Raw genomic sequence first — 143,056 nt, forward strand, 5'->3', positions numbered from 1 at the left:
ACAGCATAAGAGGAGAAGCAAATCCCCCTAACATCTTTTACCAGGACATAACAGAATAAAGGAAAGCGTTTGTAGCAAAGCAACGTTGGCAGCTGTAGTTTAAAGTGCAGTAAATGACCACGGTGCTCCCCCTGGTGACAACAGACGGGCCGAGGTACCTGCCGTGAGAATCAGCCGCTGCAATAAATCGTCCTCCTTGGAAAAACTTACTAGCAACGCTACTCCTACGTAAGTAGGATCAGAAAGACTCTCATGAATTATCATGCTTTAGCTTCAGGAATGTGTTCTACATTATCAGAAATAAGTTCTTACACCAGTGATGCTGCCAGGTGTAAGCCACCACACCATGGAGGAAAAGCCTGAAATGAGATTTCAGAACAGAAATGTGGATTTGGATTTATATTTGATTTCAACACTAAAGAAACAATTTGCAATGGATGAATGTTCCAGAAGGAGGTGAAAAGAGGAGGTTTTCTACCGAGTAGGGCATGGGATCTTTAGGAATACATACAAAGGATCTCAGGAAACCAAACTGTAACTAGTTTTGCACTGGAAAACGTTTGGGTGAAGTGCACAGTTCAGGCCAGTATAGTAAGAATGGGTTGAGGATGGCAAGCCCACAGCCAATACCCCTGTCAATTAGGTAAAGCAAACTTTTCAATTGGTTTTGCCAGTGTGGAAATCTTCATTCATCTTGTGCCTTGTTTGGCCATCAAATGAGACTTTCTCAATGCAGTGAAACTGTCTACACTTGAGAGAGAAATGAAGAAATGCTTAAGGATAGCTGATAAGAGATTCATATCATCACTGGCTGTGCCCATGTAACCCTGGGGACAGGCAGGGTTTGCCAGCAGATCAGACCCAGCTGGTACCTGATAATGAACTGCTGCAAGAGGCCAGACTAGGAAGGTTCTGGGAGTCAGAGTGGGCGCATCAGCTTCCCTGCAGCTCCTGGGTGCTGTCCAAGGAAAATCAGCCCTCACAAGCCAACATCCCAGTGGGTCAAGGTCCTTGGAAACATTTCAATCTGGTTTTTGTTGCAAAACATTCCACACTGTCACTCACCTTTGGGTGAAAAGAGAAAAAGCACACAAGCAGGCTGCTCAGATGGAGGCACAGCACCACAAGAGCAAGAGCTTCCACAAGTAAAGATCTGTTCTGTTCACAAGTAAAGATCTCTCACAGTTTGACAAGACTTGCTGTGATATGTAGCATTTTTTACCCTGTCCTTCTCCATCCCTTGACATCTACAGAAACTAGGATAGCAACACTTGGTCAGTTTTAACTTCTGTCAGTGTTTGATGAGAATCAACTCCAAGAAGTGTTTGATGAGCCATAGCCAAGACAAAGAAGGCAGTTTTAGATCCCTGAGATGCTGCAGGAAACTTTCTGCACATTGAGGAATACATCTCTATGCCAGCTATCCTCTTCTCAGGTTTTCAGGATTTTTTTACTGGATTCCAAGGGGAAAAAGGAGATTTTGCAATATTACACTTCAAACTTCAGTATTGCAGAAGGCAAATTTTGTTCAGGGACACAACTTCTATAAGCTGGCAAATGTCCTCATTCTTGCCTGTTCAAAGACTGCCATGTTCTTCCTGGTGCTGAGCATAAATATAAAAATACCTCTGGCACAGGAATCAAAACAAAGGACAGACAGCTTTAAGTACATGACCTTGGGTTATACAATTCACAACAATTAATTACTTCCCTATGAAACCATTCTTGTCAGATTTTGCAGTTAACAAAGCCCTTTAGCAAAGGGGGGACCAGTTTGCTTTCTGCCATCAAGAACAGTTAAGATGTGCTACTTTATTTGTATCTTCTGCCTGAAGAGTGACTTCACAGGTCCTGTATATGAATCCCTCTGCTCTGAAGAAGACACCACATCATTTCATAAGAATATCTTTGCTATATCATTAATTTTAATTCCAACCTGTACTTCAATATGCACATAACTATTTTCAAATACAAGGAAAACTTAAATTCAACAGCATCAGAGCTTTCAGTAAATCCTTCACAACTTCAGAAAAATCTCTATAAACATTGTGTAAAGTAGATACAGAATGTACAGAGAACGGTTTTCTATACAAAAGTGCATTTTAGGAATACAATTAGCAGAGAACCTGGAAAAAAAACCCCCAATTTAAGCAATACCATATACTCTAATCTATACCCTCCTCTCTCCCTCCCACAAAAAGAAAGAAAAAAAAATCAACCCTCCCACCTTCCCCTTGCTTTGGTTATTAACTATATTCAAGGCTTCCATATTAGAATTTATTTTTTTTTTTACACTGGACAATTTATTTGTAATTTGGAAATGTTTTAAAGTTAGCCAGATGAGAGAGAATGCAAATATGATTCATCAGAGTTAACAGTCAAAATAGACAAACTTTGAATATTACATAGATTTGCTCTTGATAGATTAATAAACTCATCTTTGCAATCCTTAAATGGACACCTGTTGACTTTTCTGTGCCCAAGAACTGCAAGATCAGTAAGCTTAAGAAAATTAAACCAATAAATCTACAACATTTGCCACGAAAATCTGGCTCATATGAATGAACTTTAAAAGCTCCCAAAACAGTCAGGTTTATTAATATTTATAGACCAATGGAGCAACGGATTTCAAAGTTGAAGGAGTGTTAGGAGAAAAGAAATGGCTTCAGGCCATTCAGCATAGATAAACAGTAAATATTGCCATTTTTATTTTTCTGTGTTGTATATGCACTCTGATGTAAATGCAAGTAAGTTCAAGCAGGTTGGTTGGTTTGTTTTCTCCCCAGAGAACGATCTTCACAGGTTTCAAACCACAACATGAGAACTAAAATTTGAGCCCAGAAAAGTCTTGTAAAGACTTTTCCTGCTCTTCCGAGTAAGCACCCCATACTGAGCACATTGTAACCATCTTTTTATCTTTTTAAGCTTCCCAGATTAAAAAAAAAAATAGGTATTTTAACAAAAGACGATATTAGATACACAGAAATCAGCCAAGTTTATCAGGCAGCTTTCTTCCTCATATTTAAAATCATATTAGAAAATAATGTTCTCTCTTGTTTACAGTCCTATTGCAATCAGACTTTCAGTGCTCCTTCTAAGCCTTTTTAGAGAAAAAGTTACCATGGAAGCAAACTGTTATCATTAGAGAGTGTAAATTGTTTATATCCACACTGCAATGGGTACAAAGTTCCTGCAGACACAATTTCAGTACCATGAAGCCATGTAACTATGAGCTTTTTCCTGTGTGTCTCTGCATTGCTTTTAAGCTCGACATTTTTTCTCCATTAATAAAAAGCAGGGGTTTTATTTATTTTTTAAGAAAAAACTCATTAAGGATGCATTATTTTAGCAGTCTGTTACTCTTCTTCATCAGAACCCAGCAGCTGTGCCTGTAGCCACAAAGGCCATAACTTGTATCAGCAAGACCAGATTTCGCTGACATTCCAACTGTTTGACTACTACCACAGGTATTTCACAGAAATTAATAGATTTAGATTGGAAAAGTCCTTTAGGATCATCAACCCTAAATCTAACACTGCCAAGCCCACCACTAAACCATGTCGAAGTGCCACATTTACATGTCTTTTAAAACCACCATGGACGGGGTCTTCCTGAGTAAACGTTGAGCATGCTGCAGGGAAAAACATGAATCTGACAAAAAACCTTCCCCCACCACAAAATAAGTGTGTCACTGCAACCACAGAGGATGAGAACGCAAAAGGAAAAAACCTCAAATGTGTGGAAGTATATGAGAACTCCTGAATGCCACAGTCACTTCAGGCCTGATTCTCTGAGATCAGGGAAAGACAACATTGTATCTGAGTACTTGGCAAAGAACATTCAAGGTAAGCAAGATGTTATTCTGCATTCTTACCAGAACATTCAGACCTTTGTATTCTTTGTATTCTTATGAGAATCCTGGATCTATGAGATCACAGAGCTAAAAATTATTAGCATGGAATTCCTGGAAATCCACTCTCCTCTATCATTTTAACTGTCACTCACATGACTGAAGTACCTGCTGGAGACAACACAGCACAATCAGCTATTCTGGCACCCAGGACCTTTTTGTCCAATGTAACAGATGGGCAACTGGACCCATCTAATCACTTACAATAATTTATACTTACATGCTCACACTATGATGGAAATACTATCCTCCCTCACTTCAGGATCTCTGGAAGCTAGGAGACAGGTGGCCAGAATAAACTGTACCTCATCAAAATGATGGGGTCTTCTCTCAACAAAACCCTGAGGCATTTTAAACTCTGAATAACTGCTGAAACAGAATAAAGTGAACACACTTTCATGCTCCACCACACTGAGATATTGCACCTTCCTTACAATTCACTTCAGAGTTTCAATTCTCTACAGTACAAAGTGTGCATTTTTCTTCAGAAAAAAAAATTCAATCACATTTCAAAGTCACTGCAGAAAATAAAGGTTGTACTGAACTGTGACAGTGTACACATGGTGAAGTATTTCATGATGAATTCATCCATTACCATGGAAGACTTTAACAACCACACCTTGAAATTAGCCAAATTGATAGCAATTGAATTTTATCTTCCATACAAGATATTTAAAAGAAGCTCCAGATTTAAGTCAATCTAAATTCTCAGTAAAGTGTATACTGTTAAGAAGTTTTCAGTATTGATTATACAGGAGAGAGGCATCAATCAGCAACAGCACAGTACAAGCAAATACTGACAGGTCACAGACACCTGTGGTTATTGGAGAGAGAACTGGCCAAATGGGATAGCTAACTTGAGCTTAAAATGACATTATCTGGCTTTTAGTCAGTCAGTGGCCAAGCCTGGGGACCTGTTGTAGAGCAGCACTAAGTTCAAACATATTCATTTGACTATGGACCCCATTTATTTCTTTTCAAAACCCATTCAGAGGCCATTGTTCACATAATTTACTGGTCAGTTTATTTTGAGGCTGAAAGGAGTGCCACTTCTGAAAGAAAAATATTTCAGCTGTCAGGGTTAATAAGTCTGTGCAGGACATGTAACATTAATGTCAGTAGTCCTAAAGTTGACCATGCATTCTGCAGGATTTGGTATATCCTGCAATTACAGACATCTGTGGCTACACTAAACTGTCAAACTCCTTAATTCAAGAGCAAAATTAGAGTAATGAAGCACCAACATAATAAAAAAATTACTTCCTAAACTCAGAGCTCAAAAAATACTTTTATACACTGTCAAATTTCACATAAAATTTAGAACTATCATTTTTATCCCAGCCATAGGGGAAGGAGTTCTATAAAAGTAGTTCCAAGATGAAAACTAAAATCAGCTTAAAGATTGTCAGAATTAAGAAAAAGGTTGAAATTACTACTACTTCCCTACCTGAAAGCCACAATTTTACCTAATTTTCTTATCATGAGAAATTTCAAAAGCTGATAGACAACAAAAGGAGAATTCTGATACATGTCATGGTGTAATGACCCACACAGAAGACAACCTCAGCTAAACATACAATTTAAAAAGTACAGCTGCATTAATTAAGTTCTCCTGTCAACAATATGAACCAACTATATTTAGATATGCTTCTGGGGAAGAAAACCACTGAAGTTGTGTGCCATTTGTTTACACTTCTGTTTCCAGTAGTGTTTTAAACTATTTTAAGTAGTGTCCTAGACAACTTAATTGCAGGTTAGTGTATTTTCAATGCATAAACGTGTTTTTATTGGAATCTTTTCGCAGAAATACTAGGGATGTATTGGTGAACCATTAGTAACAATCATAAGATACTGAGCAACAAAATAACCTTCTGAAGACTAAGTCTGCAATTATTTTGAGGGTTTTTTAAAATTTTTAGTTGGTTCCTAAGAACTACATTATTAGGCAGTATTTGTATTACAGATTCTCTACATTAGATGTCCTGCTTCTTGTTTTCTGTGTAGTTTAATTTAAATCACAACTTTTAGAAAAGTATCAACAATACTTTGCTTTTGTACAAACCAAGAGCAAGGCTGAAGAAAGCCCCATAGAGCAAAAGATTTTTCCTCATGCTAAACAATCTCCCTAATAATGGGAAAGGAGGACAGAATAAGTCAAGTGTAATACTAACTCAAAGCTGGATAAAAACTAAAAAAGCTGAAGCATAGTAATGCATGCTTTGTGTCATCCAAAAGTACCCCTAGACTTACGTGCAAGTTAGCATGTTAGCCAAGTTCAAACCTCCTTCAAATCACATCTATTCAGCAGCTTTTCAGAAGACAGGTAAGTTTCTGAATTCTTTGTTGCAAAATTAGTCTCAAAAAGCTGAAGTTACTCAATACTTAGACCTTCTTAGCAAAACTACACTTGAGAAAACTGGTTTGAATTGTTAATACTAATCAAAATTTGGTCAAGAAAGATATGTAAACAATAAGGATAATACATTTAAGGCTTAGAAAGAACACTGATAAATTCACCCCTGTCACATTAAAACATCCACATCTCCTTCATGGTCCTCCTCAGTCACTTTTAAAGACAGCACTTCTTCATTAAGAAATAATCCACTCAGTCTTTCCTTACGAGCCTGTCTTTGCTCTTTCAGCTGTCTCTTCCGTAAGGCCTTTTGCTGGAGTTTCCGTTGCTTGGAACGTTTCTGTCAAAATACAGAAGAGACAAAACATAAGATTTTGTTCTGTAAATTAGAAAAAAAACACCTCTAAAGCTGGCAAATATAAATTAACCTCTAAAATAACATCTGCTCTGAAAAATAACGAACACAAATTCTCAGCGGTGGTGTAAACATTCATCCAAAATCATACCTAATATTAAAATATCAAGACCATTTACCAAAACTGAATTCTGAGGCACAACATTAACCTGTGATGTTGCATAGTCAAGTCTTCGATTGGAGGAATCTTTATTGCTGGAGAAATGTTACAGTCTTACATTAACAAACCCAAGATGCTGAAAGCAAGAAAGATCTGCTCCTCTCCTTCACACTTGAAATTTAAATTATGGGGACAGAAGGAGAGCCACAGTTCTACTTTAAATGAAGCACACTTCAGAGGGTCCCTTTTCACCAAGGAATCTCATGAGACATACTCAAAAAATAAAGATGATTCAAAAAGCCTTATGAAACTTCTAGTTGAGAAAAAACCCAAAAAACAATCACAGGTGTCTCTACTGTACAGAAATTATGCCTAGATTATGGTGATCACTCTTAAACAATTTTTTTCTTAAGTTAGATACATAAGCCCTTATTCAGGCCCGCTCAACTTATCCTAAACAAAAGGAATTAGAATATCTACTACATACAAACACCAGGCTTTTGGTTAGCAGTGATGGGAAGAGCACAAGTTTAAACTCCTTATGATCATTGGCTTAGACAGATAACTCAGCTACTCTGCTCCTTCAGGACAAACATCCCCGGTAAGATCCCATGAGCAAGCTTCAGGAGTTAAGACAGCTTAATTAATACACCTGTTTAATTAATACAGAAACTTTACTTTTGAATCCCGGATTCTTTCTGCAGCACTTGTGGACAAATTGCTGTCGCTGTGCGCTCGACTCATGTTGGCACTGGAGTTGGAGGCAGAGTTGGCAACGCTGGAGCCGCTGCTGCTGGCTGAGCTGACCATGCTGGCACTGCTGCTGCTGCCACTGGCACCACTCACACCACTGGTACTTGCACAGCTGTAGCTGCTCCTTTTCCAGCTCTCCCTTGCAGACCGCTGGCGAGGTCCGTGTTCCTTGATATAGTTTCTCACCTTTAGAACAGAGGCAGCAAAATTACTGTAGTTTGATAAATGCTGCACTGAGATACTCCTTTTCACAGAAAAACCACAATCTGCCTATTAATGATGATGAAGTCATTGGGTCAGTTCAGTTAGGCTTTTAAAACATTTTCTTGTGGCTGCTTAAATCACAAGCAATCTGGAGTCACCCAGAGAACTTAACTATGTTAACATTTGTGACATTTCACTTTGGAAGGAAGAAAAATATGTAGCAAGGGCTGGGAGCTTCTTTACTCTTCTGCCTGTCAGGTTTGTGATTATGTAACAATATGTTATTATTTTAACAACAAACAGGAATATCAGTCAAGTTCAAGTGAATTAAGGTGTTTACTTAATGTATCAAACCCCTTTATTTTTCCAGGTATACTCAAACAAAAGTGTGTGTAAATAAAGAAGCACTTTTCTACTTTAAGATGACACTTACAAAATGTTTGAAATATGAAACGGACCAAGCCCATAAAAGCAGTGAATGTTTTCCATTTTCAACTTTATCTTCATCATTATCAGTGCAACACTGAGGAGTTCAGCTTGTGTGGACACTGCATCTGTTTCCAACAACACATCTCAATAACTCAATTAATGAGAAGACAGTAGGATGTATCTACCCTATCAGCCAGGCACTCTTCTTGGTTATAATTTACATCTTGTAACATCTTTAAAATGCATTATTCTCTATCCCTTTCTACATGAAATTTATGGTCTTCCCCAAAGAAATCCAATCTTTTGGAGTTTTAAGTGCTAGTTTACATACAGTGAGCAAATGCAGACTCTCAGCTAGCTGATGGCCATGAAGTGGAGTACAGTGCCATAAGCAGCACCAGGTCCACAACAGAACCCATTACACACTCACCAGCTCTGACTTAACACACAGTGAGAATATACAACCAGTCTTATGTCAAGGTTTAATACATACAAATATGCTTTTGAACTCTACTTTCTGTTACTGACAGTATTGTGCTCTAGTGTCTCTCTCTACATCTAATGATTATGCATAAAAATTGATCACAAGTTCATAAGATTTTGCAATATATAATTTTTGCAAACCAGATGCTGAAACCTTGAAGTCAAATGTACAAACCTTAACTCACCTGTTTCAGTTTTTCATCTGTGAGACAGTTCAATTCAATAATGAATTCACTATCTGTAGGTGAGATCTGAGCAGTAGGATCAATAATTTTAATAATATCAAGTTGCTCTCGAAGGCCCATCTCTGTACTGACTTTGACGACTCAAATATTCAATATATTCAACCTAGGACCCAAAGAAAGGCAGGTCATTTTGAAGTACTACTGATTCTAAATGAGAAACAGAAAAAAGAAAGAACTGACAGAATATATATATATATATATATATATATATATATATATATATATATATAAACATGCTCAAATATCATGGTTCTAGCCTTGGGTATCCTTAAAAGCTTAGGGTGAAAACTTGAGTAAGCATTAAACTGCCTCCTCTAGATCCAAAGGACGAGGTTTAGTTTTAAGAATCAAATAGTACTGCACAGGTCTGCATTTACACCTACAGCAAACAGTATGGGCTTTAGGTTGTGTCTTTTAATTGGAAGTTCTTCTGTACATTGCAGTTCTCACATAGGAAAAAAGTCACCTGTTCATCATTTGTCATTGCACTCCATGGAAGCTCATCAAGATTCCTGTGCTTGTTTTTCTTTTTGGGAAGTAGACAGGGAGAGCTTGGAATACTCGGTATAACATCAGAGAGCACATCACTCCCACTTGCAATGTCGCTGCCAGGCAACTTGTAACATGCAAAAGGAAGAACAAAGCTTTAGAATAGAGTAGGCAGATTGTAAATTATTCTAACACTATTAACAATTCAAAACATACCATCAAATCAGCAAAGCATTGATTATCTCTGTACTTTAACCAACTCTTTCTAATTACTCATAAACCTGCACTACTCCCTTGAATCTTCCCGTAAACAGCAAGTGCAGCAAACTCAATTCACACTATTCTGTACTCATCAATCCTCTTTAAAAATTGGTGTTTAAGAAAACACAGACTGAAGTTGCATTTCAACTATTTCTCCATCAGTGGAAACTGTCCATTACAATCCAAACCTAAATCTAAACCTCCCATTTTGGAGCATAAGTCTGGTTTAAGGAAGATAATTTTAAAGTAGATCTGTAATTCCTACCAAACTCCATAATTACACAAGAAAATTCAATTTAAATCACTGCCATTTGCCTGGAAGCAACTAAGAACTTCAGCTAGCTTCATTTATACAACTGATATGTGACTTCTGAATGCACTTCTAGTAAAGTGGGACAGCTGGATTACTTGTGCTGAGATTCTGCCAGATAACACCATAAAGAGCTACAAAAAAGCCTTTCCAAAATCCTACAAATCTAATCAAGTCTCTTAAGAAAAGCTTGTTTTAAAAAACGAAGAGTAATTAAAAAGCTGGTTACCAATCAAACATACTGTCAGCTAGCTAAGGCATAGGAAATGGCTTCTTTTCAAAACAACTGCCAAGTTTATCAGGCAACTGAAATCTCACAACTCAATAAACCTCTGAATCTTTGGGATCCAACCTGAGTTGTTCCAACAGACTGCATTATACACACACACACACTTGTAACTGCAGTGATATAACATGCATTGTTGAGACCAGCAGCTGGACTAAAACAGTCAAAAATTCAAAGCTGATCTCAGTACATGTCTCAAGTTCACTTGCATCTCCTAGAACAGGATTTGAGCTTTCTTGAAATCAGTTTTCAGTTCTTGTACTGTCCTTACAAGACTCTACATGCTCTGACTAAGCTTTATGACAAAATTTTCAAGTATTCCCCAATAAATTCCGAAGTCCTATGTCGCCTATTTCAAAGTCATGTATACATTCACAGCTGATTTAAGTCTTTAATACAAAAATTCAGTTTAGGTCTATAATACACTAAAAATGCATATCACGTTTGAAAAACTGCTGAACAGGGAAGACTATCACAAACTAGAAATACCCAACGAGGACTGCATCCAGCACAGACTTGGGAAAAGGATGTGATTCACCTTCCCATTCTGGTGAGACAAAATGAGCTCTGTACTCTTACTGGGGTAGAAAAAATACCATAGAAATAAGCTATGGCAAGAGTTTGTACACTTTACCTAGAAAGTATCAGTAGGACCAGATATCTATAACCAGATTTCATTAGCAGGGCAGATCCTCAGTACAAAGGGTCTAAGCTCATGGCTACAAGAAACACACACTGGTCCCTAAAACCAACCATAATATGTAAGCAACTTTCTTTGGAGAGCTGACCTTCAGTCTCCCCTCCTGATTAACCAGGTTGGAATAAAATGAAACAAAACATTTTTTCTATCATTCAAGATTCAGATATGTGCTCCTATGTTCAGTAGTTACAAAGAAACAAATGTTAAGGTCACTTGGTTTGTTCAGAAGAAGAGGAGACTGAGGGGAGACTTCATAGCTGTCTCCAGCTTCCTCAAGAGGGGAAGAGGAGGGGGAGGCAGCATTCTCTCCTTTCTGGTGAACAGTGACAGGACACAAGGGAACAGCAAGATGCCAGGTCAGGGGAAGTTAAAGATCAGGAAAAGGTTCTTCCCCCAGAGGCTGCTGGGGAAGTGGAACAGGCTCCCCAGGGTTAGTGGTCACAGCACCAAGCCTGACAGAGTTCAAGGAGTGTTTGGGCAACACTCTCAGACACAGGGTGTAACTCCTGGGCTTGTCCTGTGCAGGACCAGGAGCTGGACTTCAGTGACCCCTGTGGGTCCCTTCCAACTCAGGATATTCTATTCCATTACTTTTCAACTACAGCTAAATCCAGCATGCAATAGTCTACACAAAATTTTACATTTCCAGTGGAACCAGTTTACCTGCCACTCAAACTCACTGTCTGACCAATCCCAGTAAGTGCTGATAGAAGAGGAGACATCACTGCAGACGCTGCCCTCGGGGAACAGATCAAAAGAGGTGAACTCCTGGTCATCCAGCAGAGAGTAGCAATCATCCTGATCCCCCACGGACACGGATGAGAACAGCTCCTCGCTGCACTCCGAGCTGGCCACGCTCGTCCCACAAGATGTCAAGTTCCACCTGCAAAACAGGACAACACAATTAGAGAGCAGCAAACCTTGGCATCATGTGTCCTAAGAAATTCCTTTAAGCCTTGTAAAACTATCTCCAATTTGCTAGTCAGTGATACAATACATTGATTTTATTGAAATAAGTTATAATTGTGTAAATTGAAGTATTCTATTTTTAAGTATTTTTAAAAGTACATCAACAACATCAAAGGGAACACGGTGTTACAAATATCAAGGTAAAAATCCATATACAGTTAGTATAATTACACCTTTATTTTCATATATTGTCAGTTTCTACCCCAGAACTATGACTCCTGTAGTATGGAAATTGAACCTGTTTTGCTGCTGGTTGGGTTTTTAAAACACACTGATCTAAAAAAAAAAAATCCATGTATTGGGATATTTAGACTTCCATATAAACTGGAATAAACAGAACTAAATAATTAATTAATTTGACTTCAGGACAAATAGAAGCCAAAAGGAAATTCCAGGTTGATAGTCCCCCACAAAATTAAGACTTGATAAGGAAACACATTATGGATCTATTATTCACAACTCTGAATGTCAAAACCATTGGACATGCCATAGTGTAGGATGGGGAAGCGACCTGTGTGAAAATGATACCACGCCAAAACTAAACACTTTTTCACCTCATTACAAAGCTAGCTGAAGTTGTTGCTAAAGGAAAGCTATTGAGAACTCAGCTTTCACAGAACAGATTTTTTACTCTACTGAGAGTAAGCCAGAATGTAACAAGCTCATGAAATCAGTCTCCATATCTGGAACTTATTTTACATATTGGAGAAAAGTAGGTCGAGACAAATATGAGTCAGCACAGCACTGCAATATGGCCAAAACAATTTGAAAAGGGCTTCTAAAACGTACCACACAAACCCACACAATCAACTCCTGTTCCATCAGCCTGTCCACCTCAGCCTGGCTAACTAGGAAACACTCTTCTATCCAACTGAGCAATCCTATCACCAGAAAGGCTGGTCCTCAATCTCATTAAACTGCATACCAGGCTGGCTAAATATGTTGGTGATGGATTCACTCCCACACCTACTTGGCCAGATGTGAATTTATCAAATGTTAAAGACATTTCCAAAACTTTCCTTGTAGCAGATTCAGGAGTTCTTGCCCTGCCCATTTCTGCATCCCCTATAGATGTGCAAAGCCTTGCTGGTACAGACTCTTGTGGGCAAGGAAATCCATTGGTAATGAGCAGAACAAGACCGTGGTGACACAGCACACCACTCAACATGAATACAGTTTCAGAATCCACGAAATAATAATGAGAGATAGAGTAGACCAAGTTCCCAGACATATCAAAACAAAGGATGAGGTACAGGGGCTCTAGCACCAACAAACTACACAGATACATGAGAAGCCAGCCTTGCCTTCTCATGGCTGGGGGGCTGCTGTGCTCCCTGGGGTGAACTGCATTAACAACAAAGGGGAACTGCATTAAAATTACTCCTAACTTCAAAAAATAGAAAGCCTTATGTGAACAGCACGGATTGAGTTGCACATCTGCAATGGCTTAATCAGTGCAAGACAGGGCATGTCCTTTTCCAGAGAAGTCAAACAACCCCTTGAGATGCTCGGGTTACAAACCTGGGCTTGCAAACAGAGCAAACCTGAGCAACACACTTGGGAAGGCTACACAGAGAAATGTACAAAATTAATTAAGTGCAAATCTGGTGACTATCACACATTTATTTACAGATATTCTAAGAATATATCTTACTGCTCATGTCTTATGACTCAAGAACTATACTATGAGAGTGTATCACGTTTGATCAAGGCTCTTCATGCTGAATCATTTAAGAATGTATAATTAAAAGTCTGCCCTTGTGAATGACACTTTTAAAGTGCAATTTTCATGACTTGATACAAATTCACTCTTCATAATTGTGCCACAGAAATACTAATAACCCATAAAAGAATCTTGCAAGACTGGAACAGGAATGGTGGAGACATGTATGTTGGAGACTAAAATCTCATAGAGTATTCTCAAAGAAAGCTATTGCTATATTCAAGCTTAATACTAAGTATTAGCAGAACTAGGTTCTTAGGAAAGCAGGACTGTGATTTTGATTTTATGAATTTTTTGATTTTTTGATTTTATTTCTTTGCAGAGCTGTATTAGCACTTCTACAAATTACAGGCAGAATAATCTCCCTTAATTAGCAGCATGGGGTGGAAATGCTTCTGCAGGAGTCAGTGGAGTCACCACGCCGCCTAACTCATTCTGAATCTCTAAACGTCTGCCTGGTGACCATGCAAGGCCTGCCTTTAAGTCTTATAAACACACCATTCTGTAGCTGCCTACAGCCCTCAAAAATTCAAAATCTCATAAATTAAGAAACTCAGGCCGAGGCTAGAAGCATCCTGATCCAAGTGGATGGTGTCCCTGCCAGAGCAGGGGAGTTCGACCTAGATGACCTTTAGGTCCCTTCCAACCGAAACCATGCTGTGATTGATTCTATGAAAAAGCACATCTTAAAAAACCGACCTAGCTCACACTGTCAACCATAACGCGATGAGCCGAACCCAGGCTCGGCCAAAGGGAAGGGTGACCCAGCAGGCCGAGCGGCGGGGGACACCTGCAGCCCGGCCATGCCCGGCCCGCCCCGGGCAGGAGCAGGGGAAGGATGCGCGGCCCTGTCAGGGGCGGCCCCGACCCCGCCGCGACCCCCGCACCCCGGCCCGGCCCTCAGCATCACCCGACCCGGCCCGGCCGCCCCGAGGCGCCGAGCGGACCTGTTGGAATGGAAGCGGTGCAGAGGGTCGGTGCGGTGGCAAGAGGAGAGCTGGCAGCCGAAATCGCTGACGTCCAGGCAGCCCTCCTCGCTCAGGCTCAAGCTGCCGCCCCGCGGCGGGTGCTGGTGCGAGAGCAGCGGGCACGGCTCCTCGGGGGTCAGGAACTTCTCGTACGGCTCCTCGGTCATGGCGGCAGGCGCGGGGGCGGCGGGAGCGCCTCAGGTGGCAGCGGGAGCGCCTCGGGCACACGGCGTCGGTGGCGCCGCCATCAGCGGCCGGTCCCGGGACGCGCCGCGCTGTCGAGGCCGCTCCTTCCGGCGCCGCGCACCCACAGCGCCCCCTGCCGCGGGGAGGGCGCGCGGCCGGCGGGCGGGAGGCGCGGCCATGGCGGCCGGCGCGGCGCAGGGGCTCGGCGAGGGCGGCGGCGGCCGCGGGTTCCTGGGCCCGCGAGTGCCGGCCGAGGTGGAGGCCATGGCCAGGGGCGTGCAGGACGTGGGCAAGGAGACCTTCCGGCGGCTCCTCAAAGGTAGGGCCCGTGCGGGGCCCGCGGGGCGCCGCCCCGGCGCGGAAGGGCCGCGCTGCCCCCGCACAGGGACGCGCGGGGTTCCCGGGCAGAGCCCACGGGCAGCAGCCGCGTTCCCTGAGGAAGCCGTGCATCCTCTCGGGAAGGCAAGGACAGCTCTTAGAGAGCTTCCAAAGGACACCCAAGAGTTTGGTGAAAGGCTATAGCGGGGAAACCGTGCGGACTGAGGTCACTTGGTCTGTTCGGTCTGGAGAGGGCTGAAGAGACACCGCAAAGCTGGCTACAACCTCCTCTCGAGAGGCTGCGGACAGACGGACGCTGATGCCCTCTCTGGTGACCAGTGACAGGACACGAGGGAACAGCATAATGCTGGGTCAGGGCACTTCAGCTTAGCTATGAGAAATAGATTCTTTCCCTGGCAGGTGTTGGGCACTGGAACAGGCTCCCCAGTAAAGTGGTCATAGCCTGACAGACCTCAGGAGGTGTTGGGACAGTTCTCTCAGGCACATGGTGGGATTCTTGGGGTATCCTGCGCAGGGCTGAGCTGGACTCAATGATCCTTCTGGGTCCATTACAATTCAGAACATTCGGTGATTATGTGACAGCTGGAGGGCTGCAGCTGCAAGGCCGCAGCTTCCTGCAGCACTTCCCTTTGCTTTTCCCAACAGGAAGCTAGAGCTGAGCTTTAAATAAAATGAGGGACTTGATTCGTTGTATTCTATAATTCTGTGAAATAATGAGGAATGGAGTTCTTCAGCTTCAGGATGGGCCTCAAAGTCAGCTGAGTGCTATAAAGTCATTCCTCTCCCATCCCTGTGTCCCAGAGCCAGCAGCCCAGTCCCTGTCAGGCTGTGTGTGGCAGTCAGAGACCCCTAGGCATCTACAGAATGTCCAGGAGACAATACAGCAACCCCAAGGTGCAGGTGTCCTGTTGAGGTTGAGGCTGTAAGATTTGCAATGACTGATTTCATTTTTGTCTGTGAGGTTTCTCCCTCTAGTGAGAATTTTCTCAAGGCACCTTTGACCATCAAAATCAAGAGTTACACACTTGAGTAAATTATGGTATGTAAAACAATCATGGACTAATGGAAGAGTTGATTAGTGGAGTGAAAGCACAGCTTGCTGGAGGGTAGCTGCTGCCCAGCATGGTGTGACCCTGGCATATTCTCTCTGCTAACATCTTGTCAGGGATTTCCTTTTTTATTTGAAGGACTCAAAACACCTGGTAGGTGGTTTGTCTCTAAAAGTGTTGCTGCACAGTAGCAGAAATGAGCAATGTTTTCAGGGGTTCCTTGTAATACTTGAAATAATAAAGCTGAGTATAGGCAGAGGCATTTGGAACAGAAGTGCACATATTGAACTACATTTGCTGTCTAGTGCAGGGACATAGAGACTGAAAAGCCTTTTCAGTGCTAGGAAGCCTGACTGTATGGGTTTGATTTTGGTGTAAACTATCGCCTGCTTTCAGGTGTGCAATAAATGCTTCCTACCATAGCAGAGGCAGACAGTCCTTCCAAACCAAGTGCCTGGAGCCAGGGCAGTGACCCCAGTGCAGGTCCCTCTGCAGTGGGTGGGCACAGCTTCCCTCTGGTTGTGCAGAACTGGCACAAATCTCCCATCACTGTCTGCTCTTGCTGGCCTGTGACTCACCGTTTGCAGGGCTGCAGTTTTTCCTCTGAAGGTTTTGTAATCTTTGAAGATGTGATGGATTTCAACACTGTTTATCTACATCGTTCTTGCACTTGCACCAGGTTTGTTTTTTGAGGCTGTTGCTGTTACTCTATTGCTAAACAAAGACTAATGTAAAAAATTAGATGCAGTTTCATATACCTGATCAGTTCGCATATAAAAACTGCATGTAACAGTATCTGAAGGTTATCCAGCCAGTGGTGTTGCAGGCTCTGCTTGCTACACTGTCTCAATGATTGATTTAATTTTTGTCTGTGAGGCTTCTCCCTGTGGTGAGTTTTCTCAACGCACCTTTGGACCATCAAAGTCAAGAGCTACACTGTTGAGTAAATTAAGGATCTTGCTTTTTTTTCTTATTCACAGTCACTGTTAGTGCATTGGAAGGAAAAGACTGCAGGGAATCTGTCAGGCTGATTGCAGAAAGTGCTAACCTCTCAGAAGAGCAACTTGCTTTCCTCATTTCTGGCATGTACACCCTCCTCCGAGAAGCATTGAGACTTCCCTTATCAACTTTCAAACAAGAAGTAAGTTCTGAGATTACCTGGAACCTTGATAAGGTAAAAGCTGCATCAGACACAAATCACCAAAATCATCTAAATCTCATTTGCCTGGGTGGGAAACTGCACATAAAAATGATTCTCCAAGTTTAGGTTGTTGGAAGAAACTGTTAAAAATCTGGAATTTATTATTTCACTTTTTGGGTAGATTTAGAGCAAGCTTTTTGAAAAAATATTTAAGCTTTTGGAAAAAGATTCCTGTATCTATTTCTACTTCGGCATCTTGTTCCCTGTGCATGTTTGTTTCCACTCATAAATTAAAACTGCCAAAGAAATCATAGCAAAATGTTATTTCACAGGCATCAACACTCTCTTTACTCTAACTGGGTGTTCACACATACCACTCATTTTTGCCTATGCTTTCAATTTCTCATATTTGTTTGCCTCCTTTGTTCACATTTCTTCCATAGAGGAAGGAAGGTATTAAGGCCAGAACAATATAGTGGAATTTGGAAGAAAGTGCAGTTTCCGTTTATGCTGTGGATGTTTGGTGTGAATATGCACACACTCACCATGTTCCCAACCCCTATCCCTTCGTCATGGCTATTTTCTTCATTTTTCATGTTCCCTTACCTTACAATTTTCTTTTCTCATTTTTATGTGAGTGAGCCACTTCAGGGTTTCCAGTTTTCCAGTTGTTTAAGATACAGCTTTGTATTTACCCAGGCATACTGGGAAAGCCCCCATATTGCAGGAAATGTAGTGGAAGTATGCTTTTAATATTAAGACCTTATCTTCTGCCATTTCCTTTCTCTTGTCATAGTTTAAACAAGTTACTGCAAAATGTATTTGAGAATAAGGGCATATAGTCACTCTAAAAGAAAAATGTTTCTGAATAGCTACATAAAAAAAGTGGCAGAAATGTGGTTTTGAAAAATAAAGGCTTCCAAGATATTTAGGTCTTTAAATCACAATTTGATTGAACACTTCTGAAAATTCTTTTCAAAATATTACCAGTCATTTCAAAACTACTGGCACTGAAGTCTAAAATTTTTGGGGAGAGATACCAAATAAGTAACCACTATTGTGGCAGTAGTGGAGAAATTATCCTTTAAGGCTATATCATGTAAAATTTCATCTTCCTTGTCTTTTCAGGTTTTTAAAGAAGACCTGAAGGAGCTCAGGTATGCCTGTATACACCAGTTCATTTAATGTTTGTTTTTTCATGGCTTTTATGTAACTGCTTCCCCAAATTAACCTTTTTACACAAAAAAGTTGATATAAAAATTACCTGTAAATACCTCTTAATGCATCTGTTGCCAAACATCATGTAAAGCCAGAGGGGAAAAACAGGTGTTGTGTAAGACTTGATTTAGCACTGAGCATGAGCAGTTTTATTTCACCTGCTGGGGAGAATGGTCTGATTTATTCTGTAATGTAGGTTATGCAAATATGAGTGACCTTCTCTCTGCCATCCCCACCTTGCCCTGCAATATTTTTTTAAGTGTTTGGTAAGACAGTGGTAGCATTTCAAATGCTAAGAACTACCCTACTTCTTTCCTTCTTTGAAAGGTCAATGATATAACGTTCATGAAACCCAACCACCATGTTCAGCTATGATTTCTCGTGCCCATTAGCCAAGAAATCATGACCTTTGTTACAGCCTTTGACAAAATCTATATCAGTCTTCCATGAGTATATCTGAAGGGATCATATCCTAAAAGCTAGAGGTCAGGTGCTAGTAATATTTATAGGTTTTCCCTTATTTCTATATTCAGTAGCAATGAGAGAATAACAGCAGTTGATGTTTTCTTCTGTAGTGAAACCTCTGCACTAAGGCTTAATTATTTTAAAACACTATTTTTGCACATTTCTTTAACATTCTGATTGCTAGGAGAAATAGATGTTTCTAATTCTGTCTTTTTTCATCCTTATTTGTCCATTAACCTGTACAATAATGGCTTTCTCCTCATAAGCAGTTAAGTCATAAGCACAATTTACTTTATGAGCCACTTCAGGCAAGCTAAAACTGCAGATACAATTGGGGTGTAATCAATGAAAGGTGGCATTTGGGCCATAGTGAAAAGTGCCTTGCAAGTTGATACAGTTTTGTCTGTGGCTCAGTGCTGTAGTTTGGCCTGCCTTTTGTCTTGAGTGCTCAAATGCAAGCTGCTGCCTCTGCCACATCATGGAGTTCACACCCAGGTTAAAGTAGGTCAGTAAGAAACTGATGAATTGCTTTTGGCCCAGTGGGAGCTGGTGTCTTTTGAGGTGCACACAGAATGTGCCAAGCTTGATTATGGAATAATGAAGAATACAAAAGCTCCATGCCAAATTCTCTGGGTCTGGGTGAATATTCCTCTTCTGAGCAGTGGAGAAAGTTGGTATAGTAGTCACTGTCCAGGCTGGCTGTGTCACAAATGCAGACTCCCAGGTGCCTGTCCTTGTCATTTGACCACACTTCAATGACTTACACTTTCATAGTTGTGTTTGGGAGTTTTTTTTCTCACTTAATGGTTTATTCATACATTTTAGTCAGATTCTTTTCAGTCTTGATGACCTTTTTTATATCTTTTATATCTTGGTACATCTTTTTATCTTATTGTTCTGGTTAATAGGGCTGATCTAGAAGCAATAGTTAGGTAACTGCATTAGTGCTGCTTGCAGACTTGAGTGTTTTATGTGCTGCTAGTTGCTGCTATGCTCCATTATTCTCACAGTACTAGGACTCTTCCTAACTTCTGTCTCTGACAGTCTTACTTCCTGTCAGTAGCTCTCTTCACCTTGTGGCTAAACTTTTAGAAGACTAAATAGCTTATTCTACTCTCAAGCTGCGATAGTTCTGTGATTAGAAATTTGGCAGCACCTTTAGCACCTTCAGTTCCTCTGGGAAACATAATTTCCTACATTTCCCAGTGGGCTTGGGTTTGGAGATTAAATACTTGCAAGTTTTCAAAGCACTTACTAATTACATTCAGACACTTAGCCTGCTGAAGTGGCCGTCCTCTGATCAAGCGCTCAAAGAACAGTGATGTCTTGGCATTATTGATCCAGTGTTTGGGCAGGTATTTTGCCTTTTAAGGCAGAAAAAAGGCCTATAGCCCTGTTTTTTGTTCTGTCTTATTTTAAAAGGTTTGAACTCTGTGCCATGTAACCTTATTTTTTTTTACTTCTTGCATTCTGTTTTGGTTTTTTCAGTGAATCTGAAGCTTGAGCTAATTCTGCCCATATAATATCCTGTACTTATCAATTTTCTGGTGAGGTACCTGATCTTGGCTTCTAGTTTTGATGAAGAGAGAGGCTGGAATACATGCCAAATTCTGATTAACTACATCAATATTACTAGTTTAAAAGAGTTGCAGTTCCCTATTTCTTAGCCTGAGTGGTTGAACCAGTGGGAATAAATTCACACTAAATTGTGGGTGCTTTTTCCCCCTCCCCTCACAGATTATTTAATAACTTTATGACTCAGGCGAATAACATGGGATTGAGACATCTTCACACATTTCTTGCCCTTTGAGTCCCTTCTTCAGAATGTTCCAATGACAAGTGATAGCTATCTGTAGTTCAGACTGAACTGTGCCATGCTCTATCTTATCTGTGTCGTGCGTGACTGGCCTCAAGTGTGCTGCTTGAGCCAGGAACAGAACTTTCAGCAAGATCATTGACTGCACAGCAAAAATAATGCAAACTCAAAGGTGGTGTTAATGCTTCTGTTTTAGTAATGCTCTTGAGTCAAGCAAGTGTTGTGGTAGGTGTCATCATAATCATATTACAGCCCTGTCTCCAGCTATTCCACTACATAGTCAGGGTATCCAGTCAGTGTCAGGATGGGCTAAATGATACACTGGCACAAAAGTATGAGTAATGTTTGCAGAAATAGTCTTGCCTCTTCTGAAAGTCAGACTCTTGCAGCCAAAAAACACTGTTCTAGTTCTTGCTAAAATTAATTTCTTTTTACCCAAGCACTATTTTAAAATGTGGTTTAACCTCACTTCTCCCTTTCTGAATTTGAGCTGTAGTAACTGCTGTTTCATCATCCCACTGTGTGAGTTGTTTTTTCTCTGGTCATTAGACACTGTAAGCTCTTTAGGACATATAACTTCCTTGTTTGCTTTGATTTTTCTTTGATACACTGCTGTGTGTCTCAAGCCACTGGTGAGTAATGTCTCTGGGCACTGATTCATGGTGACTGCTGGATTTAACTGTGGCAGCAGCTGTAGTGGCTTCTCCCACTTGTCCAACCTGCCTCTCTGTAGGAGATTACTGTCCCTGTGGCAAAGGCAGCTCAATGGATAGTGTTTGCTCTGTGGTCTTTGCAATTCACAGCCTGATCTATTGAACTGAAAATCAACAGAAGCTTGTTTGTAAGGCAACAGCAGTGTCAGAGGAATGGTGAAGGAGTGGAGAGGTGTGGGGTAGATGGTGTGTTAGTCTCTTCAACCAGTCCCCACATATGCTCCTTTTGTGAGTAGGCCCTCTGTTTGAATGTTGAGAGGCAATTCCTTCTGTGTTCATTACATTTGAGGTGAAAATGAAATGAAACATGTACGTTTGGGATTTTTGAAAGCATGCATTGCTGGCCTACCTTCTGCACTTGTCAGAGCCATCAGTAAAATTTTTCTTGACTTTTCTGAGAGAAGTTAAGCCAATACTGGATTCTTTTGAAATACACCATTGCCATACAAGGTAGGATGGGAAGATGTAGCAGTTTTTAGGGTTCTTGATATATAAACATAGGTTGTCCTTTTGAGAGCCCTGACTGAATCAATACTGAAGGGCTTACATAAGAGCTGGCAATTTTATGCAATGGAAGATGGAAAATGTTGACACATCTTTTGTGTTCTGTAATAGATTGAGGGTTTTTTCAGGTAAGGCCATATAACTATGGTTACAAAAAATCCCTAACTGTTTTGTCTTGCTCTTCTCTTTCAGAATACCAGAAGATTTCATTGTGGACTTTTCCAGTGTAGTCTTTGGTAACAGGTTAGTGTCTTCATTGTGCAGACAGCAAGGCTGCACAGAGCTCTGCTGACACAAATCCTTGGTGTATTGAAGGAACAGCAATGTTTTCCAAATTAATGAGAACAAGACTTGTCCCATTAGTTTGATTCAGCGCAGTATGATGTCCGTCATGCATGGCAATACATGCATTAAGTAGCTTTCTTGCCATTTCTCAGTTTTTCTGTGTTCATCAGTTTTTATAATGTTCTATAGACTGTAAGGTTGATCAATACCTACAGATGAAAAATGCAGCAGAGAGTTACTCATTTTTGCCATCATTATCCTTGCAAGACAAGCTACATAAGCCCCCTACCTGCTCTGGTTCATGGCAGCTCTCTCAGATAGCATTTCTCAAGTCTTAATGTACAGTTCAGTTGGGAATTCACACTGAGTGACTTGATGACTACACATATGAGATATCAAGTGCTCTGCCTGCTGTAATTCTCTTTTTAAGCAACATTCCTCAGTAACTCTAGAGTAAGTTCTAAACTGAGAGCTTTTTGAACAGCCTGTCTCTTTTGTTGCTTCTTGGTATTCCCTTTTTGTGGAAGTTTCTCTGCTCAACCATGTTTAGCCTATTCTACATCTAGAAATTAAAAATCTTGAACATTTTGAATATGCAGACTTGTACAGGGCAAGGAGTTGGACTCAGATGATCATTGTGGGCCAACTTTCCTTCTTGAAATCTGAGGTCACTCAGCACGTGACATCACCAACCCAATGCTGCTCCAGATGCTCTGCATGGAATCCCAATAATCATAGTTGTGGTTTTTCAGTTACCCTCAAGGGTCTGAGTGCTGCTACCAAAGCTAAAAATATTTTTCATTTCTTTGATTAAGATCTTGGCTTACAGATAAAGGTTCTTGGAGTAAAAATAAATTCAGTCATTTCGTCTTTTCTTTGCTCTTCTGTTTGAATTATAGGTGTTAAGAATGCAAAATTCATGGTTGCAAAGTGGAAATACTGCTTGCAGTAGGGAAGGAAGATAAATTTAGATGTAATTTGAAACATGCATGATTGTCTGTTTTCTACTGTGAAATCACGATGCCGGAAAATTTAGCTTTTTCTCGTTTTGAAAGCTGTGATTATCCAGTGTAATCTTGCTCTGTGTTTTCAGACCAGAAAAGAACACCTCAAGTTTGATTTTTAGACAGATCTGCTTCTACAATCTTAAATGTAACACTGAATCATACATATGTTTATTGAGTTGTAAATATATATGTTTGTGATGGTAAGAGGTGCATTAGCATGTGATCAAAAATTCAGTAATTCAGTATGAGCTAGATAACCCAGAAAAATCCATTTTTAATACTTTTCCTGGCATCTTATCTTATTTTTGGAGTTCTTTTCACTAAACAACAGCTCTGAAGTATTTGGCATTTGTATTTGTGTCCCCACAGTTCCACCAAGCTATGTAGACTGAAAGAAAAACTTGCCACATCAAATAACTACATGAAATTAAAACTGTCTTTTAAGGGAAAGGATAACACTAACTTCACCCTCTCTGAATGTTTATAATAAATGCACTGGGTTTTTTTTTTCTAATGGTGTACCTTTAGTTTCTACCAGGAGGGTGCATTCTGTGTGCTATTTGTCAGCATTTCACACATACAAGTTTGTTCAGCCTTCCAACTCAGTGGCCTGCAAGGCATGTCTTGTTATGTGCATAGGGAACCATCCAGAAATTGTCTTTAGTTTTGGTACTGGTAGATCAGCTGCTGCTCTAAGTTCTCTAATCTTTCATTTTCGAGTTGCATCTTTTAGCAGGTGATGTTCTTGTCACCAGGTGTATCATCCTTTCCACCACAGCTTGTATGGTCTCTAGGATGGTCTCTACCTGATCCATGGTCTTTTGCTTTTTCTGACTTCTGCACAATGTGCTGACAATATATTGCTGCTGCTGGTACAGAGTGTTTACAAAATGTAATTATAGGCTATAGGTTTTAGATGTAAGATTCATTGAGTCTTTTCTGCTCCATTTTGCTATTCCTCTCAGAAATCAATGGCTTGATTAGCAGCCTGTGTAATTTCTGTGTGCATGTTGGCCACTATGCACATTCTCTCATCTTTACAGGATTCTTGCAGTTCCCATTGTGGTCTTGTCCAAGCTGGGAAGGTCCTGACAGAAGTTTAAGCTAAGCTATAGAAGCTGTGACTCTTCCTAGGAGAATGGTACAGAAGTGCAGTCCTGACCAGAAGTAAAGCTTTGTGTTTGACCACAGAAATGCCATCTCTCAACAGTATTCAAAGCTTCCCCTCTGTTTGGGAGGTCATCATTTCTGATCTTTTCCACCACTGCTAAGTAGAATATCTTTCTGTTTTTAAAACTCCTTTCTTCCCCCAGGGTGCTGGTGCTGCACTGAATGGACTGACTTCCATTGATGGGAGTTAACATGTCTTAAGGAAACGGTAGTAGTGTGGCTATTTTTAGGAAGTCTCCAACTTAAGCAATACTCTGGCAGCAGCTCTCCACTGAGGGAAAGGCCTGTTCTTACTGTTTAATCCTGCTAATGACTGTTCTGGACTCCAGCTCCTCATGGCTGCACCCAGCTGTGGTGACCTACTTCCTATCCAGGAGTTGACAATGAGTAAGAACCAGCTGATCTACTTTTTTGCTCATTTCTTTACCATGCTATTAGGAATGTGTCTCACTTCTGACACCACCCAGCCTCCCCTCACCAAAGAGATAAATTCTTATTTATATCACCTTTACAAAATGCAGGACACTTGGAGGATCTCAGCCTGTGAGTCCCTGTACCTTATCAGATCATTCATCTTTCTGGGCAGTTTCTATAGGCCCAGCTAACTTGCACACAAGAATCTCAGCAGTGATGTGAGACTGCCATTCCAACAGTGCTTGATTTGTTCAGAGAAGATTCCTTTCTGATGCAGAGTCTGTAATTAGATTATGTCTAGCACCAAGGATAAAGGATGTAATGTTTCTTATCCTGCCCTGAGTGGAAGTACTGGAGTAGCCTTGAAATGTACAGTAAATAAATTCCAGGGACACAGGATGCTTGGAGAGAAAAAAAACGAGTAACACAAAGTCCAGAATCCACCTCCTGAATGGACCAGCACAGTGACCTCATTCTGAAATTATTTCTGCATGTATATCTAAGAGTGAATGGTTATTATATATTTGTATCAGATTTGCCATTTAGTTATCCAGAACTGAGTATGTTGTTAAAATTTTGAAAGTTGTCAACCATCTGAAATTTAATTGCTGTTAACTGTATTCCCACACAGAAATAAACTAGGACTTGATCAGCCTGATTCTTCCTGCAATATGAGTAACAAATTAAATGCTTGGCTTCTTACACATTAGACTAGGCAAAAATCTTGAAGGCTGAGCTGGGGTTGGCAGTGAACATTATGTAAGGAACTTAAAGTTTGTAAATTATGTTGGATCAACAAGAACCACTGTGGGGTTTTTTGAATATGCTTCAAAATACACTCAATACACTAATATTATATTTTAAAATATTGCTGCTTGCCAATACTAGATGGTTTTTGCTGAGGAACAACAGTGACCTTATGCAACTGTTTTGCCTAAGCCATCTGTCTTGTCTCTGCTTGCTTGTTCCTGTTGGATTTGCATGAAGGTAAGGATATGTTTGCAGGTCCCTTTCTACACCTCACAGTTGCATATAATTGAAATAATAGGTATGCCAGCCACCACAATGACTTACTACATTTTATAGTGACATTAGTTTACTAGAGTTATACAGTCACTTGGTCTCTTTTTTTCAACATGGACCTTAGTTAAGCATAGAAATAGGGGATAATCTGAGCACAACTATCTTAAAGCCACAAAAACTCTGCTTATTCAGACCTCTTTAAGTGAGGACAGATGTAGGAGAGAAACAAATTCCAGACAGGTTTGTACTGAGGAATTCTGTTTTCTCTTTAGATTGTTTCTTCTTTTATGGATTTACATTTCAGCCTCCTATTTCTGATTCACTCTTCAGGCGTCCCCCTTCCGAAGGCACAGCTCTGGTACAAAGAAGTCGGCTGCCAAGTATCCAGGACTTCAAGTGGAGAGTGGATGTAGCTATATCCACAAGGTATAACAGAGAATCATGCACATCCTTGGAATTACCTAAGATTAAACTGATTTCTTGTGCTGCTTGAACATTTTAATGCGGTCAAACTGTGCCTTGCTGTTAGGGATTGGCAGGTAGCTTTAAACAGTAAGATATGGGTGAAATTTTCTGAACAGTGTGGAAGTCAGTGTATATAGACTTAACTGCTGGTAAACTCAAAGTTTGAGTATCTTATTTTAAAACTTAACAGAGTTGATACAAATCCACAGGTCCTGGTGATAATGGCATAGATTAGTCAGATTAAGCCTCAAGCAGCTAGGCAAGTTCTTAGTTTTACTGGAACAGGGGAGGGTATTCATCTATTCAACTTCTCAAGCAGACCATCATTTTTTGCACATATTAAATGAATTTCCATCTCTTGTACTCTGCTTCAACAGAAGTTTCAGGGTAGCACTGCCATAGTTATGTAACTGGTCATTGAACTACCTCCTAGTTTCTTTCACAGCAGGAGTAAAAGCCTTTGAGATCATCCTGCCTGTGCCTGCAGTGAACAGCTTCTTACCATCTGCCACAACAGAGGCATGTGGGGGATGGATCTTTGGCTAGACCCAGAAGGAAACAGAAACCTGTTGTCTGTGCTGTTTGGTCTCTGTCTAGTCCTAACCAGGACAGACCAAGCTGAAAGAAATTAGATGATCCAGTCTTTGTTAGTAGTGTAATTTGTTAGTATGAGTGACTTCATGTTGTGTGTCTGAATATCTGCATCTGGGAGAGAGTGCTGTCTCTTTGCTGCCAGGGAGGCCCATGGTTGATCAGGGATTGTCTTCCTGAAATCAAGAAAAAAGGCTCCTAAGAGAAAATTGGAATGGCCACAAGCTACTAGTTCAGGTGACTTTCTGATTAGCAGTGCTGTAAGCACCAATAGGTATCACTCTGTAAAAAAAGACTCTATACTGGTACGAGAGCAAAATGTCCAGGTAAACATCCTCAGGCACAGTGCTTGCAAGCTGAAAGCAAATCCTATGATTTGTTTTCCAAACTACACAGGAGGAGCAATACATTACCAGTTTTTGTTTTCCTTCCTTTTAATTTTGTTTTCAGTTAATCTTCCCCCTGGGATTTCTTGTTTATCATCCAGCAACAGCCTCTGCAGGAAGGTATGGCAGCTTTGGGCTGTAGTGCCTGTCTGTACCTGAGGAGGCTTTGGCAATGTCAGTTGATGGAAGCTGCACAAGAATGACTCACTTCCCTTCTTTGGGTCATCAAATAAAATAACGCACAAATTTAGGATGATGCCTGGAAGAGGCTGATTCCCCGAATGAGGTGGCAGTTGAACGTATGAAGGGATGGAAATGATTAATACAGCATGGTAAACTGCATAAGAAAACTGTGCATTATTAGCAGTATTTGGTCAGCTCTTATCATAGTTCTACTAAACCAATTATGTAAAAATAAAAATGCTTCTAAACTTGCAGTTACTAAACTATTAACAAAATGTTAAGTCTCAATACTGAGGTAAATTGGACAGAACTGTTATGTTCATGAGTTTCCAGCCAGAGTCTGTGACTGAAATTACTCATGTTCTGTGTAAAGCCTACATGAACATCTAAAATTGTTAATGTGCAATGCTGTACTCATCACAGTGCTGATCTGTACTGCTGTAATCCTAATGATGTAAATAATTTCAGTTCACTGGCCCGTGCACTCCAGCCATCCATTCTGATGATGATGAAGCTTTCAGATGGGACAGCTCATCGCTTTGAAGTAAGTCTGATTGCCATAATAAACAGTAAGGAAACCACTTCTAGTTTTATTTAGAAAGTTGAATTATTACTTAAAATACTAAAGCTTTCGTAAATGGTGTGTTACCATTGGTTGGTTTGCTTTGGAATCCTTCATGTTCAGTGTAGCCACATAAAGTATTTAATGAAATACCAATCAAAATCATTTCATACCTTGTTCCTGCACGTGTTCTGCTGAACTGCAATTTATTAAAAGAATATTAATTACTGGAAAGCACTATTACATAATGTCTGGTTTGATTAAAAGTTATGGGGTTGTTAAGAACTGTAACCTTCAGACCTGATGTTGTCTCTTGAGGGCAGGAAAATTACTGGGATAGTTTATATAATGTATGATACACTTGTAAACCTTCTGCATTTGGCAGAGAATGGTAACATTCTTTTCTGTGGCAGAGGTAGTTTTATTCTTTTTCTTCAGAACTGTTCTGGCTGCTAGAAAGTAAAAAAAAACAACCCTCTTTGCTTGTTACAGGATTAGTCAGTGGCAGTATTTATGACACTGTACCTAAAGGCTTGCCAGAAGATGGCATAAACTCTTCCATAATTTTAACCTTTGAAAAGGAATGCTATTTGTTCTATAAATAGCATGGTGGTGCGTACAGGAATTCAATGCACAGCAGGCATTGTTACATTTGAACTCTGTACAGATTTTGGGTTCAGTTCATTAGTAGTAGTCTGGAAGAAGCACCAAAGCCCTGTGGGTTGAAAGAGGTGGACTGATTTTACTGTTAAATTGTTTTGCAACAAAGCATCTGTAGAGAAGGGCATAAATTCTGTGCTACATTGCAAACTGTTGGGGGTGTCACTTCACAGGAGATCAAATTTACCCCTTTGGACAGTCCAGCTTAGAGCATCCCATACACTATATCTGAGGACTTCCATGGAACTTAAATGATGCCATGGGACTTCAGGTTAACCCTTTACAAAAGGGTAAGTTTCACTTGTGAGGATAAAATCTAGTTTATTCCCACTTTAGTTCCTAGCATATCATGTCCAGTGTTGGTCTTGGTGCCGTTGTTTCTGACTGTTTAGGTCTGATTTTAGGGTTTGTTTTTTGTGGGTTTTTCCCTCAGTGTGAGTCTGTGGAAGACCTTTAGTTATTCTTAGTGGAAATGTGTTTGTCCAGCACATGCAGGAGTGCAGATATCTGATAACAAACAGTGTGCTTCTCTTAGAATCAGCTCTTTACTGTTGCTGCTACTTGGATCTGAATGCCAAGGGTGTGACTCCAGACAGGATTTCTAGATCTCATGAGAGGTCTTCCCACAGTTAGCTCTTTGGGATAAACTTGTGTTTTGGTTTGAGTAAGTAAGTTTATGCAAGTAAACATAGTCCTCAGATGTTCAGTTTTCCTTTATTTGAACACATTCAGAATGTTGTGCTAACTAACAGGGCTTATGTAAGATGGTAAGTCCAGAAAATAATTCTGTTGTGAACAGTTTTAAAATGTGTATAGCACAGGGAGAAGTTACACTCTTTGGTCTCCATTTGGTATTTTAATTACAGTATGGCTTCTGACTGAAATTGTTTTTTTTAAAGCAGTGGGAATTGCAGCATTTTGAGTCTTGATGTATGTATGTCAAAAGTGAAAAGGACATAGTGCCTTTTTATGCATTTCTGATGTATGTGGAAAATGCAAATCAGGTGTTGGGTTCCTCTCATATAATTGGTATCTGTGCCAGAGTGGGCAGGAGGATGACAAGGGGCTCTGCCAAAAGAACTGCTGTCTTCAGTGCAGTCAAAGAAGGAAATTAGGCAGTGCTGTGCAGACTGTGTGGGACCAGCCAGACTGCACTGGGCACTCTTGTGAGTTTGTGCACTGCACTGGTGTCACCAGGCTGTGCCACCAGGCTGTGCCTGCACCCAGCTGGGGCTCTCTGTCTCCAGAGAGAGAATTTCCATCCACTGGGTTTCTCAGGCTTGAAATGGTGAGGCCATGAGTCTCCTGCACAGCTGAAAATGCTTTGTGTGTTTAACCCTAAATCTTTTGCCTTCCACACATAGTGGAAGTGCCATTTGCTCTTGAGGTTGTTGCTAACTGTCTGGCCTTGAGTCTCAATTCCTTTGTCTTGTAAGTTTGGACAAGCAGAATATCTTGAATTTGTTGCTTGAGAATTCTATAGTCTCCATGACCTTCCAGATGTCTTTCCTTCCAGTCCATGACTTTTATATCACCCAAAGCAGTTCTCAGTTTACATCCTTGAGTATTTCCTTTCTCTCATCAGGCAGTACAGAAAATGTACAATCTAGGTGTTATTTCTGTTTTTTCCCACTCTCCTTTTCCATGTGGATTTAGTTGAATTACCTGAATTTTATTAACCTTAAATCCTTTGTCTTAAGTCTGGAAAAATTAAGTATTTTAAGAGAGATTTGCCTTACACTGCAGAATGTTCCATATCTATAGGCATACTCTAGTCAAGTTCCTGAGACGTCTTGTGTTTTCTAACCTGAGCATTCTGTTTCAGGTGCCAGTTGCAAAGTTTCAAGAACTGAGGTACAATGTTGCCCTCATACTGAAGGAAATGAATGATTTGGAGAAGAGGAGCATACTGAAGATCCAAGACTGAGCACTTTTAAATTGGGAGTTTAGAGAAGAGATCTGAAACCCTCAGCATGTTTGGTGAATGCAAAACAGGGGACCATCACCACTTTGCCTCTATGAACTTCAATGTGGCATTTATAATGTCTGCTGTAAATATTTTTTTTTTCAATTCAAGTGTTTAAAGCACAAGCTCTTTTTGTAAGACTTAGGAAAAACAAAACATTTATCTATGAAAAAGTATAATGCTCTTTGTGAACATTTTTGCATGATTCATCAAGACATTTTTTAAATAACCATCTTAATAGATGTTAGAGTCATTTATTTCTGATTATGATTCATAATTCTAATGTTTTTTGATAGTGTGCTACCGGAAGCCCTATCAATGTGTATGTATCATAATAAAACTCTGCAATATTTCAAATAAAAAATAAAATAACAAACCCACTCCTGCCTTCTAGTATGACAAATGTGATCTTGAGTTTTGCATAAAATTGTTGCCTCATTTCTTACTAAGTGACTATGGTTTAGCTATGGATAGTTAAAGGCTAATTTGAAAGAGAATTGGAAGACTGGATCAAGAAAGAAGTATCATCTGGCCTTCCAGGACTAATTCCATGGAATTACAGCAGTAGGAAGGTGAAATCTATTTCTTTATCTGGTTGATCAGAATGGGCTAAATAGCCATAATCTCCTAGTTTTGTAACTGGAAATGCCTGCCTCTTGTTTCAAGTGTTGCCTGTGTTTGATTCCATGGAATCAGCTGCCATGAATAGGCAGAAACCTCTGGCCCTGCAGTGGTGGTGAGCAGCAGGAGGCAGTGATCTTGTAACCCCAGCTCATCAGTCCTGCAGGTCAGACCCCAGGATGAAGGGGCTGCCTGCAGCTGGGATGGAAGTCACAGGTAGGAGGATATCCAAGCCCCCAGGCTGAGACAGCAGTTCAGCACAGGCTGAAGTTTTCTGAGCTGCTCAGGCCGTTGGACTGGATGGTCATTGTAGGTCCCTCCCTTTGTACTGGAATAGTCTGAGTTACTCCTTTAGTGAATTTACCTTGGAAGGACTCCCTTAATGTGCAACTTGTTTCAAGTCTCATTTAAATACCATGGGACCACATGTATGTCCCTAAGAGCTTTGCCAAAAACCGATGAATTCCTCACTCCTTGCCTGAATTAATTTTCCCCAGTAGCAAAGACAAGGAGGCTGTGAGCAATTGCCCAAAGACAGCAGGCTGTGGCTCTAGAACTCAGTTTGCCAGAAGTCAGATGTACTTTAGAAAGCAAACGCCACTGCTGCTGTTAAGCATTGGTGTATTCCAGCTAATTGCAGGGTTTCTATCACAGTAATACCACCCATATTTGTCTCTTTCATGTTTTGTGGTTGTAGAACTTGCCTTTATCTTCCTCACTCCCTGCAGAAAATTACTGAAATTAAAATTGTGGGTTAAGGAGGCCTTTTACACTCCCACAGATGTTTGTGTAAGAAAGGATGACTTGCCTTTTTGATTTAAAAAATCACAACAAGCATAGTAAGACTTATTTGTCATACTTCTAAAGAGGAGACTTCTTTGACAGCAGTCCATACCAATCTAAAGATAGCTGGATAGCTGTGGTCCAGAAAGCTTTTAAAACCTGTGCAAAAATGTGTCCTGTAGTTTCAAATAAACCATCAGCAGGATTTCAAATTGTTCAGAAGCTTCCTGTTCCATTTGCTTTGTAGTGGACTCATCAATAACTTCCAGCTTTGATCCATACTGCATCTTAGTCTTTTAACTTCCAAGAGGACTGCAGATTGCATTAATATGAAGCTTGTTCATCTTCCTTGTCTCTTACCACAGGCTGCGAAACAAAACATACATCCTTGTGTTCCTTGTTACAACATTTCCCTTCTGGCTGCTTAGACTTGCATTGTTTCAAACTGAAAATGTTTCTCAGCTGAGCCTAAGTGAAGTAATTTCAGACAAAGGGAGTTCTGCTGCATGGAGGTAAAATGACCTGTTGCTAAAGGCATTTGCAAAGTCATTCCTTAATGCTCAGAGCAGAGGAATCCATGAACACCTTCTAGAATATATTCATTTGGTGGTTCTGTAACAGCAATTGCTCATGTTCTCCAGAACTGGAAAGACTTCTTGGCTGGATTTGTCGTGTTCTCTGGACCACTTAGTCTTGAATTTGTCTTGCTACACATTAAGCAGCAGTTTACTATAATTGCAGAGTTACCATGTATGCTGATGGGTGCTTGAAAACTTGGGGTGTTCACTCCTTTGTACTTAAGAATTAAATTGGCCTTTCCTCCTGAGAGATTAGTAAAGCAGAAGTTGTCACCAAAATGGCTAGTGGGAGTGCATAGCAGATAGTTCCTCAGTTTTGCTAAAATGAGAGTCTTCAAAACATTGTTAGGTTTTTCAGAATTCATAATGAATTACTTGTTAAATACTTGTTCAATGCTGAAATATCTTCTTTCTTCACAGCTGAAATACCCTGGAATTTGAATTTCACTGAATGTCTGGCTGTAGCCCTTTCATTCCAATGCAGAACAAAAGTAACCTTCTAAGAATCTGGGTATGTCTGAACAGAAATTATTTTATCCAAGTCACTCTAGTTTTGGTTGTGCTTCAAGGGCACGTTGTGAATTCCCCTTTCAGTATCACAGAGTGAGAGACACAGCCTGAGTGGGATGCTTGCTTTGTCAGTCCTGAGGTCTTGTCAAGCTGATCACCAGCCAGTCATCAATTAGGCAGGCAGGGGTATGTGTGGGAAGGGCACTGGGGTTTTTTCTTATTCCACAGTTCATGGACCAGTAGGTAACAAGAACGTTTTACAGGCTCTGTTGGTATTTTTCCTTGAGAAACAACACCCTGTGATAGCATTGCTCTCTCTATTGGTGCCTTGCATTTATTTAAACTGGATCATGTATTTGTGTCTTAATAGTAGTGATTTTCTAACCATGGCATATGAACATAAACTTCTCTATAAAGCCTTTTCTTTAATTTCCTTTATAGAGGACAGAACATTATGCCTTTTCTTTCAAGATCAATTAAACAGATTTAAAGTAAAACTTGGACTTGATGGTTTCTCAATGTAAATTGTGTGTGAATGATAGCAAGGATGTCCAGTACATGAAGGAGTAGTCACAATAGGCAGAATGCAAAATAAGAGGTAAAGATAGTTGCCAAAAGTCATTCAGATGTTCAGTGGCAAAATAACACAGAAGAACACACATATCTTCTCCTCTTGTTCCCTGTGCATATGTTAGTGCAGCTCCTGACATAATGGTCAGGCTTCCTGCTTGGTGCTTTTTGGAAATTGCCTCAACTGCATGGGCCATCAGTCAAAATCTGTTCTTGCTATGGACTATTACAGCACGTGCAGAGCACATGGAAATAAAAAGCCATCTGTGGCTGTATTTGTGATGTGACTTTTCACATTCCTTCTTCCTCCAGAGAAGGAGCTCGGTCAGTGTGACTGGTTTGGAATTTCACACTTGAGTTAGTTGTGTTTGAGAGGGGAGCAATGCAGGTTTATTGGTGGCTTTTGTGGACTCAAAGCCTGATGCAGTTTATGGATTCAGAAGAAGGCTGAAGAATGTAGTCATGCTCTCATGCTGCTTGTTATGCCAGCCATTAACTGCTGGAAGAAGATCAGTATCGTGCTCATTGTCATTAAAAGGAAGAAATTAAGCCTCCCTTTGCAGAGAAATCATACAAGGGAGATGTGCTTTTGCAGAGTGAGTCACCTCCTCACTTTAACTTTTTCTGTTTAAGTAAAGGATAAATCCGTTCTTGATCTCATGAACAATGCAGGTAGGCAGGAGGGTGCTTTTTTGCCTCTTTCTTTTTTTTTTTTCTTTTGCCTTCTAATCAAGTACACCTCATGACCTACTGCTGCTCCAAGTCCATGAATATATGTATGAATGTATGAAAACTCTATGCTTTCAGGATGTGTTATATAAAAACACCCCAGCATATCTAGATTATGTATGATCAATTCACACAGCTGTTTTTGCTAAAAAAGTCTCTGCAGGGCCAGGCCTGTATCCGAATCAAATATTTAGTAGTTGTTTGACTTGTAGTGAACAGTAAATTAGTATCTTGGCTTTAAAGTATTTTGCTGTTAGTGACTGTACGGCTCACTCTGTACCTGTCACACCCCCAAGTACCAACATTTACCAAACACCACACATACCAGGCACTAGGAGAGGCACAGCCAGCTGCTTTCTCCCCTGAAAAAGAGGGTCACAGAGTTGTTGCCCATAGGCCATCTGTCATAAGGTCATAACTATTTGCAGGCTTGGGATAAAGCTCTGTGTTCTGAACCCTCCTTAGCACAGAGCTCCCACCACGGGGAGTAGCTCATAAGCACAGCGTCTCTTTTCCCTTGAAATGTTTCAGCCATGTCCTGCTGGTAGAAGAGAATTCCCAGAAGTGCATTTCCCAGTGCCTTTCTGAGACGCCTTTCAGTCCGGAGTGCTCAGACTGCCAGCCAGCTCTGCAGCTGCTTTCATACATTGAGAATAGGAACTGTGGAAGTTCCTTGCAGTGCACAAATGCTGATTGCATTTCCTATGATAAATCTATTCCCCTTCCCTAGCTTGAATTCACATTCTGCTAGAAACCCTCCCTTTCTACCATGACTTATCTCTTTAAGTGTCTGCTATGTAACTATGTAAATACTGGTGGCGTTTCTCGGATAGAGATTGTCACTGCATTGCTACTGGTAACCAGTGGTTATGTCACTTTCCCTCGCTTGAATAGGCTTTGACTCATAGTGGTTTTCAGGACAATGGTTATAAAATAACACACTGAGGGGTTGCTGAGACTATAGTTTTGCAATAGAGACAACTGCTGACCTCAAGGCTACAAGAAAGCATTTTTCTTCTTTTTCTTAAGGGTTTTGTTCTTCAGCACGAGATTTTCTTGCATGGAAGTTTGGAAAACAAGAAGTCTACGTTAGCAAGCTGGAGCCTGGAGGGAAAACCCCACACTCCTGAGCACAAATGCTCATTCTTTCTAACTCTTCTGAAGCACTGCTTAACTGAAATTTTAAGTGCTTCAGTTGTCCCACCTTTCTTTGGTTTACTTGCTGGCAGCCTGTGCCATACTTTGGATTATTGTCTGATTTAAATGATGGCAGAAAGAAGAACTGAAACCGGTGCTTATTCAATTCTTTTTCTAATTAAAGGACTTGCTTGAGAACAGCAGTCAGATGTTAAACTTTTCTTTCTTTCTTTTTTTTTAAGATTCAAGAACCCTAGAGACAAGGACCAAATTTTTGGCAGATGCAAAATGTCCTCCAATCACAGGAATCAAAAGAGCATTGGAGGGTCTGATGGCTGGCTTCTGTTCCAGGTTCAGATCTGATTTTCTGTATAAGCGTAAGGTTGCCTGCACATGGACACAATCATCACAGAATTTGTGTGTATCATTAAAAGTTAAAATCCAGATTTTAAGCAGCTTTAAACTAATTTTTCTTTTTAAATCTAAATTTTCTCAAGTATCCTCCCTAAACAAGGTCTTGCAAAACTCAGGTTGCCTCTCCTTTCTTTCATCTTTTCTCCTGTCCATCCAAGCTCCACAGGCAGGGCTTGTCCTTTAATACCTGTTTAGCTCATGCAGTCTAAACTGGGGAGTCCAGACACTTCTGCAAGTAAGAAAATGGAAATTAATTCCTTCATCCCCTCTCTTAAGCTTCATGAGGAGGCTGATTACATCAGTAATAGGATATCATCAGAAATTTCAAATTCTGCAGTGGATTTTAAGACAGTGTGAAAAGTGCTCTATATTTTTAGAGCGTAAGTGTATGTATACATAACACGGGCATTTCTGGTAACTGTAAATATGCATAAAGCTGCAAACAAAAAGCATTACACAACTTCTTTTAGAACAGCTTCTTTTCTGTAGTAGCACAGGTGATTTTTCCCTAGACTACATTTAGCACAGACAGTTACACAACTAGTGCAACTGTCTCATCTAAGAAGAATTGGTGGGAGCATGCAGATTGAAACGGTCAACAGAGCTGCTCTTAAATAAAACAAAGATACATCACAAGGCATGTGCTTTTTCTTCAAGAATCTGGCACGGATAGGTAGAGCTGTGCAACATGCCACACTGCAAAACTAAATAAACACAGTGTTTTCCTTAGTTGTTCTAAAACCAGGAGTACCTGACATTAAAATAGCTTCACTACTTCGTAGATTCCCTTAAAGAGAATGATTAACTGTGCAGCTACAAAGCTTCGCGATTCCAGCTCTAGCAGGAAACGGCATTCTCGCTTTTCAAAATCACTCCGAGCCGATGCTTCTTTCGCATTACCGGAGGTACCAAAACACCGGACCCTGGAGCGAATTCCGTATCTCACCGGGGCGCCGGTGCAGACCAGCGGGTCAAACCCAACTCCGCGCCCGGTGTGCCGGGTGGGCAGCGCTCCCCAGCCCGGCTCCCCGGCTCTCCGCACGGCCCAGACCCCGCCGGGACGGGGCGGCCGAGGGGCCGAGGAGCCCCTCCCGGGGGGTGGCGAGCCCCGGGCCCGGCGCGGGGCAGCCCCTCCCGGTGCGGGCCGGGCCCGGCGCGTTACAAAACCGCCTGGTTTTGTAACAACCTGCGGGCGCGGCCAATGAGCGCCGCCGCCGCCGTCACGTGCCCGGGTTTATATAAGCGGCGGCGGCGGCGCGGGGCGCTCCCGGCGCGGGGCGGCAGCAGCAGCACCATGGCCCGGCGGGGCCGCACCGCGGCCGCGCCTCACGGCGTCCCGCGCCGCCCGCCGCGTTAGAGCCGCCGCCATGGGCTCGCACCTGCCGCCGCGCCCCGAGCCCCAGCTGGTGCTGCAGCTGGCGGCCGGGGCTCTGCAGGCGCAGAACTTGGAGGCGCCCGGCGGCGGCCTGGGGCCCGAGTGGCAGGTGCTGCTCGGGCGGGCGGACGCACTGGCCTTCGGCGGGCGGCTGCACGAGGCGCTGCCGCTGTACCAGCTGGCGTCCCGCCACCAGCAGCTGCGCGCCGAGCAGCTGGAGAAGCTGGTGGAGTGCCTGGCGCAGAGCGTCCGGATCAAAGAGGGACTGCCCGCCGCCGGGCAGCCCGCGGCACCCCGCGAGTGGGACGTCTTCAGGTGCCGCAAATGCCAGGGCTTCCTCTTCGAGCCCGTTTCCTTGCCTTGCGGACACACGTTCTGCAAAAAGTGCCTGGAGAGGGACCGGGCGCCCGAGCCCCGCTGCGTCCTGTGCAAGGAGGCGGGCGGCGCGGCGGCCGGGCAGCTCCTGCGGGTCAATGTCATCCTCAGCAACCTGCTGACCAAGTGGTTCCCCTGCCAAGTGAAGGCTTCGCAGCTCCGGCACGAAGGGAACCTCCTCTACAAGGAGAAGAAGCTCCAAGCCGCCCTGCAGAAGTACAACGAAGCGGTCAGCCTAGGTAAGGGCTCCCTCTCCCCGGTGCTGGTCCCCGCCTCCGCTCCGGGACAGGGATAACTTTCCACCGGCCGGGGCTCTCTGGCGGCCTCTCCGGCGCCTCTCGTTCCACCGAGCCCTGGGCAGGGGATACCCTGGTGTCCGGGAGCGTGCCGGGGACGCAGTCCCGCTCGCCGCCGGCTCCCCGGGCCGGGTCCTGGGGCGGGTGTCCGGAGGGGAGCCCCAGGAGGGGTCTCGGCTCTTCGGCCCGCGGTGAAACTGGGTCAGGAGAGCAGCGGTTGCGTAAGCCCGAGCCTGCGGTCCGGCTGGGCTCCCCCCGGCCGGCGCCGTTGTGTAACTGGCGGAGCCGGGGGGGAGCGGAGCGCCGCGCCCTGGGCATCCCGCCGCGCCCCGGGAAGGGCTCCGGGCGCGGGGTCCCCGCCGAGCACCCCCGGGCGCGGAGCGGCCGCTCGCAGCCCAGGCAGTCCCGGGGATGCGTGTCCGGGCCGCGGGCGTGGCCCGCACCCCCGGCCCGCCCGGCCCCGCGCTCCCGCCCCAGCGCCGGGAAGCGCCTGCGGGGCTGCGCAGGGAGAACTTTTGATGCGGTCCTTTTCATGCAGTTTTTCCTGAGAAAAAGTGACTCACGCTGCAAGTACTAAGTCGAAGTTAAAGGCGAGGTATTATAGGGAAGCGTTTCACTGAAATGAAAAGTGCCCAGCCTTCCCCCAGCACAGGCTGTGTCTCGATGCTGCAGTGGGTGTAACTCGGTGATCATTGTAACCCTACCTGATTCTTATTTTCCTGTGTTTTGAGCTCTGGCATGAAAAGACCCTAATTTATCGCTTAAAAACTTTGATGCTACCAATTTTGAAATTCCTCCCTACAGTATGACAGCATCCCTCCTGCTGTCTTAAATGTCTCCCCTGTGTCTCTACCAACCATCTGATCCTCAGTCGGTGCTGGTAATTTATTGTGTGAGTGTCTCCGCATTTATTTATGCAATGTTCTCTGCAGTTATATAAGACATAGCTGGCATTTTGTCTGGAGTTGCCCAAAGAGGTTTCCAGATTTAATTTAGTACATGGATGTTTTGTGGGTTTGTGCAACTTGGAAGCACCAACATGCGTTTAAAAAAAATAAAAGTTATGGAATAAAACTTATGTAACTAATTTCGTTTTTCTTAATCAACCACTTTTTCTATTTCTTACAGCTCCAAATGACCACTTACTATATAGCAACCGGTCCCAGATTAACTCCACTTTGAAAGCTTGTGAAGATGCATTGCATGATGCAGAAACAGCATGCAGGCTCCAGCCGTACTGGTTGAAAGTAAGTTCGGACTCCAGTTGTACTTTTTTAAAACCTTGATAGTGCCCTGATAAAAAACAGTTGGAATGGTCAGACAGTGGAATCTGAGGGAGGCTTTAAGTCCTGTAACTTCTTGGACTCCTGCAATTTACAGGCATTTAACCATTATTGAACTTCCTGGGGTGAAGAAAGACAGTGCTAGTCCTGGAGAATGAGCCATGGCTCTTATCCTTGGCTTGGATGAATATCAATTTTGTGAACTCTCTAAAAATTGAGTGCTAAGGCCAAAATTACTATTTTAGAAGATGAATGTAGGGGAAGTAGATGTTTCCAATATCAGTTTGGCTCAGGTGCTGTGAAAATCATACTTGCATGAGTGGGAGAATATCCTGTTAATGCTTGCACTTTTCAGGACTGTTGTGTTTAGAATCCCAGGCACTGGTGGTGTCTAGGTGTAAGACATGGTTCTAGTGATTTTTCCTGTCTAACTTTTTCTTCTTCAGAAAGATCTTGTGTACTTTCACTGTGGTTTTATTGTATATTCTCTTGACAAAAGCTGCAGCTGTGGATGTGTTTCCTTGCAGGGTCACCTAAGGAAAGGACAAGCATTAGCTAATCTGGGGAAAACAGAAGAAGCTTTAAGGGAGTTTCTATTCTGCCTTGCTCTAGATACTGGGAACAAGACAGCCAAGTCTGAGGCACAAAAGGTGAGTTCCCTAAATGATCTGGATCTGCACAATTGTTTTCAGGAGCCTCTCATAAAGGAGGATACAATTTTTTTCTTTTCCTCTCTCTCATTACTGCAGAGAGCTGGATGGAGATACAAATCCAGACTGTTGTTCACATTTGAGTCGTGTATTGCTGATCTGAAGATAGGAAAGTAGCAAGAAAATACACTCAGCAGCCATTCAGTGGAAACAGTTACAATGCTAGCATCAAAAATTTGAAGGAAAACTGAATTGTTAATAATTGCCACCCACAGACTATTGTGATTCTCAAATTTCTAATTGATTCCTAGCCTGGCAATCTATTCCCAATGCTGGAGTGCAGAAGAGGGGGAGTTGCTATTGAATGATGTATCAGGCCAGTGACTGGCAGAGCACAACACGCAGCACTCATCAAACTCCACTTGGGAGCAGCAGCTTTCTTCCTACTGCCAGTCATGCTGCCCCAGTGTCAGTGTGTGCAGGAGGTGTGGAAGAGGAAGCAGTCAACAAAGGAAGAGCAGTTTTAAAATAGTTTTTTAGGGCTAATAATTAATGCTAAATAAGCAAAAAAGAAAAAGGATCTGCAGTGAGGCTTTCTTTCAGATGCAATTTACAATGTGTGGGAATTCTTATATGGCATTTTTGAATACTGCTGTTTTGCCCACCCCTCCAGTCTCTGATATCCTGTAAATCAGTATTTTGACATTTGGTAATTTTTTTTTGTTGTTGTCATAGTTAAAAGGCTCAGTGTTGCAGTGATTACCTATGGCAATAAAAATATAATAGTTTTATTTTCCTTTATGGCAGTGTATTTATGCCATTCTCAATCACTGGTGGGATGGGAACATTAGGGTTTCTATATTCTGTAGCACATAAGGCTTTCTAAGTGCAGTAGAATTCTTACAGTAAAGCTATTCACAAAGGTAACAGAGTATAACCTGAATGGTTTTAGGGAAATCAAATTTCTATCTCATTTTATGTATGGTTGAGATTTCAGCCTCTGAGGATTTTTTTGTCACTGATGTTTGAGGGTTTTGTTTGCTTTTTTTCCCCAGTGGCTTCCATGCAGTCTTTCATTGTCATTATGTCATGATTTGTGCTCACAGTCATGCTGGAAGACTTTCTGTGCACTCGAGCAAAAAGACCAGAAACAAACAGATATGTTTCTAAATTCTGACTCCAAATAGCCGTTTCCAAGACATTTAATTTCTGAGCAGTGAGGCTCTGAGAAAAACTAGGCTTCTTATGACTGAAAGAGTTACTTGTGCACTCATCAGACACAGAGTTCATCCATGATGCAATATTTTACTGGGTCATTTCCAAGGCTGGTCACATAACAGTGACATACTACATTTTACCAAATTCTTTGGGTGCAGTTGTGATGTTCTGCTTGTATTAACTGTCTGCCTGTGTTAGTTTGGACATAGTGTGATCCTGTGAAATCCTTTTTGGCTTTAAATAGAAATCTCAGCTGTCATGTGGCTTCCTCAGGCATCAGCAGGATCACCTCAGTAGTATGTTGAAATTAGTTTTTGAAGTGTGAATCTTCTATTCATGTCTGTTTCTTTCCTTAAATATTCATCTGATAATCTATGCCATACAAGAGGCTTCAAGCTGCTACTTGAAACAGATTCACTTATTTTCTTATAGAAAATGAAAAAATGGCATTTTTCTACTGCCTACCTTTTTTGTATTCTCACATAAGTGAATTAAAAATAGCTACAGTTTACAATATCAGACACATTTACCCAGCTGATCTTGGATTAAGCCTGTGAGATGAGTGCTTTCTGTACTAGTAAACTCCACTGAAAGATGATGTGCAGCAAAAAACCACAAAAAACAAAACAACAACCCAAAAAATTTAAGAAAGATATTAACAATTTCTGGTGAGCCCTGAACTGCAGGACAAAGAGGACAAAGGCATGTGTGTGTCACATCACAGAGAATGGTTAATGACTCTGTGGGCTTGTTTAACTCTGAAAATGTTCCTTGCTGTCTGTTTGGCCTGTATTGCATTAGCTCTTGCACTTTTTGCTCCTACCCTCATTTAAAGGGCTCTTTAAATGGTTTTAATAAAATCCTGGATGCTTCTTTCAGCTGTTCCCTTACTTGCTTTTTCATTTAGAGGTTGCAAGGAAGGAACTAAGCAGTGAAGTGTTCTGTTTTATATCACAGCTTCTACTTAGTTTGTTTTCACTCATCCCGGGAAATGCTCAGGAACACTTACCCGATATCCTGCAGCTGTTGTCACATCACTCTAGATTAAAGGGGAATCTCCTAAATTCAGTGGGATCTGGAGGCACCAGCCATAACCTACAAAGGTTGCTCAAGGTAAAGATCAAGTCTGATGTGTGGTTCTTAATTTGTTGTGTGTTTTGTGTTCACATTGGGAAGCCTTCTCTCCTTTTTGCCTTAGGGAGATAGGAGGATACATTTTCTCAAATTTTTACTGAATTTCAGAACCTACAAAACAGTGTTAACTTACTGAAGTCTCCTTATTTGACTTTTTTCTTTCATAGAAGTCCTCTGTTCTGATAAATTTTATGTCAGAATTGAGTGGGTTCTACTCCTGTAATTGTCTTTAGGTCTTTCAAGTGGTTGGTAGGGGAAAGGGGCCTCTGTAGATTGGATTTAGATACCCTCAAATGCTGTGAAATGCTAAAATCTAGAGCTTCAACTTGAAATGCTAAAATCTAGAGTTTCAACTTGAGCTATAGCTGGTGATGCCAGTAATCAAGTCATTCTATACTCAGTCTGTACAATACTTAGAGGTTATTGTAGAACTACATAAGATATGTTAGCTACTTCATAGCTTTGGTTTTGCAGCTGCAGTTTTGTAAAGGGCTGCAGAAATTTACATTCATAGGTTTGTAAGGATCACTTCTGCTTCACTGAGACCTGAACTTTGGGATAGGGTTTGCATATATTGTATATTTAGGAGAAAACTTGGTTAGTCCTTACAGACAGAGGCGGAGGTTTTAGCTGCATTGTTGAGACTGATGAGAAACAATCAGTGGCATTGCCCCATGGAAAGGCTGTTAGGATATTCTGACAAGAAACCCTTTTGCATGACTTCCACAAAGCCATTCAAGGGACAGTTCACTCATCTTCCTGCATGTCACACATCACAATCCAGTGTCTGGTTTTGGGCCCATCCAGGGAGGTGATGTTGTAAAGCTGACAGGTGATGTCAGTGCAGTGGCTGCTCACAGGATGTCCTGTGGCCATAGCAGATAAATCCTGAATGGTTTATCCTCTGAGAAAGGAGTCTGGCTTACAAGAGGAAGCTCTGGGCATTTTCTCTCTTACAAATTTTGTGTGTTTTTACTGCTTCCTTAAAATGAACTGAATTGTTTTGGTTATTCTGTTGGTTGATACCATCACCATGATGTAAACAATATGCATTTTCCCATAGGTTCAGTGATAACAATATATTTAACATGAGATCTAGCCACATTTCTGCCTGAATCCAGTTTCACAACCTTTGAGCTTAAAAGCCATTCAAAAGGGCTAAAAACCCTCAATGGTGGGGAGAGGAAATCAAGTTTGTTGGTTGCTTGCTTTTTGGGGTTTAATTTTTTTTTAATTAGGATTGGCAATTCTGAAACTCTTGCCTCTTGACCCACAAAGTCCTTCCTGGTGATCTATAATGTTAAAGATTTTTGACAGGTTGAGTTTTTTCCTTACCAAGTTGTTGGAAGACTGGTCTAATGTCAATCCTCTCTTCACACAGGTCAATGTGGAACAGAAAAAGGGTTTTTCCATTCAAGAGGAACCAAATGTAACTACTTCTGGTAGTTTGAGGAAACCTATACAAATTACAGAGAGCAAAAAGGACTGCTCAGAGGAGGAGAACAAATTCACCTCCATGCCAGAGTCTACTTTTCTCCTCTCTGAGAAATGCAGCCTCCTGAAAAGGAAGTGCTGCTCAGAGGAGATGAGAAATGCTGAGGTGCCCTGCAAGCTGATGAAGAAAGGTATGTTTAATTACAGGACATGTTCCATGGCAGGCCACCCATGGAATCTTTTCTTCTGTAAGATTCAGACAAAGAAGGGACCAAATTCCACTTTGCCTTTTATATTTTCTCTTTTGTCTACTCAAGGCATGCATGTTGTGGAAGCTTTGCTGTGTGTAGAGAGAAAAAAAAGTCTAAATAGGGGCAAAGAAGGTTGGGTCATGTGCTTTTCTCAGCAGAACTCTGAATCTGTTTAAGAATATCAGTGTTGCACATGGTCTTAGCACTTTCTATAATAATTCTAAAAGTTTAAAAGTACAAATTCTCTTTGTTCTTGGTATCTGGCCTTGTTTTCATGCTGTGGGATGCATTTACAGTGGTATGAGAGAAGAGTTTGTCTCACTTTAGACTTTCAGCACTAACAAAGTGTTTTGACTTTGCCAATGCAAGGCCAGACTGATCCTTGTGTGAGTGGGTATAATGTGACCAAAATTAAGGGGAGATGTGCTGATTTGTGCCAAGGCTTTTGAATTTGAAACTTTGATTAGAAATTACTGTAATGATGCTTCATGGTTCAGTAAGTTGCAAGTATATACAACACACATTTAAATATCAGATGCTGGTGTAAATACATGAGATGGCATTGTGCTTGCATGGTTCTGTTCAACTGCTTTTTTTTTTCCTATTGATAGACATAGTTGATATTAGGGAAAATAGTACTGGACAACATATTCCATTTGAAGTTGTGGATCCGTCAGATTTGGACTGCTCCCTGTGTATGAGGTGTGTTCTTTTCTCACAGATAATCTATAGCTCTCCAGCTGTATCTTCTTCCCTTTTATGACCTAGAGATTTTCTGGCTTGCTTGGTACTTATTTTTGCCTGTGACATAAAATTAGCTTTGACTGTGAGTGTTACGCCAGTGATTTCTAGACCTTGGGTTCTGAGCACTGTTGATGAATGGGCACTCTTTGATCTTCTCTGGGCTAGTGATTGCTTTGGAAAGGGCACACAAACTGACATGGGGGTTAAGCATGTTAGAGAAGGTGTCTAAAAGATTTGCTCTCACCACTGACACAGTGCACAAACCCACAGCTGTCACCTGGGAATTTGTGGAGCTGTTTGTCAGAAAAGCATAAAATACCTAAAGAGACCACATCCAGTGAATATTCTGTTTGCATGTGAAGCACTGTGCTGCTGCTATTGCAATAGGAGGATCTTGTGAGTAAGCAAGTGTGCTTTAACTCTTGCTTAAGAGATGTGTTCCTCGCTTTACTGGGGCAGTCACTCCATTTGCTTGAAGATTTCTTCTTCCAGTAAAGAAAATTGTTGTTAATAACACAGCATTTATTCTTGGGAACAGCAATGGCTTAGTAAATCAAGTAGGAGTTGTCAACTGCACCTATTTTACTACTTGTTTTGTACAAAACATTTTCACTTTGGCAAATGCATCATGTGGGAGGGTTTTAGTGACTTAGAAATATTGGGAAGGTGTTTTGCTTGCTGCAGTGGGCATTGCCTAGGTTGTTTGGTTTTTTTAATTACCCAGATTTATCTATAATTCATGTTTGGGTTGGTTTTGCACAATATTTTAAAATTCTTAAATAGCAGATAGCCTCTTTAGGGATTTACTTCTGAAGGCTTGTGTTTTGAGAAATTTGGATTTTGTTGGTTGTATGCAGAGGAGGAGGCTTCAAAATTTGTTTCAGACAAACTGAAATCTTTGAGGACCAACCGCTGTATTGTCTGATTTCCTTCTGCTTGGAATAAATCAGATCTGCCCCCTCTCCCTCTCCCTGTCTACAGCTGAAATATGTTCCAAAAGTTTGTGCAGCTGTCAAAACACTCAATAGTGCAAAGAGCAAAACTTTCCTCTAACAGAAAGCCACACAATTAGTCTTAGATGGTTTGGTGATTCTGCTTGTTTATCATTGTGTCCACAAATCATTTTTCAGATGTTTTAAATAAAATTAATAATCCTACATTCTCATCCTCTACTTAAATCAGAAACAGCCAGACTGGAATATATTTGTAAAGGAATTAGCCCAAGGATTACTGTTTCTCTTATAGAATAGAGGATGGCATAGGTGCTGTGCCTGGAATTGTAGTTCCAAATGCAGGCTTTGCCTTCAGAGGGATGTTGGCTTTGTAACATCACTGCACAAGGAGGGCTTGTGCTCAGGAAAGCTCTCCTCAGATCTTTCTGGTTATTTATGCAGACCCATTGTAATTACTTCCTGCCATGTTCTTCAGAAGCTTTTTGAGGTTTTGGTTCCTGAGTGCTTTGGTCTAATTACCCAGTAACCTACTGACCTGCTCACAATTAACTGCAGGAGCTGTTATTAACCTGTTTGTCTGATGGAGTGGCAAAAATGTTATTGATCTACCTTTGCTCCAGCAACAAGCAGAAAATACAGAGTACTCAAAGCAAGGTACTAGTGAGAAAAGGAGTGTTATTCCACAGCATCTTAGTTTCTGTGTTACAGTAGCTCAAAATAATGTCATGACAAGTCTTGGTGTGTAGTATTTTTTTTCTGCAAGTCATGGAGTTTATCCAAGTCCTCTTAGAGTTGTTAGGAAAAGCTGCTGCTGGCTTTTGTTGGAGCTAGGGCAGGCTCAGGAATCTTAAGATGAGTATCTTGTCTTTATGCCACGTTTCAGATTAAGTCAGTCCCAAATAATTACATATGCAATGCAGTTCTTACTGGAACATGGGGTAGAATTCACATGATTTTAGTGAGGTTTCTGCTCATGAAACAGTTAACAAGTGTTTTCAATTACACCATCAAGTTGCAATAAGATAGGTGTGGCATTTTAGATACTATTTCATATGTTCCATTGCTTAAATGTCAATGTTTTTAGTAACTAATGACATTTAATGAGCTCTCTATAGCAGTCTTGTTAAAAGCCAATTGCATTCTTAAATACCCTCATCTTGTCAAAGATGCTAATAAACGTGGGTTTACGTATTTTAATTTCCACATGTTTAACAGAACATAGTGTACTGTTTTGATAAACTAATACTTTTAAGAAAAAATATTAATTCACTTAAATTATAATGAGACTAGTATTTAAGACCTTAAAATGTTTAGACAGTATGTTATAAAATACAGTATATTCCAGACAATTTAGTATCTAGATTTGAATTGTTTCTATTTTTAAAAAAACTTCTGTGTTATTTACATCTCCTTAAGGTCTTTATTGACAAGGAAACATGATTTTGCAGTATTGCATAATCATAATAAGGAAAAAATCTTTGTCTAAAAATAAGTGTCATAGAGGTCCTTGAAATGGGTAAAGAATAGGTACCATGATACTTTGAATACCTGGCCTTATATATTTAAATATTCTTCCAGATAAAATATGAACCTCCTGTCACTCATTTCCAGAAAAGCAGTCCCTTGAAGGTTAAAAACTCCATTTAAAAAAATACCCATTAGAGTTGGCAATAATAGAATCATGCCAGGTCCCAGTTTATTGTAATTACTCATGTGGGCTATTACTGCAAATGGGTATTTTGTGCTTAGCTCTACACATACAAATAATCACAAAAATTCAGTAATAGTTGTGGAAGTATTGCTCAATTTCATTAGTGAAGTCAGATGATCCAACTTCTGGGTGTGTTTATTGCTCACACACAGGAAAATTAAATGCTGGCTTGTTGGAACTTCATCACAATATTGTCCCTCACATTCACTGAAGTTGGAGTTCATGGGCTACCTTTCATGTTGGGTGGCAATAACAAAGTCTGTAGGCTGAATAAATACAAAAGTTGGTTGAAGAAATTAAAAGCAAGAAGCGATTTTATCCCTGTAGTAGTCAGTAGTTAAGTAGTTTATTTAGTGAATAAATTCAGCTTTTTTTGGTAGCAACTTTTTTCTTTTACTTTAGTACACGATATTGTTGTCTTTTTGCTCTTGGATTTTCCAATCCAGGCTCTTCTATGAACCTGTCACTACACCTTGTGGACACACCTTCTGTCTCAAATGTCTGGAGAGATGCCTGGATCACAACCCAAAATGTCCCCTGTGCAAGGAAGGGCTCTCAGAGGTAATACTTGGGTTTTTTCAGCATAAGTTCAAGTGCAAGTGATAGGAACCACTTCACCTTCAGACAGCCTTGATATTTCTCAACATGAAATATTACATAACTCAGGAAGAATGTGAATTTTAAAATGCTCCTGTGAGTTGCCAAGCATGGCTAGTCTCTGTTCAAACCTTAGGACCAGGCCTGTACTTAGAAAATCTGTAGGGGATTTTTGCTTTCTGGATTTCCTAAGTGAATGTCTGTAACACAGGGAATAGTTAAAAAAACCAACTCTCAGTGGCAGGTTTGACAGATGATAGAATCTCAGACATCAGAAAATGGGGGTAATGGGTGATGTCCTTTGCACAGGCACCAAACACTGTGAAGTGCTGGATGTTTTCTCTAACTGCTTTGTGTGTTCTTACTGCAGTGCTTGGCTATGAGGAAATATTGTAAAACAGTGCTAATGGAGGAGCTAATAGCCAGATATCTTCCAGAAGAACTCACTGAAAGGAGAAAGATTTATGAAGAGGAAATAGCAGAGCTTTCCAAGTACGTAATCCATTTATGTAAAATCCCATCTCTAATTCTGCTGCTGTTGGCTGTGAGTGGCTCTGGCTGCTGTGGAACATGAGCTGAGATGCTGATGGAGCTTCTTTCTCTGTACCATGTGATTTCTGAGAACAGGGTCCAGGGGAAACTGTGCTTGAGTGAGCATAAAAACTAGACACTGTGCTAAAGAATAAAGACAAGTAGAAGAAATCCAGAAGTTGCTTGATAAACAAGATACAAAGCAATGTATCTAGTTTCAATGGATCTCTGTAAAAGGCACAGAGTAAGAAGCAGTCTGACAGGATGGGGTTTGGAATATACTGGATAGGGAAGAAATGGGATTAAGGAAAAAAAAAAAAAATAAAAGCAATACTAGAGATCCAATAATGCTTTCACAAACAAATCCAGAAAGCTTAATGAAAAAATTGTCTGTTATTAAGTGGTATATTATTTTCTAGAGTATTTAGTCAGTTAAAGGGAAAATAATTTTAGCTTTTACGATTCCATTAAGAATGAAATTAAGCTTTTACCATTAATTTTAGCTTTCTTTATTCCATTAAGAATTTTATTCTAAAGGTGCTATAATTTCTATTTAAAGATGTCATAATCTTAGAGAATACGTGGTTTATGTGTCAGTAGTTTGGCAAAACATCACATCTGATTTTTCCTTTCTTTCTTACAGCCTAAATAAGAATGTTCCCATATTTGTGTGCACCATGGCCTATCCCACAGTGCCCTGTCCTTTGCACATCTTCGAGCCCTGCTACCGGCTGATGATCCGCAGGTGCATGGAGACGGGCACCAGACAGTTTGGGATGTGCATCAGCGACCCTGTCAAGGGGTGAGTGAACAGCTTGGACCATCTGAGGCAACCTCTTAGTCTGGAGCCAGTGGAGAGGTGCAGAAAGGTCCATGGCTGTAATATCTGTGGTAGCTTTCCAGTAGAGAAAGTTTCTTCCTAATCGTGCAGGTTGAGGAGACAGAAGTTTCTCTCTTGAGGACTTGGATTCTGACTAATTTGATGGTCTGTTCTCTCAAAACACTCAGAACTGAATGTGTGTCACATGTGACTTGGCTGCTGACCTCCTGTAATACATGAAAAAAATTGTGTTTTTCTCCTGCTTTTAAATCTCCTGACTGTTTTGGCACAAGAAATCAAAATGGCAGTAAGGTGTGTTCTTGGGTTAGATTTCCTTAAATTATAGGATATATTTATACCCTTTATATATTTATAGTGGAGGCTGCAGACGTATAACAGGACCTTCATAAGGACTGGCTGAGCATTTACATTGAGTAATTTACAGTCAGTCTTAGGTAATTTGACTTCAATGTTTGACTCTCTATTTAGCTTTTCTTCCTTCTTTTTATGCTTCTAAGCCTACTGGGTATGTATACTCTGTGGAAAGTATGATTTACAGAAAATACCCACCTGCAAAGTAAAATCTGCTGAAATTGTGCAAACACTTTTTTCTTCATAGATTTCCTAGTCCTTCCATAATGCTAATATTCTGAATTGCACCTGTCCTTCTGTACAAACTGACTGAACATATTAGGATTATGAAGAAAGTTTGCTTCTGAGCTGTGTATCTTTCTGTTTCATAAGATGTTTCCTGTATTCCTGAACATCCAGTTAGCATTAATCAGATTAGACAGTCTGAATCTTCCTGATAGTTTTGCAAACAATTGTGGAATAATTTGAACTAGAGCAGGTCAGTGCTATGAACAATAGAAATGAGCTGACATTGGTAAATACCTTTGTGGCAGGGACTGGCTGTATGGCAGCTCTGTGGAACTCAGGGTGGAGAGAATAAGATTTGTTTACTTGCTTTTGTTCTGATTTCAATAGGTTTGCAGATTATGGCTGCATTCTGGAGATAAGAAATGTTGAATTCTTTGCTGATGGTCGCTCTGTTGTAGACAGCATTGGCAAGAGGAGATTTAAGGTGATCCAGCACAGCCAGCGTGATGGATATAATACAGCAGATATTGAGTACATTGAGGATCAAAAGGTAGATTCAGAAATATTTCATTGAAACTGTATTACATGTGAAATTCTAAGCATGTATGGGTTTAGTGAATTTTTTTTTTTAGAAGTTTCTAATTAAAACAAATTTGTGGTAATTTAGTAACTGCTCATGGTTAAGGTGGGACACATAATAGCACAAGCATGCACACACACTGCCCAAGTACTGAAGAATGTTTCCTGGAGGTATTTATCAGAGGACCAGACTAAGTGAATCCAGGATGAGATCTTGCTGCTCTTCTAGACAGAATAACTGCACTTTATAAGAGGGTGGAGGGGGAACCCTGCACCATTTGTATGGAAGCCAGTTTAAAAATACCTATTCAGGTAAGAAGCAGCAGGATTGGGTGCACCATAACCTTCAAAATTCCTTGCAATAATTCTTAAGAGCTTTTGGTATGTAATGAGAAGATAAAATGTCTACTCTGAGGTTCTACTGAAATTTTTTGGAAAAAAAAGCTTTGCACAATCTTTTTTTCCTATTTTTGTGCGCTATTTGTGTAAAGGTTTTTTCATACAAAAATCCAGAAACTGCAAATTCTACAAATAGATATTTTTGATTTAGAATACAGGCCAAGTGAAGAATTTGGAGAATTTGGTGAGTGGAGGGTCATCAGAAGGGAAAACACCAAACGAGCTCTCACTATTTATTCCAGAACTCTTTTGGCATGCCTTTTTTTTTTTTTCACTTTCCCTTACCCAATCCTGAAAATCCTTTGCCTTCCCCGACATGCAGCCTGAACAAACAGTAACCTTCTCCCTCTCATTTCTCATTCCAGGTGCAAGGACAGGAGTATGCTGCATTACTTGTTCTCCATGACTCTGTCTATGATCAGGCCTATACGTGGTTTAACTCCCTCAAGCAAGCACTCAAAAGTCGAATTCTCAGTCATTTTGGTCCAATGCCAGCTAAGGATCCTGACCCACAGGTATCCACAATCAGTGGCTTATGTAACTTTTAGGGACAGAAATAGCAGGGATATCCGATAAGCTGGCAAGCATTGTGTTTTAAGATGAAAATATGAACACTCTGCATTTACCCCACATAAGCTGAGCCTCTATATTCTGTTGCCACATACCAGTGGTAGCACAGTTGCAAAGAAAAAGTTTGTATTTAATATTGATAACTTTCTGAGACTATTTATCTCACTGCATTAATCCCAGGGGACTGAACTGCCTTTTTTGCCTGCTCTACTTCCCCAGTTAAATGACTGAGAGTAAATAGGCAACTGGAAACTTTTACTTTTGATAAAAGACTGCAAATGGTGGGGGACTGCAAATGGTGGGGTCCTAAAATAACAGAATATAACAAGACCTAAATATGAGGTAGTGTCATAAAGTATGGACAAGGAATCCCAAAGATCTGGGTCAGTAATAACATGGGAAGGAAACAGATTTTTTAAAAATCCAGAAGGCCTAGCCTATAAATTGTTGCTAGTAATAGAAAATGCATCCTATTTTAACATTCTATTTTTAGGAAAGGTGCCACTTGTTTATAACCTGTTTCAGGCCAAGCCATTAGGCTGGCGATGAAATAATCCACTTGCTGCATTGCTATTGACAACCGCATTTCAGAGTTAAACCTTCAAAACCAGCCCCTGACTTCTAATTTCTATTTTTTCCCCCCTGACTGCAGGCAAACCCCAACGGGCCAGCGTGGTGCTGGTGGGTCCTGGCTGTGCTGCCCCTGGAGAACAGAGCCCAGCTGCCCTTCCTGGCCATGCAGTCGCTGCGGGAGCGCCTGAGCGGCATCCGCCGCGTGCTGACCTTCATGGCGCGCGCCCGGGCGCGGTGACGGCCGGCGCCAGAGCTGGGCAGCTCCCACTGCCCCCTGTCACTCCAGCTAACTGCAATAATGTCTTACAGATCTGAGTGTGTCAGGATGCTTCAAGCCCTGAGTTTCAAAGAGAATGACTTATAAAAGAGCAGGGGATTTATGGATACTTCAATAGTTTCCATTCGGAACAGAGACGAGTATTCAATCGCTGCACTGCTAAATTCATAACAAATGTGATAGAACAAAAAGTGATCTTGTTTGCCATAAACCTTTTAAAAATCTTAAGGGTTTTTTTTAATTTATTTTATTTTTATTTTTTAGTGGATAAAGGATAAACTGTGCAGTTTAATGTGAAGCAGAAATAATAAGGTTGATGCGTTATTTCAGTGAACTGCAAAGTCTTTTATTCAAATGGTTCAGGTTTTATATAGCATTGTGTAAAATAATGTTCACAACTTCTGTTTGATAATTTATTTTTGCACTATGATTTTTTTGTTTCAAAATGTATATTATTTATGTGTTCATTCACTAAAGGAAAGTGAGCTGCTCTATTTATAGTGTTTTTACCCTGTATTTATGACTGGGGACAAAAATTATGATTCTTGCAGTGCACAAGCAACTGCTTTGATAATTTTTCAGTTATTTGTGTTCAAATACTTTGAATGTTTTTCTACTCATCCCCAGTTCTGCTGTAGCTTAAGAATGCCCCCAAAACATCCTGCCTTGAAGTCTTTGAATACACAGATTGTCTGAGTTAATTCAAGCACAGCTGTTAAAGGTTCATCCTATGCTTGTGGAGAGGTTCCTGATACAACCAAACAGTCAAGCACCTGCTTAAGCATGTGTTTATGTGCTTGGGTAAATTCAAGTACTGATGGTTGATGTCAGTGGGAATTGACCGTAGTGGTGACAGAAGGATCTAACCCCTAATATTTCACAGAACAGAATAACTTGAAGTTTAATTTATATCTGAACTCTTTCTTGCAAAAATGGACAATGGCTACAAACAGCTGCAAAGAAAGAGCTGCAATATATGGAAAGTGGCTTATCCTAGAGAAAACTGGAAGTACTGGTGTCATTTCATTGTAGGTTAATACATAGATTTATTTTTTTTTCCATCAACTCTTGTTGCTGTTGAGTTTTATTTCTTTTAACTGTTTGGTGGGGTTTGGCTTTGGAGTGTGTGTATGGGGGGGAGGGGGGAGTTACTTTGAACTGTAGGACTCAGAGGGTAGTTTGTGTCACATGAGAAGGAATATGTTGTAATAAATGCTATTTATTTCACCCCAATCTTCAGGTTTCTGTTAGCTTCAAATCTCTACCCAGGCATTGCTTTTCTCTTAAGAGATTGGGTAGTGTTGCTAATAATAATCTCCCAAGGAAGGCAAGTGAATTTTAGTGTGATTACTTCTAGCTATAAAGCAGGTAAAAATAGGGCAGAAATGAGAACAGGAAGTATCTTGGTTTTGATTTTTTTTTTTTTAATCAACAGTTCATATACTTGTTTTGCTGCTTGTATTGCTTACAGTGTACCACTTTCTGGGACTGCTCTCACCTCCGTCTGATTTTGACTTTCACTGATTTCAATGTGAGCAAAACTGGGCCTTTATTCTAAGCTACTGTTTTCCCTTTCAGTGGCAAAAACTAGAATGAAGTGAAAATGTTATGGAATGCTATAAATTTTTTTGGGTTTTTTTAATGCAGGATAGCACTGCCATTTCATGCCTTTATGAAAAAAAAATGCAGTAGGATTTAATGTAACTTTTTTGCATGTTTTTCCATTATCAGAAATATTTGTTAGTTAAAATTAGTTTCCATAAAGCTACCTTTGTTCCCCTTTTGTTAAATTCTGTAGAACTTTTTATAAGGGTACCAAAGAAGCAAATGGAAAACAAACATGTTTCACCCTTGTGGTGCACATGGAATCTGTGTCCTGTTTGCATTGAGCTACTTTGGAAATGCTTTAACTTCCTTCCACGCTGCTGGATTGCTGCACTTCCTCCACGAGTGGTATTTGGCGTGCTGTAAACAATGTATAAAAACATCTACATCTTCTGAACAGTACCAAGTGATGGTGGCTGACACCTGCTATGGCATTTTGTGTTCATAAGTCAACAAAGTGATTTCTACTTGTTTGGAAGTGAAGCTGCATTAAATGCAATTCTTCCACAAACCATTATGTACTATTGCAGAGCATAAGTGTCTCATATTGCTCCCACAGGGAAAAAAGCTTCCACTTTTGTTACTCTTATCTGTGAGAAAAGGAGCTTAAATACCCAATTTAAACTGTTTTCTCACTGATGTAATTATTTTCTTATCCTGCATGCTGTGTCTTCTACATACTCATTCTGCCTATTTTGTTGTTTTAGAAAAGATGTCATGGAAAGAATCCTTGATTTTAAAGATGAATATTGTCTTTTCTGTTAGCCTTGAGTAAAGCTGCCAGAATTTCCAAGCAGAGAGTTGTGTACATGCCCTGCATCGTGAGCACCCAGTGCATTTGTTGCAGCCTGGAAACACTGGACCTACTGCAGTAATGCAAACAGGTGATCTGCATGCACAACAAACCAAAATTCCATCTGCACAGGTACAGTAGCATTCTTGCTGGGGCTGCTCTATGGCCACACATCCTAGATTAATGGCTAAAGTCTGAAAATTCCATCAGAAATAAAAACCAAAACTGAGGAAGTTATATGCTAATGAACAGAAACCTGTCCAGGAAAAACTGGACAAGGAGTACCCTTAGCCTTCATTATGTTGAGATGGTAAGGTTTCAGTAATGATGTTTAAAATAAAAAAAATCTAGGTTTGCCACACTACCACTGATTTTTTCAGTTGCATAAATAAGTACAAGGATGTAAATGCAACATTTATCACAGGCATGAATAAACAGCTGATCAGATTTAAAAATACCTTCAGTTTAATTCTAGAAATAGCATTGATCAGATAAAATACTAATTGGGGGAATCTTTTATTTAAGCTGCTCACATTTTTCTAGACACCAAACCCAGTTTTATAACCAGTCTTGCTCATCTGCTAAAAACAAAAAACCCAACAAACCAAATCATGATTCAAACTTACATTTCCTGTGTGGTCAGAAGTATTAATTGTTGTGGGGGCATAGGTAATGCATAGGCTGCTTAGACTGTAGTTGAGTAGTTTTAATAATGAAATGATAAAATGGTGTGATAGGCCTTTATGCTAAGTCTTGAGTGACATTCTGGTGTTAGCTGTAGGAGTTCCTCTTGCTTTTTGTTCTGTAATTACTTTAAGTGCTGCTATCTTCCATGACAATGTAGCAATAAGAGATACCAGCTGTCAGACCTGTGGCTCGCCGTCCTTCTGTCCTGCACCACTGCTCACTGACAGAACACCTCAACCATGGATTTATTAATCCAAAGATTGTTTTAATCTAAAAAAAAATGTGGATTTGGATGTAGCAGGTCTATGTTAATCTGTGCTGTAGAGGAAGAGCTTCATAGAGTTGAGTTCTGGTTTAGAAGGTCTTTTCACAGAATTAGAATCCCAGGTTGGAAGGGACCTCAAGGATCAGCTGGTCCAACTTTTCTTGGCAAAAGCATGGTCTAGACAAGATGGTCCAGCAGGCTATCCAGCCAAATCTTACAGGTGTCCAATGCTGGGAAATCCAACACTTCCCTGGGAAGATTACTCCAATGGCTGATAGTTCTCATTGTGAAAATTTTTCTCTTTAATGATTTCTACTTGGTGCTGAAGTTTTACTGGTGTTTAAATCAATGACAGGAGTTGTATTTAAATGCAATGTTTAGGAATGGAGAACATGTTCACACTTATTTAAAAAGAAAGTGAAAATTATCTATAGGGGTTTTGTGCATAAAAACCCCATGGAACTATATGCACTTAGGGTAGTGCTCCCCCTTTCCCCTAAGTCCTACATCAGATGAACGCAATCCCGCTTTTCAACCCCTGCTTAGTTCTCATTTAATTCACAACTGAAACTGTAACTAGTTTAGGATGTAGTTTAGGAGCTGGGGTTTATTTCCAAAGCCCAGCAAATCACTGGAAGTCTTATGGCAATAGCAAAATGGTAGTTTGAGCAAAGTCACTCTCTTGAAACACTTTGCTAAATAAATATTGTCTGAAAGAAGAAAGAAACTAATCTGCTTAGACAGGATTAAAATGGTGGTTAATAAAAACCTGAACTATTACATTGACTTACTCACCCAGGTATCTTGTGAAGTGCTTACTGATGTTGGATTTTCATAAGGTCTAAAGTAACCCTCACATAGAAGTGCCTGTATTCTGTTATTGCCATTCTTGAGCTTTTTAATAGTCATAGCCATATATTTTATAAATATAAAACATATGCAGCTTTTAATCTTTACATTCAGTTTGCAGAACAAAAGGTTTACAGAGCAGAAGTGTAGCAAAAACAATGTAATAGCTTCTATAATTCCCTGATAAGGAATGGGAGAAGTACAAAACAATGAGGAGCAAAAGACTATCTGTGTAAGATGTCTTAATTTGGAACCATATACTTGTCCAATTTAATTCCATCAAGCTATGTGGTTACAAGAGTGCCAGAAATATATCTATCAAGCCATTTTAAATAAAATGTTTTGTGGACTTGTATATTCCATTTGTTTGTAAAACATCCTTTTGTGCACTGTAATGAACTTGAAATGAAACTTAAGTTATACTCTCATATCACTGGACAGAATACTGTTCAGCTACCTCTACATAAGTTTGAAGTAATTTGTTTTTTTCCAGATCTGTTTGCATTGTCATATAAAATATATTTTAAAAAATCATAGTCCAAAGAACCTGTATGTGTTTGTAGATGTACTTATAACTATGTTGTACCAACAAAGTCTGTGTGGAGAGTTGTTTCCTAATTAAAATTTTTGTCTTCTTTACTCTTTGGCTTGCATAACAACTACAGAGGCAAACAAATATTACAGGGGAGCTGCTTTTTGCAGGTCTTTTAGATAAAGGAACAAAGAACAACTCCTATATCCTGCAATCACACAACAACACTTGAAGTCAAGAAGCCAAACCATAGAAATTAAGTTGTTCAAACCTCAAATGTTGTAAAACATGACAGCAGGTACTGGTGGTTTTTGGGGGGGTTTGGGACTTGGTTTTATTCCCCCTCTTCTCTTCCTTTGTTGCTGTGGTAAAGTAAAAAGGATGGGAGCTGAAGAAGGCCTGGCTTACTGCACTGCCCTGCACTTCTGTGGGCTTTGGTTCCTCTGCTGCATTATTATTTGCTTTACAGGTTGCTATGATTTAAACCTATGACCAGGGTACATTTTCATGTCTGAGGCAGGAGTGCATCCCAACCACATTTGAGCTGTGTCTGTGTGGTGATGAAAGGACTATTTTCAGTGATGACTGCTTCAGAAGTTCCATCAAACTCCACACAGAAAGCTAAAGAACACCTTTACTCATAAACCTAATACTAAGAGTTTATTCTACAAAAAATATGAAGATTGGAAAATTTATTGCAAGTTACATATGTATGGGCTGCTTCCTTTGCCTTGTCCTTTCAGCAAGTTGTAGCATGCTTGTGACTTGCTGCCTGAGCCCCAGCCACTGCTGGGGTCAGAGGTTGCCTTGCTGGCCTCTTATGTAAGCTTCTTCAGACTCTGCATCTACTTTAGAATCCAGGGCACAGGCTTAAGGCCTATGGTGAGCCTACAACTCAGTATGTCAAGGCTTCTGTTATCTATAACAAAATATATTTGTGTCTGATCAGAGGAAGTTTTGATTGAAGTGCATTTTCATCAGGAAATAGTAAATAATCAAAACTGGACCTTTTCTTGATAATGTATTGATTTAAACTATTAAGTCATAATTTTAGTTTTAAAAACTTTGAGTGGTTATAAAAAAGAGGGGTTTAGATGCAATATGAAACAGAATTTAACCCAAATATAGGATAGCAAAATATTTCTCAACTACTTTCTCACTATGTCCTCGTTTTATAACTGTACCTACACAGATTGATTCAAATGGTATTTGAAATATGCTAAAGTCATCCACACTTACATAATGCTTCATATTAAAATGATCATTAGCAGTTTTGGATCATTTCTATCCTGTAAAGCAGTTAAAGGAAAGCCACTGCCTCCAGTCAGCCTTTGCTCCCCAGTTCCCTGACACAGGACCCTGTGCTGACTTTGCTGTGCATGGGATCCAGACCCTGTGCCATGCTGGGCAAAGGGACATGGGACTGGCTGTGACCTGCCCCAGCTTCAAAACGCTGTCAGTAACATGTTTTCACTCTGTAAAAGATGCCACAAAATCCAGGAACTTCTCTTAATGTGCTGTGGTTCTCTGTGTGACTGGGTGAAAGGTATAATGGCAACAGTTTTTATCTTCAAAAGAGGTGCTGACTTCTTAATTTCAACCATTCTTTAGCCTCTGCTGTAGGAGCCATAGATTGCCTGGGCTTTGCTCTATACTACTCACAACCAAGGACAAGGTAAGGAATGCCATCTCTCAGCCTCTTGGCCACATGTACAGATGAAAGAAGACTAGAAACTGCTTTACGAAACTGTTGTAGGGCTAGGATGGGTTTTTAAAGGTCTTCCTGATTTTCAAACATGCTTTTATCATCAGTCACTAATATCAAGCTCTCTAAAACCTACACAACAGAAGAACTGGTTACAGCATGCTTGTTAGACAAGAGTAATGTTATATTTTAACTACACGGATAAATTGTATATTGATACTAAAAATTAATATACAGAGGCTACTAAAAAACTGATGGAAAGGACAAGCTTTGCTATGGAGATCAGCCTTCAGCTGACACATACTAAATACATCTCAGGACAGGATGATTTTGAAGTTGCTAAAGCCCAAAAATTACTGGCTGGAAGAATCTATATAATGAAAGTATGCACATGCTGTCAATACCTGTTTTATGCTGGTGTAACGTCTTTCGTTTCAGTAAATCTGCTCTTGATTTATAATTCCATATAAATGAAAGTAGAATTAAGCTATTTATGTAAGGGACTTTATATAACTGACTTATGCTGTATTATGTGATGGCAAAAAAACCAAGCACATGTCTCTTTTGTGTTTTCTATGAGCTACAGAAAGATTTTGTGAAAGTAATGCTAGCAATAAACAGTTTTCTCTATGAGACATTAGAAATTCATTCTCATCCACAGGGAGGTTTTATCATGAGTAGAATACAGGGTAATAGATGATACGATAATGTGGAAGGATTTTAGCAAGTCTGCAGACAGTCTAGAAAATGTGAAAGCTGCACATCACAATTTAGACTGCAAATCAGTTCAACAAAGCAATTGTTATTCAGGCTCTTCCTTGGATGAGTCAATGATTTGTACTGTGACTATTAGTACTGAATGTACCATCTAAAATTCATTTTGAAAGATTACTGAAGCATTAATGATTTTAAAATTGGTTCTACAAGTATTTTTTTTATCAATGAGAAGTCCAAACACTATCAAGGCTAAAGAGCATAACACAGGGATTTTCAACGTAGCAGAATTAGGGTTTTTTCACATGCTTTTACATTGTTTTTACTCTTTAGTGAACAATGACTATATAATATTTAGGAAATCAGGGTCAGTAGAGTAAATGCTTCTGTAGCAATGTGGCAGACACACCTTTCATAACTCATAAAGTCACTAGTGGAAAGGCACAACTGGGTCACAGAAGTGCATGGTGGGATGCTGCTTTCCAGTTATGCAACCAGGGTAACTAAAGGTTAGAGCAAGTACTTGAATAACGAGCTTTTTGCCAGAAAGAGTGGAACAGAAAAACAGTGTTTTTAAATGCTGGCTTCTGAGCAGCAGCCGCCTAACGTGTCTCGTTAGGAGTCATCACACCGAAATAGAACCGGATGCGTCAGAACTTTGAAGAATGGCAGCTCAACATCCCAAAAGAAAAATACATCTGCTTGTGTTCCAAAAGCAGATTCTACCGGTTCTCTCTTTCCCACAGATGATACTAGAGACATTTGCAGCATGCTGCTCCACTTTTTCTCCTGGCTCACTGTAACTGGCTTTATCACTCATCTTTTTACTTTCTCCATCATCCAGCTACATTTCCTACTTTAAGGAATTCCACAGTTTGCCCTGTTCTCTTTCCTCCTTCTATGCATATGTGGCTGGATAACTTCTAATAAATATAATTAGTGCAGAATTCTTACCCAACTTCTGACAGAGGAAAGAAGAGAGGAAGGAAATTGTGTTTCCACACTACGATTTTCTGAGGTTTGGAAAGCTAGGACCATAGCCCAAGGACACAAATTATGACATAACCAGCAACTAACTCCCATCAGGTTCAGGGATATTAGTTACAAAAACCAAAGGCCATTGCAAAGAGACTAAAGAAAACGGGGGTCTTTTAATCACAATTACATGTCCTGTTCCAGCTGCACACCAGATAAATATATTAATCAAAATGACCTCATTTTAGGCATGCGTAGCAGTGTGTTATATAACCATGTTAAGTATGCTATTTTATTTTCCTCCCGCCAAGGAGAAATGGTATTTGTCTCACAAGAGTTCCAAATAAGTCTGGTTATAAAGTGATGGAGAAAAGAACAGGAGGGAGAGACAAAAGTGAGAACATTAATAAGCAAAATGACTCATTTCCCAAGTGCAGAGGTGATGTTACACTCCACTTCTATCTCACGACTCTGTAGGAAACTAATGTTGTCATCAGCAGTCTCAGCATTCCTAACATGCCCAGTATTTGTCAGGATGGGAAAAACAGATGTGTGACAAGGATGCACACTACATCTTTTGAGACCTCATTGGTTCACAGCATTCCTGATTTGTTTTCAATGCTGTTTTTGAAGGCTGCCTCCATAAACAAGGATTTTGCAGAATCCCCATCAGTCTTTTTGTTGCTCAATTCTTTAGTGAAAAGTGACATTCAATTAATTCTTTTCCAGTGCTACTAATGATGTTTTAAACAAGCTCAGAAGCACCCTTAAAAGTAGAATACATCCCCCCACACACAACAGGGCTGAGGCTTGTCTAGATTCATACTGCACTACAGAAAAAAGGACCAAGAGGCGTACATTTTTGCAATATAAGATCACTCAGCCAGAGAACTCTGATAAGTGCTGAAAATGTGAAAAACAAATGGCAGGGTATGCATTTCCCATTTGCTCAATACACACACATAAAAGAAACACTGTGTAGGCTTCGCTGCAGCATACCAGTGCGTCCAAAACTCAAAGGTTAGTTACATAAATGATAAGGCGTGGGCTTAAATGCTTCATTCAGCTTGTTAATTACTTGCTTTGTGGCCTGAGCCAATGTTCTGAAGCAGGTTCATCCAATATTGTGCTGCTTCCTCTGAATTTTCATTTACTGTGTTAAGCTGAAGTGCTGGGAACAATTTGTTGCAATACCTAGGAAGAGTCTGTTTTCTTTTCAAGCAATTCACAGAATAAACTTACTCAGACTAATCCACAGATGCTCTTTAAATGTCCTTGCTATTTCAGAAAATTATGAAATTTAATTCTTTGAGTATTCTTCTTAAACAAGGGAACTGCTGGCTGCATAAATATGCATGTGCTATTGGCGTATGTTCGAGGGCTCCTTTTTTGTGTTCTTTTCAATCTACAGATCCAATGTGGGGAAATGAATGGCAATGTGTTAGAAAACTCTCAAAATGCTTATTATGTCTCTGGCAGAATATGAGAAGTTACATTTTAATAGCAGAGGGTAATATTTCCACCTTCAATTCAGTTAACTGGGACACCTCGTTGGTAGGGCTCTTTAATGCCATGGTTGTGAGCAAGACCTCATTACTGAGCAGAGCATCCCAAGCCAGACCAAGCAACAATCTATTTCCTGAGATGTGCAGGCAGAAACTGGAGTTTAGAATTCCTTACCTCTGTGGAAATAAATCATACTCTGTTGGGAGAAAACTGTAGTTTTACCTCAAGATCTCTCCTGAAGATTGCACCTGGCAAAGCTGAGATTTACATCTAACAACAGAATTTGTTTTAAAATTAAAACTTCCTAACCTGCTTTGATTTCAGGAGTGTATACTTGCAGACAGTTTGATTTGCAACACAGACATGGGCTAAGAAGCCTATGGAGACCTTGAATTTAACAGCTACAATAGTGTGGAAGCAAATTGAACACAAACATCTCAGAAGTTCTTGACTACCTGCATTTTAAAAATTAAAAAACATCCTTCAAAGATCACCTTTCTATTTCTACAAGAAGGCTCCATCTTTTCTTTCTTTGGTAAGGATGTCACTTAGAGATTTCTGAGTCACAAATGCAGATTAGAATTTGGATTTGAATTACATGTCAAAAAAGGAGGCTGACTGAACCAGAAACCTCATCCAGTCCATTATATGGACCAACTGTAAAACACAGCTGCAAATCTGGGCTGAAGCTCTGGCTGTATGGACTGCTGAAGGAAAGGTGGTGACATTATCATGTTGCCACCCTATGTAAAACCTTCTTTCTGTATCATTCTCCAGACTTTTCAGGAGTATTACTTCTGAAGTTGCTCATTCCTTTTGTTTCTTCATTTCATATTATTTTTCCTACTTCTACTAGCTGCTGTACTTTGCACATTTCCTTATTTCCTGCCCATGGGTCATATCACATCATTTCATCAATATTTTACCAGAATTACTCCCTACTGGAATCATTACAGATTTCTGCTTAAAAATTGATGGTGCAATATGGCCCCATGTTTCTCTCCTTATGCACCTGTTCCTCTTAAGGTACAATCCCTCCATGACTTAATACCTTCATTCTTCACATTGTTCAGAATAGCAGAGTAGTCTTAACTGTATTTAAGCAATCAAATGAATTTCTAAGTTAGAACATGTATAAAAATGCCTTTTCCATCAGCAAGTGAGACTCAGCCACACTATTTAGCTGATTTCACTACACTGATCACTTTTGTCTTCAGGCTAAACATTGTTTCTTCAAACTGAAGATGAAAAGTACAATTAAATATAGGCCACAGATGTTCAGAATGCAGAGGACAAAAATATAGGTTTCATAACTCAGCAGTTATGCAACCAGTTGCTTTTCACACAGCAAAATGAACATTTAATTTTATCATCTTATTTACCCTTAATCTAAACACAAATAAACCTGTAAGGAGTCCTTGAATTGGTGAGACTTAAAGGAAGATATTTCTGATCTATTTTAATCTTTGATAATAATTTCCTCAAGATGTTCATTATTTTCTGATTTAACTTCAGGTCCCTAAATATTCAGACATCCAGTTCTCCATTGCATTAATGAGACACCTAAATAACTTTGAGGATTTCAGTCTTAATTTTGTCACTTCTCTGCCAAAGGCTAGACTGTTATAAAATGATGTCTATTATATATAGATGCTATTTACCTTACCTTCTGCATTTTACTTCAAGTATCTACCCTGATATTCAAAGTCCTCTCTAGGACTGGCTGCGTGACACCCTGCAGCAGTGAAACCTTCATCTAGTAGAGCACAGCCACACATGCAAGAGACAAATTTTTTATAGCAGCTGAATCTAGACTATGGAATTTAATCCTTTAGCAGATAAAAATGATCAGGGGAATAAGCACTTTCTGTACTTAAAATCCCTTTTTCCAACTTAGCTCCCCTCTAGTAAATCACACATATTAATTCTCTCACAGAGAAATAAAGCAGCAAGCAAAACACGTTTGGTAAGTGGAGACAATGTAAAAATGAGAGAATATTCTTCTTACAAATATTTATACTTTTAGCCTGGGTTTATATAGAACTTCACTTACCATATGGTCCTCCATGTCCATCATCTCTGAAAAGTTTTGAACAAGATTTTTAGCCAATTTTTTTTTTTATTTCTACTACCTCCTTTCAAATTTCAGCCTGCCTGCCAATCCCCCAACATGCAGGTGCACACAGAGAGAACTTGGTGAACTTCCAGGTGGCTCTGGACTGTCTGCAAGGTGGAGTGGAGAATACAAGGGACAGGGAGCAATGTGGTGGGAAATATGGAAGAGAAGATACACAACTCTGTATGAGAGAAAACTTCTTCAGTGTCAGTATTCACAGAATTAACTTCTTAATTATTCAGAAGACACTTGAATATTTTAGCAGTATAAGCACAGTTCCCAGAATGAGAAATGCAAACTGAGCCTTGCCAGGTATTTCACAAGTTTTTAAACTAAGGCCACAAAGCACTATCTTAATGATAATAACAACCAAAAGCAGAATAGGGAGACAAAAGGTTTGCCCGAAGTCAATTAAGGCGCTCATTCCCACAACAAGTCATGTTTTGTAATCAACAAGATAGGCTTTGTAGATATGTCAATCTGTATTTTTCACTAGTGTGCATATGCAGAACTAGTAAGCTTTTATTTTTAAGCCAAAGTTTGGTTCAGACACAACCCAGAGCCTCACAATGCCATTTTTGCAGCATAATTGCACTCTGAAGAATGCAAATCAGACAAACTAAGAGTCTAAGATTTCTTAGAATAAAATCCATGTAAACATCTAGAAGAGCTCTTGACCCTTTTGCAATGTCTGAAGAACTGGAAAGCTACACAAACAAAACACTTAATAAATCTGAATTACAGCTGCTAGTAAAAAACCTTAATATGTTTGTTTGGTTGTTCTGGGTCCCCAGAGCCTTGCAGAGGCAGAATCAACTGTTCCCAAGCCCTGAAGAAAACCTTCATGAATCTTTTCTAGGAATCTGACACGGGTCGGTTGGGTCTGTCAGGTTCAGCCAAACTGCCTGAGTTGAGTCGAGAATAGAGTTTTACTGGTAACTTGGAGAGAGACAGACAGAGAGATGGCTGTTTTAAGGACCCTATAATAGCCAGTTTGAATCTGGCAGGCCAGTTCCTCTCCACAGCACAAAGCAAGCTTCTCACAGTTTCTAAATGAAGCACAAAGTCCTTAATGCAGTTACTAAATGAGAAGTGGCATCTCAGTGGGCTGCCTCAGTGGATTAATTTTAAATGCATAATTCAATATAGACCCACATAAACCTTTATGAATAGAAATAGAGGTTATATAAGCATGTTCTTACAGCATATATTGCAAATTTAAAGGCCAGTTTGAGTATAAATCAACTCTATCTTTTATTAATATTTTCACCTTCCCATTGGTTCATTTCTCTAGCAAATGTGCTAATCAGATTACTTCCTCACTCATACATTGAGATGCCTAAAATAAAAACAGCATTTCATTGCCAGAGACCAACTTTTTTCCTCAATCCTTTAAGAAAAGTTTACACTGGGTTTATTCTGTGGAGGCAGTTTGCATCCGCGGTAGTTCAGCAAAGGCACTGAAGGTGAAACCATCATTTCACATTGGTCAAAGTCAACCATCCACAAGTCCTGTAGGTTTCTCAAAGCCTTGTCTCACCAGAACATAAAAGATGTTGGACAAGCTTCCATAGCAAACCAGTGCTAGAAGGCAAATTTGCAGCATATATTCCATGAAATGGGTATCAGGCAAGAGTGAAGTGGGATATCCTGTAGAAAACAGGCAAAAGCTCTACGTGTACTCCCTGCCTCCTTTAGAGCCAAATTACACGCACTCTTCTGGGAAACCAGAATGGAAAGCTGCTTCCTATTTTCAGCCCTTCCTAGCTAGAGAAAATTTGCCTCCAAACATAGACCTGCATTAGACACAGGCACTTCACTGCTTCTGTGACAATGAATGGTCACAGGTCATTCAGTTTAGCTCCCATTTCTGTGCTTTAAGCACGCAGCTGTTAGCTCATCAAAGACTTCAGAAAGCAAAAAAAACTAAGACCTACCACAAAACTATTTTTCATGCTGTAGACAGACTGTTTCCCATAAACTGATTTCTTTCAATGCACATCACTGCACTACAAAGAATAAAAGGGAAAAAAGGTTAGTTTGATGATTCCAGAAATACAAAGACTGTCATCTTTTTAGCCAGGGATTAATACTGCCTTCAAGCAAGGTAAATCCCTAGCCCAAAGAATGCCATTTTAGCAAAACTGATTAGCAGCCTCACCAGTTAAAAAATATGTCCAAAGCATTAATAGAATTTATTATTAAGCATAATCAGATTAATTAGAGTCAGAACATCAGGCTTGGGTTATTAGTAGAAATATTTATGATTATGTGTTGATAGTAGCAGCTATTCTGCTATTAGGCTGTATATTAATAGAGTGACTCCAAAATTAACACTGTTTATAAGAACAAGAAAATTCTATGGGTTTAAAAACAAAAACAATCCTCCAAATATCTCTACACTTTGAGAGAGTTCAGATCCAAACTCAGACCAGAGCAGCAGCTCTGCATTGCAGTTCCACAACAGAACCAAAGCCTCAAGTCAGCTGTGGTCGGGCTGTGAAACAAATCCCCCACCTTGGGACAGCTCAGGGGAAGGAATGTCTGCAGTGACAGACAACATAAACAAATTGCATTAACCCAATTCCTGTCAATTCCAGTGACTCTGGTGAAGTTGCAAAGGAGGCTGCTGCTGTATGTAAACTTGACGAAGTCAAAGAAGCCAACAGAACAGTATTTCCAGTAAGAGACTAAAACTGTTAATTACAAGTCAAGTTCTGAAAGGGCTACCTAGGAAACACAGATATATATTCAACCACTTTTATGCTGTAGGCTATCAGGCAGTCTTCATTTGGGGCAATTTCCCCCAGTTTCAACACAGTTCTGGCATAGCTAAGAGGAGGCTTGACCTCAAGTTGTTTACTGGAATTTATTTTTGAGCAAAGCAGAAACAGAAAGGCCCAATTATAATCTTATTTAGACCAAACTAATTCCATTGGCTTTAGCAGATTTGTTCCTGTCTGACAGAGCTGTTCCTCAGATCTGAAAGAAAGCCCCAAGTGCCACTTAACACTGAAATCCTTGTTGTTATTTTACATTTCTTTGGAAAATTGCATAAAGAGTGTTGCTGTTTAGGTCACTCCCTAAGATAAAAAAACCTTTACTGTGGTACTGTGGCTACAGGCCCGTACTGTTAATAAAAACAAATGCAAAAGTCTAGGAAAAGTATGAGTTCTCTCTGGAAAATTGTCATTTTTTTCTGCTCAGCCAATACAGAAGCGTGTGCACACACTTCTGAAGCTCCCATTATTAAACAGAGTGACAAGGCTGGCAAGCAGCTGGTCCGAGCAGAGGAATCAGCTGTTCCAGCAGCTCCGGCTCCGCTGCTCTCACACGGCAAAAGCCAAGGAAAGTAACTCCGAGGGCTGGGTTATTATGCAACGGCCTCGGTTACATCAGCGCAGCGAGGGAAACTCTGGGGGAGAGTCAATAAAATAAAGGGCAGGGCTGAGCCTGCGAGCCGCGACCGCCGGCGGAGAGCCCGCGGAGAGCGGGGCCGCCGGAGCGGGACAGAGCGGGGCAGAGAGGGGAAAAACGGGGCAGAGCGGGGCAGAATGGGGCAGAACGGAACAAAACGGGGGAAAACGGGGCAGAGAGGGACAGAACGGGGCAGAACGGGACAAAACGGGGGAAAACGGGGCAGAGAGGGACAGAACGGGGCAGAACGGGGCAGAACGGCCTCGGGCCAGCCCCGGCTGAGGCTGCCGAGCCCCAGAGGGACCGAGCCCGACACTCCCGCCCCTGCTCCGCCCCGCTGCTCCCCAGTGTGAGAAACAGCTCATCTCTGACACCAGCCAGCGCTCAGGCTGCTGGCCCGGGCACAGAGGGTCGAGCAGGGAAGGGAATAGGCTCTGCCACACCGTGAGTCTCCAGAGAGGGGTCCAGGCATCCCACCGTGCCATCTCGGCTCCTTCTGCTGTGCCATTAGCTTTCAGAGACACAAACTGCCCTTTTAAAGGAGTGGCATGCTCTAAAGATCAGTCAGAGCAGTGTGTCTGTATACTCTCACTTTTGAGCTGCTGCCTTCAAAGGTGAAATCCAAAAGAAACATATTAAATAAGATAAAAACCAACATAAACAAATACCATTCTCTCAATTCCTGTAAATTCCAGTGACTGTAGTGAAGTTGCTGTATGTAAACTGAGCACTCTGGGCCAAACCAGTGGCCTGCAGCCATAAAGCCTCTGTCCTGCAGGAAACCCACTGAGGCAGGTTAATCAAACACACCATGGAACACACCTGTCTGGGTAAGCACTGGCCACAGCTCTCTCCAGAGAGCCCCTAAACTGAAGCTGCACCAACACCTCTGCTGCTGTGTGGCGGGAGGGAGCTGCTGCCTGAGCGCAAAGCCAAACGGGCAGGGCCCCCCAGGCACAGGTGCAAACTCACTGCACACAGCAGCTGCTGCTCATGGGGATGAAAGGACTCTTGGGGGGACTGAGAATGTGGCTTTAGAGAAGATGCATTTGCTTGGAACTTCTGAGCACTTCAGATCCCATTTTGGGGTGCATTACCTAGGAATAAGTGAAGACCTTCACACCCAGCAAGTCTGAGACAAGCACACATCCCAGAGGCATTAGACTGAGCACAGCCCAGAGCCCCACCGACCTGGTTAGCAGGCTTGGATTCCCAGGAGTAAGTGCTAAACCCCAACTTTTCTCCCATCCAAGTATGCTTGGACTCAAGATTGCAACATTACACTTTGTCATATCAGCCTATCCCATTTCAACCCCTGAGTTATATTGTTTGAATTTGCATGATGTGGTTTGCTATTAAAAAAATAACACACTTCCCTGAAAGTTTTTCTTCCACTTTGATTAAACATCTCTAAAAAGGGGCCTGATCCAATTTGTCCAGTGAAGAGCAGGATCTGAACCACAATCTGCCCCACAGGGTCAGTCCAAGCCTCAGCCCACACTGAACCATGATGGAGCACCTTGCAGAATTTGGGCTTTAGTAGCAAGGGATGCTCTGAAATTATTAAATAAATAACAAATAGGAACTGATATTGATTTTTCCAGCATTTTATATACAATTATTTTGTGATTATTCTACCACAGTATGAAGTACAGCCAAAGCTCACAGCCAAAGCTCTTATTTTATAAACAATGCAAAGTAAGGACAGTTATTTTTTTTAGAGGGATCATAACACTAAGGATGCTTATGTAATAAATTGTTCTGTCAAAGTGGAAGAAAAACCCCCACAAAATGATTTCTGATTTCTCTGTTCTGATTTCTTTTCATGCAACCACAGATGAGGTCACTCATCTTTGGGCAGAACTCCCTTTACAAATTGAATGCTGTACTAAAACATATATTTATTCCTCCTCTTTGAAATATGTATGACTCAGGATCCAAACTGAGTCCAAAATGCCTCTTATGTCTGAAACACAGCTCTAGTTTAATGTAGATATATCCTAATTTGTACATCTAGCCGTGACAGAAAAGTCACTTTATTTACTCCTGTATGAATAAAACATATTTCTACAGCTCACAAAGTCCAGGGAAGTTACTTCGCCCCACAGGCACAGCTGGTAGATTTGCACCTTTGGGGTGCAATCACCCCTGCAGTGCTGCTCAGTGACTGTCACTTTACCCCCTTGCCCACGTCACCGGTGACGTGGACATTTAGCAGAGCCTGAGTGCCACCCCGGAGGAGCCAACCAACAGCATCCCCTCCTGCTTTGTCAGCTCTCAGCACTGCCAGTGACACCATCAGGGGAGGCTGCTGCACGGAATTTCAACTCTATGGAAACACAACACAGCCTCAGGACTTCGACCTTTTCCCATACATTGCTGCAGTTGCTGCAGGGAACTCATTGTGTAACTTGGAGGAAGTTACCTCAATGCCACAGAAACATATTCCTAAGCAATATGGAAAGGCTCTAATTTTAAAGCAGTTAATCCCACCCTTCTGTGTTGGAAAAATACCTGTAAATCAAAACTAATTTGGAGTCAGAATGGTACAATAGAGAAAATGCAAGGAAGTATTCGTTTAACCACACAGATTAGGGTGAACTTTGAACAAGGGTTGCCAGTATTGATAGGTGATCTTGCATTTGTCAGCTTTTCATCCAAATTCCATAAAATAGCACTGACTAGAAAACAGGTTAAGTAAAAATTGGACTGACTACAAAAGAGGTCAAAAATTAATCCCCCAAATGAAAAGTAAGAATGCTTAGAGAGGGAAGAAATATATTCTGAGGCAGAGAGAAGAAAGGCTGGAATGAGGCTTCCAGGCACCAAACAACCTTTTCCATTGAGGTTATTATGCCAATCAATCTCTTCCTCTGTCTGTCTATTTCTACATCATACAAAATTATATAAATTAAATACTCTGTGTTTCACCCATTTCCATACCTGTTTTTTGTTTAGTGACTAACTTGGCTTACAGATCAGTCTAAGACTTGACAGTTAATAATCCCATTTAGATAATCTGCCTCTAGATTCTTCTTCTTTGAACTGCCTCTAAAAAATAAACAGCTATTAAAATAGCTTCTTTTAAAATCAATCCTAGCACAATGAGAATAAAAATAGCATCTCACATTTTCCATAGTCAATAATCTGCCCCTCAAGTCAGAGGAAGCTGCTAATGTTTGGCTTAGCCTACTCCTGAGAAGTCGCATTTTTAATGGACAGATCATACAGCAATTCCCTTTAAAGTGCTGCTCTGTGTGGACTTGATCAGCAGCTCACAACAGGTTTTGATTTGCAGTGCAGTCATGGTGCTCACCTGCTTAATGTGGTTCAAAGCAATGACCTCTGGTATCCCTCACATGCAGGCAGAAATGCAGGAAAAATCACTATTTAAAGATTCCTTTCAGTGCTCTTCCTTGGCCTTAGATCAATCCCACTATGGAAGGGCAATTTGAATTGCAGCTTCCCACTTTCAGCCTTTCATTTCTCCAGCTGAACTTTCACTCCTCATCAAGCCATGCTCCTTCAAATGCCCAGCTGGAAATACCTGAGTAACCTTTTTGTTCTGGGCAGATGAATGGGTTTGTGTTCCAAAACCAGAATTACAGTTTATTTCATCTGCCTACTTCCATAAAATACATTAAAAGCTGCTTTCAATCACAAACAGAGGTTTCAGTGAACCTCTGCACCAAGAACTATCCCAGGCTGTACCCTGTAACAAATATTGATACTTTGGGTGCAATATTTCCTGACAACATAGAGGACACAGAATTCTATAGTATAGCAAGCAAATCAAGGTCAGAATCTTAAACAGATGCTAAGATTCCCCAAGAGGTTCCACATCATCATTGCTAATATTTTGGTGATGACTGATGTGACAAATTTGTCAAATCTTATAACCAGGATAAATCTCTAAGAAAATTGTAGATAGGCTATCAAACACTGGAGGCAAAGACAAAGGTTTGCCTTTTTTATTAGGCTGCTAATCACAGCTCTCATTGCCTGTACCCTTCAGATCTAACCTCTTCCAGGAACAGTTCTAAAAGACAGGGTACCCTCACAGGCTAATATCCTCCCTGTATTGATCTGAGAAGCACTTAGGAGTGCAGGTGGCACACACTCAGGAGCTGCTTTTCTGAGCTGAGAGTTTCTACTCTAATAGTTCAAAACAAATTACATCTTTTATTCTAGACAAGAGCCCTTAAGACATCACAAAATACATATGGGGGCTCTCTCTATCCGAACTTCTACATGAGAAAGCTGGTGTTTAGTGCTTTCCCCTCATTGTAAGATTGCAAACATCCACTGAAATCCCCCCTGCGCTGCTCAGGGATGGCACCAGCACCCTCTGCTGTCACACAGAGCCAAGTCGCAGGCACAGGGAATTCAGAGACAGCTTGCTGCATCCTCCACTACAGATTCCGAGACACAAAACCTCACAGTGACATTCTGCAATGAACTCTGCACTTCAACACAGCTTATTTTCAAAGACAGTGACTGTGTCTTGAAAAAATCACCCAAAATGAGCTCATTATATTAGTTATTTTTACTCACTGAACGCCTAAAAACTGCACTAGAACAAGAAATCAAAACCATGCTAATAGACTTACCAACTTCTGCAAATGCAACAATAAATCACTGATCTTTCAACATTTATCTAATATTCCCATTTTCTAACCTCCTGTGATTACATGAGACTCAGTTTTGATGCCTTCTCTGCATGCTTTTTGTTCTCTTAGCTGCAGAGAAACTTAAAAATATTAAACTGCAGAAATGCAGAATGCAAGTGAATTTCAAATATACATCACATGATTTTCTAGTGTTTTCCTTCTTTGTTAAAGCACTCCAAAAATCTCCTAGAGCAGCTTCTTTGAACACACACAAACAAGTATTTTCAAGGCTTCCTATGACCACAAGTGCCTGCCCTCAAACCAATCCTTCACAGAGGAGCAGTAACTCCAGAGCAACGGGAGAGCCATCAGCTCTCTCATCATGTTATAAACTTAGATTTAGAAAATTTTTTTAGTCTGAACAGCTGTGTTGATCAGTCTTAAGTCACACAAAATGACCCCAAAACAAAATCTATGCAGTTTACCATGTACAGAGTCAATATTGGCCAAAGACCTCTTTTTATTTCTTCCTGAATGAATGAGGGCCATCCATCCCTCTTCCCAGAAATGATATCATCATCACTGGCAACAGCATTTAATAGTAAACCAAATAGGGGGATGGAATACAAAAGGGGTTCCTTCAAGGATTACAAAAACATATATACATACCAAACATAAAAGACAGGAACAATATTAAGATCAAAAGGAAACACAGGGAAAGAGAGATTATAGAATCCATTGCAGTGCTTTGGATGTTAACAGAAGGAGAAGAGAGTTCCCTAAATATACAAAGGCCTGTGTTTTACACAGGGTCAGTAAGCTTGTGGTGGGATGACAACTGTACAAAACTCCAGGAATCACAGCTGAGTAAATTCTTTTACAGTACACTCAAAAGTTTCAGAGCAATACAAAAGTTTCAGTTCTTTGTAAGGAAATATTTGCTTCCTAAAGCAGAGAGAAAGAAGTTACAAAATAGGCATCAGTTACCAAGCCACTCCTTGTTTCCTTATCAAGTGAAACTCCTATTCTTTCTGGTGTTAGTGCAGAATAAATAGTATCTATGGATTCTGAGCCTTCATGGGCAAGTAAGTTTTCACCTTTTTAAAAAAAGAAATCACAGTCTAGCTCCTAGTTAATACTGTTTTCAAATTGCAAAAACTACATATTAAATTCAGGCCAAAAGTGGAAGATTAAAGTCTTGCTTGAGCTGATCTGAAACCAATTTTCTTTGGTTTGCAGTTAATCCTATCAATAGATAATATTTTCCTTTAAAAATTCTGACCAACTTTCCAGCTAAAAACAGTCAATAGCTTTCAAAGTTTGCACTGACTGTAAACAAAAACTACATAAACGTGCAATTCTGCAAGAACTGGAAGCACCAGTAAGCGCCACTGTCTCTTAAGCCACCAACATCATTTTACAAAGCTTATTTTTCAAATGTCTGCATCCTTCAAAGTCAATAGCAAAACTTTTTGTGAGTTTGAGTGACTGCAAGGCCAGGTCCTGAGAGAATAATCCTGCTCCAGCTGCACATTATCAGATGGAGGTTGAGTTATTGGTTAAAGGCTGATGAGACAAGAAGGAAAGCAGATGCCCCTTTTCTAACTAACATCACATACAATTGACTAAATATACATCCTTATGAACATGGAGGGTGGCATTTCTTGAAAAGAAGATGCCACTTTCTAAGGAGCAAGTTCTTGCCCCCAACACACTCTTTAAGAGAGACAATTGGCCGAGGAACCTCACCAAAAATCACTATTTGCCATAATTAAAGAAAGGAAGGATTTTTTTTTTAGTAGAATGTTTAATTTAGCCAGATTTCTAAAGGTACAACTAAAAGCAGACACATGCTACAGTGTGGTGGTTTTCCAGTGCATGGCAGAGAATGGATGTGCAGCTCTGGGCTGTTCCAGGGGGTGTCTGTGAGCAAAGCACAGGACCAACAGCACTGAGACTTCAAATCACACAAAAGCCAGAACCAGTCCAACTCAGATGTGTTTAGATCTCACAGTTATCACAAAAGAGATCATTAACAATCTGAAGCAGAGTCAGGCTGCCCAGCATAGAGCTCCAGAGAAAGAAGTGTGATGACATCAGTGTCCATGACTCACAGTGCGTCAGTGCCCAGCACTGTGAATATTTTAAAGCATACCTTAATTTCTTAGCTCAAAGCCAAACCCTACAAAACACTGTACAGTCTTTTTAAAGGAACAAGTTTCTTTAAAAGAAACTTTAAAAACATATTGTGCTAGAGAAATGTTCCAAAAGCCTGAAGCATGTCTTTTCAGAACATCACCATCAGATGTGTAAGCATATAAAAGTGAATCAAATTTTCCTAGTGTCTGGTAGTAGGAAATGCTCAGCTTCCTAATACATCAGATTAAGCCCACAATGGCATTTCTTCATTATATCTTTATATACAACAGTCTGATCAAAAGTTTTAAGGCTTTTCTTTCTGAAAAGAAAAAAAAAATGGTCACAGTAAAGAAGGGATTAAGTGGAGTTAACACAGCTATTGGCAATTCAAAGAAGGATGGTCCTGCCATTTGCTACTGTACAATCTGGGGCATTTCACTCCATGCTTTGGCTTTCTTCTTGGCCAGGGACAGCCAGGGTGGTTCAGCAGGACTGCAGGGTGTCATTGGCAGGTTAGGGGAGTGCCTGGCTTCCTTTTCAACAGCAGGAACCACAGATGCTTCCTGAGAGATTGGTCCAACTTTACCTGCCCATGAGAAGAAACACATCACTCATCAGAAATCCTGAGAGTTAAAAAATCAATTTCTGCCAATAATATTTTCTTCTCTCAAAATAAACTATTTTACAGCCCAAAAAGCTTGTGACTCACCAATAAGGCAAAGGAATTATGAATTGGCTATTGCTGGCACTCGCTGGTCCAGCTACAGCAATGGTGAGGACCAGCTCTTGCAACAGGAAAATTGATACTAAACAGTGAGCAATGAGCCCATTAAAAAATCATCTCCTCAGTCCAAACAGCAAGTGTCTAAACCCAGATAAATGAAAGACATTTTTCAAAAATCTTCAAGCATGTGAAGACTATAGCCCCAGTTATTTGTCTAACTCAGATTCTTGCCTAATTAATCTCTTAATTTTTCAAACTCTTGATTTCTATAGAACTTCACAGCAAGGAGTTCCACAGGCTAATTATGCCCTGTAAGAGCAAGAAAATCTAGGAATAAGACTTCTGAGTATGCAGGAAAACAGAAACAAAATAGCTGCAGGATAAGAATTACCCCAGGCTTGCTGTGGAGTTAAAAGTTTATGTTTTCCAATACTGAGAAGACTTCTTAAAGATTTCTTTTAGTCTTCACTGCCAACACAAGTATTGCTCCAGCAACATTATTAAATACCAGGTAGGAATCAAACTGCTGCTTTATGTACTTCCACTTGTAAGCCATGGTGGTAGGATTTTGATGGTACTAGGTGTTCCTCTTGATGCAGCCTAACAGATGCCTGTCATACTCACAAAGGATGAAGGAACACAGATAATGCTTCTTTGATGGCTTTGAGTTCCTATCTAGAAAATCCTGCTCCATTCACCTTGTCTGAAATTTTTCAACATTAATGTCTAAGCCATGTTAAGTAAAAGAAGCTTCATCTTGCTTGCACTGAAATCAATGGAAAATATCCATCAGCTCCATTAGTCACACTCCATGAGCAGAGCTAAAGTAGTTCCCATTTTCACTCAGGAGGTCTCTGGTTTTTAAAAGTTCTGGCTGGTTGGTAGTTTTTGCAGGAGGTAAACTATACTTAATACTGGAAGTCCATTAAAGAGGCTACAGCTCTACATACACAAGAAATTTTCAGAAGTATCTAAGATGAGGTAGGAATTCAAGTGTTACTGGAATTTTGATTTTGAAAATAATCTCCCCATTTTGGGAGAGAACCTTCTTCGTAACAAACACAACAATCCAAATAAATAGCTCCTCTGGATATTAACTCTACATCCTTTCCACCACCAGCACTTTCAAAGTCATGGCTGGGCTAATGGGAAACAAATCAGAGAATTTGTAATTCTGCTGTAAGCAGCACAAAGACTGCAAGTTCTAGTAAACAAGTAGCAGAGAAATTTGTGAAGTTCTGAATTTTGACCAAAGGCTGCTAGGCTTCCAAGGTTAGGATGATGCAATATACAGAAATCCAGTCAGCCTTTTAAAGGAAGACCTCATCTGAGAGAAAATCAGCCTGTTTATGTTCCCTCACTTTGCACCTAAAACCATAAGAGAAGCAGAATCCTTTTTAGAAGGTGTGGTATTTTAATCACATACACACACACAAAATTAGCTGCAACCAACATCAGAGCTTCTGTGTTGGTGCAAACACCCTGAGCCAGTCACCCACTGTGGCAAGGGTTCTAATTTTGTAGAGCCTGCAGATTCAGACATGGTTAACAGCTCTAGCAATAACTACTGCAGGTAGTAGCACAGAGGTGCTGCCAAATATCTCTAGTACAACTCTGGGTGCTGCTGGGTTACACAGGGAAGGAAAGGGGCCCGGTGCACGGGCTCTTTCCAGACAGCACCTCTCACTGTGTCAGCTGCAGGAATCTGCAATGGAAAAGCCACAGGTCTGGCACAGGGGTGCATTTCTTACCTACTTAGGCAGTATCTGCAATCAGTAGCTCTCAGCTAGCACAATATGCTTTTAGAGCTGAAGGACTGGCTTCTCTGTGTCCAGCTGGAGAGTGCTGCTGAGGCTTGGCACCGCCCTGGGTAAGCAGGGAGGGAGAAGCTGCAGCCCAGCAGAAGCCTTGGAAGAGGTAATGTGAGTCACCAAGTGAGTCACACTCTTCCCCTGCATCTTTAATGTAGAGAAATAGAGCTAAGTGCTCAGGAGAGGGGCCCTCCAGCCTCTGTGTTCACCTGAGGGTGAAACTGACTCTACATAAATTATCCTTGACACATGTTTATCAAATTATTCTTGATACATGTTTATCAAATTGTTCTTGATACATGTTTATCTACCCAGCACATCCGGCCATGGAAACTGCACAGTCTCCATATGCAAGCCACGCTCTTCTGCACCTCACTGCTCTTATTGTTAGAAAGTATTTCCTAACATCTAAGCTAAACATCCTCTGGTGCATTTTAAGTTCATGCTGGCCATGAAAACCAGTCTTGTCCTCTGCAGAAAATTTAGTTGTCTTTTCTAGACTAAACAACCCCACTCCTATCAGCATTTCCTGGCTGACTGGAGATCTAGAGACCTGACCTTTTTTGCTGCTCTCTTCTGGACATTCTCCAAATTCAACTGCTATTCTTTAGTACTGATCTTGGGCAGTAATAAATCACCAGACTGTTTATATGCCATTTCACGAACTGGCAGTGGAGATAAGAGTTCCTCACTTGCTCTCTCTGCTGAGCAAACAAGCCATTATATTGACTTATACAAAAACATGGTCTGAATAGGCCTTATATAAAGTGTGCTGATTATAAAAATGGTGTCTCTCTTCTCCCATCCCTGCCACCCACACCACTCACTGGTGCAAACTGTAGCCCTACATAAAGAAAAAGAATACCTGCTGCTGCAGACACACCAGCCTTTGTTTGTGTTTTCTTGTCCTGAGAGCTGGAAGGCATTCTCTTCAGAGCGTTCTCACCAGCACTGATCCCTGGCTGCAGAGTGAGCAGAGAAGAAAAGAATGCAACTGACTGCCAGCCATGGGCACTCATAAAGCTCACCCTGGCAACCCTCAAACCTGCCTGTGGAAATGCAGCAAAGGCCAGGCAAGGATGGCTGGGAACATCCTGGAGGAGGGAGGGAGAAGGCAGTGAGGAAGTTAATGCAACTCAAAGCAGCTACATAAACATGTTCTGGGCAATACGAAAGCTCTGAAATGTTCAGGTTTGAGCAGTGCAAAGGAAGATATAGGAAAAGAACATACAGGAAAATCCAGCTGTGAAATGAATCCCTGTGACAGTGCAGTCCCAGGCATTTGCTCACTTGCATCACTTTTCTGTCTCAGGGTTTTAGAGGCCAGGCCTGCAAAGGTCTCTTTGGGTAGTGCTCACAACATATCTCCCATGAAGACCATACTGAACAGTTTGCAGAAGTACCCGGGTGACCTGGGGCAGGATTCACACCCATGCAGCATTACTTGGTACTCTACCTCCCCTTGATCCACTTTGGTCAAAGCTTTGTCTTCATCTTTACGTTCTTTGGCAAGAGGATGGTCCTGGAAACCCTTTTGTTTCAGCTTTGCCATGGAGACCCAAGCTGGTTCAGAGGAAGCATTTTCCAAATATGGAGAGACTTTTTCTACAAAAGAAGCATTTTTGAAGTAAAGAAGGGATTTAGGCCAAGTCAGTCTAAAGCTAGTGCTTCACATTTTATATCCTTCAGCATCTGTAACACCCTTTGAACATGGTGGAGATAAAATTACCTTCCCTGATGATTTTGTCCTTGGCAATAACTGGTTTTTCTGTTTATTCTCCAGTGTTTGACTCAGCTGTGCTTCTGTCTAAGTCAATGGCAGATGTCCCACTGAGATCACTGTGAACTGGATTTTGCCTTTGAAACAAAATCCTTCCATTGCAGATTAAATGACTACTACAGTAATGATTTTTTCATGTAGACAGTAAAATACAGGCTTCCTTGTCACTTTTTAAATATTTCAAATTAAATAGTTGTTTTTAAAAAATAATCTCACCTAATGCAACTCCTAGTTAAGGTTTGAGCAGCTGCAGTCTGAACTTTTAACTAAAACTACAGCAAGTTTTAAAAATCTGTGTTGAAACTCCAACTATATGTACAAATACCTCATACCAGAAATGTTTCAGAGGCATTTCAGCTATTATTCTGTTGTTCTTCTTGCTGGAACACACCCTTCATTAAGATAAGCCAAGAATTCTCTTGACTGGCCAAATCATCAAGCCAATTAAATTATAGTGGTGATGAACTCAAGGCTGAATTTGGTTCTTAGCCAAGAGGATTTTTAAATTTATTTTTTTGTGCTGCTCTGCCAAGGCTCTTTACATGATCACTGTTTTCTACAATGTTTGGATACAAATACAGCATAAATACCTGAAGGTTTACAACCATTTTGCTTCTTTGCCACTTCTTCTGATCTTGCCTTGGCAGGATTTTTGTCTTCTAGGAGATCTGGTTTTTTAACAACTGATTTTTTGTTGACAGGAAGGCTTGGAGGAGGCTTCCCTGTGCCCATCAATTTCTGATCCTCCTTGACTGAAGCAGAAGAAGCAGCTGGAGCAGCTGGGGGAGCAGCTTTGGAGGCTCCACACGGCTTTTGTTCTGGTATTTTAGTAAAGATGATGTTCTTCTTAGTCTGACCCCAAATGGGCTCTCAAAGTTTTGTGTTTCATGGTCAGCCCACTCCATAAAAGAATTCAATTGCAGATCTCTGTCCTTACAATCTCGATCAAATCTCTCTGAGTTGGTTTTTGCTGGTTCCTGCAGAACTGCATCAAAACGTGAGGGCTCTTTTGTCATTCCTTCAAAGAACTCCGGTCTTATAGGGGATGTTGGAGAACTTCTAGAATAGGAATCTTCCTTTGAATTTGAGCCCCCTGAGAGAGATCTTTGCCATGCTGGTGCAATGGTAAATCTGACTGGTTTAGCAGAAGCAGTCTTCAGGGGAGTTTTTACATTTTCATCTGATGATTGACTGCCTTCTGCTGCTTTTCTGTGAGAAGCTGCAGTGCTTACCTGGTACTCCTTACTGTCAGCATCAGAAGATATATTACCCTTCAAGCCAGCCAAACTTGAAGAGGCAAGACATCCAATGGAAAGTTTTTCAGAAATGCATGATGTGTTGGCCTGTTGACTGCCTTGGTTACCCTTTGAAACAGGAACTATTTCTGCTTTTAAACATGCTTCCAATTTGCTGCAAGGTACCTCACAACCTGCTTCTGAGACAGATGCAGCAGGGTCTATTTTTTTTTCTACACTGTCCTTGGATAACTGCAATTCCATAATTTCACAAGTTTCTTTGTCATTTTTTGCTACTGAACTCTTTTCAGACCTCAAATCAGCCACTGTCTTGATGTCAGAACAAGACTCTGTGTCAGTTACTGCAGCTTGCGGGGTCCCCAGTGCAGCATCTGAGACAGCATGGCTGGAATGATTCCCAGCAGTACCAAAGCAGAGTTCTTCTTTGCCACTAAACAGTGGATCCCCCTTTTCCTGGGCTTTAATGTTTGGATCCACAGAATTTACTGAGGAACTCTGTGCAACATCTGGCAACATATCCATGCCAGATGTTTCCACACCACTGCTAAACAAGTCAGCTGTGGGTATGTCTGGAGACACAGCAGCTTCTCCTTCAAGTTGTTGCAGTTGTGGAAGGGCAGGCAGTTCAGCACTGGTACTTTGAGGATGTGTTTTTGATTCGTTAGCAGACCCATCTGCAGAGCACATCACTCCTGCACTCTGGTGTCCTTGCAGCTTCGCTGGAGAAGGCTCAGGCCTCAGGAGGAGTGTGGCTCCTTTGTAGGGATGGCCCACACCAGGAAGGTTCCCATCTTCCTGCAGCAAAGCACAGGGGTCTTCTACCACAGGTGTGGGATCACAGGAGTCAGGGGCAGCATCAGTGGGGGATTTTACACCTGGTGTCTCCTTAAAACCATCTCCCTTTGCACAGGGTCCCACCTGGGCTGGTAATCCTGTATTAAACAGAGGAAAAGAATGTGCACTTAAAGGTGACAGTTCAGACACCATCTGTATGCATTCCAGATAGTGCAGTTCTTTAACAGGAATGCCCCATGTCTGGGCACTGCTGACTGATCAATGAGCTTGTTCAGAGCCTGTTTAGAAATGGGCTGTCCAAGTGAGGGATTAATAAAGTTTCATTTGAACATATCTAATCCAGGGAGTGACTGAAGGGTGCTGTCTGTTTCAGGTGCACACATTAGTTGCTGTTTAGCTGTTTCCTGTGCATACCCTTAGCTGTAAGACTACTAGCCAGGTTTCTATAGACATTTCTGCATGTGTGTGCCTAGATAAGCCATCTACAATGACTGGGAGAATTCATTCTGGGTGAGTGGCAAAGGAAGATCCAGTAAACAGAAGCCAATCAAAGTCACCTGACACACACAACATAAGATGCTGTGATTAAGGTTTTTCTGAGGGTCAAGGAACTCAGTTTCACACATTGAGGTCCAGCCAGCTGTGCAGGACAGGTGCTTCTGAACATGATGCTTTCAGCTCATGTTTTTTTAAGTGCTGCCCTCAAAGTTCACAACTTCAGCATCACTTTGTTGAGTGGACTTGACTTTTTCCATCACAACAATTCAGCAGCCAAGATTGGTTTTATGTTCTAGAACCAAAAGATGCTTCGTTTGGAAGGACTAACAATTCAAACAGGTCCTGTCAGTGTTATGCAGAAGAGTTCAAGCACCCAAAGCAGCAATACCAGTGTCTTCATTACCTTCCCCATCACTTTTATGTTTGTCACTCTCAAGTAATTCTGTTGAATTTCCCTTCCTTTCTGGAGTTGCAGGAAGACAAGTTTCATTTTCCAGCTGTTCTACCTAAGGGAGTGAAGATGCTTTAATTAAAGAATCATGCACAAAAATTGCAGTTTATACACATGCATTTCTATGAATACTCAAATCATAGAAACAAAACCTCCCTCCTGTAATTTACCAACACTGTGGGTAATGTTCTATTCCAGTTAAGAACTAGATTTGTAAAAATAGACTTAGGCCTCTATAAAAGTGACATTTAGCTTTTCAAACACCAGAAGTGTTTTTACAAATTAAGCTTAACCCACAATTTTTGGCTAAATAACGAAAATCAAAAATGGTGGTTTTTTTCAGTTTCTATAATATTTAAATTTTCAGGGTCTTTTTGGTTGGTTGGTTGGTTGGTTGGTTGGTTGGTTGGTTGGTTGGTTGGTTGGTTGGTTGGTGCAAAAGAGGTGTTTTCCCTTCTTCCAATGGAAGAAGTAAAGGAACGTGGATAGGAAAGAAAAAAGAAATTAAAATATTTAAAATAATAATTAAAAACTCACACTTATTTCCTTCTGCCCAGTGATTCTTTTGCAGAAAACACTCACCTGGAGGGGCAGCTGGTGCCTGTTGGTGAAGCCCCTCTGTCTGCGAGGGTTGATGGCAATCCTGTGCCTGGCTGCTGAGGTGTCCAGGCAGCCCAGGGGACTGGCAGGGATGGTGAAATCCACAGGAAGGAAGCTGCTGCCTCCTGACATGGGGGGCCCCTGGGTGCCAGAGGATAAAGGACTGATGGGCCTGGATGGAAGCTCCAGAAGGTATCTGTAAAACAGAAATGCAATGCTGTTGCCACATTTCTCTTCACAGAGAAAAGCAAGGCACAATTCTTCCCAAGGGTTTCTGAGATTCACGTTCTCTGAACCCCAAAGAAAGAAAAGACAATTCTTATCACTTGCTGTGCCTGTGTTTGTGCCAAAGCAGAATGCAACATGGAGATTGTGTAAACAAAGTGAGGGTGTTTTGTTTCCTTGGCCTGTCAGGGCCAGGTGTGTGTGTGTGTGTGTTGGGACTGTCACTGACAGCCACGAGATTCTGGGCAGTGTGAGCAGTTGTGTGCAGGGTTGAGTGCTTGGCAGATTCAGTTTTAGATGTATAGAATTATATAGTATAATAAAGTAATTAATTAGCCTTCTGACATCTTTGGAGTCCTCCTCATCCTTCTCTCCCTTTCATCAGAGTCACCTTTGATTTGCAATACAATGCTCTATATATTTTGCTTTACTTCCCCACATCTCTGGAACATTTCCCTTGTTAGGTCATTCCATTTCAGAAGCTTGAAATGGCTCTAGTTTCGGGCACAAATCCTCATTTTAAAATGCATGCCTTAAGTCATCCGTGCAGGGAGATTGCTGGGTTCTGTGTGTTCAGCTGAACACACAAGGAGAGCCCAGAAGGAGAAATCGCTGTCTCTGCCAGGGAGAGCCTCGGCCTGTCCCCGGCAAATCCCTTTGCAGTCTGTGCACACGCCAGCAGGAGCCACTGCTGCCGTTCGTACAGCTGCCTCTTCATCCCAGTAACGGGACCCACCGCACAAATACATTATTTAAAAGCCACAGAAATAGCACGGATGCCTGCTCCTCATTATCTCTAAGAAAGCTGCCATAGCCACTTTTCTCTTTCAATGTCAACTTTCAGGAAAATCAAATGCTTTTCAGAATATTAGAACCATCTTCCAGACAGTGAATGCTGCTCTGGGGAACTGAACAGCAGTAAGCTTAGATTGTGCAATCAAAATAAAGGGTTTACAGAAATGTTTGTACAAAAGCCCCATAAACGTGACGTTTGAGCGGTTTTGCTACTGTTTTGAAAGACCAAACTTTCTGGAACACTTGCAAAATTCCAAAGAAGCTTCATTCATAAAGCTGGGTGCCACTCAGCCGTTGCACTGTGCCTGGCATTTGCAGCTTAGTTTTGTTAAAGATTAGGATATAACACAGCTTCAAACACCTGTGATGATGGAGTTTTAAAGATCATGAAAACATCTTCACATCTCATCTACAAAAATTGTCAAGGTACATCAAAAAATATGACCTCTGCAAATTTTTCCAATCTGGTCAAGGACTGTGTTGTTCTGAGAGCAGAACCTGCTGCTTCTCATGGTCATTTATCATCCAAAGAAAATTGGAAATTAAAACCCACCCTTTCCTGTGGAATACCTACCATCAGGAAAGGCTGGTCCTGCAATCATTTCCCATGATAAGAGAGATGGAGGGCATTGCTCACAAGCCACTGCTGATGGGAAGGTGTGATTGTCTGGTATGTGGGCCCTGGGACATGGGAGCAGAATATTGAAGTGCTTTACCTGGTCCAAAGTTTTGTGTAACTTTATAGATTCATATGTCAGAGAGCTGCCTCTGTGCTCTTCACACAACCCACTTACCAATAGATTTCTGCCTGTCTTTATTTCTTATTGAAAGCCCTGAAAGGTACATTTAAAATATAATTTCCCTCACTCTGGACTCTTAAAGAATTGTTTCCTAGGACGCACTGTACCCAGAATAAATTTTAAAACATAAAATTACTGTACTGGCTCCATACAGACTCCACATATGCCATCTCAGGGAAGTTTATGAGCAGGAAAAGGAGCAATTTACCTGTTCATCTTCACTGTCTGTCCCTCCTAAACTCAAAGAGCTATGACGCTGAACAGGGTTGGAGGACTGTGGGATAAAAGGAGGAAGAGGGTAAGTCAGGGGAAATATCACACTGAATTATCTTGAGCTGGATATCCAGTGCTAATTGTGAGAAAACACAAGAGGAAAAACAAAGGAAAGGCCACTGGGTCCCTGCCTTACACAGTGGGTTTAATTTCTCCGTTGGCACCAAACATAAAGCAGGGGAGATTTCCTGCACTGAGATACCCCAGGAAGGCTGACCACAGGAGGCAGTACATTTTATAAAGTTATTTTGGGTTATTGTTTTAAAATCATCAGATTTACAAATTCTCACAAGTTCACTGAAGTCTGAAATCACATATTTGCTAATGATAAAAGTCAGAATCCTGGTCTACATAAAAGCATGGAAAATTGCACCCAGAAAAGGTATTTGTGGAGTCAATTTCTAGGTATAGCTCAGAGTGAAAAGTCCACAATCCATCTAGGTGATTTCTTCTGGTCCTAACTGATCTGTACCATCATGTATAAACAAACAAAATGGTCTTCCCCTTCTCTAGGCAGATTTTCTCTTTTCTGTATGGATGGTCAATTGTACCTTGTTTGGCGAATCTGTCAGAACTTCATGAAGGGTTGAAATTTCAGGAGGGCTTCTAGGTAAACCATCATCTTCAGAAACAGCACCTGCATCTTCCAGTTTTTTCCCAGTTATAACAAGAGGAGGTGATCCAAGTTTGACATTCTGCTGCAACTGTAACTGTGGTTGAAATACAGAATATAAACTTTCAATGGTACAATTTAAAGATGTTCTGGACATTGCAACCCAGATGCTCCTATTAGATATGCAGAATCTTTTAGCTAACAGAAAAACCTGAAGTAACAGACCATTTATAGAAAAGAGCCATTAATAAAATTTTATCCAGCTACATTCATCAAGGACCCATCATTAAAACTGGTGTTGGTATAAAATTAAAAGTAAAATCAGTTTCATTCAGAAATTTAACAAAAGGAGACAGGAATTTCACCATTCCAGAAAATTTACTACAGTTTAACCCCATTTAAATTAAAAACTTTCAAAATTCCAGATTTAATTCTTTAGTCACATAAATTTAGGTATTTAGCCACACAAAGTATTGCCAGTCAGCATTCCCAATCCCAGGTTTATGTAGTCGCCTTTCCCTCACAAAGCCCTTCCAAATCTGAGAGCTTGTTACAACCCTCTCCCACACAAGTAGCTGAGTCACAATTTTTATACAATACCAAATTAATTTCATTTCTGGTCCACCCTAATGCATGGCTTGTTAATTTCCCCCACCATCACATCCTGATCATGTCTGCAGCACGAATGGCAACAGCAGCCAGGAACAACTTTGTTTGTAAAGGAGAGTGGGGATTCTTTTCCAGGATTCACAAAAGAATGCTCTGGCTGGCCCTGACCCTAGAAAAATACAACAAAGTCTGCAAACTCAGGAGCAGCCAGATGTTCCCTCAAACTAAAAATGTTCAGATCTCAGGAAACACCATTACTAAAATTCTTGGCTTAAGTCTGTCAGCTGTGACAAAGCTGGAATAGAAACAAGGTCTGAACGCAAACTTTGTCCTTCAACTGAAAACATCTCAATAGAATATTCCCAAGATAAACATGCAGACTTAATTTTTCTGTTTCTTTGCTTATTAAACCACATTGGGTAATTTTAAGCCTAGTTTTGTGTTTTCCTGCAATCTATGCAGTCATTTACACCTCTGTAAAATAGACCTAAGAAGCTGGAATTCTTATTCAGCAAGATTAATTTATAATTCCTATAGATCTAGCCGCCACACAGGGTAGCACAATGTCCAGAACACCAGTCCCCCAGTTCAAACAGCTTCCTTTTGCAATTTATAGGCAATATATTGCAATACTGTGATATATGGGCAACACAAGGCATAAAATATAAGTGTGCACTTAATGGGAAGGAAAAGACAGAAAGCCAATTTTGCTTTGGTCTCTTTTCACAACTTCCTGTCTTAGCTTTATTAAATTTATTACATGCAGACAGCAAAGTGGTGTGGGGGAAACTGAATTTGCATTCTACTGGTAGAAGTGAATTTACATTGCTAAGAAAGTAACTGCTTTTATTAGTGCTTGGCTTTTATTCTGACAAGAGTCAAGCTCACAGAAAAAGCCTGTCTGTCAGAGCTACAAAAATAGTGCTGGCAGTATTGCATTACTGTGCAGCATGATGGATGGGGAGAGGGCACAGTGGACTGCAAACAGCATGGAAAGAGCTTTCCCCCCCTAACAGTGTTCTGTAATATATAAATATGTTTTCTTCTGCTACTCCTTTGGTTATACAAAAAATAACTTTGCCTGTTTTGCAGCCTTAGAGAGGAACAAGTCCCTCTGTGCATCTTCTATTACTTAACATGTGACTCAATTGTCTTTTGCAACATGAAGCTCACACTGAGCAAAGGAGGAATTTCAATGACCTTTGGCTCCTTTATCAACCATTTGTATTCAGTCTCTGGAAAAACCTTAAACTTTTATCTGAGTGTTCCAAGCTGGGCAGTTAGTGAAATGCAATTAATATAATCAACAGTTCATAAGGGAGCTGTCAAGGAGGGTTGAGTATTGCCTTGGAAGAAGGAAATGACCCAGCAGAATACAGTATCTTTTGCTGGCAGAGATCAAGAGAAAAAATACATAAATAAAGCTGTCAGAGCATCCTGACATATCCATCATCCCACACACTTACACAGCCACTGGCACTACCATGAATAGTGAAAACATCTGAGCCAGAACTGCCAAAAAGAGTAGCACAAATAATATTTAAAGAAAAACGGTGTAAGGGACACACTACAGTATAAATAAATGGCCTTAACCCAAAAGCAGTAGCTGTGAAGTAAAGAACATAAATCCCATTGGAAGAGGACACACTTAATAAAGAAATTTTCCAAGAGTTCATGAACTGGATTCACATCACACACTATGAGACCTGGGCAAGGCTGAAAGCACCAGGACTGCTCAAAAATTCAGCTTCCAAGAGGCAGAGTAGATCCAAAAGTAGCAAATTTGGCTTTAGACACTTCAGTCAGCAAAATCCTAAGGCACACAGCAAAAGGAATCAAGCAACAGACTTTCCTGGGAGACAGCTGACAAAAAGCAGCACTACTGATGAGGGGATGATGTCCTCACCTGCAAAGTTCTCACTCTTCCAGGTCTGTTTTCCTGAGACAAGACATCACCTGTCACATTTCCTGGTGCAGACTCCAAAATGAAGACACTGTCATGGGACAAGGCTTTGTTCCCCATGCTACCCTTGGGCCTGGAATGGAAGGAAGATGAGTGGTCATGCACTGGGTACATCCCCGCACCACCAGGGCAGAGGGATGAAAAAGAGGCCAGAGTGGGATGCATCATGCTTCACTTCAGATTTGTGCATGTTTAGGACAGTCACTGTTTGCTTCTTTTATACTCAGAAGGGAGGAGGAACAGATTTGATGAAATGCAGATGTCCCTTTGCAATGCACCAGCATTGAACACACAGCTCAGTCTGCTGACTAGAGAGGGAGTCCAGTGTGATTAGGTCCCATGTGAGGAGTGAGGTGGATGCAAACCACCCTAAGAAAGGTCTACAGAGCAGAAAGGACAGCAGGACCCCCCTGTCCTCCTTTGGTGGCAGTGTGGCTAACACGAGACATTCAGGATACAGCTTTTGCAGCCTGGTGTGTGTCATACCTGCCAAAGATGGTGGATTGGTTTTCTCCCTTCTTGTAAATGTGGGCAGAAAATTTAACTTAGATATATTAACAAACTTGACTCGAATCCTCTCATGTCCAGCAATAAAACCAGTTGCATTCACCCATATCCTAAATATGATCAGATCCCAAGTGTATTAAAAAATGTAAATGGGACAATGTCAATGGCTACAGTTACAGACCCATCAAAGGCCAGGTTAAAGTGTAGGGTAAGACATTCCTGCTCTGTTTCTGTGCTCATTGGGTGCCCAGCCCAGTGAAGCAATGATGAGTTCCCACAGCAGCTGTTAACTGAGTTGTAATTAACTGAGATTGATTGGGCTTGGGCTATTAAGTTATGCAGAGCAAATTTTGCACTTAAGTGGCACAACAAGGAAGGCTCCAAATCATTTATTAACCAAGTTCCACCAGCATAGGCAGGTACTGTTTGTACATTACTTTGTCCAAAAGACAACAAGGATAGCCTCTACCAGGATTTCATCCCAGTCTTGAACTGGAAAGCATCATAGAATATTTTCTCATTGTTGGCCATGAGACTATTAACAAATGCAAATTACAAGGATTCCTTGGCTCAGATCTGCACAGGCAATGCTTTGCCTCTGAAAGTTTGACTCTGGGGAACAGAGGATGATTAGGAACACAACTCTGACATGAGAAACTCAGCATGTCAAAGCTCTTCTGCAAGGCAGTCAAATAGAAGAAATCTCTGCTGTTTGCCTAACCATAGATTCTCTCTTTATTTAGAAGTTGAGAAAGACTGTGAATATTCACTAAGTAAATGCACAACATTAAAAAACCCCAAACAAATTACTCTTTTTCCTCCTGCATCCCCCTTCTTCACATCTCCAGAGACACCTCTCCTGGCTGCTGGACTAACCCTTCTGCCTCCCCAAAGGTGTAGTCAGTCAGTCTGCAGTTGTACACAGCCTCACAGCAGGGCAAAATAAATTTGCTCTAAGTTTATGTTGTGTTGAAGGCAATCAGAGCTGTTTCTCTCACAGCACAGGTCAGAGTTTGTGCTTCCTCCCATTACACATCATGGTTAATGTCTGTGTAAGTCTACAGGACAGCAGCTCTACACACAAGCAAGGCACTTGCCTTATTTCATCATTAATGAAGCCATCCCATCCTCTTGTGTCTAATTTTATAGTCCTTTTCAGCATGAGAGGTACTCCATATGGGCAAGACATAATTTTACTGCATTAAGAAAACCAGTCATACAGCTTTTATTTACTGCAATGTATGTTCGCTATTAGCTGGCATATTTTATTTATTGCAAGGAATGCATGTGCATTAGGATCTATTTGCCTTTCCATCTGGGGAATTCTTTACCCATAAGGGCTGAGGTCTCCTTGTTCTTGAGACTGCCAGTACAAGATCTCTGTCTTTTTCTCTCTCTCTCTGCATATGTATCAGATGTGTAGGCAAGAGAATTACTGTATTTTCTTCTGGCAGTCACCAGCATTAAAAAAAAAAAGCATAGGATTAAATATAGAATTAACTGCAGCTTTAGTACAGATCAGTCTCTTATGTGCAAATCTACATTCCTCTGTAATTCCAGGCTGTATATGTATATGTTTGTGTTTGTGTATATGTATATGTATATTTCTGCTGAAGCTAAAGATGCGCTAACTAAAGCCCAGATGTTTCAGCCATTGCCTGTCCACACTGATTTCCCTATGCAAATGCTCAATTCATTCCTGTGTATCAGCATTCAAGCTTCCCACCAAACCAGAGGAAAGGATGGGACTCTCTGGGCAGCAGTTGTGTAGTTTGATGGTCTAAAGATTACTAGTGAAGCAGTGTTGGCAGTGCAGGCTGACAGCTTGTATCACACTGACTGAGAAAAGGACATGGTTTTGTACTAGCACCATTCAGGGAGCTGAGAGATGCTACCAAGGACTGGCAAACATCACTTACGTGCACAGCCCTGCACAAAACCAGGGCCCTTCAGTTGTTATCTGTGCCTAAAGAGCTAGGTAAGAAAGTTAAAGAAGCAATCGCACACTGATAATATACCAGAAATACTTTTCCCTTTGCTGCAGCCACGACAGAGGGCATCACTGATGCTGAAAAACACCCACACAGCTTCACAGTCTTCTCTGTGCTAGCAGTACTCAGTCACCATGCTCTTCTTGTAAAGGTGCTGCTGATCAAACCCTCCCAGACAGATTTCAAACACTAAAAACAATCAAAGCAATCTGTGCTATCTGCACTCTCGGGCTAAGAGGTTGGATCACCCTGCCCCGCTGCCCTCCCCCTCCTTTCCAGGCTGACTCCTCGAGCTCTAGCAAAGAAAGAGGAAATTCCTGGAATTCCTTCATCAGCATTATGGCGTGTTTTGCACAAATTTGGATAGAGGCTGCTCCTAAGGGGCCAACTCATGCTTTCATCCTACTGCTGTGAGAGGTCCACTTTTATTTATTTTCCTTCCCTGGCAGCTTACCCAGCCTCCCCCGGTGAATGAAGTGCAGCAGTGTTGAGCACAGCGATGCTGACATCGCTGCTGGACTGGCAAGGTTTTAAATTACTCTCTCCCCTGGGAGGTGGAGGTTCTTTCCTTTTCTTCTTGGCAAAGAAGTTCTTAAAAGTCTGAAATTTGGATTTTTTCTTTCCTGCAACACGAGAAAAAAAAGAAAATTTATGAAAGTTGGTGGTATTGCTTAACTTGGGTAATGTTATCTCTTAAATCCTGGAGGAAGCCTCAAAGCCAGAGCAGCCCATTCATTTTCAGTCAGCTCCTTCGTAAATAATTCAGTGCTGCAGTCCAGTGAAAGGTGAAGCTGCAATTCTTACATTTGGTTCCTACAGAGCAACACTGGCATTAATCTGACAATAGTGGTGCCTACCTAGGTTCCAGTCTATGCAAAAATATACTTTATATAGAGAATGTATCTATCTACAACTGAACAGCGATCATGCCTGGTGTATTTTCAATAAAAATTGCAGTCAATGTCTTTAAGTATTAATCTTAATTTGGTTTAGTTCTGCTTACTCTTATTCAGTACTCTAAGGACACAGCACCTGAAGGACATTCAACATTGGCAAAAAGATTGAAACTGGAAAAAGAATTTATAAACTCCAAAAACAAAATATCTGTTTCCACATTAAGCAGCTGTCCCAAAATAAAATCAACAACTCCTCCAGGGACAAAGAAGCAAACTTAAATTAAGACATTGTCTTGCAGGACATGAGAGCCCCAAACAGAGCAGCCCTAAGAACACAATTGGAAAGCTGTTAATTTGGTTTCAGATTTTTCCAAATGAAAATACAAAAAAAAAAAAAAAACCCCACCATGAAACATCACTGATCTTTTATTATTAAGATCCAAGATAATTCAACATTCTTATGTATATTTTCTTTCAGCACACAAGTCCTGCATTTTGTCCCTGACCCTTACACTGAGGGGTCACTTTGAGTGCTTTGGGCCAAGCTGTTGTACTGAGACCCCTGTGATTGACTTACTCAGAGCAACAACATCATTGCATATCTGAGCCAGCTTCATTGTTCAAATAATACTTTACAGCAGTTGGCATAACACATGCCCACAGCTGGAGGATTCCTTCATAAGCAGGGCATTATTTCAAGACAATTATTTTCTCTCCCAGCAATGATTTAGTTGGTGATGCTCTGTCTCAACGTGTGCCCTGTACGTGCAGGGATCTCTGCCAATGGGCCTTATCTGGGCTGAAAGTGCCACCACACAGCTGCAGCAGACAGTGGCCACTTTGAGAAACAAACAATGATACTGAGATCTACTCCCCCTGTCTCCTCCCTGCTCCTCAGCCCAGTGCCAGCACCACGTGTCAGGACACACGAGGACATTGCCACAGTGTCCCCATGCCTGGTGACACAGCCACCCCTGTGCAGAGCCACTAGAGACCTGCAGCTGCTGTGCAAGTGACCTGGGCTGCTCCAGAGACCAAAATATCTTTCAAACCATGGAAAGTGAGCTCTCACTGCAGTCCCACAATAACAATGGGATGTGGCTGCTCTTGGGGAGGGTTTATCAGTGGAAGGCCTTGTTATCTTCCACTGCTGCTTATCAGGCAATAAATGAATGAGACAGCCACAGAAAGAAAACACACAAGTTGTAGTGCTGTGGCCCAGAGCTGATCCCAAGGGTTTGGGGTTTGTTAGGACTCCCAGAGGGCTCAATGAGCTTCATGCTGCAGCTGGAGCAAGAACTGGCAGGAGAGGACAGGTCACACAGCAGGACACAGAGCCTCTCCAGTAAAACAAGCATTGTGAGTGTGCCTCAGAGCCTTTGGAAACACATCCTGACCATTCCTGTCTTTCCTATCCACAACTAGACAATGTGTGTGGTATTCTTCCAGGAAACTTGTTAAAGCTGACCTGGTTTATCTTACATATGCAAAACAAAAGTTTACCGAGTTTAATGAAAGCAGTTCCCCAAAATTATCAATTCTGCAATGTCTGCTGATGTAGTCAATGACACAAAGAAGGGAATGGCAAACTTTGAGGCAGGCAAAGAGCTCTGCAACTCAAAAGCTCAAAATGCTCTCATCTAAATGAGCAACAAGGACACGTACACTGGTCATGTACACTGGTGAACTGTCAGCTGTAGAGACAGAAAGCAAGCTGGATTCTAGTGCAGGCATTATTGATGAGCTTAATTAGATGTGGGCATTTCCAGAGAACCAGAAGAGTGTTAAAAAAAACCAAACCAAACCAAACCAAACCAAAAAACCCACCACACAACAGCAAGTGATCCTAAGGATGTTTGAGAGAAACGGAGATAAGTCTTGCCACAAAAGCAAACATTGCCAAGGTATTACTCCAAATACTTGTCTAATCAGAAGTGGTGCTAACTGTAGAATGGAGGCTGCAGAAAAGATTTCCAAACACTGCCAGTGAGCAATCCCCAGCTGGCATGGGACAACACTTGTACCATTGTGCAACAGAGAGGATCTGATGCAGACACATCAGGCACTTCTGTGCCTCCTCTAGACTCTAATTTATTACTGGTGTGTGGGGTACATCCCCTCCAGCAATAACTCCTCTTCAACCATGCTCTGCTCAGCTGCAAACATTCAGCTGCCTCAGATGAATGAGAAAACAGCAAGTTTCCCTGAAGTTCCAGAGACTGGCACTTGCCATATTATAACGTAAAAAAAGATCAAATCACTGCTGGGCACTTAGTGCTGGGTGAAAACTGTGGGACTGTTCTGTGAGAGAGCACTCAGCAAAAAAGACATGGCTCAGAAATGCAATGCTCTTGTTTGCTCCCTGCTGGGAACAGCTGTGCTCTGGTTTTGCACACCACTAAAAGGATGCCACCTTTAAGCTCAAGGTGCCTACACCTCAGTGCACTGTGAAGCAGCCCAACATAACACTAAATTGGTAGAATGCTCAATGATACTTGAACTAATAAAATACAAGAGGACATTAATACTTAAAATGGAAAAAAAAAATCATTGCATAACAAAAATCCAAGTTCAAACAACCATGCCTATTCCTCTTTCATCCACTGGTGATTTTTGGAATCTTATGGTTGCCAATCTTCAGTTTTATGGCATTAAAAATAAAATACTAAATTTCTAGGTTACTGCCCTAAAAAGGAAAAGCCTTGCCAAAAAATTAGTTGCTTATGCTATATTTTAGCCAACTATAACAGAAAAGAAACAGGAATAAGCATTTTCCTTTCTCTGTAAAGTTTGTGAATTCTGTATTTTTTACTGTATGTGTATTGCCTATATCATTGTGTCTCCTGTGCACAGAGAAAATTAACTCAGGAGTTTCTGCTCTTTGAATAGTCTTTCCTTATAATAAGATAGAAAATAAAAGGTTGCTTCTTCCAGTGCAAAAATTGAAACTGCAAAAAGCATAGGGAACATCTGATTCGGGAGGTCAATGGTCATATTTAAATTAAACCATTCATTTGGGGATCTCCTATGGTCTCTGACTTCCTAGGGTGCAGTCAGGAAGTATTTTCCATCTTTTATTTCCCCCACATCCAAGGACTAGATAGTTTCAACAATAAAAACACCTGGAAAAAATCCCAACCCATAGATAAGATTCTCAGAAAGTGTCATGATTCTAGCTTCATGCAAATACCAGATATTGGCAGACAGGCAACAAAATCATGGAATTCAGTACCACCAACATTGGGTGCTGGCAGGTTTTGGTTCCTGCCCCAGAGAAGGAGCAGCCTGCGCTGGGAGCCTTGCACTACAGACAGCAAGGCAAACCTCAATAAATCAGTGTAACTGACTGGACTGTGAAGGTGGGGATTTCACCCTCCCAGAGCCTTTCCATCATGAGCTAATGGAGAGGGAGAGGTGAGGCAATCCTTCATTACCTTTGGAAGTAAACAGAAGATCTAAAATGGCTTTGTCCAGGTCCAGCCAAGTGTCTCCTGAACTCCTTAGCAACAGCACAGCAGCCTTTAACTATTTAAAGTGTTCATTTAGGGTCAGAAATACCCCTGGTGGATTTAGAGCCAACACTTCAGATCATGAGCCATGTCCTGCTTTTCCTGTCACCCAGGTCAGAATTTGATTCTCTTTTCTGAATCTTTTGGTGAACCTGAATACAAAATTTTCATGCATGGGCTCCACACAAGCTTACCAGATTGCTGGGATAGCACCAGACTGTGTGACAAACTAGATTATAAATCTAAGAAACCAGAGAGTGCTGAGCATCTATCATTACACTTTCTTCACCTCTATCCATCTGCCAAGCAGAGTGCTACTAACAGTCTCTTTGCCATTTGCTTATCTCTTCTAACAATATTTTGATAGTGGCAAATATATTTCTAAAGGATAAAGCAAGATGACCTTTAAAACACAAACATTTAAGATGATTGCAAAACATTAGCCAAAGAAAAGAGAGAAAAATCAAATGGTGTGACAGCCACTTCTCCAGAGATGCTTCAGACACGATGCTATTCCTCATATTCGAACTGGCAAAGGGGATATCCTTTAATGTAAACAAGTCTGGAATAAGTAAGATATTTTGCTTTCTTGCCTATTATTCCATCCCCTCACCCTGTTTGCATCAGACCATGCCACAGATTAAAAAGTAACAAATGGCTGCCTGTGGCCAGAGGCAGAGAAAGAGAGAGGCTGCTGGGGGTCTGATACAGCTCCCACAGAGAGAGGATTTTTAACAGGCTCAGCTCCCACCTCTGCAGGATCCATCAATGCAGGCACAACAATCAGCCCTTCAAGCTCTAACATCCTGCTTTTAAAATCCAGGCCAGAACCAAAAGGAATATCCTCCAACAGGATATGTCACTCCAGTATTGCACATTAAATAATCTTTTCCATAATACTGACAGCTGACAGAGACACACAGAATTTTCTTTACACTACAAAAGAAGCCCCCAGAAAACAACACTGCAAAACAGATCACTGCAGACCTGACTAATTGAAGAAAACAAATCTTCCAAGTCAGCTGTCCATTCAGAGAACAGCTGCTTACCTGTGCACTCTTCCACTGTGTCTCCAGGTAACTGAGTGACCTCTGTGGGCCTCGTGGCCATTATATAGTCACTGAAACAGAGATGAAAGCATCAGTTCAATTTTTGTCCATCTCCCCAGCAGAATATGGTCCCACCCAGCATGAAGAAAGAACACAGCTGAATCTTTTCTAAAACTACATGCCCGAATGGCTATCACAACCATGCCTTGCACATTTTGTGCACTTTGGCCACAGAACTTTTCATTTTTTCAGTGACACTTACTTCTCCAGCCACAACTAACAATCCAGTCTAATCATTGCCAGCACCTCTGTCTTGCTAAGAGACCAGAATCAGAGCTTGCTTTCAGGAAAGATGGCATTACACTTGCTCAGCAAACACTGTAATGCTTCCCAGTCTTAGAATAATGAACCTTTGCTAGGGAGTGACAGCTCCACACCACTGTAAAAAACAGAAGTAAGTGCTCAGCTGCCCAGGGTTCATGCATCACACTGTCCTCACAGCAGGCACCAGTCTGGTCTGTCATCATTATTAACACCAGTTAAGCATCAGCACTGAAACATCATTCCAGGCTATGCTACATTTGTGGAAACCAATAGATCAAATTTATTTTGGATGCAATGCAATCAGCTTTTAACCACAAGCTCTGAAACCTTATCGCCAGCAGGGCTATTGATCAACCAAATTAGCTGATGGCATCATCTTCCTCCCTGATGAAAACAGAAGTCCAGCCTAGTTTTAACATCATTCAGTGGTAACTGGCTCCACTTTGTATTTTCCAAAGGGGTGTCTGTCACAGACAAAGGAATGAAGCAGCACACCACAGGAGTTACAAATGTCAGGCAACAATGGAAATGTGACAGTTTAGCAGGGCAGCTCACGAACACTGTCCTTTGCTATGGAAGGTACCTCAGTGATACTTTTATATAAGTAGAGGATCCCATATGCTGTCAGGACTCAAAGAATCTTTACAACCAAATCCTGCTCTCTTTTCTGCATAGATCACATCTAACAATTTGCCACATTTAAGTGGTGTAACAGTACAGCCAAGTCAAGCATCTCAACAGCAAACAAGACTGTGATTCTGTACTAATTTGGCCAATCACTAAACTCTTCCAATTATTCTGTATCACCCACATACTCTAAAATCTGTCGTGCCCAAAAGCACTGGGACCTTTCTATGAGCCCACATCCCCAGACAGCCTTAAAAGATGGGGTGCACAGACTCAGAGGCAGAGCTGTGTGTCAGAGAAAAGAAAGGAGCAGCTCATGCAGGTAAATCAGGTGGGCTCCTGTGACAAAAGAGGCCATGGAGTAAAGCATTCCCTGCACTGCCCACACAGACACGGGAAATGTAAAGCTGCTGAGCTCTGGGGAGGAATTGGGGAGGTACAAAAGAGGAGCAAAGTGCAGTCAAACAGATCCCCTGGGAGCCCTGGGCACAGGAGAGCATCAGCACAATCTGGTTCCAAGTAATCTCACTTCAACTTGTTAAAAACCAATGAAAAAGTCATTGCAACAACCAGGACTGATTACACCTTTCCTAACTGAGATGCACAGAAGTTGGCCTTGAAACAATTGTCTGACAATATTGACAAGCAATAAAAAATACAATTTCTAAATTTCCTTCAGGATGATCATAACCATTCATCCTTTTTTCCCCTTGTATCATCAATTATCTATGAAAATGTTTGCATTTCCTGCATACTTTCTTTAAAGCAGTCATCTGTAGACTTTCTTACAGACTCTTTCTTTATATTAAAAAGAAGTTTGGTTCCAATTTTTCTTCTCAAATTTATACACCATGCACACTGTATTAGATTTTTCTGAGGTAAAGGGAAATGCATTTGAAATAAAATATTGAGAAAGCATTCAAAAATTTACAAGGACAAACTGACAAGTCTCCAGACTTCAGTTTATTTTCACAGAATGTGAGTGGACCTGGAATTTGGTTCATCTAGACATCTAACTTCTGCTTTTCCCACCTTCAGTTAAACCAAAGCAAGATAAAATTGATGCTTTCAGATCCAGATTTGTGTGCATCAGCTCAACATTTATTTAACTCACTCAATCATCTCAGCTGCTCACTCAGAATCCTTCCAGCCTTTGAAGATATTTTGACTGCAGTGTTTATCGTAACTGCAAGCATATATTTCCTACTGATCTATCTTTTATACAAGTAGAGCTACAACTGCAAAGCAGTTCAGCTCTGAGGCAGCTTCTTCACAGTCAAATCAGCTCCAGCATTAACTCAATTTTATAGTTGAGTTCTCTGGGCACATGGAGCTCAAATGTCAACTACAAGGGTGCCCCATTTAGGACCTAATGGTTTGGCGCCTTTGTATACCTCATAAGCTTTTTCCAGTGAACTGAACATGACAGATTTTCTCAAGCTTTGAGTCAGTTGAAGTAGCTGAATTACAGGAAAAAATCCACATAATATATGGTGTATATATTCCACCAGCAAAGTGGAGGTTCCATCATTAAAAACCTGAAGACATACCTGGAGGAAAGTTAGCAATCAGGTGGCATTTAGACTTCAAATTCTGGTGGCAGTGAGTTGTACTTTACAGAGAACAGTTAGCAAATGTTCTGAGCCACAAGCCCTAGCCTGGAGGTCAGTGTAATGGAGAAAAAGAGGACAAAACCCCATCAATACAAATACACATGAGTGCACAGGCATTAACCAATCAAACCTCCAGACATTCACCACTGCAGACAGACACAGGGTCAGGATGTATCAATACCCTGTACATCCAGTGCAATCAGCTGTACTAACCCCCTGGGAGCTCTCCCAGAGCATTACACCATTAGAGACAAAGTTTTCAACAAATACTGTCTGTGTATTGATTTGCAGTGATAAAAATATCAGGTTCAATGAATGGCCCTTTAGAGCAGTATTTCTGATACTCCTGAGGTGCCACAGGACAGCTGGAGGAGATGCTCGCACAGGGATGCAGGAGACTTCTCCTCAGTGTGGAACAGTGGGTGCATTTCCCCAGTCTACACCTTTCTAATGTTCTTAATCCTCTCTCAAACAGGATTTGCCATCCCTGTATGTGTACAGACCTCCTGCTGCAGAGGTACAGGGCACACAAGATATTGAATCTCTGCCACACCCCTCAAAAGCCAGACTCAGCCATGGCCAGAAAATCCACTGCATCAATTCCTATGCCATGGAAAAGACTGAAAGTTTACCAAAAGTTTACCAAAAGCACAGTGTTTGCATCTTCCTGCACAGCATGATGGGCTGGATTACCACAAATGTGAATTAATTAATTACTTGCAAAGAGTGGCTCCCTATGTAGATGCAATCACAAAAACAATACTGACATTATTAGATTCTATTCTCATTGCCAGGGTGTGTTTTAAAGCAATTAATATCCTATAAAGTTGCAGGGTTTGCTTTACCTTCAAAACAGAGAATGGAACTTAGCAGTCACTACTACCCCCACTTGGTTTGATGTTTAGATCTAGGCTCTCTCTGCTATCCCATATAACATTCCCATTGATAACCCCACTGTGCTGCATTCACTCAGAGCTCCTCAACTCATTACAGGAACTAATGAGTCTGAAAAGCAATAAGAAATCTCCAGGAACAGGAGAAATGTCCTTGTCTCCCCTTTGCAAACTGAACCAACTGGATAAATATTTGGAGTTCTCTATGGGAGGGCAGTGATAGGGCAAGAGAAATACAGTTCCAGGATGGTGCTCTGACCATTTGCTTTGCTGAGCTGAGCACATGACTTAATGTGTACATGGGGGGTAAGGGGTGAGAGAATCTCACCAAATGAATAAAAGACAATTCCCTTTCACTGCTTGGTTTGTGTATTTAAGGACTCCTGGGAAGTTAGCTTTGTACAGGACTCAAGTTTCCTGCATTCAACAAAGGTGCAAGGGAAATGCTCTCTGCTCAGCCTCAGAAAAGAACACAGCCTCATTGCTGCCTCTCCAGTGGAGCAGAAGACTTGGAAACTGCACAGCAGGCAAGCTCCTAGCCCACCTTCAGTGCTTCTTCAGCCTCAGTCATGGTTCTGCATCAGCATTCCACAAGGCCTTACAGACAGAGAGATCAAAGGAGATGCTGAACCCTGAACAGCCTCTTTCTTATCAAATAAATGCTTGAGGAAATAAAGCCTCAAGAATGCAAGGCACTGCATTCAGTTAGCATCTTCATGGCCTATAGAAGACAGACAGTGGCAAGCAGCCAAGAGAAAGAGGTGAAATTTTTTGCCTGGGGCTTTTAAAGACCAATTTCCTCCATGCTACAAAAATTATTTGAAATCAAGCTTATGCTCCAGATTTCAGGGCACACACTTTCCACAGCAAGAGGCATCAACACAGGAAAATGGAGCCTGTGGACCTCATGTGGTCCTCCAGGTCAGCACTCTGCAGCCAGCCTCCCCAGAACACACTTCAAGCTACTGCAGGACCTCAGAGAAAGCCCCTCTACTTCTGCTGAAAACCAAGGTTAAAAAAACACAGAATGCAGGATGGTTTAATATTCAGATTACATTTTGCAGCAAAAGGTGAATGAGAGGTTAAATTTTCTTCTCTCTTATTAAAGCACATTAGAGGCCTCTGTTCTGACAAAATGTGGTTGATGGCTTTCCTCGCTGGGAGCCCAACAAGCTATCAATGAACTCATTAATCCAATAACAGCTAAAGAAGTAAAGTTTACCCTCTGCAACTTCACTGAACAGGATTTCAGAGTCAATCATAGCAATAGCAAAGCCAGCAAGATTTCTATTCCATTTTCACATCCCTTGAGCATATCAGAAACTCAGCAACCTAAGCTCCCTTTGCTCTCCATGAGATGAGTGACCTGCACTCAAGGCCCACAGCACCGAAAATGCTGAACAGTGTGGGATTCAACAAAACAGCTTTGTTGAAACAGGGTGCAATCCAACATGAGAGGGGGAACCAGGATCTGACCTTGTACAGCTGATCCCACTGGGCTGTTCTACAACAGAGTGTTTCTAGGAAGGAATTCCCAGGGGGTTTTGCCAGCCCCTAGCTGGTCCCTCCCATGACTGTTTAATGTAGGTATAAAAGATTAGCACAAACAGCTGTTTACACCAGGATCTTTGCTACTCTCTCCACTGGTAATGGGGAGGGGAAGAGTTTATAAAGTTAAAGAATATTGAAGGAGGAATAGTTCAAGAAGGTTTAAGGTCCTTGTCCAAGGATCAAAAATAATAAATACCGCAGTAGTACCCACCAGGAAATCTGGATAAGCATCTAGATAATATTTAATATCAATAAAATATTCTCCCAGAATCAAGCAGGGGGTCATAATTCCCCATAGCAACAGACAAAATTCAGCTCCTAACCTTGAGAAAATATCCAGAGTAACAGCCATGCACATGGAGAGATCTGTTCCCAGCTCTCACACCTTGCATTCAGACACTGCCCCCGACCCCCTGTGTCCCCACACCTTGGCTCCTCTGTGAAGACTCTCCAGAAGACAGGTCCCAATGTGCTGAACTCTCGTTTGCTACAATCTGCCTTGAGAAGCCTCTGCCTGACAGCAATTCTGAAGGATTTCTGCTGTTCAACAGTGCCTGAAGCATTATGTCCTGCCCTCCTAGTGAGTGTGTGTGCAACACTAATGGAAAGCAGCTGGTGGGCTGAAGCAGACTTTAAAAAAAAAAAGTAAGAGGAGGAAATGCCTTTCATACAGTCACACAGACTCATTCTGTAATTGTGTGAGAAGCCAAGAGGATAAGAAGGGGGAAGGGTGAATGGGAAAAATTCATAAGCACTCTGTTACCAGTCCAGAAACTGAGAGAGTCAATTCCTCTGTCCCCTGCACTGCTACCCCATCTCCCCAGACTCCCTGCACTCCTGCCATTTGTTGGTTTAGGGAATTGACTGGGAATATGTGTCCCTGCATGTGGGCACTGACTGTAGCACAGCCCTGGTGCCTTGAACCTGAGGCAGGTACCAGCAGCAGGGCAGCTTTGCTTTGTGCTCAGCTCAGGAGGCCAAAGTGAAGTCCCAGAGCTTTGCAACACTTGGCACCAATGCCAGACAGATTAACTTGGTTTGGAGCCACTTCAAGCTGTCCTCATGCCCCTAATTTCTCTGCTGTGCTTATTAGCATGATCTTGGGTAGCTGCTGTCTGTGCAAGATCTCTGCTGCAAGTTTGCATCAGCTCAGACAATACAGCAAATATCTACCTGCTAGCCAAAAGCCAAGGAAAATGATTCTTGATAGCCCATCCCTGATAATAATTTATCACAGATTTTACAGTGCATTTGCAGAGAAATGTGACAGAAATTTGCCCAAATCAAGACTGGCTCTAACATAGTCATGATCTAAGCCACAGCAAGATTTTGGCCCCAGACTGTCTCTATTTTAAAGGAATGGCCAATAAATGACTCAGTTAAATTCCACCACTTGGCATTAGCACAGGAGTAAGATTTTCCCATGTAGTAATTCTTTTTCTTCACGCCAACACACTGGGGAAATTTCAGGAAGCAGCTGGAATGAGGATCTTCTCCCACTCTTCCTAAAAAGAAGAAAAGGAATAGCAAAGCCTTCCAGCAACCACACTAAAGGAACCATTTGCCAGCAGCAGGAGACACCCTCAGATCCACTTGACAGGGATACATTTGAAGTAGCTGTGGAGGAGGAGGAACATGCATTTAAAAATCATCAGGGATGTAACCAAGGCTGCCTTTGGCAGCTGGGAGCTGCTCCCAGGGAGCATCACTGCCTCTGGAAATGGTCTCAAGGCAAAGCAACAGGAAATGCCAACCACTATCACCTCAATGCCAGCAGAGTCAAGGTGTCAGAGAGTCAAGTATGGGGATAAAAGTCAAGCTCACTGTCTCTGCCTCTCCAAGCGGCAAATTCCACAAGTGTAATCTTCCATCCAGATTGGAGGTGGGCGCCACCTTGTGTATGTGCTTTTTACCCCCTCTCCGAATTCCTAATTAATTTTGTTTCCCCTGGAGCCTTCAAGCATAAAGTTTGATGGCTGGGATCCGACCTGGGGTGTGCAGAGCCCTGGGAGTTCATGGGCTGCTTTGTGGGGGTCAGCAAAAGGTGGCAAAGGAAAGAGGTTTGCCATCAGCTGGCTTCAACATGCTCTACAAGGGCTTGACAGACTGTGAGCCTGAGAAAACTTCATGGAAATTGCCAATATCTGCAAATCCTGAAGGTGACAAGTATTAGTTTAGACAGCAAAATCTATGAGACAGAGCTTGTCTTTTAAACACAGTCTAGCAGATGGAGACTATTGGGCTGGGATTTGGGTAAATTCACTGGTTTTCCCGGCTCTGTCATTGAATAGCAGGGCAAATTACTGGGTTTCTAACAAGAGCCAGGTTATTTATCACTCAGCCATGAGCTGCTTTACCTGTGGAATCACCATGGTCACACTGAACTCCTGCAAAGCTTCATGAGCCCTATGGGAGAGTTAAATATCACCTCTGCTGCAGGAGACCAGCATGCTGGGGCTGTATGGACTGACACAAGTGCTAGAAACACATAGAAGGTAAATCACAAAAAACCCCATAAAATTTCACAGGAGCAATCTGCATATCTGCCTTGCCCCCATATTTGAGTCACAGCGATTTCCAGTATGTTATTCTCAGAAACTGGGAAGGATCATTACACCCTGGGCCTGAAAGAAAGGAGTCTGGAGGCCTTTTCACCAAATTAAGCTGTCTGACTGTTGCAGGAAAAATGAGGCTGAAACAATAGAGAACTGAACACCAGAACTGAAACATGGAACTTCAGGCTATATCTAAAGCTTTCTCTTTTTTAAAGGTTTTTCCAAAACCGTCACTTATCCCCCAACTTTTGGTTAAAGAGCTGCTTAAGGATGGGGGGGGGGGGGAACCTTCAGATACAATGAAACTTCTCAGGACAAAAGATAATAAAGACATTTAATGGCCTAGAATTCAAAGTGCACTTTAAAAAAAATAAATAAATAAATAAATTAAAGGGAGGAAAACAGAAAATGCTGGGAGAAACTGTTACAATTTTTCTCTGAAGATCAAAATGCCATAAACCCAGCCAGCCATCTTTTGGCTATAAAGAAGCAAATAAAACACAGGCTTTGTGGTCTCAGAAGCTGCCTTTGGCAGGAAGCTCAGGAAATCTCTCTTCATGTGAAGTCCCAAAATCTATTTGTCAGCATCTGCTGCCTGTACACACAACAAATAAAAACAAGGCCAGTTCCTTTCCAGTTGAAACACAGTGTCTGGCTGGCTCACCCCGAGTTCCCACTGCCCTGGGCATTTCTGCAATTCAGAGCCCATCCTGGCTCCTGATCAGGGAAGGCCAGAGGCAGCCTCTGTGCTTGCAGAGGGAGCTCTGTGGGAAGTTTGATGGTTTGATTTCCCTCCCTTCTTCTATCTAAAGAAAACCTCCTGCTGTCCCTGCTCTGCTCTCTCTAGAGCCTCAAGTTAGGCAGCTCCTGAAGTACAATGGTCTTGGAGCACACGGAGAACTCTTGGAGCCAAGGGAGATCATCCATGTGCTCAGAGCAGTTCCTGAGCCATTTCTGTCCCAAGGGCAACTCCTGACCTTTTGCTCTAGCTGAGCAACTACTAAAAAGGGATCCTGCTTCTCTGGGATTCCAGACACAAATACCTCTCTAAAACAGGATCATCTAAAATAAGATTATCTGAGCTAATGCTGTTCTGCACCCATGGAGTATCAAGCTGAATTCCACTTATTTTAAGGCAGTGGTACAGCAGCATCAGGGGGCAGAGACTGACACCAAAGACAACAAGAACTGCAAGATGGGGTAGTGACAAGCAGGCACATGGGGGAGAGAATCAGATGGGGACAGACATTCTGTAAGATCTTTATAGGCCAAGGCTGCAAGAAAGGAAGCAATGAGACAATTGGCATCTTTTTTAATTTAAGCTTTTGAAACATTCTTTTCACTGAACTGAAATGATGGAAAGCAGTGTGGCTGCTAGAGTGAGCCAGCAAACAATTCCTCCACACCTCTGCAGGCCTGTATTTTCCCATGTACAGAGATAGCTTGATGGTTACCACAGTGTCTCCATCCTAATTCTGAGCTAGACCACTCAAATAATCTCATTTGCATCAGAGCTACTGTGGGGATCACAAGTGCCTTGTTAGATGAGTGATACCTGGAAGCCCCAGCAGAAGTGCACAGTTACATATTCCTGAGAATGTATAAGCATAAATGAAATCATCATTAATACAAGCCAAGCATTTATTTAGCTCACTAATTAACACCAGATTCTTGAATCTCAGAGGCCAGAAGGAAAAACCACCACCAAAATTCTGAAGCTGGAATGCCATCTTGGCTGTGGATGGATGGTTAGAAAGCAAGATCAGGCAGCTTTGTCTGCACAGCCAGGTTTCCCTGCTCTGAGAGTGCCACAATTCCCTCTAAGAGCATCCTTAGGGCTGAGATGGAGTTAATTTTCATCCTAGCAGCTGGTATAGGGCTGTGGTTTGGATTTGTGCTGGAAACAGTGCTGATCACTCAGAGATGCTTCCTTTAGCACTAAGCTGGTCTTACCCAGAGCCTTCCCTGCCCCTCAGCCCACCCAGCAGCGAGAGGCTGGGGGTGCACAAGGAGCTGGGAGGGGACACAGCCAGGACAGCTGACCCCAATGACCCCAGGGATATCCCAGACCAGGGGGCCTCATCCTCAGCACAGAAACCTGGGGGAGAAGGAGGAAGGGAGGGCATTTGGAGGGATGTTTTTTGTCTTCTTGTCACCATTACATGTGACAGAGCCCTGCTGCTCTGGGGATGCTGAACACCTGCCTGCCCTGGGGAATAAATTCCTTGTTTTGCTTTGCTTGTGTGCATGACATTGCTTTACCTATTCAATTGTCTTGATCTCAACCCAAGAGTTTTCTCACATTTACCCTGGGATTCCCTCTCCAGTCCCATCAGAGAGAGGGAGGGAGTGGCTGCTGCAGGGCTGAATTGCTGGGGTTGAAGCACAACAGTCACAAAGGTACCAAAGTGCTACAGCTTGGACACAGGACACAAGAGACACAGAATGTCTTGGCACCTGGACACCTCTCCAAATGCAGCAGCACACACAGGTGTAACCGTACAGCTAAAGAAATGAATAATGGGGTGGGTGGCCTTTTTCACACACGTTGTGTTGGAAACATTGGGCTGCTGGCACAACCTTGACTTTTGGCACAGTGATGAGCAGTGACAGCTCAGCATCTGCAAGCAAAATCAGACAGGATATCAACTGCCTGGGGTTTTCTTTCTTTGTTCATACAGTGACTCCCCCAATGGAGTGGGAGGCCAACTGCAAACTTGAAAAAAATAATTATTAATAAAATAATAAGATAAACAAAAAATATGAGAGTTTGCAGTTAGTATTTGCTGTATTCAAAATAATATTTAAAACTACTTAATCCATAATAGTTTTACCAACCCTGAGACTATAACAGATGTAATGCAGAACTATAAGCTTGAATCACATTAGTATAGAACACCTTGTGCTCAACTGGTTTCTTACAGCAGGAGAAATATGGGGGGTGGAAGGGAATCAATCTTGGAATTACCTTGGGGTTTTTTCCTGTTTCCCCATGGACAGACTTATCTCAGATTTCCTCAAATCTGGCTGGTAATCAGCTCCAGCTGCCCTACACCAGCTCAGGCAGGTTATCTACTGGAAGCACAACTTGAACCCACTGCATTTTTGTCCCATATATCATCAGATTTCAGCTTTTACATCCAATTCTAGGCCTTCACATCACCGATGTGAAAGCCTAAAATTTTGTAGAACTCTGCACAAGAAGGAAATGACAAATTAATCTCTCCAATTGGCTCTAAGGGTACAAAGCTAGACACTTGGAGCAGCAGAAGTTTCTGTCTGAGAAGAGAACACAAGAGAAAATTATGACAAGATGTTTTCATGGCTCAGTCTGGCAAAATCACGTAGGCAAAAACCTGATGGTCAAAGGATGCATCACATTTAGCAGATCATCCCAGCCCAAGCTTCTGCTCCTCTGCAAGTGATGTAGGACAAGCAGCAGTGGAGGTCAATTTGACAGCATATCAGCCAAATGCTCAGAACCTTGGTGATAGCAAAAGGGCTGTTCCACTGAAACCAAATAAACAGGACTGCTTGGAATTCCTCTGCCTACAGCCAGCAAACACACTGTACCACTGTGGCTGCAAAAACAAACACCATCCAGAGAGAAGCACGAACAGAATGAGGAGATGGGAGTGACTCGCTGGTGGATTAAAGTAGAATTGTACTTCTTGCACAAAGATGAGTCAAACAGAGTGAATCACAAAGAGAAGTAGTTGATTTTTTGGTTAATAATACAGCACTGTTGTACAAACAGTGCCCAACTGCCTGCAGTGTCATGGCTCTGACACCTCCTGACTGCTTTTGTTCACCCTCTCTGCTATTTTTGAATAAGCAAACAGGACATAAGTCTCTATACATTTAATACCAGACAGAGCACTGAATGACTCCTGCGGGCTGAAGACAAAATCCTCACAAATATCCAAACACTGTACAATTGCCTAACACAGGAACATGCTCATAGGCTGTGCATGGAAAGATTCCTCCAAGAGACTCACAGCCCCTGAGGAGTCTTTCTACCTCAGCTCACACTCTCTGATTTGGCTTAGTGGGAAGAGCTCTCCACCTTCCATAAAACCTGTTTCTTGAAACTCATCCAAAGATTGTCTCTGCACAGGTGAACTTGCTTTGCTGGCCAGAAAGCACCTATCATACTCAGTTCCATCTCAAAATCCCCCAACACTGAAAAGCTGTTAATGAGTGATCCTTGCTCTTATGAAATAATATGCTAAAGTGATGTACAATAAAAAGGTATGTAAACAAACATATTTCAGAATACCAAAGTGTTTATGGGAAGCATTTCACCTCTCCTGAATTCATCAGCCACACAGACAGATAGATCCCAGATCATCACAGGGGCAGTGGCTCTGCCACAGCTCCCAGGAAGCCTGCGCTGATTCCAGAGCTGCCAGCTGAGCCCATGGACCATGGCTGAGCCCAGATGATGCTGGGGGATGCCACAGGCACGGATGGCCAGGGAACTCAGTGTCTCACTTTAAACAGCCCTGGAGTCTTGGAGTGATGTTTCATGTCTAAAACAGTGCCAAAGAGCAAAGCATCTCTCCCTGCAGTCAGTCAGCAGCCATGCATCCCTCCCTGCAGTCAGTCAGGCAGCAGCAATGCATCTCTCCCTGCAGTCAGCAGCAGCAAAGCATCCCTCCCTGCAGTCAGCAGTGCTGCTCCTCAGCCCTGCAGCAATGCAGCCTCCAGCAGGGAGGCAGGGGAGGATGAGCTGCTGACAGAGAGGACCCAGCAGGCTCAGCCTGCCCCGGGCCAAGCTGCTCCTGCAGTAGCAGTTGGAGGAGCTTTAAAGCACTTCCCATCCACTCATCACTGTCCCAGCTAAAGCAGCAGCTGCTGGCTGTGGATGGGGAGCCAAAGGCTCAAAGGACCACACAAACATGTCGAAGTTGTAAAAAGTGCAACTGGCTGCAAGGACAAAGGGATTTTTGGGATTTCCACCATCCCCTATGAGCCTGTTCCACAAGAAGGCTGGGGTGAAGGTGCAGGGGCAGTGAACAGGCAGCCCACCCATCAGGTGGACAGCTCTGTGCCATCTTCAGAATAAACCCAGCAATCACCACAATCTCCTCCTGACACTTCTCTGAACAGGCAACAACACAAAATACAGCAACAGCACCTAACCCAAAAACATATTTTACTCAATTTCATGGTCATAACATCATTTTAGATTGGCAATTGCTTTCATCTCAAACAGTCTAGAAATATATTGAAAATTCTACTGATGCATTCCTTGATCAACTTGCTTTACCAAAATGCTGAACTTCTTTGCAGGATAAAAGTGCACATCAGCATTTTTTCACAATTATGGAATATAAGAAAAGAACACAATACCCCACTGGAAGTGCAAAGCCTGGCAAAGCAGAAGAGACTCAAATTGAAACGTCCATAATTTGGGATTGTTTGTGAAAGGCACCATGAAATCCTGAGTGACCACATTAAATACAGTTAAATACATTCTCTTATAGTCTCCTATAGAAACCAGACTGAGCTGGCACATAAAGCCTTCAGCCAAATATTTTATATAGCTTCTAACACACTATATTTATCTTTGGAAATTGGCAGTTTGCATTGACCATCAGGAACCTTGCTATTCAAGCAACCACATTTTCAGCTCATAAAAACATACTTGGCTAGTCCCAAAAACTGAGGAGCACATGAAAAGATTCCTCCACAGGCTTTAGGAAACTTTATCATATTTGTTCAGGTTTAATATTTTTTTTCTGGCACCATGCTTGGAGCAAGAAAGAAACAGAACTCTGCAACAAGAGTGATGATAAACTCAGCAGAACAATTCGAGATTACTCAGGTTGCATATGCTGGTTAAAGAGAAATATGAAATCAATTTAGAAGTTTTATTTCAGTGAAATAGCGGCCAAGATTGGGACTGTGATGAAGAATTACCTGGATTAGGCTTTAGGGTTTTTTTTCATTTCATAAGAGGTCATTAACCAAGCACAGGGACAAGACTATGTGTACAAAATCAGATTCAGCCAGACATTATTACAGTGTACCAAGGCAGAGCCTTTGCTTCCTCTTGTAAGATGTGGGGCAGTGGGGAAATGTGCCAGCAGCACAGGAGAGCACTCTCTAAAGCAGCTTTTAAAACACTCCAGGTGCTTTAGCTGGACCCAGCAGCTCAAAGCCCTGGAGGGAACCCTTCCCCAAAGTCCATGGCAGCTTTCCTGGCAGGCTCTGAGCTCCAAGCCACTTTGGCCAAATTCCTACTGGTATCCAAACCAATTGCTTAAAGCATAAAAGTAATTTCATTCCAAAAGAGCTTTCATTCAGAAAGCAAATTAGCTCCTACAGGTCAAAGGACCACGTGAGAATTTGGGGAAGTTGTTCCAATGACACGTTTGTCCAGAAAGATAAATACTTCATGTTAAACTCCAAACAAATTTCATTGAAAATTAATCTCAGGGTAAAAACATCACTATTTCTGCAACTGGTGTCTTGAACTCATTTTAAGTGCCAATAACCACAATCAAATCAGTACATAAAATCTGTGAAGACTGCAATTGGTTAGTAGGTGCATTAATTCACCTGGGAACACATCACAGGGCTGAAATAACAGGCTGAGGAATAGAACCTGTGCACATATATCAAGTGTAGAGACCTGACTGAAGAATACCAAAAAAGAAGAATCTGTTGAATTAAAAAAAACCTGTTCCTCATAAGTCAGGGGGAGATTGACCAGGAGAGAAGAGATGGTTTCAACATGTAAAAAAGCTTTGTCTATCCAGCCTTTATAGCCTCTCTCTGAATTACAAATTGGTTTTAGGTGCATTAGATTCTGAAGGATCTGGGGGGGGGAATCAAACAATGTAAATTTACTATTTTTTGTCAATTCAAGTGCCAATCCACCTACCTTGATCAGGACTCACTCACAGCCCTTTTGCTAGTTCTGATGGCACACTTTCCCTTTATCTAAATCAAACTTCTCTGCCAAATATTAATTCCCTGTCACAAATTCCAAAGGAGGAAAGGAGTCAATACGGGATGGAAAAGCCAACAGAAATGCAGTAGGAGTTGTGTGCCTTTGAAAATGCACATTTCCACCAGAGTAATGTGAGACAAACTGCTGGTGTGAGGGATCCAGCCTTTGGGAGAAGAAAAAGGAGTCAGTTTCCAGCTCCACTTTTGAGCTATTTTCCTCCCTATGCTATCCAGGACTTACCCACATATTTAACTATGAGTATTCACATCTTAAGCCTCAAGACACAATTTCACTTGCCCTCCACTGTGCACGTTCCCTGTCTGTAATCTCTCACCAGGAGCAAGAATAGAGCCCTCTGCAGTCCGCTGGTGCAAAACAAGATCAAACCACTCCTCAGGTTTGGCAGCAGGAAATTTTGTTCCGTTCCTCAGCAGGGAGAATGTCAAAGGAAAAACAGAATGCATCTTCATGGTGGTTTAAAGCACAAATACTAACATGATTCTCTCATTCTGTTTCCCTTGATAGCCTACTCCAACAGAACATGGCAGCAAAGCAATAATATAATCATTTTTTTTAAATACAACCAAATCTCTCAACAGGGAGCAATTACAGAAACAAACCTCAGATTGCTTATAGAAAAACTGAGCTCATCAAGTTCTTAAAGAGCATTTACTGCCAGACTTCTAGCTGAACATTTTTTAAAAGCCAATGTGAATTTCTGTATTTCTCCTTTTTATGTGTTAATGTAGAAACAATACAATTAACCACTAGGGAAGAGGGAATTTTCCCTCTTGCTATAATTAAACAGGAAAAGATTCTTAATGCCTTTTCCAATATTTCATGTTTATATCTCTGAAGAAGTAAAAACCATGACCAATTTCCACCAAACAAATATTTTAGCCAGGACTTATTTTTTGCACTTTTGTGTTCAGGCTGGCACTTCAGACCCAAGGCAAACCCACTTTGTTGAAGCCTGCAGCAGCAACACAACAAAGACAGAATTTCAAAGTACCCACTAGACTCAGCTCCCTTTGGGAAGGTGCAGGGGAGGGCTCAGCATGGCACTTACTTTTTACTTTTCAGGCACCCGTAGAACCCAGCCATGGTGCTCCCAGGGAGGTGTGCGTGCATTTAATTCATTCCAGGGTGGGGATGCCAGCCCAGGGATTCTGTGCAGAGCTCCCCAGAGCCCCGGCGTGCTGCAGCAACCCCTGGCCAGATAAAGTTCCTGATCTGAGGCACTCAGACTCTGCTGAACTGGGTCCAAGGAGGGCTGTGCCTGCTCCATAAATGGATATGAATTGTTAACTCCCCCTTTTCCTGTCTCCTTCCAGCTATTGGTATGCACAGCATCCGAAGTGTAAAATACCATATGGCATTGGTTCCATCCCTCTGTGGGGCTAATGAGGGGCTTGGTTATAATTAGGATGTGAAGAAGCCCTGAGGAGATTAATTGTTATTGTTATTTTTTAGACAGAGGAAAGCTACAGAAAATACTTGCAACATCTTCAAAATAACGACTAAAAGCTGCGGTTATTCTCCAGCACAAAAGGGGTGCACAGGATCTTTCAAAACAGGCATTATCCCAGTTCACTGTAAATCACAATCTATTCTAACCAGCTATTCTGCACATTAACAGGAAAAAAACCCAAACAACAGCATCCCTGCAATATTGCAAGGTCAGGCAAAAAGCTCTGGAGTTTAAATTAGCCAGCACACCCATATGGCAGAGTTACTGCCTGGTAACTGTGATCTCTGCCAATTTACCAACAGTTGTCACTGTCACAGCTAAGGAGGCACTCACTGGGTGTGGGAACAGGTACATGCTGGGGAACACAAACCTCAAGGAGCCTCATTCACAGGGGTGACCCAAGTCCTGGGGACAATATAGCTGTACTACACATTTCTGGCATTCCATTGCATTAAATTCATATGGAAATGAATTTGCATCATGGCTGTCAATGGCCTCTGTTGAGGTAAAAGCAGAGAGGAGGCAAAACATTTCTGGTGCTACCTGCACATGGGGAGGGAGCAACAGCAGCCTGAGCCTGCTCCTGCAGTCACATGGCCTGCTAAGAATATCAGCTCCTAATTAAAAATTGCATGGCTATTTCAAAGTAGGAGGTTCATTACCCTCATAATAGCAAAGTAAAGATTTACAGTCATTCCTAGAAGATCAGAAGAAAACCACATTTATTTGTATTTCTCAGCTGGTACAGAGTGTTTGAATACTTGGGTCTGGCAAGCCAGTAGGAGGGAGTATTATTAAATATTTTTATATGAGTTTCTTAAAGACATTTAGTAGAAATACCAGATCTACAGTGGAGAAGTCCTTTTTGAACACTTGGAAAAAATACTTTAATGCCTTTCTCATGAGAGACACATGTAGTTTGAGAAATAGACCTCTGGTGAGGAGTCCCATCAGTGGCTCAGCTACAGCAGTTTTCTCACAGTGCAGAAGTTTGACATCTGTGAATGGACAACTCCATTTCTCAATTTTCTATAAAGGCCCCTAGACAAAGGAAAGCTGTCACACAAATATCAGAAGAAAACAAGTGCAAGGGCCATCACAAACAGGAAACAAATCATATTCTAGTCGAGTTTCCCACTTAGCTGGATAGCAAAAGCTTCTACAAGCAGCCAACTTCAGTGCCATCCACAGAGTGCATTTGCATCTGCAGATCCAAGCTGACCTCAAGCAGATATAACACATTTTCTGTCTCTTGGGAAACGACAAAGCAGTAAAAATACAGTAGCACTAGAGGAAGTTTGACTGGAATGTTGGGAATTACTGCACTTGTCATGATGACTTCACACTGAACCCTTAATCCCAGCAGAAAAAGGATCACTAGAGAGCATTAATCTCCATCCATCAGACAAAGCCCACAGGAAAAAAAAAAAAGAAAAATCAAGGCTTCAGTTATTGGGCAACCACCACCAGGAAGGAACTCCTGGGGATCACTGGAGAAACATTCTGACTGGCTTAAAGCACAAAACCTTGCATGTAGGACTGCATCTGAAATCTGCCTGGCATTTTGTTCAGAAAAATGCTGCCAACAGAAACATTTGTACTACAGTAAGAAATGAAGGAGACCTCGTGAGTAATTCACATTTATTTTTAAAATCAAGAAAGATCAAATGGCCTTGCAGTGGGAAGGCACAGTCCCTAAAGCTATTGGAAGGGTGTAATCCTGATGACTTTGGAAGAATTTCATCACTTTAACTGGCATAAAACACAGCCTGGAAGCTTAAAAAATCAGCATTTTTCTAACATAAAACAGATTTCCTGTCTCCAAACCTCCTCAGATGGCTTGTCTTTGCTTCCTTTCAATATTGTTTCTTTCTTTCATGCATTTTTGTCTTGAAGTTACTTACCTGAACGTGCAAAACTTCATCTGTTGGCTTCCATTTAGGTCAAACATAGTCCTGTTCTCAGCAACCAGCAGCTAGCAACACACGTTGCACCATCTCAAAACCCCCTTACTTTCCAAGAAGCACAAACTAGTAAACAGTCATTAAAAATAATTATCCCACCTCAGGATTTGATACTTTTTGATTCTCTATCTTCATATCACCCTCCAAGGCACATCATGCTAGATTTATTATTCACTCCTCTGCCTCTTTATCACCAGCACAGCTCCAAATGGCTACACACTGAGCATTTTGGTACAGCCCTGAAATCTTAGATGTTGATAAACATCACAGCTCTGTGTCCACAGGCAAATCAGTGCAAGCAAGCAGGTATGAGCTGTAGCTGCTCTGAGAGCCAGACATCCCTGCACTGACATTTATTTGCTCCTCACTTGTCAAGTGCTGAAGTGAATGGGCTGCTCTACTGCCAGTTAATTAATTTGAACTCTTTTCAGCTGGGAGGCAGAGGAACACCAAATAACCACAGACTTCAGCAGAGTAAAGATGGTTCTTCAAAGACAGGGAAGAGAGCAAGTTTAAACACCTGAATTTTCAATCAGATCTGGATTTCCTCTAAAGACTGTGGCTTGGCTTGATTGAAATAGCCCAGTCTAGGCCTACTTTCATTTGAAAATCATGGCTTTCTTCAACTCACTGTCATGGCTTTCCCTCAACAGCCCAACATTGCATCAGACCCCTGCCCATCCAAATCACTGCCCATCCAAATCACTGCATGTTCAAATCACTGCCCCATCCAAACCACTGCACATCCAAACCACTGCACATCCAAATCACTGCATATCCAAATCACTGAACGTCCAAATCCCTGCACATCCAAATCTGCCTCACTTTCCCTGCAGGGAGAACAAGCAGTCCCAGGGGCAACCTGCCCTCCCACATTGGTACCAGCAGCAAGCTCCCAGCACCTGGTAAACTTCCCAACAAGTTTCTTAATTTCTCCAAAGGGAACAAGGGAGGCAAGACTGAGCAAGGTCCAGCCAGCCAACCATTGAGAAATCCCTGCATCAAAATACAGCTCCTAAAATCATCAAGCTCTTTGTTTCACATGCACTTGAGTCATTGCAAAAAAGCCTCTTCAACTGAAGTAACCAACAGCAATCACTAATCCAAAGGAGGAAGCTCAAATACACAAATATTACAAATACCCAGGGTACATGCCAACAGCCTGAGAGCTGAGGTGTTAGGAGCTATGCACACAACCAGCAATCCTGAATATATTCCATGTCCAACAGAGCTACTGTGCTTCTTGCAGCCTCTTGGTGCTGGATCTGTAAGGACAAACCCCTCCCCAGCTCCCTGACTGCAAACACTGCACATGTGCAAAGTGCTCATCCAAAGCTTGCATGGCGGCAGGACACACAGCAGCAGCAAGGGACCAGAGGCCACACAGTAAGGAAATCACACGTTTCACAAGCTGGGTTTAAACAGGGTTGTTTGGTTTACATTTTTAAAATTTATTTTCAGATAGGGACAAAAGTTTCATTTGAGAATTTCACTACACAGATTTAGTGGTAGGAGTAAAAATCCTACACCAAAGTGATGACCGTAGCATTTCAGATTTCCAGTACATTCTGATGTCTCTGAAATGACTTCTTAGCAAGGTAAATGCCACACTGTGATAGGGTGAGCCATCATATACAGATCCTTGAGCCCCTTGGGTTTTATGGCACGAAGATTCTGTGTGTTCCCTAAAGCATGTTGCATTTGTACTCCTAGCAACGCTTTGCAACAATGTGCCAACATAAATGTGGCTCTCAAGAAACACTTTGCTGAAAAAGAAAGGGATTCAGCTTTCCTACAAGTGAAATTCACAGGCTGGCAAATTGGACAGGCTTGGAAATTTTCTGTGAAAACTCTCCAGTTCTAAAGAAACAACTAAACAGCACCACTGCTAAAAGCTGCACTATCAGAGGTTTAGACAAACAGGGTTGGAAACAACACAGTAGTCTGCAGACAACAAAGTGGAGATAAGAGGATTTCTGCCTTGCAGAGTTTGTACATCCATCTGTGATTAATATTATGAGGAAAATGAGGGTCAAAGCCTATCTGTGAAAACTGAAAGTCCCGAGTGCAGTCAGAGGCATCCAAATATGCACTATTTCAGCTTTTTATTCATGCATTTATTTCTCTATGTACAAATAAATTCTTCATGCCAGAAGAATTTGCCATGATACTTGCTCTGGAGTTTAATTACTCTCTGCTGCTCTAATTGTGTGTGTTTTCACACTTTGTGTATAACATAAGGGATTTGGAGAATTTTTGTTGTTGTCATTCCCTGTTAGAGGGACTTCCTGCAATCTCCTTCAATAATAAGAATATTTCTGAGACTGCAGCAATAATATAATCTCCTTGATTCCAATGTTTGGCAATTTTGAGTCTTCATTGTTTCTTGCAGTTTATCACAAACACACTGTCTTCTCCTCTGAGGAAGAAGTGAAGAAAAACTTTGTTATGGGCTATCCAGTGCATTACTGAATTCTAAAATATGGCCAGAAAAATACTGGCCCTCTAAATCTATCCTTTGTGTCCCTCCAGCCAAATGTGAGCTCTTCCTGGATTAACTGGAGATGAAGGTCAGGCCATGTGTCATTCAAAAGGTAATTTCCCCTAGATTTGCAACAGGATCACAGATGTAACCTCAGACTTCAGTGACAGAAAATACCAATTGCCTAACAAATAACACAGATCCAGAAATAGAATTGTTTGTTTGACATTTTACAATCTACAAGGATTTATTTGCATATAAATATGCAATTTATTTTTAGATAAGTAACAGCATCCCTGTATACACGGACCAGACCTCTCATATCTCTGCTTTTTTTATCCAGGACCATAAATCTAAAATCTACGATTTTAAAAAATCTGAATGGAAAACAGATTATTTTTGACACAGTAGAAGAGTTGGTATTTCCTGTGAAAATACTAGCATGGTCAATATTTTATATACTGGGTAACTGTGGTTCTTTTGTCCTGGTGGGGTTGGTGCAGAAGTTGAACAAAGGAGCTCTATTTCTGCACATTCTGACGTTAAAAAATACCATGTTAGAGAATATTAAGTTCCAACAACACAACTTTTCCTTCTCAGTGTCCAGGCAGGCACCAACACACGAGACCATCTGGAAAGAAATGTGAGAACACAGTGTGTAGCTACAGGCACATGGAGCAGTGCCTGCCCTGAGTGTCAAACATCAGAGGTAACAGTTACTGAGTCTAAACAAATATCCTGAGATGATGTGAATAATGAATTGAGTTTTCTACACACCATTCTTCCCAAATTCCTCTCTAGGGATAGATCCAGTTAATGTCCTCCAAACACTCTTGCCAAGCTCCCTTGGAGACAAATCAGACCAAGGCTGCCACTGATGCCTGTGCTGTGAGCAGCAATCAAGCTTAATGACTTCCCATGTATATTAGTTTAACACTAATGCAGGCCCACCTCCCCAGCAGACTGACTTCTGGTTTGTTTGTACAGGTATAAGCAAGAGGAGAACCAGGGATTCACACATCTGGAATAATATTCCTAAAACCATCAACATCCTGGATTCCAGCTGCAGCTGAAATCAAACTTTAAAAGTGGAGGTCATCCCTGATACCATCTCAGCAATAATACAGGAAAGCACGGAAGCACAGCTCTGGGGAAAAGGCTGGCTGGCTCCAGTGCCTGAAAACACAAGGCTAAAGATAAGGTGACCATTAACCTTCAGAGAAAGGCAGGGAAGTCCCACAATGTCCTGCCTGCAGGCTTTATTTCTCCAAGGGGAAATAAATAGAAAAATAAAACTCAGAACTGCATACTCCTGACATTTAACTCGAATGAGTATGCAATGGTAACACAGTGTTTTCTCTGTAACCTTTCCTCTGTATAAAGCCATGAATACAATACCTGGTTCATTCCTCAAACAGCAAAATAAGTGAAAATATTGAGTAACAATAAATTTATTCCTACCACTTGATATCTGTGAGATATCAGACCTGCGGCCCTCTGTACAGAATGTATTTGTTATCCCATACTGCTGATACAGTGGGGAGAGCTGAGGACGAGTAATTCAGTGACTGCTCCAGAATCCATAAACTGCAACTGAACTCAAAAGTTCCTGGTGACTGAAACTGTATTTTAGAGCCTTTGCCCATGATTCCTTGCTCAATAAGGAGAGCCAGAAAGATCCTACAAGAATAGCCACCCTATAAATATCCAAGATAACTTTAAGTTCCCTAGCCAGCCTTCAGCCATGGGAACTCTTACAGGAATAGTGGCATCAAAATGCTGAGTTCAATTAGAAATCAGTGACTGCACAACATGATTTGGCCTCGCATGTTGAGAGTTTTAACATCATCACATAATAAAAAATACCTCATACTGAGCCAATTTCACCAGAGTAGACACATAGCACATCAGAGTTCTTACACAGCAGCCTAACACATTACTCAGACAAGTTCTGGCAATCTTCAAATATCCCATTGTGCTCCCAGTTGTCTCTTAAATATGCTGGCACTGTCCTCACAGTAGTGGGAAGGGAAAATATCTAATATATACCCAGAGGCAGGAAATAAGCTAATTGCAGAATAATTTTACCTTAAAGTGTTGAATAAACCACAGTTCTGTGTCACTAAGTCACATCATCACATGTTTAAACTGAATCTCTGCTTGGTCCTTCCCAGCCACAGAGCCTGGCACGCACTTTAGCTATTTGCTGAGCTGATGGGTGTGTCTGATGTGTGATCATCCCAGCATCAGTGGTAGCCAAAAAAGCTGCAGCTGAGAGACATGTCAAATTTAAGTTCACTGTTGTAGTATCTCTCTGCGTTACCATGGAGTTTAGGAAATACCTACAGCTTTCCTAGGATAAATGCCACTCTCAGCCTCACCACTCCAGCCCCTATAGCTAATCTTTAAACAGAACATACTTGAGATCCACTGGTATTGGCATCAGGTGTTAAATCATCCTTGCTATTAAGTGGATCTTTCCACCCAGGTGTTCATACAGTGCCATGTCAGCCAACACTGCAGGTCCAAACAGAAAGGGGAGCAGCTGTCACCATCCACCATGGAGCTGAAAAGTCACCTGCCCCTTCTACTGATTTTATCAACATCCACCCAAGAACACAAAGTCAGCTCCTGTCATGGAACTGTTGCTTTGGACATACACAGAGGTCAATGGAACTGATCCTTCCTGGCATGGTACTGACCGAGTCCTCAAGGGACTCTGTATATTGCCTGGAGATAAACACTGCCTGCTCCTCACAGGTTTCTGGGAAGTTATACTATGAGTCCAGAGTTTAAATTTACAGAGAAACTCTTGGATCTTTTCTCAAATGTCAAGCAAACCACACAGGCTACTTCTACTGTTTCCTTTCACTTGTCCTTTCACTTCCTCCTCCTGAGATAATGAAATCATTATCATATTAAAAAACAGGATAAATTCAGGAGAGCTCAGAAATCCTGACACTCTTGGAGAGACAACAGGATCAGAGAATGCATCTCCTCCAAAACTTCCCCCTTCTGTCATTACCAGTGCTTAGGAAAATACAAATAGCTTCTTGAACAATGGGATAAAATTTATCCTGACATTGTGAGGAAGAGCCTTAGATCTCTGTTACCTGGCTGCAGCCATGTGCAGTGAGTGACAGAACTGGGAAAAAAGGTCAGTTTGGGAGACACCAGGATTCAGGGAGACACAAATGTCCCCATATTGCCTGGTAAGGGCTGCAGCTCAACTCTACTAAGCTACACATCTTTTAAAAAGAAGGAAAAAAAAGTCACAAAAAAAAAGAGTCTTGGCACTCAAAAGAGCAAAATCTGGCAATGGACCAGCCAAATCCAGCAGCACTAACCCTCTGTTTGCTGGCAAATACCCTTCCCACATAACCTAGTGGTGTACAAAAATGGTCTCATGAAGCATTAACTGGGAGAAAAGAAAGGACACATTTAACCACAAGGTACTATAATGTGATTTGCTGCAAATTGTACCAATAATATTTAACAGACTCCTATGAATGATGGCAGCCTTTTTTATGGGCAAATATCGGTTATTGTAAGAAATGCACAGTCAGCAGAAAGAAAAATGAGTGGAACAGCAGATAAAAAGAATGGCAGTGAAATGACAGGATGGGCTGTGTGATTCCTTGACATGCCATTTTGCTGAGGTTAGCCCTAAAGAGGATGTCAAAGTTGTAAGCAAAATGAGTATGCACACTAAGTTCCATTTCCCCCCACAGGCTTATAAGCAGCAGTTTCAAGAAGTAAGATCCTCATTACTTCCTGCAGTTTTAAGAACTCAGAATAGTGCAGCCACCCCAAATTCAGCATTCCTGAGTCATCTAAACCAGAAGACAGATTAAACAAGTGGGTATATTGGAAATAATATTTGGTGCTCTCTTCATTTTGAGTTTCTGAATCATTAAAGATCCTGCTTTCAAGCCTTGTGACTGAGTGTGTATTTTGGCAGTTTTGCTGCACTTTTGGTTACTCAGAATAATGTTCAGAGCCTTGCATGATCACTTGGCTGTGGGAGCTATGACCTGATGAGATCTTACGAGAGTTTGGGGGAGAACTGCCATAGTCAGCAGGAGTCAGGGATGAGTAGCAGTTGAAACAATCCTTGTTAATAATATCAGTGAGTGTCTGCACTCACCAAAGAGGTGGTTTCAAGTTCCAACCTGTAGCACTCCTTCCCATTGCACACAGAAGCTGTCAGCTGAAGACGCAGAGATAAACCTCTCCAAATGGAGAGAAATCTGTTTATGTTTGAACCACACAATAGACTGAACTTAGACAGAAGAATTGGCATAGAAACTCATCTGAGGGAATGATGAGAACTGCCATTTCCACTAAAACCAGTGTCAAGTACCAAAATCTCATGCAATGTGTTTGAATTCATTTAGGAGAAAATGATGAAATACCAATGGCATCTCTGCTTGTGGCATTGGCACTCCTTTTAAACTTTAAGAGGATGTACCTGTGCACACATGACTCAACATGATGCTGGTGCCACTCCAATAAAACCAAGCCACTGATTCCTGAGTTTGAGCCATATCCAGAGCTCATTTAAATCAATGACACCCTTTCCACCAAATTCAACTCTTCAGATCACAGCAGTCAGCTTGCAGACTGATGTACCACAGAGGCTGCAGTCACGCTGCTTTGTCCCCTATTTGACTTACAGCACAGCTTGATGTTTATGTTACATAACTAAAGATATTGAGACCAACCACACCACGCACACTGTCCACAGCACAAACATAAGGATTACTGAAAATCCTCAGCAGAAAAAAAAATCAGCTCCCCAGTTTAGTATATACCATGTGTACTTCCTTTTCATTTATGTGTAGAGAGACTTCATACAAATCAATAAATACCTATAAATGAATGCCTAACACACTTCAACAGTATCAGATACAGGAAACATTCCAGTCAAAGTTGTAGAGGATTTTAACAGATATTAAGCAGGAACAACTAAAGATGTGTTTCTTTGTATTAAATGTATCATATTCACACACACACACAAATTATTTTTCCCTGAGTACCCATTTTCACAGCTGTTCAAAACTGAGTAACATCTTAGCCCTTTTCTTAATGCTTATGCAAGATTCCAGTATTTGCCCTTGCAGCTACTGCTTTCTTGTGAAATATTCTAAGTACCGACTGATCTCTAAATAAATGTGTTTAGAATTTAAATAAATGGGCCTGTATTGAGCAAGTCTTTGGAACAAGTACAACATCTTGTTTCTTCTCTGACTGCCATACATCGTCTTCTGGAGAAAGAAAACATAGCTGTGCATCTGTCTGAAGGAAATTCCCTGACCCACAAATTAAGAACCATTACCAGTGGAAAAAATATTAACTTTGAAACAGAAACCAGTGCCAGTAAGACTTCTTAAGTGATAAAATTTAACTTTTGATAGTTGTCTGCATTTAATTGCTCACAGAAAAACTAAAAAGAAGTCTAAAAGGGGATCTACTTCCCAAATGTCTGAATACAGTCAAAAACCCTGTGCTGTGGGTTCCAAAGGACAAAGAGTTTTGAATCATCAAATCTGCATTAGGCATGTCTCCATCTCTGTGGTCACAGGAATTTGACATTTCATTTTCTGAAAACTTCCATCAAGAATCATAAGCAAACAGCTTATGTGGAAAAGCCTTCCAACTCACAGTGATCTGAAAAAAATGGAGGGATTTATTTTTTGTGCATATAACATCCAAGTAATTTGGGTTTGCACATTAGAAAAAGCATTTATATACATAAATAAATCCCCTAATTATCTAAATATATTCTAAACTTGAGTCAAGTCAGGTCAAGTCCAGGGTAAGAAGTGCTTTGCACTTTCTTATACTATAGTGAGGACCAAGTCAAGTTTCAATTTACAGATATGGACCAAAATTCTACATTGGACTGGACAGTTCTGGAATCCTTGCAAACCTCACACTGCCTGTGTGATAGGGCTGTGTTTCCTTGTGACTAAATAGGAGCTCAGTCTGGAGAAGTGTGTCTTCTTTTATGTAGTGTGCTAATCTTGATAAGTCATCTACTTATGATAGGTCTTCTACTGACATCCTTTGGAAACAGATGAGCAATTTCACTAAGGAAACATAAATTTTCTGGTACAATATTCTTCAGGAATTGGCCTGAAGCATTAGCAATGTACTGGTCCATGTATTATAGAGCTAGAGGTCCAAACTATAAACAGCCAATTGAGCAAGCAGTGCAAAAATTATGCCATGCTGGATTAAGCTTTCCTTATGTTTGTTGTACAGCAGCAACATAAATATATATATTTGCATTTCCTATCTTCAATGGATCTGCAAAGGTATTGGAGTCCTAATTATCATCTATTATATTGTGTGAGAGAAAAAGAAATAGAAAACTCACATTCATTAGGCTGTTAACAAAAGATAAGGCCAGCAAGCTTGCCTTTCTGTTTTAAAGGTTTCAAACAGTACATTTCAAGTTACCTGTAGCTGCTTTCAGTTTCTGTCAAATACCAGAAAGACAGCATGAAGTGTAAAAGATCCACAGTGACTGTAATCCCAAGTGGATCAGAATGTGTGTGTACTAGGCTAACTCTTAATTTCTCCAGTCTGCTACACTAGGTCTGAAATGAGCAAGACCCCATCCAAATGTGCATCAGACGAGCTCTGCTCAGTACACAGCTCTAGGCAGAGAAGTCCTCTCAGCTCTCCACAGGATGTGGTGTAAGGACAGCACAAGGGCTGGAAGGGAAAAGGGTCACTTTGAATGGCATTTTCAAAAGAGGAGTTGAACTAGAAAATGGAAAAGACTGCAGGTGGTTTGCTGGGGTTCTCAGATACTTGTGCTTGTAGCCTGTCTGCAGCTCATCACCTGGGTGAAAGCACCTGCCCTTACCTCAGCCACTCTGACTTGTACAAGTGCAGTTATCACAGAAAATTCATCAAAGCTGTTACACGATAAAGGCTTTAGTCCTGCATACAGCTGTTTGTTAAGATCAAGCAATTAAGTGTATCAGCAAAATAATCACGAAGGAAATAACACAATGTCTTTTCATTCTACAACACTTTATGGATCTGACCCTTTACAAGACCCTGCTGCTTCTCTCCATTCACTCCTCACAGAAGCTCTGAGATCAGAGGGATTCTCCCAGTCCCCCACACCAGTGCCAAGTCCTCACACCCGGGAGACAGCCACCAATTCCAGCAATTCTACAACGACATAAGAGACAAATAAAGTCCAGCTTATATCAACAACAGCCACCTAACTCCAGCTACCTAACATAGGTTAAAAACCTGATTTGGAGCATAAAACGTCGAGGCCCGATACTGGAAGACTGCAAGCCTGTAAGTTCGGGATGAGGATGCCCATGTAGCCGCCAGCCTCTGCATTCGCAGTCGTAGGGAGCCGAGACTGCAGCATTGGAACCCAGAGCGTCCCACGGGAAGCTCCGCCGCTCTGCTCCGCCGGGAGCAGCCGCCGGTGTTATCCCGGCCCCGCGGGGGCAGCGCCCGCCCGAGAGCGGCCCCGGCACGGCGGCTGCCCAGGGGCCGGGCTGGAGCCTTTCCCGTGCCGGGAGCCGGGCCCGTGCCCGTCCCGGTGACCGCCCGCCCCGCCCACCGGCCCCGGCCCGGCCCGGCCCCGCCGCCGCTCACCGGCCGCCGCCCGCGCCCCGCCGCGCCCGCCGCCCCGGGCACCGGCCCCACCTCCGCCGCCGCCCAGCGCGGGCACCGGGCACCGGCCCCACCTCCCCGCCGCCGCCCAGCGGGCGGGCACCGGCCCCACCTCCGCCGCCGCCCAGCGGGCCCCGGCCCCACCTCCCGCCGCCGCCCAGCGGGCACCGGGCACCGGGCACCAGCCCCACCTCCCGCGGGAGCACACACAGCCCGGGCCGGCCCGAGCCCCGCTGAGAGCGGCTCAGCCCGGTGGGCAGCGCCGCCGGGACGCGCTGCCTCTGCCCGAAGCCTACGCTGGCCTGCGAGAGCGCCTTACCCAAAACACTGCCTTTGACGCTGAAGGAATTTCGGCTCTTTCTCAAGCCTTTGTGCCCTGGGAAGTCCCTGCTGCCTCCAAGGCTTCCTACTGGTTTGTTGTCCATGGAATCGTACAGGCTCCAGTCTGAGACACCTGTAACAACCCAGCTGTGAAGGCACAACCATGGCGTGACCACAGAATCACAGAATGTGCTGAGTTGGAAGGGACCCATCAAGATCATCGGGTCCAACTCCTGGCTCTGCACAAGACACCCCAAGAATCGCATCATGTGCCTGAGAGCGTTGTCCAAACACTCCCTGAGTTCAGAGAGGCTTGGTCCTGTAGCCACTTCCTTGGAGAGCCTGTTCTAGCACCCAGCCACTCTCTGGCTGGAAAACCTTTTCCTGGTATCTAACCTAAACCTTCTCTGACTCAGCTTCACGTGATGGTAGCGACAGGTTTTGGGGCTCAGCTCCTGAGACACAATGTCTCAGGGACAACATTCAGCTTGACCTAAGTCAGCACTCAGCGCATTACCTGGAGGGCTCAAGGCACAGTGAGAGGCATCCTCTCAGCAACATGATTCAGGTAACATTGTTCAGGCTGTGGGATGACTTTGAGGATCTGAAAAAATTTCCCATTGAGGGCATTGTATAACTAGAAATGCATCGGGCTGGGAAATCAATGGAGAGCTTCCTTAGCCTGTTGAAAACTGGATTCTACTGGATCACTGTGTAGTGTCTCAGTTTGTGTCAAATCAAGTTCAGCAACTGAACCGTTCTCAGCTCAATAAACTGAGATGAGAATCCATCCATCTTGTTGCATTTCTGCAACTAAAATGCTGCAAGGTTACACCTGGGAAAATGCACAGTTTATTGATAACTCCCACCTTCTAACCTTTGAATCTATTAATATTGAAGTTGGTTACCAATTCCCATTGAAACAGACTGACCTGCTCTGTTGCAGAAGCGGCACAGAAGTAACAGGCCCTCCTTCAGGGATGCAGTGACACAAGTGAAGACAGCTCATGTGTTCCAAAATGCAAAGTGAATGTCTCCAGTGTAAATAAAAATAGGTGCTTGTGAACAGCGCATGTGTACATGCCATGAACAGCATTTCCATAACCAACACTAATGGAGCAGAGACATTTCCTAATCCCTCTAACAGTGTTACTGGTTTGATCTGATCTGAGCATGCACCAGTTTTCCTTCACATCACCCAGTTACTTCTGATATATAAAATCCTTCTGGCTCATTAGACCTGGAGGGAAATCCAAGTTGTTGTTTTCAGGAAGTCAGGGATTTAATTTACTCTTTCAGTGTCAATGAGTGTGGTTCCTAGGGATACTAAGACTCTTACACTGCAAGAATCACATGTGGATTTATGTTTTCTTTTTTCCTCACCTCTTTCAGAAGTATCTGCAGCTTGTGCAGATTGGTTTTGACATCTGCTGCCTCTCAGAGAAAGGAGCCAATACTGAGAATTCATACTTGGATTTTCATCTGTAGTTAAAATACACCTCCAAAACTTCCTAGTGTGGTTGATGTACATACTGATCAACCAAGCTTTTTTGTCACAGTGACTGTCAGTCTTGTTTGACATGATTGAACTGAAACCTACAGTCCTGGAAGGGGGGAAGATGAAGCCAGTGGGGGAAAGACTTTTGCTGCAAGTTCACAACAGGATATTTCCAAGGAAAGCAATTCCCCAGCACAAACAGTCTGTCTTTCCAATACCCCTCGCAGACACATTTTCTAAAACTTGGTAAAAAGTCCCATCTGGAGCTGTTTTATGCTGCAGATGTTTACACATTTATCTCCAGGAATGACAGGGTCTTGATAGCCTTCAGCATAGTGCCTTCTTCACATTCCACAGCCCTTTCTCCTTGCGCATTACTGGATGGAGAGCACAGCTAGAAAGTCAGAAGATGCAACTGAAAAAAGAAACAGAAATGTGATGGAGATGGAAATAAAAACTAATAAAAAAAGCAAGTCCAGCAACAAGATGGTCTGTGCTTTTGATGTGAGGACTAGGTGTAATTCAGGGCATTGTTGGGTCAGGTGCCTGTTCCACACCTGGAACAGACACACTCCATGTACAAAGGCCATTGGACCATAAGGCAAAAATCGGCTCTCTTTGGCTACATGGTATCACAAGCTGTTTGTAATGCAATCCTACAACAAGCTCCTGAAGTCTCAAATTCTCAAACAGGAGTTACAAATCAGACTTCAGTCTAGGCAGCAAAGGTCTAACTTGCCAGTGGTTTTATTCATCATCAGTTCTCAGTAACTTGAAAGACTGAGATACCTTCTCTCTGCTTTGGAAACCCTGGGTCCCTGCAGGTCAAATAAAACCAGCAATAGCTCCAGGTGACCAGCACTTCTGGGAATCACAAGTAATAAAAATAAGGCATTAGCATCTATGCAAACTTGCCACCTCAGTTTAAATTAAAATGATCAATCAGGTAAGTCAGAGAAAGGAATTCCTGTGAAGGGCTTCCACAGGAACAATGAGAGAACATGAGGCCCAAAACCAGCATGGCAACAATAGAATCATGGGGAACCCAGGCAAAGCATACTTTGTTTAGAATCATTATATTTGCTCTAAAAGATGCATAAAATCTACCAGACATGATACAAAGTGGAAATAGCACAGTAAGAAGAATGATGAGGTGTAGCGGAGCTAATTTCTCTTCGTCTCTAACAGATCTATGCTGCTTATTAAAAAATACAAGTAGGAGTATTTTAAAACTGTTTGAACTATCCTGACTTGCAAGGATACAAAAGCTGTCTGAGTTTCAGTGTTTTCTTCAATGAATAAGAAGAGAGCATTATGCTAGAAAACTGTACTGGAGGCTATCAACCCATCTCACAGATGCAAGCAGCATCTTGAGGGAAACCTGTGTGGGAGCAAAGATAATGCCAGTGGTGTTTAACTAGAGCTGGGGCAAACTCCTCTCTGACTGGAACCTCAGTTCTGTTTAAAGAAATTGCCAAGTAGGCTTGCTAGAGGGGAATGCATAACAAAAGGTTCATGAATTTAGGTATTTCCAACCGATGTATTATCATTTTATTCATACCCTTTTATCTCTAAATATCTGCCCTTATTTTTTGCTTAAGATGCATTCTAAAGCATATGAATTTTTTTATAAAGAGCTGAAAAGTTGGGCCACTTCCAGTACCAGCACTCGCATGGCAAATTACTTGAGATTCTATCAATCCTGGCAGTGTTTCCTGGCCCTTCTTAATCTAAGAATGAACTGTTCTTGAATCGTTTCTCTTGGATATTAGGCATAAACAAAGCTTCTTTTCCCAGATTAGTGTCTGGTTCAAGGTCAGATTCAGGGCTGGCGTTGTTTTGGAGTCTTGGGGTTTTTCCTCACTGTTGAAAAAAAATATAAAATATCCCCCCAAATTTCTCTCTTTTTTCTACATCTATCCCTCTGCAACATAATAGCAACACAATGAAGTGTAACAGTGTCAGATCTACACTGAGCAGAATTAACTAGGTAATACAGCTTCAGAATTTGAATAATTCTGAAGTTTCAGAGATTTCTCTAGTATCTGAAATAGGATCCAAATCCAGAGCTACTTTATTAACAAGTACAAATCTCAGCTGTCAGATCAATGGAACAAGGAGTTGTTCAAGTTACACAGCAGGTGGAAACAAAAGTCAGTGCATAGCACGACAGGAGAGATCTGAGTTCAAGTGCAGATCTATAAAACGAGGAGCTTCCCAAAGGAGACAGCAGGTGGAACCAAACACCAAGAGCCAAGGTGTCTAAACATCTTAGCACTCAAACTCCTTGCATGTATCACAAAATATTATCCATATCTGCAGTGACCCACAGAGCTAAAAATATTCCTGAGATCTATTATTATTATTATTATTATTATTATTATTATTATTATTATTATTAAAAAATTTGCCTTCTGATAATTAGAAAGTAAATGAAATGCACTTCTTTCAGTTTTCTGTAACTACATGTCCCAGGGCTAGGTTCAGTAAAAGCTGCCTGCTTCCCCAGAAGCAGGGATATGAACCATCTGCCAAGCTATAATGGGAGATGAGGCTGGCACTTGGTGATCTCAGCAGTCTTTTCCAACCTTAATGATTCTGTGATCAAGGCTGGTACACTGCATTTCTTCTCTACATGTACCCTGAGGTACTGACTCGTGTAGAGAGAATGACGATACTCTGCCAGGGCATTGGTTTGTGATCTTTTTGAAGGACACAATTTGCAGAGGCAACTAGTCAGACTCAAAGCATCACTTTGTGCTTTCTCACACTTGATTCCAAGGCGCAGATGCCACCAGTCGTATTGTACCTGTCTTTGGGGCTCCATTTGCTCCACCATATGAACACCATACCAAGCCGATACATCCAAGTTAGTATTTCCTTCAGTTAAAGTTTTAATTCACCAAAGCCTCCATTGAGAAGAAACATTAATACAGAACTCTGTGACAGGAAAATTTTATTTTCCATGCTGTATTAGTACATCATGGTTGCTGCTTCTGTAGTTTTGTGGGGCCTGGAGGTAATACCTGAATGAGAAAAACCCCGAAGTTTTGTAATTTCTTCCCTTTTCTTCTAAGTTTGACATTTCTAGAGTATTCAGAAAAGTCACTGCCTAGCCAAGAAAGCAAAGATGTGCACTAGCACAGGTGGAGCGAGTGTAGAGAGTGTCAGAACGGGTCAGGTTGGAAGGGAGCACAGTGGGTCAGCGGGTCCAACCCCCCTGCTCAGGCAGGATCAGCCCGGAGGCGCAGGATTGCATCCAGATGGTTCTTGAATCTCTCCAGTGAGGGACACCCCACGAACTCTCAGGACAATCAGCTCCGCTGCACAGTAAAGAAGTTCTTCCTCGTGTTCAGGTGGAACTTCCAGTGCATCAGTTTCTGCCCGCTGCCTCCTGTCTCAGTGTTTGGCAGCGCGGAGCTGAGCCGGGCTCCATCCTCCCTCCAGCAGGGTGGTTCGCACAGCGCATCGCGGCAGTCCCGACACGGCTCTAACGCCACCCCGAGGTTATTTTTTACGGAATTACTGTGGAACCAAGTGCCACCGCAGCGGCCTGACCGGACCCGACCTGGGGAGCTGCGGCCACGGCCGATCCCGCACCACCACCTAGCGCCGGCGGCAGGCGCGGAGCCGCCGAGCCGAGCCCGCCCAGCCCGCCCGGCCGAGCCCGCCCAGCCCGCCCGGCCGAGCCCGCCCGGCCCAGCCTGGGGCGGCCCCGCGCCCGCGCCTCAGCCCCGCCGCGCCCACCGCCCGCCCCTGGGTCCGCCCCGCCGGGCCCGGTGAGCTCCTTGCTCCGTGCCGCGCTGCGCGCTCCGAGCCCGCGGAGCCGCCGCACAGTGCAGCGCCATGGCCCGCGAGGAAGTGGCGGTGGCCGGCGAGGAGGCGGCGGTGGGCGAGGGCGGCGGGCTGCTGCTGGAGATCGTGGGCTCCCCGCTCAACCTGAGCCTGCTGGGCCTCTGCCTCTTCCTGCTCTACCAGATCCTGCGGGGCGAGCGGCCCGCGGCGCCCGCGGGCGAGGCGGACCCGCCGCCGCTGCCCAAGATGAAGCGCCGCGATTTCACTCTGGAGCAGCTGCGGCCCTTCGACGGCGTGAGCGACCCGCGCATCCTCATGGCCGTCAACGGCAAAGTCTTCGACGTGACCCGCGCCAGGAAGTTCTACGGGCCCGGTGAGGGCGGGGCTGCGAGGCGGGCCCGGCCCGGGCGCTCCGCACGCTGTGCTCGGGGCCACCGGCCGGGGAAGTGCGGGCGGGTCAGGGCCGGTGCTGGCCGGGAGCGCCTTCCCTCGGCGGGGATCGGCGCTGACCCCATCCCGGTCCCGGTGCGGAGCTCGGGGAGGGCTCGGCCGGTGCTTGGCGCCGGGAAGGCTGCGCGCCCCTGCGGCGCTGGGAGAGCTGCGAGCCCGTGAGCGGCGGGCAGGGTGACTGCTGCCGCCCGGGCTCCAGAGTCCCGCCCCGGTGTTGTACACACTCCGGCTTTGCCACTTTACGTTGTTTCGTTATTCTCGGTGTTTTCCCGTGGCAGGCTACACGTACCATAAGAGGTTAGGCGGCTTTGTCGGCCTGGGTTGCCTTTGCCTGATGGCAGGCAGCAGAAGAGAAGTATTCTCTCAGTGTTGACATTCCATTCCCAACTTTTAGTGTGTATCACTCTATTGCATAATATTTATACTAAATAGTTGGCGATTTAGATTAAACCAGCTTTCTACCAGGAGCATAGTTCAAAAGTGCAAAGATTGAATAACCTATGCTCGTAGAGCAGCCAGGGATGAGGTGGGTGGGACTGTGTGCACCAGATGGAAGAGTTTTATCACCTCCACGAGGCCATGGGGTCTTATTTTTATCAGAGGCTTCCTAATAAAACTGCTCACTGAGGCTTGCTGATTTGTACCAGGATCTGCCTGGCATAACCACGCTCGAGCTGTCCAGACAGCCTGGTAGCTGCAGTAGTGAGCTGCTTGTGCTACTTAAGAGACAAGGAGAAAAATGCAGGGGACACCACGTTTTTGGAAGTGTTATCAGTTACTGCTTTTGGGCCAAACCTAGACGAGACTGTCACTGAATGATGCCAGGCTGTAACCTTTGCATTCAGCAGCAGTCAGGATGATATGTACAGTGAGTTAGATGTGCTGTTCTGTATTTGCTCAACCTAAAATCCAGTTGACATAAGGTCCAAGCTTTAGATGCTGCCTTATTTGATGACAGTAAAAGCTGTCTGTTGCATCTGATTTGGTAATTGCTGAATGGCTCACCACAATGTTTGGCTAGTTTGATTTTCATTTTAATGGAAAAGTAAGATTCTTTTGATTAATTTAGGAAAAAGCACACTCTGGAAGTTAGCATGTGCTCCTCAATAACCAGAGTTCACATCTAACGTCTTTAAGCTCCTTTTAGAAGAACTTTGAATGTTTAGTTGAACATGCAGTGTCTCAATTTTTGGCTTGTCATGCAAGCAAGTCAATCATTAATGAAGTTTAGCAAGAGTTTATCTTGATGTCTCTTATCTGCTGTGAGTTTAATGTTTTGATCATTTGAGTTCATCTTGCATTTTGTTTTAATAGATGTTTCCTCCAACTTGGTAATTTCTCATAGCTCCACTATATTTTCTGTCAAGCCATCCTTTCATCTCAAATCAGATGTATCTATTAGAAAACTTTCATTTCACCCCAGACATAGAAATCCTTCCTCTGTTCCTTATTCTAGGGATGTGTGTCCCAGTCTGTATGCTTATCCTTACCCTGTTTATATGTGCCATGCACCATTGTGTGGTTCATTGTCCTGATGTTTCAGCAAACCTCAGTATCTTTCTCCATTATTTTGTTTCTTGTCCTCTTCCTCTGTTTTCTCATATTATTATTTATTAGAATAAAACTTTAAAGCATTTCAGAAGGTTGAGGCACCTGATGGATGGCTCAGGGTAGAAACTCATCATCTGTTTTAATTTGGGGACTCTGATCCATGAGGATAACATAGTTTCCATTGCCTCTGCAATAATACTGCTTATGTTTTTATTTCAAAGAGGGCCCATATGGGATTTTTGCTGGAAGAGATGCATCCCGAGGTCTTGCCACCTTCTGCCTGGATAAGGAGGCACTGAGGGATACCTATGATGACCTCTCTGATCTCAACGCTACACAGCAAGAGACCTTGAGGGACTGGGAGTCACAATTCACTTGTAAGCAATTTTAAACCTATTTACAAAGAAGTAATTAACTGGTAATAGGGGAAGCAATAGTTAAAAGGCTGTAACCAGCTGGAAGCATCATTCATATATATATATATATATATATATATATATATATATATATATATATATGTATGTATAAATGATGGAAATTGCATACACCAATAACTAGTATAGTGGAAATAAAATGTGTTTTCTTTTTAAATCTAGTGTTGAAAGATTTACTATAACCAGCTGCAATGGGGTTTTCTCCACATATCATTAGAAATCTCCATCCTGACCTGATGTGCCCCTACTATTTTGGCCCTCTTCCTGTTTTAATTAAGGCTGTTAATCACATCACACTGAATGGCTGTTTTATTATGCTAACAAGCTTGTTGCAGAAACCAGAACTATGCTATCAAATGTATGACTTGAGCTGGTTTTAAAATCTACCTTTACAAGTGTTGAGTATCAGGACTGACAATGAAGTCCACTATTTTCATTACTGTGTTCCTATTAAATATGGCACATAGTTGCTTTCAATTGTTATAACAACGTTGCTAGTCTGAAATACCTGAAATCAGGGGGTTCTTTTGCTTTTTTAAAGTTGACAGATAGGCAACATAATATAGCTCTCAGTCCTTACATGTCTTGGCATTTTTACATGCTCAAAAGGAGATATAAAATAAATCAGAGGCTTAATCACATAATCGGATAACAGACCCATCTCTATCTTTGGGAGAAATTATCTCCCTTCTGTCCTATTGAATATTTGTAATACACATTACAAAAAATAAAACCCTTCCAAGCTGTGTATATGTGAGCACATATGTATGTGCATGTTTAATAATGTAAATATTCTAACAATGCCTTTGGTTTTAACATTGGCAAGAGAAATAATCTAATCCAGGATTCTGTTTTTTTGGCTGGGTGAGTCCCTCAGTTTGTGTTTATTCATCTTTTGGTTTAGGCAATAAAATGAGAGTTACATTCGCTTCACATGATTCTTATGACTGCAGTAATAGTAGTTCAGGTAGTAGTTGATTTCAGCTTTTCTCCTTTCCCCCAGTGTTTGGAACAAGTTGCTCAGAGCTGTTTTATTGAAATATAGCTATCCTGCTCATTCAGAAAACAGTTGGAGGAGTTTATAAACGTGTCTCTTCAGGACAGAAAATTACTTGGATTTTTTTTTCCCCCAGTTAAGTACCATCATGTTGGTAAGCTGCTGAAGGAGGGGGAGGAACCCACTGTGTACTCTGATGAAGACGAGAAAGATGCCCAGGATGCAAAGAAAGAGTAGATACTGCAGTGTGGAGCAATCTATTTTTGAACCATAATGGATCATTTGTAACATTCCACTTCTGTTTCACAAGGTGCAGCAGCAGCCATGCTTACAAAAGGTCCAGAGGTACAGTGAATGGTTTCTTTTCAAAGATTTCCTTTTCAAATTCAGTGGGAAGCTTCTGAAGGTCTATGATCTGTCTTCCTTTAAACCCACATAATAAGTATGCATGACAAATGTCTGTGCAAAAGTAAACTGCAATTTTGGCAATAAAGGACTGTTTTCCTGCTATCACCATTTAGTGCAAAGTAGGTTGGAATCAAGTTTTTCATTACCAGCCTATCACTGTGGAAACAAGCACATGACTCACTTCACATATGCAACACAAACACCACTAAATCTTCTTTTGTGTTAGCTTGTGCAGGATCTGGCAGATCTTACCTGGGTTGTAATTCCCTTAGAAAAGGGACTATGTTTTGTTTGTTCACAAAGCATCATACTCATTTGTTGTGCAGTGTAATTCATTATTACGTAAGATAATTTGGCTTTTGAGTCATTGCATTAGTGACTTACAGATGAAACACTAACTGCTTTTAAAAAAGATTAAGAATTTTTGTGAGGTTAAATCACTTTTAAGTATTTAATAAAGACTGATGAATGCTTGATGTATTCAACATGCATAATTCTGCATAGACTAATATTCTGTGTTCACTTTTAAAGCACATCTATAGTGTTATAATGAGTGGAACTAGGCATCCCTAAAGGTACACCATGGAGTGTGACTTGAATATTGTTCATTTGATTTTCTTCTTAGCAAAAAGTGCTCCTATGAATGTTAATGGAATTATATTAAACACGGAAGATCAGCTGCTCTTGATTCCTAGGCCTAAAAAACAAGAAGTTGCTGGTATGGCATGATTAGCAAGTGCTCTTGTACATGCACCTTTACCTATCAGAAAAACATTACTGGTCCATGTAACTTACATAAGTTTCCTGTACAAAGTAAAACAGTGTAAGCTGTTTCTGCATTGAGGCCTTTGTTGGTTTGGAATGTTGCCATTCAAAGAAATGACACAATCTCATGCATAACCAGCAGTGCTATACCTGTGGACCTGACCTTTGAGTTGCTTTTTACTTATTTGCTCTCTTGGCTTACCTCTATGCTTAATTGCTAGGTTTTTTTCTAAGTGACCTCCCTCCTACCAGAGAGGGCTGGGTAAATGGATATGACCAAGGAAAAATGTGAATGTTCATCATCCAAAATACTTCTGTAAAACTTACAAATTCCAAGATAACTAATGATTTGCTCATCACATGTGAACTTGTTTCTTGTCCAGGTGATTCCACTAATGCAGAATATCCAGGGTGCCTGTCTGGTGTAGTTCCCTCTGTTTCATTTCTCTGACTCAACTGTCTGGTTGTTTCAATTTGGCAACATGCCCAAAATGATGAACTGAGTCCTGGGTGGGAAGGTGCAAACTAGGCAGAAGTGTTCAGAAGTAGAGTGTGTTGCACAACAGCAGCTTTCATAAACAAGTTGACACAACATATTAAAGTGCCTGAGACGATCTGTGGTGAGAACAGCTGACTCTCCCTCAGTCCCAACACCGTCCTGGGATTTTCTTTTGGTTGCACTGGGCCTTCCAACGAAGAGCAAGGTTGTTTGAGCCAGAGTTGTGTAAAGTGGTACTGTATGAACTACCTGACAAAGGTCTGGAGACACACATAGACCTTGTCATAACCTTTGTGTTGCTGTTTTATTTTTAGAGACATTTATACTCTTTGCAAACTACTACTAATGGTTTACCTCAAATTGGAAATGTGCTTTTATTTGTTTAAGGCAGAAAATAAAATACTCTTGCATAATGGTGGAGTTTGTTGTTATTTACTGCAACCAAATGTTATATTTTATTATTATATTTAATACTCCGCTAACGTTTCAAGTTTTATATTGTCTTTCTCTGATCTGTCACATTATCCAATGCACAGATTGAGTAAAGTATGTTCTAATGGAATGCTTGTAAATGCAGTTTGCTTGTAAAATTTTGACAGAATGGTAAATAGAGAACATGCTCTGTTGCAGAAAAAAAAACCAAGTAATTGTTAATACTGAGCAAATGCTGGAGCTTTGGAAAGCTGTAACCTACCCTTAAGTGGACCCAGCCACCTGACTCTAAAGTTACTCTGTAACATCTTCTGAGGAACTGAAAACTATTTTAAGGATTAATCTGTACATCAGAACATTATGCATCACAAAGAAAAATAGCAACAAAAATGATGCAGAAAACAGGCAGTAACACATGACAAAGCTCATTGTTAATACTTCTTGGGGAGGAGGCATGACACTTCGGTAAGACTGTTACTTTTTCAAGGAAAGCAGGAAATTTCTTGTGAAAGGAGAAGAAGTGTGTCACAAAAGCTGCTCATAAAGCAGCAGGCATGGGTTTTACTTCTTTCCAAAGGGCTGAAGAAAATGGATGGGGTTTAGCTTCTTTTTTAGTCTGTTCATTACAATTTGAACCCTTTCTTCAGCAGTGACTGGCAGCAATGACTGTGCAAAAAGAACCATGCCAGGCAGTTCATCAGGCTGTACATTAACCAGGTAGGACAGGATGACCAATTCAAGGCAGACAATATCACTAATCTCCCTCATCTGACGTGTCCCACACCTGTCACAAAGATCTACTCCAGGACAAATCAAAACAATTGAGTCGTATCTTATTTTCAACCATACTCTTAACTGCTTTGTAAGATTCAGATATTCTTTCACCTGGGCTTCACCTGCCTGTAATCACCTTTATTAGCTCTTACTTCCTGCTGTTTCAGTTAAACAAAAAAAAGTTCAGTATTGAATGCTTCTGTTGAAAATTACGTAAGGGGCTTTATGAAAGGTGAGGCATTTCTATGAATTGCCTGGAATCCCTGGATTAAGAAGAAAAGGCTTTATATCATAATTGCTGTATTGTATTTCAAGGAGATGGACTGATTTAATAATGGGCCTTGTGTAATTCTGCTGTCAAACCAGCCTGTAGGATTTTGGCTTCAGCATTCAGCACAAGGTGCAACCCACAGGTCACATACCTTCAGTAACAAAGCATTGTTCAGCCCACTTCTCTTCATACCAGCTCTAGGAGGAGGCATTTTCACTAGTTCTGTACAGAAAATTAGATTTGATAGCAAGATCTGCAGTCTCAGGGCCCAACTTCATACATGTCAGAGGAAACAGTGTTTCCATAAAAAGCACCCAGCCTCTTGAAACAGCAGCTAGGCACAACAGCACACATCAGGTTCAAACTGAAAGGTGTGAATTATACCAGAAATATTCTACATTTCCATTGCTGAACTATATAAATGCTGCTTTTAATGCATCTTTTCATCTAATAAATGTTTTAATTGCCAAAGCATTCTGTAACTTTCATTTGTGGGATGTGACATTTATATCTATAACAACTAAAATCCAATCTACAAAGTCATGTATTTTAAAAGTTTTAAAGCAAGCTGTTACATGTATCTTTAAAGATTAGCCTTCAGGATAATAAAATCATATTAAGCAGGCCAGTGTATGAAAAGATGGGGCTCATATTAAATGTGCTGACAGGAAAAAGAAATTCTTCCCTGTGAGTGTGGTGAGGCTGTGGCAGAGGTTGCCAGAAGAAACTGGATGCCCCATCCCTGGAAGTGCTCAAGACCAGGCTGGACACTGCTTGGAGCAGGTGGAAGGTGCCTGTGCCCTTAGCATGGGGGTTGGAACAAGATGGTTTTTAAGGTTCTGATCCAAACCATTCTATGATTTTGTGAAAAGTAAAATTATTATTTAAACACCTGAAATCAGGTTCTAAATAATGTCAAATAGGAAACACAGAAGTTCTCTTTGGGCATGAAGATTACAGTGATGTCTCACATTTTAAAGTGCATGCATATTTTATTAACTAACAATGTTTTACATGGAAAGAGGACTTGGGAGACAAAGCAAATCCTCTGTCAATTTCAGTCAATACAGGTGAATGCCTGAAGCAGTTACAGAAATTGAGTATTTATTTGTTATTGGCTATTGTGACAGCATGTTGATAAAACATTAGAAATTTACACTGAAGGAAATCTTTATTTCCTTCTCCCCCAGATTAACAAAAAGAAATACTTCCTCATCTGTCACCAAAAGGTCTGTCTCATAAGAAGTGGGTACTCGTGGACACAAAACTGTGTATAGATTGACAGAAGGGGAAGTCTTTTTATCTTTAATCTGCAAATATTGCATAGAGAAAAAACACCCTTGGTATGTCGCATCAGTGAACTGAAAACATTTCACACTGTCACCAAATACAACAGTCCCTCTTCATTATAACTGTATAAAATACTAAAGGGGAGACTTAAGAGGGGCATAAAGGTTCTCCAAAATAGTCAGAAAATATTTCTGTCAAGAAAATAACATTTTTTAGATAAAAGTAATAGATTAACAGTACTTTGAGTAGCAACCATTTGTCATTCATGACCCTGAAAAGGCACTCAACATCTGAACATATGAACAGAAAGACTGATAAAACCTGGCTTAGAAGCCTGTAGGAATCACCAGAATTGAAGACTGGGGGAAAACCTATCTATCACAAACAATTACAATTATTCTTTTTTATTACTATTTATTAGAGCAGAAGTTACAAACATGGGTAAGATCTTATGTAATGAAGGCAACATTTTCACATGAACTTCGTCTACTGACATGTAATAAATAAAGCATAATAAACTGAAAGCTGCAGTAATCAGTGTATTGAACTTCAAACTCTGTACCTTGCTAAGGGACTTTGTCCAAAAGCAATTGTGACTGTCCTCTAGATATAGCCAGATGAATAAATATGGATATAATTCAAGCTCCTAGACTGCATTTTCCCATTTTTATCTACATTCAGCACAACTCTGACAACATTTCACAATTCCTCTGGAAAGCATTTGTAGGCAAACTCATACTAAACAGCTACCTCACTATATGTGCCTTCAAAATCTTGTGAACTGTCAACCTGCATTTACATGGGGACTGTCAGCAGGCTGAGATGCACTGCCCTTTCATTATCTAACACCCAGAGCTTTGCTTAGGCAACCATTCAGATTCCTGGGAGCACTACACTGAGGCATAAGTTCAGTGAAATCCTCCCAAAAGCCAGCAAGTTTTCAGAAACACCTCTAGAATTCTGAATAGAAAACAAGGATTCTTCTAGTGTGGTTTTTACAGAGGATGGGACTTTTTTCACATTTGGAAATCTATTACTTCTCAAAATTGAGTATAAATGTCCCCCATACCTTCCAGTCCCACCAATATAACAATCTGATAGAGGAGGCACTTCATATGCTTGCTCTCGGATTGACAGTTGGGTTTTTTCCCAATGACTCATTATTAATAAATACTGTAATTTATATGATTCTCTGCATTCAAAGTGTAATGCTCCAAGATCTCAGTCTGTGTCCTTTCAAGTTCTTTAGCCACTAGTCCATGAAAGTTTGTTCTGGCTCTGGGAAAAGTTTTGGTCCATAAGTTATCCAAAAGGCAAATAGGCAAACACAAATTCTGCTTCTGTGGCTCACTTCACCAGTTAGATATTCTAACCAAAGGAATTATGTAAGAAAAAAAAATCAAAAACCAACCCAGTAGTTCATATTTCTTTTAATGATCAAAGGACTTTCTTCTCCCACTTGTTCATAAAAACTTCAGAGCTATATACAGTAGCTGTTCAGCATCCTCTTCTGGGCTCTCCTCCACAGAAAGTATCTGAGAAGGGGTTTGTCTGAATTATCTCAAGAGGAAATAGAGGGCATCCTCTGACATCTGCATCCATCTCTCTTCTCAACATGAATTTCCTCTCATCTCCTGTAGATAAGAAAAAGTTACTTGAAATGAGTTTGTCAGGCGGTAAGGGTATCCACCAACCAACTGGAAGCACAGCAAATTGTAAAAAAGGCTGTAAGAACAGCAAGTAGCAATCCTGTATGAAAATCAGATGTATTTTAGCTGTGTAAAAGTTTACTCACCTGAGACAGTACTTCCTACACAGCTGTGCCACATACTGAATTGTCTATCAGTGTTTTAGTTGGCTAAAGCATGTTGTTACCATGCATGTTGTTACCAGAATAACTACTATCTGCTAATGCCCAGGACAGATACTGCGCTAAGTTAATTAGACAAATATTACTCTTGAGCTGCAGCTGTGTGTTTCAGAGCTAAACTGAACAAAACCTTAATTGCAGAGAAGTTGCACTGGGTTTTTTTTATGCCATGCTTATACCTTTTAAAACCAAAAACCATTCATCACTGTGAGAACTGTGGCAACCTCACCTGCCACAGAGCTGTCAAATTGAGTCCCCCTAGCTGTGGTGTCCCCCTCTCTCACCTCTCCTCTGGAGGGTCTCCTGAAGGGGTGAGCCATCATGAGGGGTAACATCTGATTCTGCCATAGAGGTGTGATGTGTCTTGAATTTCACTTTTTTGTGCAACATTTTCTTACATTTTCTCTGTATCTTTCTGAGTGACTCCAGCTGCATGCAACTGTCCGTCTCTGAAAAGCCACATTCATCAGATAAAAGATTAGAAGAAAGCTTTTTTCGCTTTTTCTTCATTTTATGAGCATTTTTCTCCTTTTCCCTGGATTGTCTCTCACTTTTCTTTCCTTCATATCTTAATTTACTACTAGACCTTTTGCATGACTTCTTAAGTTTATGTTCACACTGCCTTGCCAAACCCTCATGGACAGAATTAGAACAGGAGTTACATTGGCTGAGTTCTTTCTCTTGACCTTCCAGAGCTACATTTTTATGGTAAACCAGTAATTCTCTTTCCCCAGCTCTTGAAGACAAGCACCCTTTATTACAACTGTTGTAAATTTCTTCATACCTTCTTTCTGCTCTCTTCACTGAGCTGCCACATGCCTTTCTAAAACAGTCAGAATCACTGATCTCTTCCAGCAAATCCTTTAATCTGCAAGCAGATCTACATGTTCCATATGGTACAGTGCCTTCATCTCTACCATCCTCTTGTTTGAATTCCTCATTATGAGTAACAGTAGTGCACTCCAAAGAATGATTCAGTCCAGCATGTGGTACAGTATCAACAGTGAGTGAGTCATTCCTCTGCACCTGCAGCTTTTTTGCAAGCTTGCCCCCATGGACCTTGCTTTCTAACACTTTGTCTGGTGACTCAAGTTCCCCAAGAGTGATCAACAGACTATAACTGCTATCACTACTACAATTTCTCTTGTGGAGGTTTTGCACAGGACTCAATTCTCTGAAGTGCTGACCATGTTTGTTACTCAAGCTGCTGTCAAACCCACCACCATCATCAGACACCACTCGCTTCCACCGGCTCTTGTTCACAGTGGTTTTTGGCTCTAAGCAAACACGTGCATAGTGTGGTGTCTCATAGTAGTTTAATAAATAATGGATGAATTCATCGGTCTCATAAACCTTTTGCTTTCTGCAATCATCTTGCTCAGACACTGTGTGGGTGTGAACTACGTTCAGTGCTGGGTGGTGCCTTCCAGGGAGAGGTTGGATGAGCCTGCCATGCTGGGTGACCGTGATCAGCAGGGGCGCGCGGCCTCTGGGGGAGGAGTTGCACACATCTCTGCCAGGCAGTCCATCAGAGCTCGGAGCTGCAGAGGCATCATTTAAAATTGTCCTGACTATGTGACAAGCAGGTGCATGGAAGTTACTCACATCTCCTTCCTCAAGGCATAAAGCACTACTTTTTTGGGTTAGCAGGCACTTAAACTCCTTGCGTTTCAGCTCTTTGTGCGTACGATAAAGGGAGTTAATCAGCTCCTGCTGTATGTCTGTAAATGCTGTTTCAGAAAATGAATTGTCCTTCTTTACACCCAGTGAAGGATCCACTTTTTGACTTGCCAACTGCGAAACCAAGAAAACAGAAATTTATTTAACACATCACGTTAAGAAGGCCAATGTCAGATGCAATAGGGCCCTAAAATTCACACAGAATTGCAAGGGTAGCCTCTGACTTCAACTCATAGTAAATTACAGTCCCTTAGAAATCTTTTACATTACACACTTGTTAAAAGCTGCAAGCAAATTTTTCTTTGCAAATAGTGAAGACAAAGCCATATTAGAAATTAAAACCCCTGTTTTGATTTGAAACCTTTTTTGCCCAAAGCACTAAATTAAACTTGCAAACATTAATCTGTGTGCAAAACACTCAAATTTTTATCACTTCTTTGCTGACTTTCTCAAGACATTATCTGAATCAAATAAGCCTGGTAACGAGTGCTGGCCAAGAAAAAAGAAGAGGCTATTAGAAATCCAAAGGGTATAAACTGTGCCAATTTAGTTTGGTCACTTGTAGACCTGAGACCAAAATAAGCAGAGAGAGCATCACTTATGTCCCACTCCAAAATTCCTTGCTTGCAACACTGGATCAAGTCTAATAGAGCTAAAACAGCCTTTCCAGCCCTATTTTTTACTCAGTAAAGACAAGGTCTTGAAAAAGCACCAAAGGCAACATTTCTGGGTGAAAATGCACTACATTTTCTCTCAGGGCAAGACTGAGAGCAGACTGTCACAAGACATGGACCTCAGGCCTTCTCAGTGTCCAGTCAGCCCCAAAGCAGTCTCCTGTATAGCATCAAGATATCAAATGTCTAGTGAATTATTCAAGCTCTAATAGATATCCTAAAAAGTTTAAAATACGTTTTAAAAGTCTTACTTTCACACGATTTAACAGCACTGTAAGCAGTCTGACAGACTCCACTCTTCTCTGAGCTAGCAGGGATTTCCTTTCTTCCCATTCAGGCATATTCTCTGGCCAGTGCTGTTCTTCAGCTGGTTCCTTCTGCTGCTTTGGGGGATGTTCCTCATCTCCATCTATCTGCCTCTCTTCTCTCCTCTCGTGCTTAGCTTTCCTTTTTCTCTCTTGAACTTCTTTTCATCACCACGTCTTTTTCTAGGTAATTATCAATATGGGACAATTTAGATGACACTTGTTTTACATTGTGCATCCTGGGGAATTGGATGTAAGTCTTTGAAGCACTAATAATAAGCAAACAGTCATCAAGAATCACATGTGGCTAACAGGGAATGCCGTTTGATTAAATAACATGTTTTTAAAAAAACATAAATTACACAGACCCAACTGATCCCCACAGTCAGAAAGTTGTCTCCTCAAACCGTTTCTACTCTTGGGTTTTCTTTATAAGTACTGCCAAGACAACAGCATCACATGACTGTTTGTCCCCAAGGACACAACTAGAGACTAATCATTTGGATCTAATTCTTAATTTAACAAATCTCCCCTACAGATTAGCAGGAGGGTCCCATTTAAGAGGTATTACAGGAGTAATTCGGGGGTTATCACTGAGCAAGGCTTACCCAGAGCCAAGGCCTTTTCTGCTCCTCACCCACCCCACCACTGAGGAGGCTGAGGGTGAGCAAGGAAATGGGAGGAGACACAGCCAGGACAGCTGATCCCAACTGACCCAAAGAATATCCCAGACCATATGGCCTCGTGCTCAGCAATAAAACTAGAGGAGGAGGAGGAAGGGGGGCATTTGGAGTGATGGTGCTTGTCTGCCCAAGTCACTGTTATGTGGGGTGGAGCCCTGCTGTCCTGGGGATGCAGAACACTTGCCTGCCCTGGGAAGTGGTTATAAACTACACTGTTACTTGAAAAATGCCTGCTTGCTTTCAGCATGGGAATGTACAAGGGAAGACAAGCACAGAAACTGTTTGATAAAAGAGGGTGACTACACTTTATTGAAAATGACAAAGAAAAAAACCCACACATGTACTGGAGAAAAAGCAAGTGCAATTAACATAAAATAACCAAGAATCTCTGGCAGCAGCAGCTACAGCACAGAATCACTCGTCTTAGGGAACTGCAGCCAAATGCACTGAGAATTAACTGTAAGTTAATTGTAAGTTTGTCAGGCAAGGCTGAATCTCTCAGGATTAATCTCTGCACACAGCTGTGTATGTACACAGACACACCTCCAGTGTCTCATATAAGCAAAGCAGATACACAAAGCACTTTCTACAAAACTGAAGCAGTGAGTGATCTTTAAAGTCCTCTCTGCCCACTGTGCACTAAGATAAAAAGCTTTCCACCAAGTTAGTGCCAACCAAACTTCTGCCACCCCACTAAGATTTGTGGTGCAGCAGGTTAAAACATCCAGGACTCTGTTGTTACAACCTGCAGAGA

The 143,056-nt window shown here is 41.6% G+C and overlaps 6 protein-coding genes across 9 annotated transcripts in view; 3 read left to right on the forward strand and 3 right to left on the reverse strand.

Moving 5' to 3' along the window:
* Positions 1–1,916: 1,916 nt before the first annotated feature.
* FAM199X (family with sequence similarity 199, X-linked) lies at positions 1,917–14,870 on the reverse strand. Its single transcript, XM_030967866.1, is given in 7 exon segments — positions 1,917–6,603; positions 7,457–7,717; positions 8,833–8,967; positions 8,969–8,995; positions 9,359–9,508; positions 11,602–11,821; positions 14,578–14,870. Coding segments are annotated over 7 exon segments (1,152 nt in total). The 5' UTR covers positions 14,766–14,870; the 3' UTR covers positions 1,917–6,432.
* Positions 14,871–14,930: 60 nt separating this feature from the next.
* On the forward strand, positions 14,931–31,121 carry COMMD5 (COMM domain containing 5). The gene is made up of 7 exons (XM_030967933.1): positions 14,931–15,103; positions 17,153–17,313; positions 18,442–18,470; positions 22,222–22,272; positions 26,259–26,354; positions 28,022–28,097; positions 30,601–31,121. The coding sequence occupies exons 1-7, from the start codon at positions 14,962–14,964 to the stop codon at positions 30,700–30,702; spliced, it is 657 nt and encodes a 218-aa protein (XP_030823793.1). The 5' UTR covers positions 14,931–14,961; the 3' UTR covers positions 30,703–31,121.
* Positions 31,122–37,395: 6,274 nt separating this feature from the next.
* On the forward strand, positions 37,396–53,572 carry LONRF3 (LON peptidase N-terminal domain and ring finger 3). Of its 2 annotated transcripts, XM_030967755.1 has the most exons (12): positions 37,396–38,072; positions 39,258–39,376; positions 39,940–40,062; positions 42,238–42,393; positions 43,796–44,039; positions 44,711–44,801; positions 47,954–48,068; positions 48,475–48,596; positions 49,279–49,437; positions 50,443–50,605; positions 51,399–51,548; positions 52,256–53,572. In XM_030967755.1, exons 1-12 carry the CDS (start codon positions 37,451–37,453, stop codon positions 52,412–52,414), a joined length of 2,223 nt encoding a protein of 740 aa, XP_030823615.1. In that variant the 5' UTR covers positions 37,396–37,450; the 3' UTR covers positions 52,415–53,572. The 2 variants fall into 2 exon arrangements, with proteins under 2 accessions (XP_030823615.1, XP_030823617.1); XM_030967757.1 differs by lacking the exon at positions 42,238–42,393.
* A 19,151-nt stretch (positions 53,573–72,723) lies between these two features.
* On the reverse strand, positions 72,724–111,294 carry KIAA1210 (KIAA1210 ortholog). The gene is given in 14 exon segments (XM_030967894.1): positions 72,724–74,952; positions 77,767–77,863; positions 78,358–78,506; positions 79,272–79,418; positions 79,421–80,869; positions 81,634–81,736; positions 82,264–82,392; positions 82,394–82,477; positions 84,310–84,375; positions 84,926–85,084; positions 87,503–87,632; positions 90,512–90,680; positions 95,512–95,582; positions 111,105–111,294. Coding segments are annotated over 14 exon segments (2,961 nt in total). The 5' UTR covers positions 111,140–111,294; the 3' UTR covers positions 72,724–74,779.
* A 17,875-nt stretch (positions 111,295–129,169) lies between these two features.
* PGRMC1 (progesterone receptor membrane component 1) lies at positions 129,170–134,736 on the forward strand. The gene is made up of 3 exons (XM_030967841.1): positions 129,170–129,592; positions 131,442–131,597; positions 132,788–134,736. Exons 1-3 carry the CDS (start codon positions 129,271–129,273, stop codon positions 132,886–132,888), a joined length of 579 nt encoding a protein of 192 aa, XP_030823701.1. The 5' UTR covers positions 129,170–129,270; the 3' UTR covers positions 132,889–134,736.
* Positions 134,737–136,772: 2,036 nt separating this feature from the next.
* Positions 136,773–143,056, reverse strand: part of LOC115915018 (A-kinase anchor protein 17B) — an 8,485-nt gene continuing 2,201 nt past the window's right edge. For all 3 annotated transcript variants that reach the window (XM_030967942.1, XM_030967941.1, XM_030967943.1), the window contains 3 exons: positions 141,566–141,802; positions 139,245–140,754; positions 136,773–138,724 (listed from right to left, as the gene is read on the reverse strand). In XM_030967942.1, the coding sequence (XP_030823802.1) occupies positions 138,588–138,724; positions 139,245–140,754; positions 141,566–141,655 (1,737 nt within the window). In that variant the 5' untranslated portion in view covers positions 141,656–141,802 and the 3' untranslated portion in view covers positions 136,773–138,587. The remainder of the gene's footprint in view (positions 138,725–139,244; positions 140,755–141,565; positions 141,803–143,056) is intronic.

The sequence above is a fragment of the Camarhynchus parvulus genome, chromosome 4A (assembly GCF_901933205.1).
Source record: "Camarhynchus parvulus chromosome 4A, STF_HiC, whole genome shotgun sequence".
NCBI lineage: Eukaryota > Metazoa > Chordata > Aves > Passeriformes > Thraupidae > Camarhynchus > Camarhynchus parvulus.

Excerpts from the sequence above, each read along its gene's own strand:
- COMMD5 (XM_030967933.1), top strand. The coding sequence starts at position 14,962 with ATGGCGGCCGGCGCGGCGCAGGGGCTCGGCGAGGGCGGCGGCGGCCGC. Across the intron at positions 15,104-17,152 it reads CTTCCGGCGGCTCCTCAAAG|TCACTGTTAGTGCATTGGAA; the intron begins GTAGGGCCCGTG and ends TCTTATTCACAG. Across the intron at positions 28,098-30,600 it reads GGACAGCTCATCGCTTTGAA|GTGCCAGTTGCAAAGTTTCA; the intron begins GTAAGTCTGATT and ends ATTCTGTTTCAG.
- LONRF3 (XM_030967755.1), top strand. The coding sequence starts at position 37,451 with ATGGGCTCGCACCTGCCGCCGCGCCCCGAGCCCCAGCTGGTGCTGCAG. Across the intron at positions 44,040-44,710 it reads CTGCAAGCTGATGAAGAAAG|ACATAGTTGATATTAGGGAA; the intron begins GTATGTTTAATT and ends TCCTATTGATAG. Across the intron at positions 50,606-51,398 it reads AGTACATTGAGGATCAAAAG|GTGCAAGGACAGGAGTATGC; the intron begins GTAGATTCAGAA and ends TTCTCATTCCAG.
- PGRMC1 (XM_030967841.1), top strand. The coding sequence starts at position 129,271 with ATGGCCCGCGAGGAAGTGGCGGTGGCCGGCGAGGAGGCGGCGGTGGGC. Across the intron at positions 129,593-131,441 it reads CAGGAAGTTCTACGGGCCCG|AGGGCCCATATGGGATTTTT; the intron begins GTGAGGGCGGGG and ends TTTATTTCAAAG. Across the intron at positions 131,598-132,787 it reads CTGGGAGTCACAATTCACTT|TTAAGTACCATCATGTTGGT; the intron begins GTAAGCAATTTT and ends TTTTTCCCCCAG.